Source organism: Pieris napi, chromosome 10, assembly GCF_905475465.1.
Source record: "Pieris napi chromosome 10, ilPieNapi1.2, whole genome shotgun sequence".
Lineage (NCBI taxonomy): Eukaryota > Metazoa > Arthropoda > Insecta > Lepidoptera > Pieridae > Pieris > Pieris napi.
Window position 1 is genome coordinate 10,500,434 of NC_062243.1, and position 101,258 is coordinate 10,601,691.

General features: G+C 32.4%; 7 protein-coding genes across 16 annotated transcripts; 4 read left to right on the forward strand and 3 right to left on the reverse strand.

Annotated features, from left to right (window-relative positions):
* The first annotated feature begins 2,550 nt into the window (after window positions 1–2,550).
* LOC125053096 (probable serine hydrolase) lies at window positions 2,551–9,788 on the forward strand. 5 transcript variants are annotated; one of them, XM_047654308.1, is made up of 4 exons: window positions 2,551–2,767; window positions 3,030–3,234; window positions 3,305–4,014; window positions 9,594–9,788. In XM_047654308.1, exons 1-3 carry the CDS (start codon window positions 2,681–2,683, stop codon window positions 3,985–3,987), a joined length of 975 nt encoding a protein of 324 aa, XP_047510264.1. In that variant the 5' UTR covers window positions 2,551–2,680; the 3' UTR covers window positions 3,988–4,014; window positions 9,594–9,788. The 5 variants fall into 5 exon arrangements, with proteins under 5 accessions (XP_047510264.1, XP_047510263.1, XP_047510261.1 ...); XM_047654305.1 differs by lacking the exons at window positions 3,030–3,234; window positions 3,305–4,014 and adding exons at window positions 8,305–8,350; window positions 8,599–8,803 and having other exon boundaries at window positions 2,588–2,739; window positions 8,873–9,788; XM_047654307.1 differs by lacking the exon at window positions 3,305–4,014 and having other exon boundaries at window positions 2,586–2,767; window positions 8,873–9,788.
* A 712-nt stretch (window positions 9,789–10,500) lies between these two features.
* On the reverse strand, window positions 10,501–12,754 carry LOC125053097 (tRNA methyltransferase 10 homolog A). Its single transcript, XM_047654309.1, has 4 exons — window positions 12,048–12,754; window positions 11,823–11,969; window positions 11,464–11,569; window positions 10,501–10,714 (listed from the first exon to the last, which is right to left on the reverse strand). The coding sequence occupies exons 1-4, from the start codon at window positions 12,549–12,551 to the stop codon at window positions 10,563–10,565; spliced, it is 909 nt and encodes a 302-aa protein (XP_047510265.1). The 5' UTR covers window positions 12,552–12,754; the 3' UTR covers window positions 10,501–10,562.
* Window positions 12,755–13,343: 589 nt separating this feature from the next.
* On the forward strand, window positions 13,344–21,897 carry LOC125052843 (argininosuccinate lyase). Its single transcript, XM_047653874.1, has 8 exons — window positions 13,344–13,541; window positions 14,064–14,261; window positions 14,475–14,699; window positions 15,621–15,721; window positions 16,942–17,135; window positions 19,543–19,886; window positions 20,770–20,957; window positions 21,682–21,897. Exons 1-8 carry the CDS (start codon window positions 13,533–13,535, stop codon window positions 21,833–21,835), a joined length of 1,413 nt encoding a protein of 470 aa, XP_047509830.1. The 5' UTR covers window positions 13,344–13,532; the 3' UTR covers window positions 21,836–21,897.
* A 432-nt stretch (window positions 21,898–22,329) lies between these two features.
* LOC125052842 (cyclin-dependent kinase 11B) lies at window positions 22,330–34,150 on the reverse strand. Of its 4 annotated transcripts, XM_047653871.1 has the most exons (13): window positions 34,087–34,143; window positions 33,867–34,000; window positions 33,420–33,569; window positions 32,610–33,280; window positions 32,032–32,253; window positions 31,616–31,793; window positions 31,096–31,267; window positions 30,374–30,556; window positions 25,543–25,687; window positions 25,227–25,348; window positions 24,531–24,755; window positions 24,153–24,371; window positions 22,330–23,410 (listed from the first exon to the last, which is right to left on the reverse strand). In XM_047653871.1, exons 2-13 carry the CDS (start codon window positions 33,941–33,943, stop codon window positions 23,204–23,206), a joined length of 2,571 nt encoding a protein of 856 aa, XP_047509827.1. In that variant the 5' UTR covers window positions 33,944–34,000; window positions 34,087–34,143; the 3' UTR covers window positions 22,330–23,203. The 4 variants fall into 4 exon arrangements, with proteins under 4 accessions (XP_047509827.1, XP_047509826.1, XP_047509828.1 ...); XM_047653870.1 differs by having other exon boundaries at window positions 33,867–34,150; XM_047653872.1 differs by having other exon boundaries at window positions 32,784–33,280; window positions 33,867–34,149.
* A 446-nt stretch (window positions 34,151–34,596) lies between these two features.
* On the forward strand, window positions 34,597–44,497 carry LOC125053376 (sorting nexin-29-like). Of its 2 annotated transcripts, none has more exons than XM_047654720.1 (12): window positions 34,597–34,720; window positions 35,008–35,191; window positions 35,261–35,430; window positions 35,869–35,996; window positions 36,070–36,211; window positions 36,471–36,574; window positions 36,955–37,672; window positions 38,243–38,366; window positions 40,559–40,732; window positions 41,225–41,365; window positions 41,945–42,072; window positions 42,498–44,497. In XM_047654720.1, exons 2-12 carry the CDS (start codon window positions 35,189–35,191, stop codon window positions 42,583–42,585), a joined length of 1,920 nt encoding a protein of 639 aa, XP_047510676.1. In that variant the 5' UTR covers window positions 34,597–34,720; window positions 35,008–35,188; the 3' UTR covers window positions 42,586–44,497. The 2 variants fall into 2 exon arrangements, with proteins under 2 accessions (XP_047510676.1, XP_047510677.1); XM_047654721.1 differs by lacking the exon at window positions 34,597–34,720 and adding an exon at window positions 34,736–34,823.
* A 108-nt stretch (window positions 44,498–44,605) lies between these two features.
* LOC125053375 (kinesin heavy chain) lies at window positions 44,606–58,468 on the reverse strand. Its single transcript, XM_047654718.1, has 19 exons — window positions 58,145–58,468; window positions 57,357–57,528; window positions 57,127–57,270; window positions 56,910–57,053; window positions 56,715–56,839; window positions 56,391–56,644; window positions 56,206–56,314; window positions 55,974–56,108; window positions 55,283–55,455; window positions 53,291–53,480; window positions 52,198–52,488; window positions 51,378–51,539; window positions 50,698–50,864; window positions 50,239–50,340; window positions 48,253–48,370; window positions 47,820–48,047; window positions 47,064–47,178; window positions 46,758–46,862; window positions 44,606–46,263 (listed from the first exon to the last, which is right to left on the reverse strand). The coding sequence occupies exons 1-19, from the start codon at window positions 58,289–58,291 to the stop codon at window positions 46,253–46,255; spliced, it is 2,892 nt and encodes a 963-aa protein (XP_047510674.1). The 5' UTR covers window positions 58,292–58,468; the 3' UTR covers window positions 44,606–46,252.
* Window positions 58,469–58,796: 328 nt separating this feature from the next.
* LOC125053013 (integrin beta-PS) lies at window positions 58,797–78,004 on the forward strand. Of its 2 annotated transcripts, none has more exons than XM_047654170.1 (17): window positions 58,797–58,975; window positions 63,405–63,717; window positions 64,403–64,582; window positions 65,567–65,795; window positions 66,312–66,396; window positions 66,801–66,971; window positions 67,694–67,801; window positions 68,663–68,815; window positions 69,480–69,602; window positions 70,534–70,701; window positions 71,571–71,807; window positions 73,146–73,320; window positions 74,241–74,347; window positions 74,676–74,820; window positions 75,941–76,074; window positions 76,422–76,574; window positions 77,602–78,004. In XM_047654170.1, the coding sequence occupies exons 2-17, from the start codon at window positions 63,435–63,437 to the stop codon at window positions 77,665–77,667; spliced, it is 2,517 nt and encodes an 838-aa protein (XP_047510126.1). In that variant the 5' UTR covers window positions 58,797–58,975; window positions 63,405–63,434; the 3' UTR covers window positions 77,668–78,004. The 2 variants fall into 2 exon arrangements, with proteins under 2 accessions (XP_047510126.1, XP_047510127.1); XM_047654171.1 differs by lacking the exon at window positions 58,797–58,975 and adding an exon at window positions 61,762–62,070.
* The last annotated feature ends 23,254 nt before the right edge of the window (window positions 78,005–101,258 follow it).

Here is a 101,258-nt window from a genome sequence, read left to right on the forward strand (position 1 = left end):
TGTTACGTGATTGGACATGCGCAGAAAACGATTTGCTTAACACGTTCACTGCGCCATCATTTTTAAAGAACTTTCAGCTGGTGTGTTTGAGACCTAATCAGTCTCCTAAAAATAAACTTTTGAAAATAATTTATATCTTCCAAAAAACAATGACAAATATTTTGAAGTTTTTGTGGGTGAAAGATAGCTAATTGCTATCGATTGTATCTCGTACCGCAACCGAAGATAGTTCAATATGTGTAGTAAGTAGTGATGGGAATAAAATTATATTTCAGTTATCGATTCTAAAAGTTTTATTAATTATGCAAAATGTTTTTCATTAAAACATGGTAAGCACATTGATTGCATGCACATTACGCGCAAATGGTAACAATTCGTTTAGTTTTTTTGGAAGCGTCGATTCTAGGACAACACTAAAAATCCCATGCTCCCTCTATTGCGTCTACGAGGCGTACGATTTCACGAGTACCGACATATCTCCTAACGCAAGGAATTAAAACAATTACAGTACTGTGCGTTAGGGACCTACTCCATCTCTAATTTGTTTTTAATGGTCGTTGAATTCAGCTTTAAGTAGGAAGCAAATATGTATATTTGTCCTGCTTATACTTAAAGAACTTTACAAGTTAGATCCTCTCGCAAGGAGTAAAAAACACGATTATGTTCAACGCACAATACAAAAGTCCAGCAAGAGATCTGATAGATCTCGTAATGCAGCGAACGTCTTAACGCTACGATAAAAAGTTAAAAAAACTGATAATAATTTTTTATGTAGATGTATTCCTATTTCCTATCAAAAATCACGCCAGTACCGCTCAAGCCTCAAACTACAAATGGACAAAGTCTGATGACAAAGGATGAAACAAAATATGACGAACGCGGCCTTGCAGTGTGACATTCTGCATAAAAAATCTATTTTTTATTAATCGATTGTATTTTAGCAAGAAAAATCGATTAATAAATAATCGATATTTCTTAAAAAAATAATCGATTTTTTTATTAATAGATTTTTTCCTAATTTTTGAATTCATTTAAAAAAAACACCTTAAATATTGTATTTTTCATAGTTTTCTTAATTAAAAATAGACAATAGAAATTATAAACACAAATTAACGTTTAAGAATAATCAAAATCTAAATTAACCTAATCTCGTTTTAATAGATTTTAGGTGAAATTTGATAGATGTTGAGTGTATGCCTTTTTAGTAGCACATTGCAGTATTTTTGTTGTCTTTTTTATTGTATGTAACCTTGTGCATTGTGCTGCTGAATAAATTTAAATCCCTAATAGTTCGAGGTCCGGGTTCGGGTCTCTATTGAAATAAAACTTATTTGGGTCAGCCGAGGACGCCTTTAAACCGCGTTGTGCGAGGTACTGCACACTTTCCAACGCTCCAGATTTGTTTGTACCTAAATACAATTTTTGCGTAATTTCTTGCATCATATATGATGGAGGTTCGTCATTAAGGCGAGTTTGGGCTAATTGTATTTTTCGTAATATTTTAGGGAATCTTTCAACTACTTGGTTCAAGTCGTAGTCATCGTAAAAAAGACTGTGCACTGCTATAAAGAAGTCTACATCATCTGGGAATATGCAGGCGAATCGCATCCCAGCTATTGAACCCATATGGAATGTCCTAAAAATGAAATTTTATCACACTTAAAGTAATCTTTAATTGTAAGTATCAATCTTGGAGATCCCAGGGAGAATATTGAAACCATGAAAGATGAAATATCATTAAGAAACATAATTTTTTTTATTGCATATATTTTCAATTTTTTTTTAAACTACCTGGTGGAATCCACGATGAGTGGCCGTGGCCAGGGAAGTCGATTGCAAGAATCGGTAATTTATCACTGATCATAGGTGCAAGTGGATCCCAGGTGCCAGCGTTGTCTTGCCACCCATGAAGTGTTAAAACGGGTCGCTGGTTTTCCTGTCCCCATAGTTTTGCAGAAACATGACCGCATGGTATATTATATGGTTGATTCACAAGTATTCACCTAAAGACGTGAGGTTATGCTAACAATAAGACAACATTAGAATTTAGAATAGACAAATTTCGCGATTTTAAAATACGTCATTTATAACTAATATAATTTTACACAGGGATGTACACCTGTTCATTAGCAAATACACAGTGCAAGGTAGGGATGTGAAAAATTAATAGATTTTTTAATAATCGATTTTTGTACGCGATTTTTATATTTAAAATAATCGATTATTAATCGATTATTATTAATAGATTTTAGGTGAAATTTGATAGATGTTGAGTATATGCCTTTTCAGTAGCACATTGCAGTATTTTTGTTGTCTTTTTTATTATATGTAACCTTGTGCTATTGAATAAATTTAAATCCCTAATAGTTCGAGGTCCGGGTTATAAAAGACCAGACATAGTGTCGGGAGGTGGCAGATGAAAAATTGACTATGATTGATTTTCAATTGTAAAATATAATCGATTATTTTAAATATAAAAATCGCGTACAAAAATCGATTATTAATAAAATCGATTATTTTTTCACATCCCTACCTTGCACTGTGTATTTGATAATGAACAGGTGTACATCGCTGTGTAAAATTATATTAGTTATAAATGACGTATTTTAAAATTCACTTTAGGTGAATACTTGTGAATCAATAGTAGTGTTCATTGAACGATATCAAGCACACATTAAAAATGTCCAGAAAGGCTGCAGCATCTACTTTAAACCGTAGTATGCAATTATTAAGACCTAAATTGCATTGCTATAGTTTACATACTACAGTGAGTACACTTTTTATATAGTTGTTATTAGACGTTCAGATCCTGATTTTAATAAATTTGAGCTTAGTAATAATAATAGAAACCCATATTATTCTATATAAATTAATTTACATCATAAAAATAGCTGTAAGTACATACATAAAAGAAAATTTAACAATATATTATGAGCAATAGTGATTTTATTGGAAAATATAATTATAAATAATGGCTCTGTTAATAATTATGTAAATAAATTAATTCGTAATTTTAACATACTTTTCAGACAAAGGAAATTAAAATACCAGTACCATGGGGTCATGTCTCTGCAAAACTATGGGGACAGGAAAACCAGCGACCCGTTTTAGCACTTCATGGGTGGCAAGACAACGCTGGCACCTGGGATCCACTTGCACCTATGATCAGTGATAAATTACCGATTCTTGCAATCGACTTCCCTGGCCACGGCCACTCATCGTGGATTCCACCAGGTAGTTTAAAAAAAATTGAAAATATATGCAATAAAAAAATTATGTTTCTTAATGATATTTCATCTTTCAGGGTTCCAATATTCTCCCTGGGATCTAACAAGATTGATACTTACAATTAAAGATTACTTTAAGTGGGATAAAATTTCATTTTTAGGACATTCCATGGGTTCAATAGCTGGGATGCGATTCGCCTGCATATTCCCAGATGATGTAGACTTCTTTATAGCAGTGGACAGTCTTTTTTACGATGACTACGACTTGAACCAAGTAATTGAAAGATTCCCTAAAATATTACGAAAAATACAGTTAGCCCAAACTCGCCTTACTGACGAACCTCCATCATATACGATGGACGAGATTAAGCAAAAATGGCATTTAGGTACAAACAAATCTGTAGCGTTGGAAAGTGTGCAGCACCTCGCACAACGCGGTTTAAAGGCGTCCTCGGCTGACCCAAATAAGTTTTATTTCCATAGAGATGCTCGACTAAAAACCATACTTTTTAATCACGAAAATAAATTATTAGTTAGTACACTTGGCAAGCGCTTAAAGTGTCCTACTTTATATTTCAAACCGATAGACTCACCCTTTGCAGCAGACGAGTATTGCGTGGAATTGCGAGAAGTGGTTGAAAGGAATAATGCGAAATTTGAGAGCCATTTTATCCCAGGAACACATCATGTCCAATTAAATAATCCTGAGAGATTAGCACCGACTATTATAACCTTTTTACAAAAGTATAACTTTGTATAATCGTTACGATTCTATAAAGAATATAATATGATATAATATGTATCATCTCAGACCAATAACACTTGGTCTGTATAACTAAAGTACAAAATAATCAATGGGTACTTAATCAAATTGATAAATAATAATATGCTTACCATTTATTAAACCTTGCATAATAGATTTGAGTAAGGTTTTCTGACTTTGTAAAAAAATTACAATTTGTTATGAATTTCTGCTAATGCATTTATAAAAAATAAATGAATTTAATAATGTTTTATTTGAATTATCTTAGTCTATTAACCTAACTTATTTTAATTTAAAAACGTATTTATTTATTTATGACGTAAAACCATGTAATACGTATAGAAAAATATTAAATATAAGTAGTGCACCAATATACCAAATAGTGATCACACAAACCACAGTACAAGCTTCAGGCAACCTTGAAAATTGTTTGATTAAAGTAACTATGTGCAAGCAATTATGATAAAACAAGCATCAATTATTTTCTAATACAAATTTTTATTACAAAAATGGTTAGCACGAAAATATAATTTATATTTTTACAACTTATTTTGTTCCTGCGTAACAGTACGCTGATACTTAATCTCATGCCAAATATATTATAAGTATAAGGAATATAATTTATATATTTAATAGTATAATATTAACCTTAGTCTGCATTAATAATACTTCTGTGATTGTTTATCTAATCTATTAAGATGTTAATTTATAATAAGCTGCATTGTCTTTGCATTTACATAGGGTAAATTCCATTTCAATGATACAAGAACAAGTCACTTTACCAAAAATAAATTAAGACACAATTCAACACAAGATTTCAAAGGGTTATAATTTATACTCTAATATGTATTGTTAAATTATTATACATATTATGTATGGTTGATAAAAATGTAGAATAATAAATAAAAATATACAAATTGTTTTAAAAGTCATTGGATTTATTAGTTTGCTTAACTTGTCCTTACAAGAATTTATAGTCTTACAGGCTATTGTCATCACATTGGCCAGTTTGGTCTATGCTTGATGCAGAACTACTATGGTAAAGATGTGCCCCCTTTCTCAATGGTAAAACTTTCAGAAGAGCATTGTCCCACTGTTTTCCTTCAGACACCCGTAATATAATTTCAAAAACTGTAAAAAATATGATTTCTACTCAGTTTCCACTACATAGCAAACATAACAAAATGTTTTAAATATCAAAGGAGTTGTTTTGTTTTTCACAGTAAAGATAATGAGAAACTTAATAAAATGCATGTGGGATTTTTTTTCCTATTGCTATAATAATAGATTACAATAGGAACTTTTTACTGCTAGATTATTAAAAAACATTTTTATTAGTGGAAATCAAAATGTAAAGCATTAAACAATGTTTGGCCTATTGAATCCATTAGAAAAATAATGCTTTACTAATAATTCAAAAATCTATTCCATTTTGATATTAACAAAATAATCAAAACAATTAACTCTTTTTTAAATAGACTAAACTAACTAACTTTTCTACTACCAAAAATGTTATGTATAGGGAATATTTTTTACAATCGACCAGTTGTTTTGAGTTCATTGATTACAAACATACAAAATATAGTGCAAATGTGTGATAATAGGCGCCTTATTAAGAATAATGCAAGAGTTAAAGAGCATGAAACGTTTCGGATTTTCAAAAGATTTTTTCTTTCAGCATACGACGTCCCAACACTGGCGAAGAACTTGGATTGGATATCGCTCATGACATACGATTACCACGGGCAATGGGACAAAAAAACTGGGCACGTCGCACCTTTGTATGCATCTGATGATGACGCGGATAAAACCTTTTATGTGGTTTGTAATCTAATAGAAACTAAAGGTTTTTATTACATAGTTATAGCGATTTATTCAATTTGAACAATAAGATTAAACTAAGTTATGTCTGACTGTAGCTTAGACAGTCACTTGTAAATCCACGGTGAATTTGTTTATGACACCTATATTAATCGATATATTATACAACCTTCAAACAAGAAAAGTATCCAAAAAAATTTTATTTCAACTGCTCTGAAATCGACAATGGAAGAAAAAAAATGTTTAGGGATATTTGTTTAGTTCTACTGGATTTTTGTTATTAACTAATAATAAAAACTGAGCTACTGGATAAACAAAGGCGCTTCTAAAAGCAAGTTGATAATGGGTTTCCCATTCTACGGTCAGAGTTTCGCTTTGATGGAGAATGCTGGAAATAGCTTAGGCGCACCATCGTACGCTGGCGGGGAAGCTGGAGACGAAACCAGGGCTAGAGGTTTCCTGTCTTTCTATGAGGTAAATAATAAAATATTCTGATGTAATTTAATTAACCTTAAAAGAGAAATAACAGTTTCTTTAGAATAATGTTATGGTGGGTTATTATGATATTGTAAATTTAAGATTTATGTATGATGTAAGTGCGTGCTCCTTTTCGCCATGCCTATTGCCTACTTCTGATAGAAGCTAAACCATCGTTTTTTATTCGTGTGATTTATTTGTTATGATTGCGTTTTCTTTTAAGCTCCTTGTAAATGAATATTGGCAATGATAGATAGGAAAAAGATTCTTCTTGTCCGTTCTTCGCCCTTGATTTCAGAAATTGCAGTAGGTAAATGTAAAATATTTGCAGAATTTTATTCCATAACCATATTTTTTTCAAATTAAAAAAAAAAATATTCAATACCTTAAATAAATTAATTAATGTGCCGTACTCGCTTTTGACGCCACGCGCGAATCCTAAAAATGCCACGCGCAGACCTATTTTCAGCGTTAAATTAAAATTATAAATAATGGAGATAGAGTTCCGGGAGTTAGGAGTTTTTTATTGGAAATTTCCTCCTCTTTCAGAATCTTTTGAAATTTCTTAAATATTAATAGTTTATTAACTATTGGCAAAAAACGAAATGCCATTTTTTTTTCATATTTAATTGTTTATAACTTTTGCAATTTTTTATGTGCTAATACACGCTTTTGGCACATTTTTCTAGGCGTCATTCCGGATCCAATGAGCTATCGCACACAATTTTAAGAGCAGTATCTCTATTTTGTACCATTTTCAACTTGTCGACTAGACTAGTATATTATTATAAGAAAGTATATTATTATAAATATTTAAAAGAAAAAGATTTATACTTAATATATTTAAGTAGATTTTTTAATATTACGACATGAACTTATTTTCGTAGGAATTTCTCATTTTGTATTAAAGTTATATATCTACTACGCAAATTTATGAATAATTATTTTTGTTACTATTGTATTCTTATCTTAAAACAGCTTTCTCGTATTGTATATAGTAGGTATTTCAGTCATTTGAAATATTTTATCAGAATTTATATACAACTTTAGTCGTTTAAGAGTTACCAGACGACAATACGATGTGTGTAATTTGAGATATTAAATAGAAAATGGTATGACCTCGACTATGTTTTATTGCACGTAGCCTTGAATTAATACATAAGATAAGACAATAATTAACATAAGTATAAAACAATACACGTTGGCAAAATGAAATCGTACTCATGCTAAGCAGATAGCTCATAGAGATCTAAGGTTACTATATAATAATAATAATAATTGTTTCTCACATTACCTACCTATGTCAATAAATGATTTTATATTTATGGACCACCTTTAACCTTCTATTAACACAATAAATATTACAATAAGACGATTTCACTGAAAATATACTTAGATTATTCTTTAAAATAAATTAAAAACGTATAATTTCTCCGGTTCAATATCATTAGTAGGAAAAGGTTTAATAAAAATACTTTCGAAAATTAATATCTAACGATATCGCCTTAGTTTAATACGCTCTTCGATGGTGAGTTTGCAAAACGATTTACTTAATGCTACGATAAAATGTTAAAAAACTGATAATAATTTTTCATATACATGTATTCCTATCAAAAAATCACGCGAGTATCGCTCAAACTACAAACGGACAAAGTCTGATATTGCGTCATCGTTTACCGAAACAAATGACGAACGCGGCCTTGCGAGTCATACCTCTGATTTACAAGTTCACGTTAAAAACAGCATTTGCACTGTGTATTTGCCAATGAACAGGTGTACATCGCTGTGTAAAATTATATTAGATATAAATGACGTATTTTAAAATCGCGTAATCTGTCTATTCTAAATTCTAATGTTATCTTATTGTTCGCATAACCTCACTTTAGGTGAATACTTGTGAATGAATAGTACTCTGTACTAGTAGTGTTCATTGAACGATATCAAGCACACATTAAAAATGTCCAGAAAGGCTGCAGCATCTACTTTAAACCGTAGTATGCAATTATTAAGACCTAAATTGCATTGCTTTGGGATTATTAAGTACAATAATTTACATACTACAGTGAGTATATTTTGTATATAGTTTTCTTTAGACGTTCAGATTTTTAATAAATTTGAGCTTAGTAATAATAGAAACCCATATTATTCTATATAAATTAATTTACATCATAAAAATAGCTGTAAGTACATAAATAAAAGAAAAATGACAATATATTATGAGCATTAGTGATTCTATTGGAAAATAGAATTATAAATAATGACTCTTAATTATGTAAATAAATTAATTCGTAATTTCAACATACTTTTCAGGCAAAGGAAATTAAAATACCAGTACCATGGGGTCATGTCTCTGCAAAACTATGGGGACAGGAAAACCAGCGACCTGTTTTAGCACTTCATGGATGGCAAGACAACGCTGGCACCTGGGATCCACTTGCACCTATGATCAGTGATAAATTACCGATTCTTGCTATCGACTTCCCTGGCCACGGCCACTCATCGTGGATACCACCAGGTAGTTTTAAAAAATATGAAAATATATGCAATAAATAATTATGTTTCTTAATGATATTTCATCTTTCAGGGTTCCAATATTATCCCTGGGATCTACCAAGATTGATACTCACAATCAAAGATTACTTTAAGTGGGATAAAATTTCAATCTTAGGACATTCCATGGGTTCAATAGCTGGGATGCGATTCGCCTGCGTATTCCCAGATGATGTTGACTTCTATATATCAGTGGACAGTCTTATTTACGATGACTACGACTTGAACCAAGTAGTTGAAAGATTCCCTAAAATATTACGAAAAATACAGTTAGCCCAAACTCGCCTTACTGACGAACCTCCATCATATACGATGGACGAGATTAAGCAAAAATGGCATTTAGGTACAAACAAATCTGTAGCGTTGGAAAGTGTGCAGCACCTCGCACAACGCGGTTTAAAGGCGTCCTCGGCTGACCCAAATAAGTTTTATTTCAATAGAGATGCTCGTCTAAAAAGCATACTTTTTAATCCCGAAAATAAATTATTAGTAGGGACACTTGTCAAGCGCTTAAAGTGTCCTACTTTATATTTCAAAGCGATAGACTCACCCTACGCATCAGATGAGTATTCCGTGGAAATGCGAGAAGTGGTTGAAAGGAATAATGCGAAATTTGAGAGCCATTTTGTCCCAGGAACACATCATGTCCAATTAAATAATCCTGAGAGATTAGCACCGACTATTATAAATTTTTTACAAAAGCATAACTTTATATAATTGTTACGATTCTATAAATAATATGATATAATATATTAATGCATCATCTCAGACCAATAACACTTGGTCTGTATAACTAAAGTACAAAATGATAAATGGGTACTTAATCAAATCGATAAATAATAATATGCTTACTATTTATTATACCCTGCATAATAAATTTAAGTAAGGTTTTCTGACTTTGTAAAAAAATTACAATTTGTTATGAATTTCTGCTAACGCAGGGTTGTAAAGATGTTTTATTTAAATTATCTTAGTTTATTAACCTAACTTATTTTAATTTAAAAACGTATTTATTTATTTATAACGTAAAACCATGTAATACGTTTAGAAAAATATTATAAATAAGTAGTGCACCAATATACCAAATAGTGATCACACAAAACACAGTACAGGCTTCAAGCGACCTTGGAAAATTTTTGATTAAAGTAACTTTGTGCAAGCAATTATGATAAAGCAAGCATAAATTATTTTCTAATACAAATTTTAATCAACAAAGGTTAACACAAAAATATAATTTAAATTTTTACAACTTTTTTTGTTCCTGCATAACGGTATTAATTAATACTGTTAAAAAACTTTGAAATAGTGGAATGGTATTCTGGTACTTAATCTCAAGCCAAATATATTATAAGGAATATAATTTATATATTTAATAGTATAATATTAACCTTAGTCTGCTTTAATAATACTTCTGTAATTGTTTATCTAATCTGTTAAGATGTTAATTCATAATAAGCTTGTCTTTGCATTTACCATATCTTGAGGCATCACAAAATTCAATTTCAATGATATAAGAACAAGTCACTTTACCAAAAATAAATTAAGACACAATTCAACACAAGATTTCAAAGGGCTTATAATTTATACTCTAATATGTATTGTTAAATTATTATAATATGTATGGTTGATAAAAATGTAGAATAATAAATAAAAATATACAAATTGTTTTAAAAGTCATTGGATTTATTAGTTTGCTTAACTTGTCCTTACAAGAATTAATAGTCTTACAGGCTATTGTCATCACATTGGCCAGTTTGTTCTAAGCTTGATGCAGAACTACTACGGTAAAGATGTGCCCCCTTTCTCAATGGTAAAACTTTCAGAAGAGCATTGTCCCACTGTTTTCCTTCAGACACCCGTAATATAATTTCAAAAACTGTAAAAAATATGATTTCTACTCAGTGTCCACTACATAACAAACGTAACAGAATGTTTCAAATATCAAAGGAGTTGTTTTGTTTTTCACAGTAAAGATAATGAGAAACTTAATAAAATGCATATGGGATTTTTTTTCCTATTGCTATAATAATAAATTACAATAGGAACTTTTTACTGCTAGATTTAAAAAAAAAATTATAAGTGGAAATTAAAATGTAAAGCATGGAACAATGTTTGGCCTATAATGCTAATAATGCTTTACTAAGAATTCAAAAATCTATTCCATTTTGATGTTAACAAAATAATCAAAACAATTTAAAATCTTTTTTACATAAACTAACAGTAATTTTTAGTTCCGAGGTTAGAAGTTCTTTAGATTACAAAATCTCTTATCTCTGGAAAAAAATATCCAAAACACCCACAAATACCATGTTTAGTTTGTTGTCACCTCTAAATCCCTTTTATTAAAAGTACAGTCATAATCTGTTATAGCAACATGGAAGGGACTACTCATATTAGGTATAATAAAAATATATATAAAAAGCTATAGTTGTAACAGCCGATGACGTTGTTATTAAGCTAATACAATAGGATTCAGCCGGGACCTTTGAATTTTCAATATAACCGGTATGATGATTTACGACGATATCGTTTAGAACGCTAAACGATGTCGTCGTAAACGGTTTTGAGTTTTGACTGTAGTATAAATAACCCACACAACAAATAATGTAATAATAAATAACCCACCATGATCAATTGTTAAAACTTTCCTTGTCTTCATGTTCACATATTTGGCAAGTGGTAACTGAGCATGTCTGATACCTTGTTCAACTGCTATCTTATAACAAAGTCCCTGAAAATTGTAATACATCTCTGATTACACCTATCATTTTCTATTTTTTTTAACAATAATGTTAATTAAAGTTAGCTTAGCTCTAATATATTAAACAGCATTTAATATTTACTATAAAAATATTTAAAAATGGTATTCATATGAAATCATTCTCATAATTCAAATTATAACATTAACTAATTATGCTCCAAATCGTTGGTGGACCAAACTCTGAATAATTATAACTAAGAAATTTGATTAGTTGAATACAAACCTTATGCTGATTATGGTCAACTAAGCCCCCAATGATGTATAAATTATCTTCCTCAAACTTTTCAATAACATTGTCTGATTCACTTGTAAGGTAAACCAACTTTTCCTTAGGAAAAATATCTATGTATGACTTTTCATGGTATTCAATCTGGAAAACAATATCTTTTGTTATTTAAATCTTATTATATAAAAGTTTTTCATCTGTATAAATATGAAACAAACCTACATCCCAGTTCTCATAACCATTGTGTCGAGAAATATCAACTTTTGTTTTTTCTCCAAAACTAGTTACATGAAACTGAAGTGGAGAATCTGATCTTCTATTAATTGAATAACATCTGAGAAGTTGTTTTATGACTTTATACCTATCCTTTTCGCTCATTAAATGATCAAAACTTAAATCTAATATCACTCCTATAAGACTTTTATTTTTCTCTAACTTCATTTTCTTCAACATCTTCCTATTTGGACCTAAATCTATATTTGCTGCACGAGCTTCCCTTTTTCTCTCTTTTGCTCTTGCCTTTTCCTTACTACGCTTTTCAAATTTGTGTTTCTCCCATCTAACTTTTTTTAACCATTTTCTCATTTGATTTTTGTTAAAAGGTCTTGGTAATTCATTTCCATCATCGTCTTTCAGACCTGGATCAACTGTGACATCAAAAAGCGTGTACTGGTGAAAGTCATTATTTGTTAAAACATTATCGCACTTTTCAATTTGCAGATCCATTCTTAAATCAAGCAAGATTGTATCTTATATCTCTTACTTTTTAGTACATTTAGTTTTTTGTTTTTCGTCACGTACATGCCAATTAAATTAAAATAAATAACTGTTTCACGTTTTAATTATTCCTACATCATTTTACTAAATTAAATAACCTATAATTAAAATCAAAACAATTGCACATTTTATTAGAAATTTAATTTTAAAACGTCAAATTTTTAATTTTTACGTCTTAAAAAGTTGGTCCGTCAGAGTCAAGAACATACTGACAGCCGACATTAATGATTAGTGTTTAATAATCATTATTAAACCACAGTCCAAACATACGCTGTTTCTCTGTCGTTGTTTCATTTGACTTCTCGCGCCAATTATATTTATTGATATTTAAGCATTGAATCGGTTACTTGCCTTTAGGCATAGGCTTTAACAATAAAAATAAACCCTTTTTTAACACGCACATGGGCATAAGGTGAACAAATTATTAACATCTTATTCCTTTTCTGTTAAACAAATACAATATTTTAGTGACGAAAAGTCAGATATTTTACTAAGGTTAGGATTATTGTAGAGTTTGTAAATTTAGGTTTAATAATATATTGCACATTTTCAAGTTTTAATTGCCAGCCATAAATGGTCTCGTTTTGACATCATTTAAAATGTTTTTGGTAGGATAAAGTAATAATTCTCCGTAAAAATTTGTACTTGTATACGGATAATTTCAACATATTGTATTTATAAATAAACATTGCTAAAACTATAGGTTACTTGATTGGTATAAAATTATCAATTAATAAACAAGCAAAATACATAAGATTATTATATTTAACAAGTGACATACAGTAGTATAATATGACCTTTCACTGCGTGATAAGATCCACAATCGTCTGCAGAAAAAAATATATTATCTCAATTTAAACATCAGAATCGTTAAATAAGAGCGCATTTTTAATTTTCTATAATAAATAATTTGTAGTGGAACAAATTGCAATGTCGGCGGTAAGTGATTTATTTTTATTTTGAACACTTCTTACTTTAGTTTTTTTTTTGAAACACCTATACAGTATTAATTCAAAAGGAACACATTATGTTTTTAACTGATATAAGATAATAATATTTTTATACATGCGATACTTTTAACGAATAATTGCGCTTACTTAAAACCCGATCCGATTTCGCGTACGAGAACTGAGAAATTCATTTTTTTTATATAACTATTAGCATTTATGATATTGTATGTTTAATAAAACCTGTGGCACTACAACCTGTTAGGTCTGGACCTCAGATTTCTGTCTTTTGTGAAACGTCACGTGTCTACACACGTAACGTTTTTTTTGATCTAAGGCATGCCGGTTTCCTAAGAATGTTTTCCTTCACCGTTGGAGTGAGTGTTAAGTGCGCACATAGTAAAGTTACTATGCAAGTGCATAGCCAGGTTTGAACCTACGACCTCAGGATCGCACCCTGAATCCACTAGGTCAACACTACTCGTGTTTTGAAAAGGTTCACCAATAATTTCAGGATAGGTATCAATTATGGGGAGGTTACTTCGAGGAGGAAGCCTCAACGGATCTGAAGCATCTTAATGACTCTCTTTCAGTGGACAGTCGATTGTTTGCAGAGGATATCCGTGGCAGTAGAGCCTGGGCCAAAGAACTGAACTTATCGAAACATATATCTGATGATATTTACAAAGCTATCGTAGAAGGACTGGATAAGGTGAGAAAAATAAGTTCCATTATTCTAAATTAATACATTTATTCGCATATTTTACGCCGTGTAAATAACTATTTACATTTTACTTCATATACATAATATCATTTAATGTTAGAGATAAAAATAAATTTAAACATAATATACTCAGAGATGTTATCTTTCTGCACTCCTAGATATGAACTAAACCGTACAGCTAGGCTCATAAAATGTTTTCAGGTCGAAGAGGATATAAAAAAAGAATTAGCAAAGAATGGTCGGCTTTTGGATGAAGAAGAAGACATCCATTCGGTGGTGGAAAGCCGACTTCGGGAATACGCGGGTGATGCTGCTCTTCATCTCCACACGGCTCGCAGTCGGAACGACCAGTCTGCTACAGACACAAAATTATGGATGCTTAATTCGCTAAACAAATTATTAAATGAAGTTATTCAACTCATTTCGGTAAATATAATATCCCTATTGTATTTTTAAAATTTCATAATAAAAATACATTATTACTTCTACCCTACGTCCTGGCCTCTTTGGTTTTTTTTTTAGAACAGGGAGCAAACGAGCTGGAAGCTCATCTGATGTTAAGTACCAATTCTTAAAAGGCCGGCAACGCACTCGCGAGCCCTCTGGCATTGAGAGTGCCCATGGGCGGCGTTATCACTTAACATCAGGTGAGCCTCCTGCCCGTTTGTCCCCTGTTGTATTAAAAAAAAGTGATACCGCTGCCTTATGGACACTTGCAATGCCAGCCTTTATCTTTAATTGATCATATTTATTGACACGAAGATCCTCTGTGCCTGACACATGTCGACTATTTTCTTGGTCTAAGATTCCTCACGACTTGACTTTGTTGCATGAGCAAATGCGCACATATAAAAGTCCAGCCGTGAACGCAAGGTGAGAGTCGCTCGCTGAGGTCACTAGGCCCCGGCTCTAACCGGGAAAATTTTAAATTTAAATATATAAACATATGTTACAACCTGAAAATATCAACACACCCACAAGTTTACACTTACTAAGAATTAATTTAAGCCTTGACTTGTTTAAGCTATCGCGGAATATGGCTAAGGAGTATTAAGAATATCCATAGCGCAAAATCATCTGCATCATGAGCAAACCCCACATATACACCTTCACGTACATTCCCCTCACTTTTACACCATCACACAACACAGCCAAATAAGGTATTACTTAGTTAAATGTATTGAATATTTTTTATTGTTTGTTCAATTTGTAAATTTTTGAACATTTTTGTTGGTAAATATTATGTATTCCATCTGTGGCTATATTTCAAGTGTATTTGTTTGTTATTATAAATAATTTTTGTTAGCTGTAGGATTTCGAAATACATAAATAAACATCTTTGACTAGGTAACAATAGTTCGTGCCGAGAATGAGATAGATATAATAGCTCCAGGATACACCCACCTTCAACGAGCGCAACCAATACGATGGAGTCACTTCCTCTTAAGGTGAGAAAAATAATTAAAAGGAAAAAGTATTGTAGTACAACGGTCGTAACGATAATAAACGATTTCTTCTAGGCTCACTTGCTCCGGTACTCTACTTTCAATAACGGATAGCGATTCTGAAAGGAAATAGAAAACTAGAATTTGTTATTCGTCACTAATTTTATAGAGGATTGATTGGAATCAGTGGCGTAGCTACCTAGGGGCTAGGCGGGGCAGTGCCCCGGGGCCCTCAAGCTCAGGGGGCCCTCAAATCCTTACCAGAAATCTCGATCGAACTGAAATTTTGGAAGTTTCTCCCATTTTCAAAATAAATATGACAGGTTGCTTATCCAGTAGCTTAGCATTTTTAAAGTATTTGTATATTTTTATTTGATAAAACCTAATCAGTTTACACAACAGGGGGCCCCATATTTCAATTTGCCCCAGGGCCCTTGGTTGCCTAGCTACGCCACTGATTGGAATAGGCTCCGGAACTACTGGAACGATTTAATCTCTTACCATTAAAATCCTAGTGCTATTAGTGGTAATGAACATAGGCACAATATTTTCAAAAAAATTAGGGATCCGTATGAAAACATTGATAATGTAACCCGAGATGTGGATAAAATAGCAATATAAACCCTATATCGCGTACCTACGTTGGGGAATCTATGGACAATAGAGCAAAGTGATGTACTACATTTTTTTAGAAGACATTATCTAATATTTCCAAAAAAGTGCGACACCATGTCTAACTATAACATATTTAAAGAAATAAGTCAAGAAAAGTTAAAAATTAAAAATTGTAGAAGTCTCTTGAACTCATACTTTTCCAAAACTTTATTTTTTTATATAATAGAGTTACGCCCAAAAAGTGCAATCAATCATCGTAGCCCATGGACACCCACTTTTTGTGGATGCGTTTCCGGCCTTTGAGGGAGGGTCGTATCTCTCAGGGAAGACCCCTACCGGGAGTCAATTCCAAAGTTCGCTAATTCGCAAAAGAAAATGTCTTGTGAAACTGTGGAAGACTTGTTGTTAGACTTCGATATCGTCCTTATTACTTTTAGTACTGGAGGACCAGTATACGGATGCGCTACTCAGAATATAATTTAACTAAATAATAGTTTAATCTCCCGTTAGAGAAAAGTTTCGGTGACTATACGGCCATAATACATTTCTGTGACGAACTCATTCAAAGTATAAGTCACTAAAACGTATAACGATGACATTTCTTGTAGCTATGTGTGGCGTTTCAAAGAAGACGTTTCGCGATTAGAAGAACAAATTGTTCGTCTATCAACATGTCCTTTGGGAAGTGGGGCGATTGCTGGATGTGCGTTACAGATCGATCGCATCAGGCTGGCTCATAGTCTTGGGTTCAATGATATTACACCTAACTCAATGTGCGCTGTTGGATCTCGAGATTACATAGGTATGCGACTAAATTATATGGAAAAAGTATGATAAAACATTGAAAAAAATTACTTACCTTATCATAAATTAATATACATTGTTTAATTACTAATTTAAATTATTATAATTAATTCTCAATATTTCTACACAATACATGTAACTATAGACCAGTGCCGATAATTTTTGAAACCTAAAAAAATTACAGTAGGATGAAACCCATTAGAAAAGCAGGGGAATATGATCAAAATGAAAGGAAAAATAAATTACGGTCGATCTGAGGTCGGGAAGGGGTAGGGGGGGAGTTTTAAGAGTAAAAAACGGTTTATCTCGATTTCCGGCAAAACTACAAGTCCTATCGAAGAAAGTTAAATGGTAAAGTTGGAGGTAATAAAAAGATCTAAATCTTTTGTATTCACACATTTTTCACATAACCTCAAAATTTATGTGAAAAATTCAAAAAACCAAGTTTTTGGTTTTTTATTTTTATCTTTAACAAAAATAATTTTTTTTTAACGAAATTTGGTGAAAACTTACCTTTCTGTGTCCCAAATACACTGTAATTTATTTGATTAAAAATATTTATTTGTTCACCTTATTTTGAATTAATATCGAAAAAACACCCTAATTTTCAATCGAAAATTCTGACGTCAAAATTTCAGCTTTTTTCAAAAAGTTGGTGTGCTTTCAGTTCGTTGAAATCTCTTCTTTTCTATGGTAAAAAAATATATATATATTACCATAGTAAATCTTCTCAGAAAACGCAAAAAATCGTATGCAGTAACGCCCAGACCTGTCATCCCCTTCCTTACTTCTCTATGAAATACGAAAATTTTAGCCCATCTAAAGGTTAAATTTTTTTTTAGGTCACTCAGGTATATATAAGTTATCTTAAAATAGTAATAAATAGGCATCTGATTATAATTTAAAGAAGATTCATAGAGAAGTAGGGAAGGGGATGACAGGTCTGGGCGTTACTGCATACGATTTTTTGCGTTTTCTGAGAAGATTTACTATGGTAATATATATATATTTTTTTACCATAGAAAAGAAGAGATTTCAACGAACTGAAAGCACACCAACTTTTTGAAAAAAGCTGAAATTTTGACGTCAGAATTTTCGATTGAAAATTAGGGTGTTTTTTCGATATTAATTCAAAATAAGGTGAACAAATAAATATTTTTAATCAAATAAATTACAGTGTATTTGGGACACAGAAAGGTAAGTTTTCACCAAATTTCGTTAAAAAAAAATTATTTTTGTTAAAGATAAAAATAAAAAACCAAAAACTTGGTTTTTTTAATTTTTCACATAAATTTTGAGGTTATGTGAAAAATGTGTGAATACAAAAGATTTAGATCTTTTTATTACCTCCAACTTTACCATTTAACTTTCTTCGATAGGACTTGTAGTTTTGCCGGAAATCGAGATAAACCGTTTTTTACCCTTAAAACTCCCCCCCTACCCCTTCCCGACTTCAGATCGACCGTAATTTATTTTTCCTTTCATTTTGATCATATTCCCCTGCTTTTCTAATGGGTTTCATCCTACTGTAATTTTTTTCACTTTTTATTTATTTTAAAGGCTATCTGCACTGGTCTACTAGGAAGACAGACTTCAGAAATACGTTCTCACTACATCGCCTGGGATAGGTGTTTGTTTGTAATCCGTTTTTTTGAAATAAAAATATGTATGAGGCCATGACGTGGAGAAATATTGAACGCTGATATCTATGTAAAAGAATTTGATGAAAATATTCAGACCGTTAAAATTAGAGCCAGCACTTTTAATGTTTGAATTTTTTTTCTTTATCCCATACTTCAACTATCTTAGCTTTAGACATTGAGACCCATCGTAGAAAATGAATAAGTGTTGGTCTAGCTGTCCACCTTATAATACACAATCAATGAAACATGGACATTTGTCTGCTCTATTGAATAAACATATGTATAATAGCTTTTATGCTGATTAAGTTACATCTATATTACATGAAATAAAAATGTTTTTCATGTATCCTTTATTAGGTTAGTTTGTTTTTTGTTCCTGTTTAGTTCTTTCTTTCCTACCTTTTCTAATTTAATAAAAAAAAAATCTTTTCTCATAGTGGTTGCCTGGAAGAGATAGCTCGAAAGCGATAAGCCCGCCAGTTGCCCTCCTTTTTATTGAATTATGTTCAATTTTTATATTGTAATGCAACGAAGTGTTAATAACTAATAAATAAAAGATAAAATACCTTACAGTAATCGCAGTCCAAATGTGCGTCGAAACCGATAAAGGCCTACTCCAGCTTTTTCCGTTCTGCTTTCTGCTCTCTCATTGTCTTAGATTTCCTTATACACTGGTATCTTTATTAATCGATTACAGTACATCAAACATAAACATATAGAAATTTCCTATCTACAAAATGTTTCCATGAATTGTTGTTTCAGTTGAGTTTTTAAATTGGTCTGCCTTATGTGGATTGCATCTGAGTCGGTTCGCGGAGGACCTGATAATTTACAGTACCCAAGAATTTGGAATTGTACAGTTATCGGACAAATTCTCCACTGGTTCGAGTCTGATGCCTCAGAAGAGGAACCCAGATGGATTGGAGCTGATAAGGGGAGCTGCTGGATTACTGTTGGGGGACAGTTTCTCATTCGCTTGTACTTTAAAAGGATTGCCGAGTACCTATAACAAAGATTTGCAGGTGGACAAAGAGATCATGTTTAGGTCTTATGACAGACTGATGCATTGTATACGGGTCATGAATGGAACAATCAAGACTATGACTGTAAGTTGTCCAAGATTTTTTAAAGCTAATATGTGATTCTACTTTATACGACTAAAAGGAAAAAATTGAACCTAACCAAAGGGAAACCTAAAATTATTTTATTTATGCTCTCAAACATCATGTAAAAAAGGAACAAAAAAATCATGTGTCCAATTCACACGTGGTAGAAGTGAAACCTTCAAAAACAAAGTTTTTATAATTAAAATATGTAAATTAGACTTTTTCTCTATTTGAATGTAGGATCTTTTCTTTAAAAAAATATATATTTTAATGTTAGATTTTTATTTATAACTTTAATATCAATCTTTAATTTGGTAAAAACTAAAATAATAAAAGTTTGAAATAAATTCACAAGATCCAACGTGGTAGAAAATGAGATAGGAAGCATTATACAGTGTAACTTTTAATTAAGTGTAGTACGAAGTTTTCACTTCAAAAAGTTTCTATAACTAATGATTTGTAAATAAAATTGATAAATAATCTAATTTTATAATTAAACTACTTACTTGACTTACTTATTTAATTTTCATCAAATGTTTTTTTATTTCAGAAAATGTTCAAATACACACTAATTTAAAGTTTATACACTTTATAATGCCTCCTATCTCACTCTCTCCCACGCCAAATCCTATTAATTTATGTGTCTGTCTCTTTTTACTGTCGCTTTTTCCATTGCATCCGGTTTGAAATCACAACGATTCTAAAGAAGTTTCACTTCAATAAAAAACTTACGGAAATAAGATATACACGTGTGAAATATTATACTTACGAATCAATGTAAATTCATAAATAGAAATATAAAAAAGCGAAAGAAAAAACAATTAGTAAATAATCAAGTACTTTACCTACCTACCCTATTTTCTACATTTACTGCATTGACTAGGTCAAATCTGAAAAGGCAGTCGCTCTGTTGGATCCGGGCATGTTGGCCACAGATGTTGCTCACTACTTGGTGCGTCGAGGAGTGCCATTTCGACGAGCGCATCACGTTGTTGGATCCACCTTACGACGAGCTGCTGCACTTGGAGTGACTCTTCAGAATATGCCGCATGAAGAATACGTTGCAATATGGTATTTTATTCATTTACTTATATAAAAGAAGCGTAATACTTGCCTAAATTGTCTATCATAAGTATTTTCGCTCGAACCCAATAATCAATCCACAATCTCGGATTGAAAACAATCTGAGATCAGACCGTGACAGCCGATCGATCTCCTATCTGCATCCCAATAACCAAACCCTACGAAGACAATCCATTTTTGGCGACGGATAAAATGCTCTTTGTCGTTCCATTTTACCGAGTTTTCACTGATATTTGATAGTCAATGTAAACCAAATAAAGTGAATAAATCCGAACAAATATACATTAAAATATACATGTGTATGTTTAAAACATAACAAATATATAATAATAACAATAATTCATACCGGAATTCCGGTATGAATTAATGTAAACATACTAACACTTAGATTTAAGGTATTAAGCTGTAATTTACTAACGTTGTTATGGAACCTTGTTTTCTGAATTAAACAATTAAATTAAATAATTAACTGTTGAAATCGAGCTTTCGTCACCTGTCATTTTCATACAAAGGTCTATCCACAGACACCGATACGACCTACCATGGATAGCTTGTATCGACAGATGGCTATTACAATCCGTCGATTGGTTATTGGCTCACTTGTTACAACATTTGGATTAAGATTAAGAGTAACTACTTTGTGTTGCTTATCGCGCGTGTTACAATAGCGAGAAGAAATCAATTTAATAATTTTCAAAAATTCTGATTTTAGTCCAGAATTTGGCACAGAAGACGAATTTAAAAAGATATTCTCGTGGGAAGCCAGCGTGGAACAGTATTCGAGTGCGGGCGGGACGTCTCGCGCCGCTGTGCGTCAACAGATACAAACTTTAGCCGAGTGGCTGCAAAAATATAAAAGCTGCTGATTTTTCAATCACGTTAATTACCGCTTTACATTTGGTTAATAATATATTTGAATTGATTATTTGTTTAAATCCTCCGTTATACGGCCAAGCCTTTTAGTAAGATTTAGTGTGCTATTCAGTAACAAAAACTATCAATTCATATTTGTAATCAGAAACGCCTAGTCAAACTTGGGATTAGTCCAAGTGATAGAAAACGGTGACGATGCGTTAACCGCACCGCACCGTTACCGCATCGTGTGGCCGCGCTCTTAATAATGATACGTATACAGATAAATAATGTTACACCAAATATTTGTTTTTGTTCCGAGAGTTTGACTCCCGTATATGAAAAACGTATTTCGTTGTCTTATGAGAGTTTCTGAATCTCACTGTCAAAGCCGAGACTTAGCGCTAAGTGGGACTCATCTATGTCAAATCCTATATGTGGCAAGCAGGTTAATTGTGGTTAGGAATGTAAAAGTTCTTGTTAATGGGATGTATAAAATAAAAAACTGTTTGTCAAAACATAAGGTATATTATACCACATATTTACTAAATCTAACCTACAAGCTAATTATCGTTAATCGTAAGAGGTATTTACATTTGTATCAATTTTAATAGTTCCATTACAGCTTGATAGAAAATTCGGTTATTATCGCAGATACATTTTATTTAAAAGAATGTTATGAGGTAAATTTACAATAACAGCTATTTAAAAATAGAGTCGGTTAACTGTTCATTTGATTGTGTATTTTGACATTATTTAACTACCATTATTACACAAAAATATTTTTTTACAATTTAATTACACAATGTATAGGAAAATTGCTAAACTGAAAGTATGCGTGACAGTCTTCGTAATTCTCAAATGATAAATGAACACATCGGATTTGAAATCAGTTAGTATTATTTTTATATTTTAGAAATGCTTTTATAATTTTTTGTACATTTTTTTACATTTTCATTTTAACTTTACTTAACACGAACAGTGAGACAGGAATATGTGAAAATGCTGATCTTGCGTAGTCTTTGCGTTATCATTCAATACCAATGTGGATCAAAAATTCGGTTTGGGTGTAAATATGTAACAAACTTACATTTGCACTTACCGTTTCTGATACATCTATGTATTAAAAAGACTAACGAGTCAAATCTGAAACCGCGTTAACCTAACCGAAACCGTTTAACCGAAAAAGTTAAATTTTAATAGTTTATGTCCTAAACAGTGGTAAAAGTTGACCCGATGCTTAGAATTAGCTGTTCCTGTCTCACTGAAGCCCATATTTACATTCACAGTCACAGAGATAATTTTTGAAATCATGTTCTATATCTTGTAACTGTCACAAATATCATAGACAATGTTTGGAGTTCTGGAATATGAACCTTGTGTTAAAATTTGAGCGAGAATCCCGGAGCGACGTTAAGCGATCGGGCTTGGAGCTGGAAACCCAGGGCTTCGTCGGAGTCTGCCCTTGCGTAGTGAGCGTAAGCAGCGCCACCTGCCGGGGGCTTCGGACTGTGGGTGGTCCGACGGTTGCCTTCGGACTTGGCTGGCCACGTCGGAAACATTGCCGGGTCGATCGCCACCGGGTTCTCCTGGAATTGTGCACGCAAAACATTATAAATAGTTCAAGGCAAAAAAAGATTAGAGGAATTCTCACTAATATGACGATAATAGTGTACACCATCTACGATACGGCTTCATAATACTACAATTATTACATTTTTACATTTAAAAAATATTGGTTGTTTGTAAAGTAGGTTTATGATCGAGATGTTTACGTGATAACGTCTTATTGGTGATATAAGTTTTTGGGAAGTAAGGAATTAATGAAGATAACAAATCTCCATTCGTTTGTATGCCGCTAGAGTGAGATGAGACGGGAGATCGGTCCGTCTCTCTCTCGTTATACCTGCGATCGCGCTCGTGAGGTTTTGGTGTGACACAAGTTTCTGAACATGTCACCCGACTAAAACGATTTTAAAGACGTTATCACGTCAAAATATATAGAATCTACGATGTTTAACCTTTACAAAAATTATATACCCGTACCACCTGGCTTCATTATATAGTAAGCCCTTATGCATTTCACAACTTGGGCTTATAGAATAAGGCTAATACTATATTATAAAGAATTTTATTAAACAAAGAGGAAAATGGACAAAAAAAAGAATACACAAAAATTAATTTTATATCACATTTCGGTTCTGGACCATAATTCTATTGAAATCAACTCTTGTTATCTATCCATTGTCTGGTATTTTGGAGATTAAACTGTGTTTTATGGGAAAATAATGCAATATCGATTACGACTAACAAATAACAAAATGAAGTTACCTTAAAGTACGCGTGCTCAAGAGCCGCATCGGCTGTGACACGCCTCAAAGGATTGTACGTGAGGAAACCTTGCAAGAGGGCCAGGCCTGATTCAGACAGCAGATCAGCTCCAACCCGCTGTTTGAGACCTCCCGGAGGGTGCTCAGCAAATGTCATCTTCTGGACAGCCGGTAGCTCTTTGTATCCCGGCCATAACAATTCTGATGGAGTTCCCATGTCCTGCAAAACATCAACTCTGTTAAATACATTGGTATAATTGTACAAGCAGAATTTTACAAGGTAAAATTAATTAAATTTATTTTAATGTAAATTGTTAATTTCTAGTCTAAATATTAGTTAACTATCAAACTGTCCATATAACTTAAAAGCCATCATCACCTTAAATATCCTGTTCAATTGATCGACTTCAGATTTGCCAGGGAACAGAGGGTTCATTGTAATGAATTCGGCAAATATGCACCCAACACTCCACATGTCAATCGGGGTGGAATACTCTTTGCAGCAAAGTAACAGTTCCGGAGCACGATACCAAAGGGTCACTACTATAGGCGTATATTGACGTAGAGGGGACCCATACTCTCTGGCTAATCCAAAATCGCCAACCTAGAAAAGAAATTGGCAGATAACCTTAAATTACCGCTTTAGTATTCATTTAACCCCCCAAAAAATAACCACATGTCTAATTCTGACTCAGTTTCAGTATACAAAATAGCAGTCGAAATCGCTACGAGTCGTAAATTTAAGATATTGCTTTGCTTTGTTAGGCTAAAAAGTTCGTCGGGTGACACATAGATAGTATTAAATTAATATGATTTTTAGTTAGCCCTAACCTTCAAAAGACACCTGTATAAATTTGAAAACTGTCGTAATATTAGTTTGTAAGACATAGAATTTTTGTTTGTATAAAAAAATAAATATAAAAAGGAATTTCGTGAGTTAATAATTTTTTATTTTTTTTTGGCGAAAAAAAAAACGATTGAAGCCAAGGCTTGGCTTGAAAAACATTATTCGGACGTGGATGTGGTAAAAACTTAAGTTTTGAATAACAATATACTAAATTAAATATAAACTAACCTTTAAAATTCCTTTATGTGACAATAGCAGGTTGCTAGTCTTGAGATCTCTGTGTAAAATCCAATTATCATGTAAGTGGTGTACCGCTCTCAACAATTGCGTCATTAGACATTTCACTTCACCTGCAAATATATTTGTAAAATTGATAAACACTAAGTTGGATTGCGCAAAATCAAAAGTGCTTATCTAGTATCCGTCATTTGTTTTTTTTTCAATTACAATTAATGTAACAGAGTAACATAATTGTATGGGAATTCTGAAAAGCGCTCTATTTAGAACGCAATTTCATGAAAAACCTATAAGTCAAATAACCAACCTGGTAAAAACACTTGTTTTTTATTCCTCATAGTTTCCATAAGACTCTTTAAATCATGCTCGACGTAATCCATAACGATGAAAATCTTATCCATATTAGATCCCACCACGATTTCCCTTACCGTGACGATATTCGGATGCTGGCCCTGCAACAATCAAACAAGGGTATGCCACCCGTGAGCGAACAAACCTGTAAAATTTCATCAATCCGTCTTGCTGTTTGTTGCTATTGCGCTGAATTTTAACAAAATTCAATACAATGTGAACGTTATCTTTTTTTAATTGTATTCTGCTACATTTTGATAGTTCACGCTCACTTTCAACACATGCACATGGATTTCGGTGCTCTTCTGAACTTAACACAAAATAATCAGAATACATTTGAAAAATCCGACCACACATTTTGTTAAGTATACAAAAAGTATTGAAATAAGAAATTCACAATCGACTCCAGCGTGACTCACATTACAAGAGGTATACAGATCATTAAGGCTAAGGCTAGATACAAACATATCAATAATCTGTTGCACTTATTATAATAAAATAAACCTCAAAGTGAAGAAGCAATATATAGAATTTAAATTTTTATTACAAATGAAGCCTATTTATTAATATAGAAAGGACTTCAAGATTGTATATACTTGGTACATTTAATATAAAATAAATACTTTGGTACTTCTCTCACATGAGAATTTTATTACCAATATTTGTTATATGTATGTTTAATGTGTAAATAAATAAAAAAAATATCGACAGGTAAATCAAGCCTTAGTCTTAAACGAAATAATAATTAGACGCTTCTAGAAACATTGTATGGAATGGTAGAAGCAGACTCAATTGCAAGAATTCGTTAGTTTTAAAATCCGCGTTCTTTGTAAAATCTGAATACAAACTTAAAAAAACACACATACACATGTTCACATCATTAACTATTTGCTAAAGTTCAGGGGCCATCCGTAATTACGTGGAAAACATGACAGTTTAGTTTTTGATAAATGAAATATGTTCTTTTGAGAAGTTGTTATATTCACTACCAGATATTTGACTACTAAATTTGGAATTAATACTACAAGTCTACACTAATATTTTTTTTAATAATTCACTGTTATAATATGAATGCAGTCAAGTAACATTCTGATAGTGAAAGTGTATGATTCAGAGTCAAAACTTAGTGCTAAGTATGACTCACGTATGCCAAAAACGGATTGCGTCCGACTAAGCACAGTTTTGTTTCTGAATCTTACCCTCAGAGATTCAGAAACGAGACTTAGTTTTAAGTCTGACTCCTATACGTCAAATAGTATTAGATTATGACATACAGGAGTCGAGGTTAACTAAGTCTTGTTTCTGAATATTACCCTAACCCCAAAATGATTTATATTAATAAATAAAATATTGTCTAGTGATAGTCGTATATACAGAATATCTAAACTTAATGCATTAACAGAAATTCAATATATAAAAACCTCTTTACCTCCTTTTTCATAACTAAATCAGTCTTTACTGTTTTCACTGAAATAGAACTTGTCTCTTCACAGCGTGAACAAAATGTATAAGAGACTAAGTATTTTAGTTAAGACGTGTATAAGACTGATTAGCTTTAAGATTCGAGTAAAATAAGGTATTTTACTACGTACATAACAAGATATAAACAAACATATGAAGAATAAGAGATTTACAAGAAAAAAATATCTCTTATTTTCCAATCGATTTTAAAATACAGTCAACATCCAAGGTGACTATTTATTTATATCCAGTTATTGTAAATCTTAAGTAATCTTTGGAGGGTAAATTAATTTAGGATTATGGATGACCCCTATCATTTATAACATGACATGTATGTAATATGATTAAATAGTAAAAAAATACACAATGACATCCACAATTATGCATTAATATAAACTACCTTAAGTATAGCACACATCAGATTTTACAAACAACTTAGATTAAAAAACATAGTGTAAATATTCACAAAATAAAAGCGAAATTGCCCGTTAAGACAATTATATCCTCAAAAATTTGTCGCTAGGGTTAATTTCATTGTAATATCGACCTGAAAAAAATATTCTGACATGGCAATACAAACTATTATTCTATTTCAAATGTATAAGATTATAATTATGATTAAGATTTTTTAACCACTTTTCGTGAACTGTCATGTTTTTGCTAATGAATGACATGAAGTTTCGAATTCCTATTCATTATTAATAAGCGGTAAATCGTTATTTGCAACTATTTTCCGAGACCATCTTTTACACTAGTTACTTACTAAGCTAAATATAGCAGTCTGATACAAAAACTAAGACTATTTATGACAAAATCGATAAATGAAGACATCGCTTTTGTTTTAAATAGTCTACCTAGAACGCAAGGGCACGGGCTTCCCAAAAATTTAAAGGATCTTTTTAACGAGAGATAGCGGTTCCTTTATGTTATACTGACTTATAATAATGTAAAGTATTTTATCATGTTTACTCATTATTGGCACAAGATAAGGACAAAATATTTAACAGCTATTTTTAGCTTACCGAACATTTATAAGACTGGACTTTCTCTGATCTTACCAGTAGGCTACGGGTATCTAACTAGACTCCCGTAAACCAAATCTAATACGTTTTTGGCATACGAGAGTCAAACTTAGCGCTTAGTGAGGGCCAGTTTATGACCCTAAATCCTCCTATTCACAAAAGAAAACTGTCAAATAACACTTTAAAATCGAAGCATTTTCTTTGTGGAATTGCGTTTATGCTTTGCTGAAAACAGGCAGATAAGTGCTTTATTAAATTAAACAAACAAGAAACATTGATGCTTTTTGAATAATTAAATTCGGGACACACTAAGTCAACAACAGAAACAAATAACAATCTCTATCAGATAATTTCGTTTTAGATTAGAAAATCCACATAGGGGATATAAAAAGAACTCTATGCTGGTTTATATTTAAAAAAAAATGGAATATACCTAAAATATTATGTATTTTAAGTAACCTTTCATATATTAATTTATGTGTAAAAGAAACATTTGCCAATACTCTGGTTAAATTGATAAAAGCATTAATGTGATCAATTCAAACTAGATATAGTTAAACCTATTATGTCTCGGTATATTATTTATGGGAGATTTATTTCGTTATCCACAACGAACAGTTCAAATATGTAAAATTAAGTTTGTTGATTCTAAAAATCCTTAAGACTGAAAGAATTAATGAAGAATATTCTGTTTGGATGACTATAGACAATGGTGCAAGTACCAGACGTCTATTAATATATCCATCCAGGATAGGATTCAGAAAAAGCTGACAATTACTTTACTGCCATATAAAGATTTCGACTCTTGAGTTAATTTAATAACTAAATAGGCGTTGTGACGTGGACTTACGATTGTACCGTGTTAATTAGTATACTTTTTCCTGGTCAAGGAAAAAAAACGAATTCGACCAGACACTGATTGGAAATACGCCGTCAATTTTAACTAATTGTTGCAATGAAAAGAGAGAGATATAGGAAATACAAGTTGTGATTATTGAGTCAGTGCCGGTACTTCTAATAGTATACGACATCTATGGTACAAAATCTTGAAAGTCAGAGTACACGAATTCTTATTCAAGTTTTGCAGGCGTTTAAAACACTATAAAAAATCAAAACTATAGTGACTTGGGATTACTCAAGTTGGTAGTAAAGTTTTTGTTAAATGTAAGAAGTCTTTAGCCTGCGTAAAAAAATATAATCTTTGCCAAGATCCGTTTGCAATTATAGAATCCGTGCCAAAACAATTACGATTACAATTAGTACCTAAGTGCATTACCATAACCAACATAGCTTGACTGATATAGTATTTAACTTTAGGGCGTTGTATAGTACACCTTAATACAAGGAATATCAAAATAATAACAAGATGCTAGTTTAAGACAAACTTGTAACAAAAAATAAATAAACGGATATAAATGCCTTGACACGACGCGACGGCTTGACGTGCCAGTCTTGCTGATCTTGACTGCCATCACAAATATCAAATTACATTAAGACTATTAATTGGATTTCATATCCGTAAGTTTTATTTAAATGTGTTAATAATATATCTATCTAAACAGCCCAAACAATAAAGTAGCCCTTCTTAATTAGTTTGTAACTACATATTTGTAATAATAAATTTGTGCTCTTTTAATATAGTTTTATAAAAGTAAAAATTTTAGTGTGTTTTATCAATGCAGTGAAATTCATTCTAAATGCCTCAAAAATCTTATTTTGTTAAAACTAACATTCTATAACTATTTAAGGCTTATAGTACACTTATTAATGTGGTAGGAACTTAGTTCAAAGTTTCGTTACTTAAGCGTAGATAGATGGTCCAGTTATATTACAATCATGCCGCTAAGAATACAATCATGATTATATCAGTGTATTTGACAATTATGTCAAACATTAACTTATGATATAACTCAAATTAACTTATCCTAAATTACGGTTACCTTGTCGAGTTCCATTATATCAAAAGTTTGTATTGCCATTTCAGAAAATCGTCGATATAAAAAAAATTACTTTTCAAAAAGAATGCCTCGTTATCCCCTGGAATAAATTCCTTATAATACTTAGGCCCGCCCATGTTTCGAAGTTGTTAACCCTTGCAATTGGGTCACACCTCTAGCACAACCCTCTTGAAGAGGTGCCGGGCCTGTTGGAATAAAATACAATGCATTAATAATGGGATTGTGCAAGAGAGCCAGCCGAGGGCTCAACTTATGCTACGGAGGAACAAAGGGTATACCTCAGTTTGTCGTTATGATGGCCCAAGTGAGCTTATAGTTAGGTTTAAATAAATAAATATGATCCTACCTTCAGTAAAGTGTTGATTTCCCTCAGTGATGTTATGGGAAATCCCTCCTTCTCCTTTTCCATTTTGAGCCGTTTAAGAGCGACAATTTCTTCTGTGGTTTTGTCTCTAGCTCTATAAACAACCCCGTACGTCCCTTCCTCTATTCTATTTAGACATTGAAATTCTTCAACTGATCGACATCCCTATAAAATGGTTTCGGTTAACTTTGAAGGAATTCGGCAGAAGCCAAACTAAATGTAAACATTTAATTTGGTTCTATGTGATGTGCCGTCAACACAATATGAAGTCAGTTAGTAAAATACAACTGAAGATTTCACAAAAATGGTAACAATTTTTATACCACTTTTTTAAAGTTATAATTACCTCACACAAAAGACAACACAAATATCTATGCGCAACAGCAGACAAGAAAATCTAAAATATCTTGACCTTTTAAGACATCAGTCTTTGAGGTTAACAGCACTAAAAGCTATTTTTTCTTTCCATTTTAAATGTATGTACTTGCTATTTATTTATTTCGTATTGCTACTGAATCCATACATTTTTTTTTTAAATTCTAATAGATGTTATTAGAATTTAAAAAAAAAATGTATGGATTTATTATATAATAAAGGCTTAAGTAAGAATTCGAATTAAGTTACATTGTGATTATTATTAAACTGTTTATGGATTTTTGTCCTGAATAATTGTCTCTTTGTACAGTTCTAAGTAAATAGGTTACCTGTAATGCAGGGAAGTATGGAGGTAATGAATTAATAGCCTCCTCTTTGAGTCTAGCACTTTCATCGTCCTCAGTGGGCTTTACCTCCTCAATGGGAGTTTTTCCATTTTCATCTGGTGGAGGAGGTGAAAACGAGTGTGATCTACTTCTGCTTTTTGATCTAGAGAGTGACCTGAAATTTATTTATTTCTATTTAAACCTTTTTCATACTGAGTTTCACTTAATACTAAGTACAATATTAGACACAAGTAGTTATATAGTATTAATATCTTTATGAAATTATATTTAACCTAAAAAAATATATTTTAGAACTTATTGTTTACGGTCAGAGTTGATATTGAGCATAAAGGTTTGCAACGGTTTTGCAATACTGTATGTAGAAAGTCTCGTTTTCGACTTTCTACAAACATTAGTTAAGGCATCTTGACTAAGCCCACAGTCACTCTATAATAGAATTTAGTATTCCCAATCTCGAGTAGTTTTGAAAAATTACATAATACCAAAAGGTCCCCAAAATTACCTTCGACTTTCATGAGACGATGGGCTGGCATGAATAGATTTTGGTGATGGTGATTTTGACTGCGCCGTAGGATTAGGTTTCTCATTTACACTTTTTTCTTCTACATCCTGCTCCGATTTAGCAGACTCCGAATCTGTTGATGAGCTATCGTCTTCTGTGTCACTGTTTGAATGCTCACCTAAATTACAAAAAATGTATTTAAATACAATGTATTTATTAATATTATTACAATATATAATATGTATTTTCTGCTTGTTAAATTTAATAAATCTTGTAGTAAAATTTGTAGGAATGTTTTCTTTAACACTAGATTAGTTAACGTATATAATTAAAAAATGGTATCTATAGTATATCTTCTCTCTATATAAAAATATATCTTTTTTGAATTCTTTTTTCAAACGAAATGTATAACTTACCTTCTTCAGGCTCAGAATGTGTATCAGTCTTCATCTCAACATCACTAGCATCTGAGACCTCTACAACAGAGTCACCATAGTTGGGGGAATGAGATGTTTTATTCTTTTTACTGCCACCTTCTTCTGGTGTCACTGAACGTTTCTTGCCGCGACGTCGGCGATCCTCGCGACGAGCCTCTAATTCACTTCGCGACTCATGTTTCCTTTTTACCATTTCCCTTTCTAAAACAAATTTATTAAATACACATTGTTTAATAAAACATTTCCAATTAGATATATTTTTATACCTACAACTTTTGTTTCTATTTAACACTATGAAAGAAGATTAGTTAACTCTGCTATAATATCCCTATAAATTCTAAGTATCAAGTGTAATAAGGAAAAGTTTTATAATATCTCGTCATATTAACAGAGTTGAAATGGTTGGAGGTTTGATTTCAGGAAAAAACCATAATTAATTTGGTTTAAATATAGAAAAATTATCACATTGTTATAAGAAAAATTATCAGAGGAACAGACTCAGAAATGTGTCTGCCCCATACCCCATTGGGAGGTTAAGGGAGTGAACACACACATACCTGCTTCGAGTAATCTATTTTTTCTTTCCAAATGTAATTTATCATAGGACTGTCTAGAAGCAGATTTAAAATCTTTTTCATATTCAGGGTACTTTTTAGAATCCTGCGTTTGAAGTTCTTTTGTCATTCTTTTACTTAATAATCTACTTCTTAAATCCTCCAATTCTTTATCACCTGATGTTTTATCCCTATTTTCTTTTTCATGATTATGAGAGCCTCTGCTCTCATCTGCCACCATCCTGAGTCTTGTTTCAATTTTATCAGTTTCAAGATGCTTTCTCTCAGCCTCAGTGTACTTGTATTGTCTATCTCTATGAATATACATTTCACGTTCTCTTTGTACATCTTTATCTTTATATAATTCCTTACTTCTGTAAACTTCTCTTTGTCTTCCAACATCCCGGTAAGCTGTCTCTCTATAAACATCCCTTTCTCTATAGTGTTCCCTTTCCCTATATGGATCTTTTTCCCTATAAACTTCTTTCTCTCTATAACCATCCTTTTCTCTCATTTCCCTTTCTCTATACATATCTTTATCTCTTATGTCCTTGTCTCTATAAAGGTCTTTTTCCCTATAATATTGTTTATCTCTATAGTAGTCTTTGGGTATGTCTTCACGATCCATATTGCTACTTACTTCTCGCTTTATCTTGTCTGACTTATCACGGTCCCTGTAGAAAAAATGCAATTATGATGTTGAACATCCCCAGACCAATCAGTCAGACCTTAAATAATATTATTGACATTAAACAAAGATAAAGTAATATATTGAATCAATTTCTTAGTAATAAAGTAAGAAAAAAGACTTACCTATAAAGTTTTTTTTCTTTTCTGGCACCTTCCTTATATCTTTCTTTGGCTGAATGTTTATGGTTTCTTTTGTCCCTGTGCGATCGAATAACAGCTTGGGGTGGTTTTATAACCAAAGCATCTGGATTATCTCGATCTTCATCAGACAAACTAAATAAAAATATTCATTAACATTAAATAAATTTTATAAATATGATTCATTATTTCCACTCAAAACGGCAGTTACGTTTACGAAGGCGTCGAAGGCGTAACTCGCTACATTAGATCTATTTCAAAAATATTAACAAGAAAATTAAGACAAATCGTAAAGATAATGCAATACAATATAGTATGTCAATATATATAACCTTACAATATTATAACCATTAGTAGTTACGACAGTCATCGTTAATTTTATTCATATATATTACAATAACAATAAAATAGAGTACGAAATTAAGTACAAACCTAAAATCCATTTCATCTTGAACGGGGCTACGTGCTAATTCTCCATCTTCACTTTGATCGTCTTCGTAGTTACTCATGATTAAATGTCCAAGCTTTGGTAGTCAAACGTTGTCTAGTTCAGTACTTCAAAATAACTATAAAATTCAACTAACAAATAAACAACACAATACACGAAAAGTAAAATAATTATATTTTACGCCATTCCCGAAAAACCACTAACATGAAACTTTAAGATTTCCTCAAGCACAAGCACAATTCGACGCCATCTTGAGTTTGTAAAACATAAAGTGCATGCCATAGAGTACCATTATATATAGGACAGATATCCCAAAGATTTTTAATTTGTTTAATTGATATTATATATTTGATAACAGACATGCTCTAACATCAATACATGCTAACGAACACGTTTTAACGTTTACAATAAAAAGTTAAACAAATGTTAAGTCTTCACCTAAATATCGAAACAGATTGACTCGATCTCGCGAGAGCGATGCTGGCGTTTTAGGAATAGATAGGATCTATTATTTATATCAATTTTTAGATTGTGTATTTATATTAGACTTACTAATTACTTCATCTTAAATAGATCACATTTCTAAGTACAATAATATTATAGTTGTGATTCTTATTCTAAATGACACATTTCGTATTCTCCTGTGATCTTTATAAAGCCACTGTTCAAAGTAATCTGTGGTCGGTCTACAGACTACCTTAGAATACGTTTAAAAAGATTACAGAATGATTACAGAAAGTTGCTATATACTTGTAAGATAAAATTTAATTTTTATTCATATTAGTTTATTTATTTACGTTTTGTGAGTGTTTTAAGTAAAAATGATAAAAAATTAAATGTAAGTCCACATACTATTGTTTTATGTACAATATAATGTACTATGTATGAAATAAGGACATCAAATGTTATTCTGACTTCTGATTACCTCTGGTTATACGGAGGTTGGTTGATTAATATGTACTTCTTTATTTAATTAAGTTTGTTGATGAATTTCGTGTTTAAGTTATTGTAATTAAATTAGGCAATGAATTATTTTATTTTAACTTTATGGCATTGTTATTGAAACTTCACGTTTGTTTTACTACTGTATTATTATTTATTAAAATTATATAATTACACTTTTAGTCTGCAAATAATAGAAAGTGGAGTATTACAATTATAGCTACAAAGGATTTTACTTAAAACAGTTGATCTGCATGAGTCCTCTATGTAAATATGCTATCCTTGCACATATGTAATTGCATTGAGTGACCATGATGAATGGATAATTTTTATCTTCTTTACAAATGTAGTCTTAATCATAAATATGGTAAGATAAATAAATTTCTGTTATATTTTATTAAGTATACTATTTAAAAATTTGATATTATTTTGACAGACTACAAATTTCTTAAACACTATAACAAATGCTATTGAAAATAGGGAGGAGGAATTAAAAAAGAGGAAAGAAAATGCTAAGCTAACCCTTAAAGACCTTATTCTTTGTATTGAAAACTGTCAAAGCCGCTTTGGAGGAAAATCTGAATTAGCTACAGAAGATGATATAAGGCATGTATTACATACTTTTTTACCATTCTTTCCTATCATGACATATTTGTTTGCTAAAAAAAGAATATGGGTGTTTTAAATAATAGTATAAGTGTGCATGAACATCTCTCTGTCTGAGTTGGTAACTCATATCCAAGTATCATGGTTGAATGTAGAGAAGGATTTGGTGTGAATTATTTTCCTATAACAATTTCAGTCCTGTATCTCTTTAATGACGGAATAATTGACTGGGACCATCCTGTTTCCGAATGTCAATGAGATCTATTGCCTTCATTGTTGCCAATCACTATGAGCTTTGCTATGTTTTGTTTTGCTGACAGTATATTGTTGCTTAGCAATTTTTAGTATGGAGATTGGTAACGATTTATACATGAGTGCAATTAGTTTTTTTTTAATTAGACACCAGCTATCAATTAAAACTGAACTGTTGTCTTACAGAATAGTCAACCTGTGTGAGAAGTGGGAAAAAGTTCTAAGCCACGGTTTAAGGACAAACTTGTCCAACTATACTTTACAAAATTTTGTTACCGCTGGCCTGAATTTCAATTTTAACATTATTAATGTTGGTAAGTAAATTTTCAATACCAACTTATTATACTTTAGTTAATTTATTTTTACATTTAAATTTTTTATTTTAAGGTAATTCACTATGGAGCTATTCTTGTCTGCACTTAACAAAACATGAGAAAGAGAGATTCAAGATTTTAACAAATATAAACACTCCATTAGGTTACTTTCGAAGTTTCCTAAGAGCTGCTTTAAATGAAAGATCTTTAGAAAGGTAAGTAGATCAACATAAATGAAAGGTCTAATTCACATATGTAATTTTACAGCAAGTGATATGAATGTGCACATACATTATAATATGCCAAATATATCCACAGAAGTTCTTATTGTATTTCTGAAGTTTTGCTAAAAAACAAATACAGTTTATTCAAGTTTTGAATATTCATACTCTAATTGTCCCTATTAACATCTTTGATATAATAATATTTTTTTGAAATACAGCTTGCTTTTTTAACTACCTTCATGATTTTTAGATATCTACAAAGTTGGATTTGTCATGGACTTTTATTGGAATATTATGATGAAGGAGCTATTGTTCGTAGCGCCGAAGCAAACCTACTTCCTAATATGGCTGCAGGTATGTTTCATTATATCAAGATTATCATTTTAATATTTTAGTGAGTTTAAAAAACCTTATAATATTAGTTAAATAAAAATAAGTTCAAATTTAATCTAAATAACTAAAAATAATTGAGACATGTGAATCTCAAGAAGATCAAGTAATTTAATTAGGTTAGTTTACTCACAAAAGTAAGTTTTAATTAATATTTGTGTCGACGTCAACGTCATGGGTTTTTCAATTATCTTGCTTCTTGACAAATTTAACCCATATGATGCATTTTGCATATATACTGTTATTATTTCCATTACTAGCGGTAAGGTAGGTAGGTAAACATAAGCCATTTCATGAAATGGTCAATTTTACATTCTGGCCACGACGTATCTAATTGATTTCAGGGTTATCAACAGTTTTATTCGCGTTATCTATCGACAGAGCCGAGTTAAATGATTCACAGAACAATAGCCATATGACCAAAGCAGAACTCGTTATACCTCTACCTACACCAGTGAAACCGTCTCATACAAAAAGAAAACCCTTGAGACAAGTGATATCTTTCGACAAAGAGAGAAAGAATAAGGGAGAAACGCCGACTAAAAGTCCCCCAATAGATGGCGTGGCCGAGTCGTGGAACAGCGCGCCAGCCACTTGCTTGAACTCTCCTGATCCTCAAATGGCACCCCCCACAGCATCGACGAGTGAACCGACAAGCTCTGATTATAAAACTGGCATTCGACACTTCTTCCCAGATGGAGTTAAATCTATTGAGAGCCCCTTACAAATACTATCAAAGCTATCGGAAAGCGCGAAGGAAATCTTCATGAGTTCAACTAGTATTGAAAAGAATCGAGATGACTCATCAGATTTAAGCGTGAATTGTTTAAAGTTATATGAAAGCGATAGTGAGGAAGTGGGTGGTAGTATAGACGGAAGTACTTCGTGCTTGGAACTCTGTTTTACAGAGGATGAGAGTGTACCCGATGAGAAAACATTGGATTCTGTGTTGGAATGTAGAGAAAAGGAGTTCCTAAGCTTACAGCTTAAGTATAACCAAATCGAACATACAAGTAAGGATAAGATACAGAAGCTGGAAAAAGTTGTGATAGACCTTAGCAAGTGAGTAATTGATTTAATGCCGAAATATTTGAACTATATTTATAACTTTAAACTAAAATATACTTTATACCTTTTTAATATTTTTCAACATAAAAGTAAGCAAAGGTTAAATAATGAAAAGCAAATTCTTGGTCATATTACTTACACATTACTTTTTTACACATATTACCCACACATGGTCTATGCTTAGAAACAAAATGCGTTTTCGAGGATTCCTACAAAAAATGAATACGTTTATGTTATAATTTTTGGGAGCTTTTGCTAACTTTTTCTGACAAGAGGAAGGGGGGAGGGATAAATTGTAGTAAATCTGCTTACGTAATACTTGAACCGCCCCTATGCTCCCAATCTAATAGTGTTGATTTTTATTATTTCTTGCAGTCCTAATAGTGGGGTAATGTTTTTGCATCTATTTCTTTTATATTTTGAAGAAAATATAAAGGTAAAGGCGAAATGAGGCGTTTTGTTTGTGATTGGTCAACAGTAGTCAGGAAGTCCAATCTGCAACAAAATATGGTCAAGTATGACTGAATCTTTCAAGTATTTATTACCCCATTCATTTATTTTTAGAGAAAACGATAAACTAAAAGAACAGTTGAGGAACTATATGTCAGCAGTGGAAATGGGAAAAGCAATGAAAACTAGTAATGGACAGGATGAAGAAATAACTCAGTATGAACGAAAATTAGTACAGGTTCGTATAGTGTATTTGTAACCCCAGATATAAAATTAATCAGAATTCTCTGTAAGTGTTTGTATGTGTTTCGTTAGTGTGTCATTTAAAATATATTAATAACTAGCTGATTGAATGGTTGAGAAATGAGAAACAAAACAGAGAATAAATTTCATATAAGTTTAATTTTTTAATACTAATAAAAATAATCCTTGATGCGGATTATATATCATACTAAAATTTCAACTCGATTGGTGCAGAACTTTATGAGTTTTTGAAGCGTACACAAAACAAAATAACATTTATATTTACATATACAGGGTGGCCAAAAAGTCGTGGATCAAACGCAAATAGGGGATAGATGAGGTCATCAGCGGCAAAAAATTGTTCTACGGTAGGTCCCTAAGGTCAACCCCTGCAGAGTTATGATTTATTTTGCGTTTTATAAGAAAATTGACTTTTTTTTACTAATTCTTATTAAAATTCAAAAATATCTACATCCTGTATCTTTCTCATAATATCCACTAGATTGGTACTGATGAGTTCTTGCGTTAGACATACTATTTATAGTTGTTTATTGAGTGTATTCAAGATAATATTAAGTGATACGATATAACATTTTTTCAAATCATAAATTTTTCTTTACTTTTGACCCCACTGTGAAAAAAAATTACTCCACCGAAAAGTGTCCCTGTACTACAAGTTTTGGCGCATTTAATAGGGATTCTGAAAAGGTATTACACGTGGCCAGGAGTTGCTCTAATATCTTTCTAGGAAGAATTACAAACAACGATTGTGAAATAATAATTGTATTAAAACAATTATTTCTCAATGGTAGTTTGTAGGAAACAAAATATTTTACAATAAAATATGCTCAAAATTCCTGACTCTGACCATAATACTTAATCTGCATCGTCTAATCAAATTCCTACGTAACCCTCCAGCCATCTGTCCAATTTTTTGAATCCAGTCCGATTCACACAGTACTGGTCACAGGTAGGTAAATAATTTATCATAAGTCCGAATCGTTGTTGTTTTTTCGTCCTAGAAAGATATTAGAGCAACTCATGGCGATGTGTAATACCTTTTCAGAATCCATATTAAATGCGCCAAAACTTGTAATACAGGGTCACTTTTCGGTAGAGTAATTTTTTTTCACAGTGGGGTCCGAAGTAAACAAAAAGTTTTGATTTGAAAAAAAATTATATCGTATAACTTAATATTATCTTCAACACACTCAATAAACAACTATAAATAGTATGTGGTAAGCAAGAACTCATCAGTACCAATCTAGTGGATATTATGAAAAAGATACAGGATGTAGATTTTATCGAATTTTAATAAGAATTAGTAAAAAAAAGTCAATTTTCTTATAAAACGCAAAATAAATCATAACTTTGCAGGGGTTGACCTTAGAGACCTACCGTAGAACAATTTTTTGCCGCTGATGACCTCATCTATCCCCTATTTGCGTTTGATCCACGACTTTTTGGCCACCCTGTATAGATAATGAAGCTGCATTTATTCCTTTAAAAATTAACAAAATATACACACACTTAAAATATATTTTTTTCAAGGACCTCTTATTGAGTATAGGCCTCCTGCAATTGGCTCCATCTCTCTCTGTTTTGAGCATTTTTCTCCCAATCCTCTTCACCAACTTCCTTAAGCTCGTCAGCCCACCGTGCAAGAGGGCGACCTCTCTTCTCTTCCTGGTGGCCCTTTCCACTTTGTTACGCTCTTTGTAAAATAAATTAATTCAAATTATATTCGTAACATAGGGTAGGAATTCTGCGTGTTTAATTGATGTTTTAGGCAAATACGAGGGATTCTATACCTACTAACCTTAAACAGTATTTTTATTTAGATCGAACCCCGAACTTGCTACGGTCCTGACATACCTCTTTCGCTTTATCCATTTTCATGTCATTAACCATACTCGTCGGTTATGGGTACTTACTTTTAACTTGTCCCTTCTCTAGTACCTCCTGAATTTTGGTCCAGGTCTATACCACAAGGCCTACCCAACATTCCCCTTCGTATCGTTGTCACGACGTCCTCTTTTAACCCTCACTGCTCACGTATCACACTATTACTTATCCTATCACATCACACATACTTTTAAACGCTCTTATTTCCAATAATTAAAATAATTCTTTCACACCCAACATTTAAGAAATGAATATGTTATAAATATATGAAAATGTTCTTAGGTAGCAGAAATGCATGCTGAATTAATGGAATTTAACCAACATCTACAAAGACGATTGCAAGACTTGGAGAGTACAGGGCTAGAAATTCTGGACTGTCCGGAATCCAATGTTAAAGTGTACATCCCCAGTGCCTTCCTCGTTGGGAAGAAAACTCACTCCTACCATGTTTATCAGGTAACTATGTGTGTATATTAAATATGTGTGTCTTCCAAGGGTTTCATTCCCACCGACACATTTTTTTTATATGTGAACTGAACTCCTGATCGCTTTTGTTTGATGGTGTGGCAATTATTTGGAGTTATAAGTTTATGAAACTCATTTATCAGGCTATGGTTCGAAACAGACTGATCAAAAAATATTTCCGAGCCGAGAAAGAGACAATCACATAGTTATTTTAAAAAACTATATAATATACAGATACAGAAATATAGTAATGTGTGAAACACATAACGCCTCAAAAATCATTTCACCAAGACAAAATAGATGAAAATATTACGTAACTTAAAAATATAACAAAACGAACGTCGTACTAGCAAATTTATTTTCTCTAATATTTGATTTCTTAATTTGAACATTATTTTAAAGTGACAAAACACCCATATTTACTAAATGGTTATTAAGATTTTAATTGCCTTTTATTCTGTTTGAAATATATATTTCTTTCAGATATACCTTAAAGTAGGCCAGGAAGAATGGAATGTGTACCACAGATACGCCAAGTTCTATGAAATGCATACGCAACTCAAGAAATGTCATCCCGATATCGCTAATTATAAGTTCCCACCGAAAAAGACGTTACGGAAAAGGGTAAGAATTTCTGAAATATTGTTGTGGCGTGTTTAAGTCGTATTTCAAGTTATAAGCTCGTCCAGAGCGCTGTCAAATACGTCAAGCTTTACATATAAATAATGGTTAGACAGATTTAAGCTTGGTTGACGTTCTAGTATACGGACCATAGTCTCGTAACCCAATTTTCATACGTTTTTGACATACGGAATGGTGTAAAATACAAAATTCATTTCTGATAATTATTACTAGCATTCTCAACGTGAAATAATAATATATAGAATCGAATTATAAAACATTTTGTACCATCGAATTGTCTCTATGAATTTTGTATGAAAAGAGTATCCCGGACACACGTTAGGTACTAACGAACCGACGTACCTATATGATAGTCACTTTTAAAAAAGGCCGTATATGTAAACGCTGTTTACAGTTCACATCCGACGTCCATTATATTGAATACGTATTCGTAGAGGATAATTAATGCAAATATTTAAAAAAAAAACATTCAAAAGTTTTTGCGCAGTACGCACACCCATATAACTAATATATTAAAAACGAGATCGAGATATTATTAAGCGGTTTTTCGTTACATTCCAGGATGCAAGAGTGGTTGAACAGCGACGCATCGCACTTCAAGCATACTTACGTCACGTGTTGCTCGTGTTACCAGAGCTCAGAGAGTGCACGAGTCGTTCACAACTCATCACTCTTCTGCCGTTTTTTGGGTGAGTTAATATATCATTTTTATATGCTTTTTGGCTTAGAGATTTTGTAGAACATGTTATGGTGAGCGATTTTAATAAGTTAAATGTTAAACGCTGATGTTTCTGTGTCTACAGTCGTAATAGTACGACCGTGTCTGACTCTGTAATGCACTATAATATCAGTGTAAATTCCAGTCTCAATAGAAATTGTTGACGTGATTGAGTCAGCCTTTAGAATATTCTTAAAATCCACAATGTTTATCTATGAAAATTGTGAATGCCAATAATAAAACAATAAATATAAATAGTCTGTGATTTTCCGTCTTTGAACAGTTTCTTTTTTTCTGTGTGTTAAGCACACATGCACTGTTTTGTCTTCTAGTGTTATATTTTTGTGCGTCTGTATATTAATGTGCATTAATAAGTAAATAATTAATATGTTTTAGTACATCATCAACAGTTAAAGAGAACGGCGTAAATATCGTCACCCGTCAACATTCCAACGACTCGGCGTCTACTTACGACCCGATATGATCATTGTGCGTAAAACAGAATAGACAAATAATTAAATAGAAATGGTGACATACCAATCAACATACTATACATTTTTAAACATGTAAGTATCAGTTGCTGCTGCTGTGTTCTCCTAAATTCAACAAAAGGCCCTTTATATGAGGAAGTAAGCTGTAAGCCTTTGTATGAGGTAATGTGTAGCCATGGTTCCGGTAATCAATGGCAAAATTGTCAGTACAAGATTTGACCTTGACTCGGAGACAGCTAAATTGTAAGATAGAAATGGTATTTTTATAATTAGGTTAATAGTGTATTAGTAGTTACAATGGTCAGATCCGAATAGGAAAGAACCTTCATCTAATTATTTAAAAAATATCGTACATTCGCTCGTTGACGATTTTTTATTGTCCTTTGTCATATTAAATAAAACAAATTTAATAAATATTTGTGAAAATAAGTTGTATATATTTTGAGTTGAGTTGAATTCGGATTTCAAGGGGCGGCCAGATTACCGAGTAGGTAATGCTTAATTAAATGATTATACACACTTTCGTAAACAGTTAAGCTATTTAGTAGCTTGTCAACAGTTGTGTGAAGGTTCAAGGGCGGATCTAGTATAACCGACAGGAGGATGATAGTCAGTTTAAATATACAATGTACTAGTGAAATGGCCAATTTGTGTCGTTTTTACAGATTCTATAAATATCCTTTTTTAACAGTACTATTTAACACTGTGCTGCAACAATTTTTGCCTAGAGTCAGGGGGTCTTAACCCTCCATGATCAGCCTTTGGTTCCTGTGCGGTCTTTTAAATTTGTTCTTACTTGAAATAGCACTCTTTGAACGTTAAACTTGCCTTAAACCAATGAGCAATATCGTATTTAAAACAAGTTCAAATAAATTCAGTCATTCAGAGTTATGAACTGACAACGATAAAAATAGCTATTAGTCATATTAGCTTTTTAATAGTGTGATAGTTATACGTTATTTAGAGTAGCCACGTGGCAAGATTTTTATTTTGGTGAATTAGATCAAATAATAACAATTGAATATATAGTTATAAAATAATAATTTGAGTCGAAAAATTATTTTTGTCACGGATAGTTCATTTATCGAGGAATGCTATATAATATTACCGAATTAATAATAAATAAAACCACGACGCAGCACTAGTATATTTATGATTCATGATTATTATATTAAATTATTGTATATTTTATATCAGACAAGATTTCTTAGAACCAAATAATTATACGCTTTATTTATGTTGTTAAATGTTTCGAGAATATTATTTTAAGTATTTTAACATAAATCTGTGATAACCGAGTAGCGAATGTTCAAAAATGTGAATCTAAAATATCATGTTATAGACTATATTGTTTATAAGGCTATGAATTTAAAGTTTAAGCTTTTGTTTTAATGAAATAATTCTGTAACCATCGACATTATTTAGGGCTGTTGAAGTAATTATTATTTCTGTTATTTTTGTAAGTTATATTGCTCTATATATTAACAATATTATACGCTGGACCCATAATTCAAATAATTAAACTATGAATACGCTATTGTGACTTATCCTAATAAATGTTTATTTCCTTGTTAATAAAAAATTAATCAGTCTATGCACTAATTTGACTTAAGTCACCACTTTTCTCTCACCAGGCTTATTGTTTGTCACAAAAAGACCATTATGTATTCAGTTTTATGTGGGCCAGTATGATCTTTAATTGCTTGGTTCAATAGCTACGAAGTGTAAATGAAACTACATTTTTAGTTATCTTGACTGCTTCTTAATGTATTCTCACATTCCATTATTTTTTAATACATCTACTACTTTTTCTATATATTCATGATACTTTAAGAGTTTTAAACACGTCAGGATTGTGTAATTTATGTGAATATTTATTGTTAATACACAAATATAATTCTATTATTTTAGTGTTTTATTAAATATATCCCTTACAATCAGAGGTTCTGGAAACAGTTTATATATTTGACAGAGTTGTAAAACTAAAGGATTGTGTAATTGAAAAACACTGTAGCAAATTAAAGTCATATTTTTATTTTCATAATAAAGAAAACACTCGTCTTGAGAATTTCCCTATCATATACATCATACAAAAGATGTCGATTAAACTAAATCACTTGTTGCAAAGGCAAGCCTGGGTCGGGATCGGCCCTTTGAGCTGTCAATGCTTCGGCGATCGGAAACCGAGAAAGCCTCTTCCATACATCACTTAAGAAACAAACGCCTCCCGAGCTGACAGTTCCGGCGAACATACGCGATCATGATTAAAAAAACATTGTAAATACGTAAAAAGCGTCTCTCAAAAGTAAAAAAGACGAGAATGTAATAAATAACTAAGTAAAGAAATAATTTACTACTTTACACCTAAATAATATGTATTGCAACACGCTGAGGAGCTCCAGAACCGCGAAGTAATTTCAGTTGGTAATCTCGATGAGTTTGTGATTTATCTTTGGTTAACTGACCAAGTCGAGGTCGGTTCCACAACTCCCGTCCATATTTCATAAGTACTTACATAAGTTACAGATCTACGAAGCTAATTAAAAGCAAATAGAGAACGTCAACCGAATCGCAGGCTAAACCGAGTTTGAATCGAGAAGATATCGGCCAATATTAGGGTGAACCTGTCAATTTCTACTAAAACAAAAGCTTTTGAATACAATTAGCATCGAAACGCGACACTACAAACCATCACAGCTCAGCCAAAACGTTTAACGCAAGTTAGGTGACCCGGGTGATAACGTATTGGGAATTGAAAGGTTTTAGTTGAAAGTGATTTTCGTATACCCTTGGGGAATAAAAAAATCGCCCACTAAGGATTCGTGCGTCGGCGCAGACAGTACCTCGAGGCCGAGAACTTGCTCGTCACAGCAAGTCGCCCAGGCACACACGCCCTCGTGTGTTACGCGCAACCGTAGACCGGTCCATTTATAGTTCATCGTGTTTGAATCGATTTGATTATCTGACTAGAGGAGGAGGGGAGGGCAAGAAACTCTAAATCGTTACGCGTGCGCGTAGTACACGTTTCGTTATCACCCGGCGCCATTAACTCATAAATGCTGACATGTCGGCATAACGCTTATCACAATATATAAAAATATATTAAAGAAGCTTACACTAGAACTACGAACGCACTCTGGATGCATTTGCCACCACACCACGACAGACATTTTTTTTATACTTTTATATTTTTTCTTTGTGCGGCAGCGTATGCCTGCGAAATTCATAGCGTTTAACTCTCGAAGGAAGGAATATTAAGCGCCGGTCGCTTCGTGGTAAACCGATTTGTACTGACCGACCGCAACATTACTTCCTCGGAGATTCAAGACGTCAATTGGTACTAAATAATACTCGTTAGTTTTAAAAACCAATGGAAAGTTGAATGCGAGAGTATTTGTCATATTGTGTCGAAATCGCCAGAAAAACTTGCAGAAGCCTATCTCCCTAAACATGTGCATTCTTAACATTAGGATTAAATAGCTCAAATGTTAAGCCTTAGTTACTACTATATTGTTATTTTTGCTGTGTAGCTTACATATTAGGCTTTTGATAAATAGTAGAATAATTGTTTTTTTTTTTCAAGAACGATTTTGCCGCGTTATTTAAAAATACATCTATGAATTTTCACTTAAGATTCTCTATGATGTAACAGCTACCTCTTCAACTTTCATCTGGAAAGGAATATTTTTTTAATTAAAAATAATAATTATACACATATAATTATAGACCCGACGCAAAAGTATTTATATATTTTTTCTAAATAAGAATAAACGGTTAATGTGATATTTTTTGTGATATACTTCATTTATTAAACAAGCAATATCGAGTCCGGTGAACAGAGTCTAAAACAGAAAAACACAAAGAGTGACGAAATGGATCTACTTTAAAATACTTTAAAAATAATAATAGAGTAATATCAATATGACATAAATATTAATTAAGATTAGTTTAATCCGAAATTCTGTTTAATCTACAGAATTATTAAGCCATTCCTAAATAGAAAAAAATATATTTTGCGCCGGGTCAAGATTTTGTATGGGATTTGAAACATCTACTAATATTCTTAGTACACTCTGTTAAGCTAGGAATAAAATCGAAAAATTTAAGCAATTTTTAAATTCTTAAGACAAAAGTAAATAATTTTACTATATATGTAAAATCGTACCTCTAGCTCCAACAATGATGGACTTCCGTTTGATGTCCTGCGCAGGCGCAGGCCGCACCACACCTCCACCCGGCAAATGCCCGCCGCCAGCGCGGATAGGTTTGGCTGTAATTAACAGATTATAAGAATATAAACGAAACGTAGATTATAAGTTAGGCATGATAACAAAAGTTGTCAGTTTAAAACATCAACAGACATAATCTCGACTAAATTTATAAAATCTAAAAATAAAATAACAATATTACTGTAGAAAAAAATCATTGAATTACACAGTGAATAATTATTTATAAAATGTTGTCTTCATACCAATTTGTGCTTGCACGCCCCTTCGCGCGAGGTTCTTGGCACGTACGGCTTCCTTGATTCTGTCCACCTCGAACTGGTATCTCTTACGGTCACGCATAGCGCCTTCTTTAGCCTCCTGTTTAACAAAAATAATGTTCAATATTTATATAGATACTAGTGGACCCGACAGACGTTGTCCTGCATGATATTTCAAGCGATTAGTAAAGCAAAGTATGAAAGTACCGACTGCAGCGCTATCTGGCGGGCTGATTTGTGAATCTAAACCATTCCCAGATCCCCTTGAACACACACAAAAAATTTCATCAAAATCGGTCCAGTCGTTTGAGAGAAGTTCAGTGACCTACACACTCACAGAAGAATTATATATATAAAGATGCGTATGTCAAGGCGAGACACTAAAAATTGTTTTTACGTTTTTCCACCAAGTTACATACTGATATTATTTGTGGTTTCACAATTCTTCTTACACAATGAGACATGACAGAAAAAAAACATAAATTTTGATAAAATATCAAGTGTCCAAACTGGACATGTTTACACACGTCCATGAAAAAAATTCTAATTACATATGTATACAATAAATAAAAAAAAACATTTATTTATAAGGGCAAAGTTAAATAAACACAAAAGGCATCTGAAACGCTAAGTTGCGCGTAAATTAATAAAATCTTAGACTATACAATATATATATCTGTAAATGTTTGTTTATCATAGCACTGTAAAGCAATCCTTCTTATATATTATTATATTATTTACCTTGAGCGCGGTCTCGAGTGCCTTGACTCTCTCCATGGTGGCTCGGAGCCTCTTCTCCAGCTTGGGCAGTTCGCAGCGCAGGTCGGCGTTGTCGCGCACCAACTGCTTGTGCACCTTGGTGAGTTGCTCCAAGTTGTTCTCCAAGAACGAGATCTTCTGTTTCTGAGCCAAGGAGCCTCCCTCTTCCTCCGCGCCTTCCTCTGAGTTTGTGGATTTCTTTATCCTTGCCTGTAATGTATGTCGATTAATTCATCTATAACACTTCTTCCAGAACAATAATTCATACATTATTCCTAAAAAAATATAAATTATCGTTTATAGAAAAAAAGGGTAAGTACAAAGATATATATAAAAATTAATCAATTTCTGATATTATACAATAATAAAAAGAATATTAATATAAATAAATATATTTTCAATAAATATAAATTACCTGCAAATCTTGAACGAATAGTTTCCGTAGGTTGTGCAAAGTCTGCAACTCTTTAGCCACGGTGTCTTCCAAGCCCTTGAGATCGGCGCGGGCTTGTTCGCGACGCTCCACGCTTTGACTATAGAAATATCATTACATATTTTAATAAATAAAATATAATATGTCTACGTTGTTAGAATGTTTGTTGAGTTTTACCTGCAAAGTGAGTTATCCTGCACGCACCCATCCATATATCAGGATTCGCTTTAGGCCATTAGACAATGCCACTCCCGGCAAAATGAATATGAATGGGATACGTGCGGAATAAAATGATAACTTAAAAATATAAAAAGCGAGGTGTCACAAGACCTTGCACTACATTTGTACTTAACAGCTAATTTCATAAAATTATCACATTTCAATTAAATCCAGATATTTTGTATTATCTTCTAGATTTAATTTTGAACCAATTGCACGGTTCACGACATTGAGGCAATCACTCTTCGGCAGTCGAGTGCTAAGGATGTGGAAGGAAAAAATAAATGCACAAAAATCGGGTTAAATAAAATAGGAATGGTCATGCAACAAAATAAATGCCAATGTAAATGCAATGATGAGATTATGTACCCTAAATGCCTATATGGCAACAGCCATTAATACTTCCAAATACTATGCAACACTACAAAATAATCTTTGGTTTATATGGTCACCGTAAGTGGTAGAAAAATATTTATTAAAAAATATTCTACTATCTGTACATTTATATTTACAATTTATTTACAGATTTTCCATAAAATTTTGTGCTACCACTACCAGATTAGAAATTTAACAACGATTTAAACACGACTACTATCAATTCATGCTAAGTACATGCGACGAAATACCGATGAATATTTTTAACACCACTATATGGTACTGTAAATTTTACTCAAAGAAATTTCTCAAAAAATAAATAGGTTTAAATGCTTTTTTTAATAATTAAAATTGATTTTAAAAAGATATTTTTTAATAAATTAAGATTTTTTGTGAATTTACTGTAAGTATTAATCTTGTTTATTGACTTATCGCCAACACGATTCTCGAATACTTTTATTGTTGGTTCTTTTAAAAAAAGTAATGTTTTTCCGACTTTCCAAACTTTCCTTTGAGTAAAATTTATTAAAGATTTTTTAAATGGTGTTAAAATACCACCCTGTATAACTACAGTAAGCTTTTAACAACAAATTAGACTAGATTTCGAATTCGAGCGAAGCATTATTGGCCACCTTACGCGAGTTAACCTAATTTATTGCATATCTGTAAGGCGACCGTTGATATAACATGGATCTCTTATATACACAAAAAAATATTAGTAGAAAATGTTCCGTTTTTTAAATTAGTACTTTAAAAAAGCTGGTAGTCAATGTTAGAATGTGTACCTGTGGCAGTGTCTTTAGCTCATAAACAAGCATTTTATATCATTTGAGAGAATTTACTTTGCACAGACTAGTCAATTCAAGACTAGACAAGCTGTAGAACACTTAAAAAAGAAATTCAATTGCCACAACATACTTCAAAAGTTAACACGAATCTTAACAAATGTTTTGACCACGTTTACGTATTTAATTACGCGATTATTATATTTGAAACTTACTTTAAACATAATACGCGATAAATTACGGCTTTGAGTATATTATTGTAAAAAAATGCCATTGGTTTATGGAATGTTACGGTAAGAGATCCATGAAAGCAAGCAAAGCTTAAACCAAAACAACAATTTGCGGGTATCTATGGGTGAGGAGGATCATAGTAACGGATATGAGCAGATGCAGCTGGAGGGGGTGGATGTTGCAGGTGTGACGGGGGACTTTGGATATTGCCGAGAGCGACTTTTCCTCCCTCGCGGCCTTCTCTATGCCTAAATCGAATTTCTCCACTTTATCTCGGAAGTCGTCTTTGATCATCATCAGGTTGGCGACTTCCTTTTCCGCTTTATCTAGATGACGTTTGGGTGATCGTGAGACTAACATGAGCTCTTTGAGTTTGGCGGACTTGTCCGTCTCCTCGCGCTTCAGCTTGTCGTAATCGTCTTGGAGCTGCTGCTTGGCCAGGCTCAACTCCTGGTGGGTACTGGGGACAAATTAATTAATATTAATAAAATAAAAAATGTATGTAAAGTATGTATGTAAAATTATTAATTGTGACAATTATTCATAATATTATTATAATTACAAGTGTTAATACACAAATAATTAACAAAAGTACACTGCTTTTAAGGAGGATATCAGTTGATAATCACTGATGTTGCCGAAAACCATATGTATAAGTCAATATTTAGCTTTTATTAACTGGAAAAGAGATTTAAATCGGCGCATATGTTATTGCATCTGAATAAACCTGTCATAGTCATACATAGTGAATAAAGTTTAGTAAAGATGAATTTGACAAGAAAAATGATTGAGTCTGGAATCGTCTGGATCTACTTACTCCTTGAGGTCCTGGTGCTGTCTCTGCAAAGCAGCCAGCTCGTCCCGAAGGGCTGCGAGTTGCGAGGCGTGTGAAGCCCGCAGCTGTTCCAACTGAGCTTCCAGCGCAGCGCGGACTTGTGTGTCGGCGCGTTGTTCTGCCGCTGCCAGCTGGACGCGCTCTGCCGCCTGGTATTAACGCACGTATTTTAGTTTATCTCAGTACATACTTTTACCACCTTATTAAAAAAACTCAGTCTAATTGCGTTGTTTCAGCCGACCAATTTATCTATCTCTTTTCATCACAGCTAAAACACAATTTGAAAGAAAGAGATGAAAGCACTTTAGTTATAACGATACACATAGATTGATTTTGTTCTTATGGAATAACGATATTTTACTTTAATATCGTTTTAGATGAAATTAAATAACATTTAAGAATGTAAAGTACAAGAATATCCTTTTCTAATATATATTATTATATTCAAAACCAGAATGCTCATTTATCTGTTACTATTACTACTTACTTATATCAAACTGAGTTATGAAAAAGGACAGTGTTTAGGTAAAGCAATGAAATTAGTTTTTAGGAATAATGATGCATTTTATGACTAAACAATACGGCAAGATTTAATTAGTTTAAATGAACATTAAGTAGTAAATTTTTTAGTTAAATTCCAATAACTGTATCAGTTACTATACCTGTAAACGCGCACACTCTTCTCTCAAAGCATCCGCAGCCTCCTCCAACTGTCTCTTCTTGTTCTCTGCTTCCCGCATAGACTCAGCTAGAGATGCGCATCTTGCCTCGTGCTGAGATATCAGCAGTCGGCACTCGCCTAGTGTCCGCTCGTACTCTTCAATCTATAATTGGTAAATAATAAAACTATTAAAAACCAATACATTTTTGACACAGGAGTGATACTTCACGCCAAATACCGATTGTCTCTCTTTGTAATTATGACCTAGAAATATTATGTACTATTTATTTTTCTTATAGTTATTTTCATCATCATTATTTTTTTTCAACAATAAATGCGAATGATTGGAAAAAAAATATTTTTGTTCATACAAGTCTATTGTCTGTATTTACACGACAATCAAATCTCTTCGCGCTACTTATAATTTCAATTCGACTAAATTATTAAATTAAATTTGTCACATGCATCAACCAATAGAAAATATACCTTCTAGATTTCAGCTCTCTTTAGTTCTCAATAATAGACGAACTATTTCTTTTTTAGATTTAGTATTTGAAATCTCCATTCTCGCCATTCTTTATCAAAACAGTTCGATCAGCCAAGTTCAAATTACATCGTTAAAACGTAAACAAGAACCACCACCACATATAGTAATGGGTAATTTTAATAAATTATTCACTATATGATTACTGAAAATCATAACCAAGAAAGGAGTTATTCGATTATTGCACATCATAAATAACATACCCAATGGACTTGTATCCAGGTCACGTAAATAAAAAAACAAATTATACTATTATTATGGATATTGCAACACTGACCTTCTGATTGGCGTCGATATTCGCCGTTTCGAGTGAATGGCATCGTTGCACAATATTCTTCACTTCACTCTTCATCTTGCTAATATGGAGACGAGCAACTGTGAACTCCTCTTCAAGCTTTCCGACTGTATCCACGTTCAACTTGAAGTCCAACTCAGAACCACCCACGGCAGCTCCGATCTCTGACAAGTCTCGTAGAAGATTCGTAAGAAGTTCTGCGATGCGCTTGCGTTGATGGGCAGACAGGTCGCGTAGCTGCTGAAGTTCACCTGTTGCGGTTGCGAGGGCACTCTAGAACAGAAATATTATTGTTTAAGACAAAACCCACAGGGCCGTAAACGAGGATATACAAGCGATAGACAGTGACTCTGGTGGGAGAAAAATCTATTATATAATAATAATATCGAGTGGCGCTACAACCCAAAGGGTCTAAGGCCTCAAATTGCATCCATTTCTTTGATAATTTTTATTTCATAGATCAGTGGGTGATCCGGTGTCTGACACATACATTTTTTCACGAACGACGCTGAAGCCATTAGGCCAACACAGCTTGTATAGTATGCAATATAAGTATCTAATATGCTGCACTTAAGTTTACAGAGGATTCTTAAACTGGGAAAATCTGTGCTCGTATACAAGAACCCGCAACCCATATAGCAGGAACTACTTGGAATAATACTCAAATCAGAAAACAACGGCAATCGTTAGGGCGCATAGGGCGCAAGACAATGTAAGCTACCGGGGTCACATAACATTACCATAATATAAATAAACATCTTTTCGAAATACATATTTCTTATTACATAAGTTTTGATGAGGGTGATCCATATTTTAAATCGGCCCATCGTCATATTTTATAGTCACTTTTTTGTTTCGCTCGCTCATTTTGTATTTGACTATGATTTTTACCATAGACAAAAATTACAATTATATTTATTAGTTACGCCCTCAATTTATTAAAAAATTAAAGTTTTTACAACCATATGAATATATCTAAAATCTTATATTATTCCTTACTGTTAATGTCGTGTGTTGTATATCTGCTTTAAGGACTTAAATAAAGCTATATATAATATATACAAAATTAATATACCTGTTTTGCCTGTAGCTCTTCCGAAAGTTGGTCACATTCGCGGCTCTTGCTGTCTACCTCTTGCGACTTCTGATCGTAGTTCACTGCCAGCTCTTCCAGGGCCTGAAGGACTTCCTTCACTTCTTCCTTGGAAGCTTCGTTCTCTTGTTGGCTTCGGTTCATGTCTCCTTGCAGAGTTTCGTAATCGCGTCTACAAGGATAGATACTTATTTAAAAGATATGCAAATTAAACTAGAATGGTACAAAATATTTTAGCTTTCCCCGTAAAGTTTTAAAGACTAGTAAGGAAGGAACAGTGTATAACCAGAGCAGACAAAACAATGTTTTTTGGGTCGATAAAAATCCAATACAAACGAACAACACAAGGATAGTGTTGTGTTGAAAATACACTCGATTCAGGAGAAGACTTTCTAAGTCAGTAATCATTGCTTAAGGAAACAACTAGTAAAAAATCTCAATGGTAGAAATTTATTAAATTTTTTACGAGTTTCCTTTCCAAAAAATCGGTATCAGTTATCGCGTACATCGTAATATCTCCAGAATAATAAACAATAATGATTTATCAATACAAATATTGAGCATAGATAATAAAAATTATCAATATGCTTCGAATAAAAGTGAAATTGGAAGTGTCTGATTAAATTTATAACAATAAAGAAAATTGAGTAACACAAACATGTGCATTCACATGTAAAGTTTTAATTAATTAGTCTAATTAGTGCATAGAAAGTGCGTAAATTATATGTTTTGTATTAAATATATTATTTCAAGGTATGACTTTGAGCGAACTACATTTTTAAAATTGCAAACTACAAACAGTTTTTTTTAATAATAACATAATATTTTTTATTATGATATGATGTGGTGAAAATAAAATAAAAACAAATCAGTGGCGCTACAAACTTTTTAGGTCTGGGCCTCAGATTCTGTATCTGTTTCATGATCATTTGACTAATAGGCAAGTAGGAGATCAGCATCCTGTGCCTGACACAAGCCGTCGACTTTTTGTGTCTAAGGCAAGCCGGTTTACTAACAATGTTTTCCTTATCCCTTCGAGCGAATGTTAAATGCCCACATAGAAAGAAAGTCCATTGGTGCACAGCCGGGGATCGAACCTACGACCTCAAGGATTAAAGTCGCACGCTGAAGCCACTAGGCTAACACTGCTTTTTCGATGTGGTGAAAAACGAGGGCAAAATTCTTGCTCAGTTCAAAAATAAAAACAATTTAAAGTAGACCTTATCCCGCAATATCAATAATAATCTATTATACTTTTAACAACGCTTTAGTCGTGTGATTATTCGAAATATTTTTGCGAACGTCGATTGAGAATTAAAATAATTGTAAGAGTTTTATTCCGTATACTTTCAATATTGTTATTTGTACGTAATAATTATTTTAGTAGTAACGATTTAACATTAGCTCATCTAGTTTAGTGATTAAAAATACGCAATTACGAAGATACACGCAGTCAAAATTATATGGTTCGCGCTGTGCGCACGTGTACCTATTTTTACTTTACGACGTAAGTCATACGTATTGTTTTCTCATATATTAAAAATATCTTTGTATAGTAATCTAGACAAAGACCTTTTGACGTGGTTCTGGGAACAAATACGTTTTTGGCGTTGAATTTTATTTTATTCGCTGCATTACCCGTGAATACGTGTTTAAGTCACGTATTCTAACTTAGGCACGTATTCTAGAACATCAAACTTAAATCTACTTTCAGGACCTGTCAAACCATTTTTTATGTATGAAGTTTGACATATTCGACAGCGATCAAGACTTGAGATTCGAATTAGAATACACATAACAGTATTATTAATGTGATATTTTATGAAAATTTTAATTCTAAGTAAAATGTACGTAATAACCATAACAAAAAAACATTGAACACACAAACACAGACTCCCACTTTCAGAGTATGACAAAAATGGATTTGACATACGGGAATCTTACTTAGCATTAAGTCTTTAAAAACTCGCCTACCTTGTGCAAGCGATGAGCTCTTCTTGCTCCATGATTTGTTCCTTAAGCTTTTCAATCATCTGTGTGTGCTGGTTGATTTCTTCATCTTTGTCGTCCAGTTGTTGATACAGCGCTTCAAGCTTGCCCTGCATCGCTGCATCTTCCACAACACTGGCTACAGCTACTGGCACTGGCTAAAAGAGATATTAAATTTTTACAAGAATTTTAAGTATTTTTTTAATACAAATACAAACAAAACTGATTTAATGAATATCATGATATGGAAATATAGTAGGTATCTAAACTGTAACATTCTGACTCACTGTTTTATTAGTATTTAAAACTGAGGAACAATTACAACAGCTTAGCTTCCAGCAGTGGTTCACATTACAAATAGCCCAGAGTTCAGTCACAGTTTAACTATAAATTTTCAGTTCTGAATATAACAATTGTCAATGAAACAGATGCAGAAATGTCTTTACCTCTGCGTGCTTAAGCACCTAATGTGTTTATTATTAAAAAAAAAAATTATTTTCTATATATAAATACATATGTATTTCTATTACAACTGTCAATATTTTGCCGATAAAAATTTAGATGAGAAAATCATAATGTTGACAACCCAATTATGCTTTAAATAAAATTAAAATATCCTATCTAATAATAATGATATGGGTATACATTTTTTATAAGGTTATTAGAAGAAACTTACTGGCACAGGAGGTTTTTCTTCAATGAAGGATGTAACTGGGGTTGCAGCTTCAATTTCAACCAGGTTGACTTGCTCTTCAGGGCGCACAGTTTCACCAGATCTCCATCTACTGATTTCAGACTCCAGTTTCTCAACCTAACATGAAATAAATATGTTTTTGTAAAAAAAACTACCATATATTGGCTTTACTAATTTTTTCTAAAAAAAAAGTTGGTAAAAGATTAATTTCTACCTTTCCTTTAAGCCGACCCACTTTCTCCTTCTCCCTTTCATAGCGTCGTTTCCATTCTTCAGCTGTGAGTTCTTCATTGACACAAACAACATTCTTGACGGTTTTCGCCCTGAAATAATAAACAATATAGTGTGTTTTCTAGGAAAGTGATGAAAAATAAAATGTATATTTATATAAAGTAATACCTTTTACCAAAGTCCAAAGTACTTTTAGTTTCACTTTCATTGAAAGATGCAGGAGAGCAACAAATGACAATGGTTGTACGAGCATTACCTCCAAGAGATTCTTGCAAGATACGTGTCAGTTTTGAATCTCTGTAGGGAATGTGGGACTTATTACCATCAGCCAGAGCCGATATGACATTACCCAAGGCTGACAGAGACTTATTAATATTCTTTGCTTCATCAAGCACCGTACCTTCAGCACCAGTTTTAGACACCTGAAATATCACAAGTTAGTTATAGTAAATAGTTAAATTTTATATAATTCACCATTTAGAAATTACATACCTTTTCTGAACCAGCCAAGTCCACAAGATATAGTTTTCCTGACAATTTCTTTTGATTTTCTAAATTTTCTTGTTTTACATTAATCAGGAACACTGAATGAGATCTAGATGAATGTTCATTCATATCTGCAAATATTTTTGAGTTAATATATGTCCAAAGGTACAGAACAACTATTACGTTAAATCTTGAACTTACTTGTAACGGCAATGTGTCTATTAGATTTGCCCTCTTCAATAACTTCAAACACTTCTTCTGGACTTGAAACAAACCGTTCAGTTGCACCTTTTACAAATGGAACTCTATTCTTATCTTCGTGCACACTTAGGTTTACCTTTGAAACTGCAAAAATGTATTATATTACCAGTTGAAGGAACCAATGAAATTTATACCAATGCCACAAAAATAAATTTACCATCTAATAAGTCTCTGATTTTGTCCATATAGATTTCAAAATATGAAACTTTTATGTGGAATTCAAGATTTTCTTCCATTGCATAAATATGATTGAAAATGTCACTGACTATCCTTGGAATGATACCCTGTTTACCTGGGTCTCCTGTAAATCAAAATCATAAGTCAACACTTAAATACTTATAGAATAGGTTTTCACTCAATTAACCATATACAATGCCAAAAACATACCTATGACACCCTCCATTGTATGTGTTTTTCCAGAGCTAGTCTGACCATAGGCAAATATGGTACCATTGTATCCAGCAAGAACATCTGATACAATGCTTTTTGCAGCTTCATTGTAGACTTTCTCTTGTGTTGCGTTGGGCTTAAATACTTTGTCAAACAGATATACTTTACCCTAAAAGGAAATTCAATTTAATAAGAAACATTCCCTGAAAGGTGTCATTTTAGAAATATATTTTTATATTTAATATATTATTGTGAAGGTATGAATTATTTATCAATATTGAATTAAATTCGAATCAATAATGATTCATGTTGTCTGGACTAATCAATGTTAGGAGATTTTATCACATAAAATAAACTTGCTTGGCTAAAAGAAAATAACGCATTTCTAAAATATACTAATAAAGAAAATGAGATTTTATCATAGACGAAAAAATTATGCAAATCATTTTTATATTTGCAAATATTAAGTTTGTTTACATTTAAACAACAAGTAAATAAAGAAAACCATATGAGAACTGCATAATTCCTTAAGAATTTGCAGGTCAAGGTCGAAAAACTATTTGTATTGATTTTAGTTAGAAAAGGATTCTTTAAATTCTGTTGCGTAAACTTGTCATGATTCTTCTAATTTTCACTATTGCAATCATAGTCAACGAAGCGTAATAAAAAAGAAAGGCCATTTCGTAGCAGGTGAACACCAGCCATAATGTATTAGTCATCACGATCTAAATTGGGGCGATGATAGAGGAAGTTAATATTGGTTTTAAAACTAAGGGTTCACTTACCCCTATTGAAATGCAATTATCGTCAGGTCCTGAAGGAAATTTCACAATAAATTTTGAACCAGCTTTTTCTTCGGAGTCATTGAGTGGACGAAATCGGCATACGACTCTAATGCTGTCTTCAGCCGCTATTTCGCGGTCTGCTGCCATATTTTACAATAATTAAGCTTACACTAAAAATCGTCTATGAAATTACAAAAAATAAAATATTAACTGGAACATAAAACCGTGCATGAAGATCTACAAAGTTAAAATTTGTCACTGGGATATCTTCATGACAGCAGTATCAAAATGTCGGCCATATTCTCTGAAGAAGAAAGGCCCCAAATCAACGTTCTATTGGTGGGTGTAATAATTATGCCAACATAATGACGAGATCGATTCGTACTGCCAATCTTTAAATAATTTTGGACAAAAAGATGCGTTCAAATCTTCTAATCATTCACCGTCGTGTTAATGTTGACAGTTTATTGCTATTGAAAGAATAAGATATATTTACTAATTATATGATTATTTATAAGATATACTTGCTAAAGAATCGATTTTTTAGAGTCAGATTTGTCATTTCTTATTATTAGTTTTAGCATTTATGTACGAATTAGTAGTTGACAGCAGTACGTTGACACTTTACATTTAGGTTCTTATCTGTGGATCTAAAATGCTTTAAGTTAAGTGAGTAATGAATGATTGAGGTTTTGTATTATTCCTATTATTTGGTTTTATATTTATATTTTAATTTAAACTAATCAAACGTAATTATATAGTATTGTGCTTAATAATTGAGTCTTTTCATATAAAATTATGAATATGCAGTAGGTGAAACGGAAATTACGGGTAAGTCACCACCTACACAATGTACCCATTACAATCTTTCTCTAATGTTGACTATAATCGTTACAATCTTAAATATGAAATATTAATTCAGGATTGCTGCCTAAATAACAATTCTTTAACCTAAGCTTACTCTCGCTGTTTGATCATTAATGTTTGTTTATGATTCACTGTTGGTCAACAGTTATAGTTGATTAAGGTTGTCAAATTTCTACATATCCTTGCCAATATGGATAATAATGGAGAAAATACATGTTAAGTAAATACCGGTGTACATATTTCACACAACCATATAGATATGTATGAAGGGCTTTTTATACCGAATCAATTTGTTTGTTTAGTTTGAATATTACTCATTAAGGTATCTGTGTATAGGTTCGGGTAATGTCACATTTGCTCAGGATGTAGATGATAACTGTAAATAATAATTAAATTTGAGTAGGGACACTCTTCTTCATGGATATATGTTAGATAACTTAATAATAGTATGATGCATTTGGTACAGTACTAATATAAATCTTTAAAAAGAAAATAAGTTTTTACATTCAAGTTAATACTTAAATTATTAACTTATATTTTGAGCTATTTTTAGACTGAATCATGTTATGTCAGTCTGAATTTATATTTACTATTTTATAACATTAACATATGTAGTGAAGCTATGTAAGAAATCAACAATTATCCACAGATTATTGTTATGAGATACTAACAATAAATGTGTCTTTAAAATGTATGATTTTCAATACTAAAAAAATAAATTTAAAAATCATATATATATATATATTAAATTTTGTGGTGTTAAAAGTAGTAGGTACTGTTAACAGGTTATATATAATTTTATGTACATATTTTATACCTATTATTAAAATTGTATAAATGTTGCAATGCAGGTCAAATAATATATTGGCAATTCATTAATCTGTTGGTTTACACTTTACATTATAGTAATGAAAGCCTGTCTATAGTGTGCCTACTCATCTATAGTGTAGTAAAAATTTAGCTTCTGTGTTTCATAAATATAATTAAGCACTTTGAAAATTTAATGTAACAATGGTTTTTTTTATTTAAAAAATAACATTTGGTTTTAGTGTTTATTAAACATAGACAATAAAATACTACACACTTTCAAATACAAAAATATTAGAATAGTTAGTCATAGCTTTTATAATAAAAATGTACATAATGTGTGACTGACTAATCTTTATAAAAAATATTAAAATACAACCATATGCACTTAAAGCTCTGGAATATTATTTCGTACAAAAAAAATAGTTTAAAGCAAAATTCAGTATGAAATATATGCTGTTTGATCATTTTATTATAAATAAAGACATTATTAATCTCATTTTTAAATCTCTTAATTTTATTCGTATTATAATTGTTTTTTAAATCTATAAATACATTCAGATTTGATTGTGTTCATTTATGTTTTGTGGCGCCACGCCCGCGAACCAGACGGGAGCGGTCAGTGACCCGCCGTGCACCCTTACCGTTATCGATGTTTAAGGAAACCAGCTTCAAGTAATACAAATAAGGGCTGATTCTTTAACTTGTATGAGATTAACGTTATACGCATAAAAAGCTCTAATATCTGCTCGGATAGCAAATGTACTGTAATCACTATATAATTATATATAATAGTTCGCGCCTCGCGGTAATGCGGCAATTGGCGCGTAATAAACTCAATATAACGATACATTTTTAATTTGACTTAAAAAATCTGATTTTATGATGTTTCGGGACTGTAAAGATTTAGGCGGAACAAAATTTGTTTAAGACTGAGATAAAATAAAAATCTGTGGCAACCTGCAACTGCAACCTTTTTAGGTCTGGGCCTCAGATTTCTGTATCTGTTTCATGATCATGTGTCAATCTAAGGTAATTCAAGTAAGTGATCCGACTCCTGTGCCTGACACGCGCTGTTGACTTTTTGGGTCTAGGGCAAGCCCGTTTCGTCGCGATGTTTTCCTACACCTTAAATGCGCACATAGAATGAAACTTCATTAGTGCTCAGCCGGGAATCGAACCTACGACCTCAGGGATGAGAGTTGCACGCTGAAGCCACTAGGTCAACACTGGTCTTGACTACTAAAACTAATTGATATTCTCCTATCTATCTATAAAACAAGCTGATGATGACTCTGAGATACTACGTCATACTTTTAATAATCAATGGTTTCTTAGTCATAGCTTTAAATTAATAAAAGTCATAACATTTTTTTTAATAATAATTTATTAGCCTTTTGAAGATTTAATGTGTTATTAAATGTACAGGTTTTTATTTAAGTAATTCAATGTAATCCTACTTTCGTTTATTGAGGATTAATCATAAAATTATATTAAAAATATGAGAAACACTGACTCACACTTGTTGCTATGATGTAATCGTTAAGAATTACCAAGAATCTTGATTACCTTATATACTAAGGTCATTTATACAGCCTTACAGAAAATATTTCCAAAAACTATTAATATTTTAAGCAATGTTTGTTGGTTAAGTTCAATCTCTGGAGCAGGGGTGATTTAACTACCTATTTATAGTTTCGTTAACATAATTTTCAAATGCATAATATTTCCGACGAATTCAATATAATATATACGGTTATATTACTGGCGCTTGTATATACAATATGAGCTACGAAGGCTACTAATGCTGTCATACTCCTGTTATATTGTATTGACTCTTGATTTGGCACGTATTGGTTCCAAGAAGGCATGGTGACGGCGCGCGCTGTATCACTCGCTGACGAAGTTATTTTCTGTATGATTAGTCACGCGTGCATCCGGCGCGGTCTGGACGTGCTGCTCTGAATTGTTTAAAAAAAGAACAGCTTTAAAAGAGCGGCAAATAATTGTTTACTTGGAATACAAAGTTTTTGAATAAGTAAATTTTGGGTAATACATAATAAAAAATATATCATTTAAAGTGATGTTACTGATTTTGCAATTTTCTGTGTAAAATGACTGTATGCCAAGTGCAGTGATAAGAACTTTAGTGGTACTAGTGAAAAGTGGGTCGCAGTTTTCGGAGAGTGAACTTGTGCAACCATTATTTTTTGTGCAATAAATTATAAAAAATATTGTTTGAAAGTAGAATGGTAAGATGATCGTGATACTTATTTTACTAAAAATGTGTGCCTAGTACCTTTAAATCTAGTACAAGGTGAGGTTAAGGAAAATGATTATAAAGCTTTGCTATACTATCTCTATACTCAAGATATAAATTAGTCCATTGATAACGAAAAAAGCTGCCTTAAAAAATAATAGTGACCCATAAAATATTTTGTAATAATTTTGAATAACAAACGTGATGCAATTTCATTAAATGTAAAAGCAGTCGTGTATAACTGTGTCTATCTAAACGATATTATTTTTAGAATAAACAATAATTTAACTTGAACCAATAGCGGAGAGAGGCCAGAGAGATAACTCTCAGCTGTTTTTATAAAGGACTTATCTTAGTGTTTACATATAGTTAATATACAAGTCTTGAAACTGGTTATATTAAGGCCCTCACTCAGCAATTGCACTGGAGATTTCATCCATCCTAACATGAATAAATATTGAGATTTATAAAATTTTACTTTTTGTGTCCCTTTATGTGCATTTTATGGCCCAGTTGTTATTTGATGTTTGGTGCCGCGACCTCGTTTAGTACAGATCGCGGGGGCGCCCTTTCTCGCCCATAAGCCGCCCACAAGTACAAGAATCCAACGTGGACTTATGAAGTTATGACATACGTGATACTGTGTTAACAGGAGAAAGGGTACAAAGCTAAACCAGCGATAAAAAAGTCGTAATAGCATTCGTGCGTAAAGAATTTCTCTCTGATTCACAAAAGATTTTCAAATTTATATACTTGTATTGTATGATTAAGGACTAGTTGTCCTCGCGAATTTACATACCAAAATATGAGACATTTTTCTATGCTACCCCATAGAGGGTTCGCTTTTCCGGCATAAACTAAAATGTACTCTTAATAAAACTATTTTTTAATACTTATCGAATTTCTCTCGATAAAAACCTTAGTTCAAGAAATAACAAAAAAAAACTCGAATTGGCCCAGCCGTCTTCGAGTTTTGTGCTTAAATAATTTTATTAATTAGAATTAACGAATTATTATAGGTGAACATAGATAATTAATCTGAGATACAACTCTAATGCACTTCTCTTATTGACTTCGGTCTTCTTTTGCATCAGGCAAATAAAGGAAACATTACATTATATGATGAAGGTTTATAGTATGTTTTAAGTAAGGCTGAGTCCTTACTCTTACTTTCCAGTAGTGTCAGTACCAAAGGCTTTCCGTTTTATAGCAAATATACCTGAATACATCCAATTAAATAAAAACTTAATAGTAAATGCAGAGTTCAAATATCCTATGAATTTTACCTTATTCAATATCTCAAATACATGTATTTTTTTATTTCAGATCTTACTCTGAAAACGAAACGAAATCAAAATGACAACACGAACGATCCTAGTATGGGTGTGTCTGCTCGCCGTGTGTTACGGTCAGAGGGCTGAACATCTGTTGGCCCAGAATCCATGTTCGAGTAAAACAACTTGTAGTGACTGTGCAAGGACAGCGACTTGTGCTTGGTGCTTCGCCCCTGAGTTTAATGGACCGAGATGCTTCAATCCTGCCATGGAAGGAGGCACCGCAGGGTGTGATGAAGCTTACATCTTTAACCCTGATAATCAGCAGTCTATCGATCCTATGTACAACAGAGAGTTGACAAGAGGTACAGTGCATCTTTTTAGTGATAACTTGGTCAGTAGATCAGATAAGGGCACGTCACAGATCAGTTTTAGTTATAAGCAATAGGCTATTTGACTTATTTGGGAATTTTATTCGTTTTTACAACAAACTCCCAAGGGAAATTAGAGAATTATCACTAAATAAATTCAAAGCCCTCGTTAAACGTAAATTAATCAAAAAAGCTTTTTATAAATTTGACGAATACTTAAATGATCCTAATTCTTGGGATTGATTGCTCCAGTTCAAACAATTTGTATGACAATACTTGGCGATTAAAAAGAGTGGCGGAAAGTTTCTTGCCAGTTCTTCTTACCCGCTCTACGCCCTTGACTTGCGAACTGGTAGTTAATGTAAATTTACAATGCATGTGCGCGGTGAAGGAAAACATCGTGAGACAACCGACATGTCTTAGACCCAAAAAGTCGACGGCGTGTGTCAGGCACTGAAGGCTGATCACCTACTTGCCTATTAGATTTAAAAATGATCATGAAACAGATTCAGAAATCTGAGGCCAAGACCTAAAGAGTTTGTAGCTCCACTGATTTTTTTTTAACAATTTTAACTACTTACGACTGGTATTTTAGAAATATATACACAGGCTTTTATTTTTCGGTTCTAATGAGCGACTCGTTCCAAAAAAGTATTTAAAATTGTTTTCTACTTTACAGCTAAGGGCCGAATGGGCATTGGCATGGAATCGGGCTACTACGAAGAGTCTATGAGTAGTAGTAGTAGTAGCAGTAGTGGTAGTAGTGTCAAAGGCGGTGGTGGTTACATGGCTGCTGGAGCTGGAGGAGAAAACTTGGTGCAAATTAAACCGCAACGTGTTAAACTACAGTTACGTATGAGTAAGTGTAAAAATTAATACATAACATAATAAAACATTATAAAAATAATTAATGCCACGGGCGGGCTTATCGCTCCGAAATAGCTCCACCGATTTTCGTGGAATTTTGTGTGCATATCGGTTAAGTCTGCAAATCAGACTACATCTATTTTTTTATTTTATTTGACAAAAAAAGTGTATTTACATTATACAAAAATACATACAACCCTTAATTTTCACCCCTCTACGATCCATCTCTATTTTTTGTTATAGTAGATAGTTTTATTTATTGAACTAAAAAAATGTTTCCTAGAAATAATATACATAGCAAAACAACGTTTCAGCTAGTATTACATATATACGTATAATAATTATTGTCCTTACTTGACAAGTCTCGCGCAGTTAGGTCATTAGTGTCCATGTCAATGTGGTAGATAATACAAGGTCATTATCATTATGATAATACTATTTTGGTTTTTGACTTGAATTGTTCATATAGAAAATATAATTATTTTAGATGAATTACGGACTGAGTTATATATAATGTCACAATCTGCAGGCCTGGTTCTCAGTTCAGCCGTTTTTTTTATATATTTTTGTAGTGAAACTTCTTTATCGGGGTTGGAAAAAAATTTACCGTCACATTATTTATTATTCGACACTTAATACTTTAATGACAATTAAATTCATTAAATTCCTAATATATCTTCCTTTTTCCGACCCTCTAAGTATTGGAAATCTAAACTTTTAGATTTGTATAAATATGAACAACACTTCAAGATTAGTTTGCCACTGAAGTTTCACTTCTGACATGTGTACTTTGTACACACACACTTTTTTATTTTATTGATTGATCAGTCGATTAGATACTTGTCGTAGATTATTGCGCTTTTAAGACATATTGCCATAGTGCATTATCGTGCTTCAAACGCCTCCTACACAAGTTAGATTAAACTTACCTCAAAATTTAATTTCTTACTTTTTTAATTATATTATTTCCTTTCAGACCAAATGCAAAAGATGTCTTTCTCGTACGCCCAGGCGCAAGATTATCCAGTAGATTTGTACTACCTCATGGACTTGAGTAGGTCGATGAAAAACGATAAAGAAAAGCTCAGTACTTTGGGTAGTTTGTTGTCAAGTACCATGAGAAATATTACATCAAACTTTAGGATTGGATTTGGGTCTTTCGTGGATAAACTCGTGATGCCATATGTGTCTACTGTACCGAAGAAGTGAGTTTGGCTAATTGTATAAACTATTGTCTCTTTTTAAAGCATATTGACTGAATGGAACAGCAATATTTTAAGTTGTTCTTAATATAATTAAGTAACTATATTGCTGCATTCGCTATGCTACGTCAGTCTAAAGACTTAAAAACTTAAAACTTATGTAAAGTCCGAAATAGATTTCTTTTCACAAAGAAAAATATCACTTTTAAATTATAAATTCCTACCTATCAAATATAACTATAACTTTTTATTTTAACTCCAGTTGTAGGCTAAATTAAATATATGTAATTTGTATTCTCTTAAATAATCATTTATAACACACTAGTACAAAACAAGAGAAAAATAAAATTAAATCAATCAATGGGCGGTTTTACTGTTAAAAGCAGTTTCTTCAGACTGACTAAATACAACATAGTATTTAGTCAGTTAGTCATAGTATTAATAAAAATATATTTATGTATTTTCAGCCCTCACTAAAAACTTTTTAATTTTTGTTACAAACCAATCTATGTATTTTAGTTTGATTTCACCGTGCGATGGCTGCGCTGCGCCTTATGGATACAAAAATCAAATGTCGCTCAGCAATGATACAGACTTCTTTGACGTAAGTTACCCTTTGCTTTGCTAACAATGCTCATTGTTAATATGATTATGTGAAGTATGCTATTTGATATTTGATTTTCTAAATGATCCTAATCCTTGGGATTGTTTGCTCCAGTTCAATAAGTGTACTTGGTTACCTATATGAAATATAAAAAAAAAACAAAGTAAATCTTTCGTCTCTTTCTCTTAAATTGTCTTAATGATGAAAGAGATACGAATACCACTTGACTGATATGTTTGGGTTTCTGATTTGTTCATAATACACCCATGGTGCACCAATCATTTTTATATGCAATAAATTAAAATGTTAATGGTAATTTGGGTGATTTCGCTGAAAATCCAATACATCTTCAAGTAATACAAATTGTGTAGGGTCACAGAAAATGTATACACAATATTTTATAGAAAGCAGTAGCCCAAGCTGACGTGTCAGGAAACCTGGATGCTCCCGAAGGTGGCTTCGATGCCATAATGCAGGCCGTGGTCTGCAAACAGGAGATCGGCTGGAGGGAACACGCAAGGAAACTGCTCGTCTTCTCAACTGACGCCGGGTTCCATTACGCGGGAGATGGAAAGGTTCGTTTTCTGTATATTTTTGTATTAGCACGCCTTGTTATAAGGCGTTAGAAATTAAAAAACTTTACTTTAAAATTATTCCCTTTGACTAGGTATCTATGTTACTCTTGTCTCAAAAACGACTGACCTATTTTGATGAATAAAAGTACTCCCAAACATGGAATGCTTAGAGATTTGTATATCATCTTTATATTACTTTATACACGATAATTGATTTCATAAATAATTAGGAGTTTCTCTTATATAGGTCGCTAAAAATTATCATATCATTGGTGTTTTAGTCTGTGTATTACCGCTGCAATGGTATATTAGATACTGAGATTCAATCAAATCAATTGTCAATCAAGTCAATTGCTAAATTATCTGTCTATTTATAATATGGTACTAGGAACGTAAGAAGGACTTTAGAAGGAAATTACCATGGATTTAAGAAATGTATCGTCTGGCTTTAAATGTAAGTGAATTAAAATAAAAAAGTACCCTTGAAGGTAGGTTCAATCCCCGGCTGTGCACCGACTTTCTGTGCACGCATCGCACTCGCTCGTACGGTGAAGGAAAACATCGTGAGGAAATGTTCATGTCTCAAAACCAAAAATCGGTGTCATGTGTCAGACAAAATATGAAATAAAAAAGATCAAAGGATGTAATCTGAGACCATTTAGGGTTGTCTTGTTTGCCTTGATAGGAAACTTTCACACTATTTTGAATGATTTGTTTTCCAGTTGGGTGGTATTGTTCAACCAAATGATGGGGAGTGCCATATGGAAGACAACTCGTACACACACTCTACAGTGCAAGATTATCCAAGCATTTCGCAAATTAACCTTAAGGTTAGTTAATTCATTATTTATTTATTTCCAACACACAAATATATGTATTTACAATATTCTTAACCTACATAGTAATAATAATAATAATTAAAAATTAATAAATAGAAATAACAAATTTTAATGTTTGAAACTTAAAGCTTTAATTTAAGCTTTTATAAATTGAAGACATAATTTGCTCTCTATAGTTTCTTATCAGTTTTGACAAGCCTTAAAACGAAATTCAAATGTTTATTTAAATACTCAGAAATAATAATCTTAATGAACCAGTGACCCATATGACGGTTTAAGGGAAAATGCTTATAAATTCTGCTAAATGTTAAATGTTGACCGTGACATAAATATTAAAGTAATCAGAAATACATGAATACTTCAAGAATTTATAGGAAATATGTTTAAATAATTATATGACTCATATTATGATTTCATATTAATCGTTTTCTTGTGAATTTGTTTTGAGAGTCATTGATATACACCCAAAAAGTCGACGGCGTGTGTCAGGCAATGGAGGCAGATCACCTACTTGACTATTAGATTGACAATTCATGAAACTGATACAGAAATCTGAGGCACAGACCTAAAAAGGTTGCAGCGCCACTGATTTATTTATTTTTTAAGCCGTCTTTAAAGAATTTATTGAGGCCACAAAATACATATATGTACCAAGAGCTTGTTCATTCTGTGCGTACGTGTATACGTGCACGTACGTAAACACGTACGAGACTTGTATCCCTATTTCGTAAACAATCTAGGGCCACAAATAAAAAACGGGAAAATATCTTAATAACTAAGACTACAGAACTACGAAATAAGCGTCTAATAACAACCGTTGCTTATAAAAATATATAATAATTTTTGTTATAGGTGAAAGAGCATGCTATCAACGTAATATTTGCGGTAACGGCTGAGCAGATTAATGTGTATGAGCAGTTGAGCAGACATATTGAGGGCTCCAGCAGTGGAATACTTAGTGATGATTCGGATAACGTTGTGGACTTGGTCCGGGAACAGTATAATGTGAGTAGAAATAATTTTCATAGCTAAGTGAATTTTTAATAATTAATGTTAATTAAATTTAAATTAATGAAATAATTTTTTTACCGAGATTCGAATTCTACTAAGACCACTAAGTCACATAATACGCTAATGTACCAAACCACAAGACAACAGTTATGACGGCTTTATAAGCGATGTCTTCCAGACAAACAGTCTTATGGGAGAATTTAAAAAAATTTATATATGTGCTTTTTTATACAACGATACGATGCGCGCGCACACCGTCACAAAAAACCGACACCCTGAAGTTAGCATAGTCAACATTTTAAAATAGAAAAAGTGCATTTCTTTATTTATGTAGAAATATTTTTTGTGATATTTAAATAAACTTTATTTAACTAAATAATGCGTTATAATAAAACTTTCAATGTATTAAATACCTTTTTTCTATTGTTAGTGTGAATAAGGCGAAAGATTTTTATCTTGTTACGCCAAAGAAGTATAACTGACGCGTGTACATAAGTACACACACATATTTATTTTTAATATTATTTGACAATGATTATCATAGAACAAGTATATTTACTATTTCTAGTAAGAAAGCACTTAAATTGCAAAAACTAGAATTTGTATAGTATTTTCTGTATGAGATGAGCGTAAATAAATAGTGGAAATATTTTTACAGAAAATTACGTCGACAGTAGAAATGAAGGACACGTCAAGTGACGCAGTGCAGATTATGTATTATTCATCATGTTTGGGGAGCAAAGATAAGCTCGTACAGACTAATAAGTGTGAGGGACTAAAGGTAAGTTGTTTTTCATATTACCGGGGGGCAAACGGGCAGGAGTCTCATGGCGTTGTATGTGCTTTTTAGTGTTTTGTATTAATAGAATATTTTCTATATATTTTGCATTTCTATAATTTGTGAAACTTCTTTAGGCGCATGAGGTTAATTTTTTACGAAAACGTCACGAAGACGTGCAGCGTTTTTGTCGAAGAAAAGGGAGAGAGCGATTGAAAGAGAGAGAGGGGCGCATTACCTTATAGAAATTCTATTTTTAAAATTTCTTAAAGACAATTTATGAAATATTAGTATTTTATATTTTATGAAAAATAATTGATTGAAATCTCAAATTACGAATTGTAAATTAAACTGCCACGTATTTTTAGTATCGAAGAAATAAATTAAATTTATAATTTGTATACATTTTTGACACTTGATATTTTAATTATATTTAAAATTCTAACATATGTTCCTTTTTCACTCCCTCTAAGTCTCGGAAATCTAAAGTTTTAGATTTGTATCAATATGAACTAGACTTAAAAATTAGTTGGTTGAAGAAGTTTCATTTCTGACATGTGTACTTTGTACGCACGCACTTTTTTTTCTCAATAATTTGAGTTCAAGAGCATCCTCAAAGGCCGGAAGTACACCCGTAGACTCGTTTTCTTCCTTATCTTGAATTTTTTTTAATAATTATGTAAGGGTATTGATTTGGAAGTTAAAAAAATATAAACCTAACAAAATAATTAATAAAGAATATATTTCTATAGTTTGTACTATTATTGTAAAGTTTTGCATATTTGTAACAAATAAACTCAAAAACTAGCTAGTTTTAAGTATTTGGGTTAAAACGTGTTTTAATCCGATATATGATAAAACATTCTAGCTAAATAATTTTTTTTTTCTGTAGCAATGCTTATATTACTATTACATTAAACATTTCTTTTATTAGGTAGGAGACGTGGTCGAATTCTCAGCCGAAATTACCCTAAAGGAGTGCCCCAAGGACCCGAGCAAGTGGCGACAGACATTCACGATATATCCTGTGGGTGTTTCTGAGAGTCTCACTGTGGAACTTGACATGCTCTGTGACTGTCCCTGCGAGCACCCGGGACATCATGTAAGTAATAATAATAAAAAAACCGGCATATACATACCTGTCAATATTGATTAGTTTCAAGTCAAGTCAAGTCAAATCATTTATTTCAATTAGACCATCTAAAATGGCACTTTTGAAAGTCAAAAAAAAATATAAAGAAGATTCTAGTTGCCCCTTCCAAAAGGTAGTTTCGTGTGGAGAAGAATGGGCAAGAAACTCCACACTTACTCTTTTAAAATAGGTTTACAATATTTTGTTACATTTGTTAAATAATTATATGTGAAGACAATGTACTCTTAGAATAAACTACTATACTAAAAAAGTTAGAATACATGTTCCTCACATATTTACAAATATCGAAACCGTAGAATATTAACATTAAAGAGTAATAAAAATATTTAAAAAACAACAAAACAGTGTGTGAGATACAAAAAAAAAAAATTACATTTGTAGCATTATAAATTAAAAATAATAATAATAATATATACCTACTATACTACTATAATAGTTACCTATTATAAAGAAATGCATGGATAGCCTTTTCTAATAAAGTACTGAAGTAAACTGTAAAGTACTGGAAAGTCGAAAATAATATTAACAATAACGCGTAATTCAATCCCTGGCCCTCCCCCCCCTCCAAAATTGGTTACGTAATACTTGAACGTTGCCTACTATTAAATAAATACTACTTACAGTAATAATGTTATAATCGATACAGATTAAAACAAATAAGACAATTATGTCGATATAACTTAGTTTCTAGAAATTTGTGGATATACATACATACTTACGAATGCGCACGTGCACGTTGGAAACCTTAATCCATCATTATAGTCAAATATTATTTATTTGTGAATCCTTTTTGTGAAGTCTGTTCTAAAACATTTCAGGCCTACAATGACAGTCCGCTAGTGTGCAGCGGTCAAGGCATATCTGCTTGTGGTGTCTGCGTGTGCCATCCAGGACGTTTTGGCAAGAGCTGTGAATGTTCAGCTCACAGCGGAGTATCCTTGGAACAGGAGAGAGGATGTCGTCCGACGAACGCAACGTCTGGACCACTTTGCTCCAACCGGGGAACCTGTATCTGTGGTGTCTGCGAGTGTAATAAGATGGATGATATGCTTAAGGTGAGATCGTACTTTATTGAGTTAAAAAAAATCAGTGGCGCTACAACCTCTATAGGTCTTGGCCTCAGATTTCTAAATCTGTTTCATGATCATTTTTAAATCGAATAGGCAAGAAGGTGATCAGCCTCCAGTGCCTGACACACGCCGTCGACTTTTTTGGTCTAAGACATGTCGGTTGTCTCACGATGTTTTCCTTCACCGTTCGAGCTAATGTTAAATGCGCACATATAAACAAAGTCCATTGCTGCAAAGCCGGGATCGAACCTACGACCTCAGGTATGAGAGTCGCACGCTGAAGCCACTACGCCAACACTGCAATGTAAATAAAACTTGTAAATTATACAAACAAGTTTCCTCAAGATTTGAGTGATTAAAATCATTTTGACGAGAACTATTCCATTAGGATATTGGACTGTTGCCATATTAATACCACCCATAACATATATACCAATGTATATGTCGCAGCCAACTAGCTTAATTAGCCGTTCAATTAACAGCCTAGCCGCTTAACTAGCGGCCATAAAGATATTCAGCCATAGCGTTTGTTACAACATTTAAGAAACTGGCTGATAGAGTTATTATTATATGAAATAAAAAAGATGAAACATATCACATAAAAAATCTTTCTTTTAAAATTAAATTGCTTGAGTCAATTTCACGTTATTATTGTCACTACACTCTTCCATTGAACTTGTTGTATTTCATGAAACTGTGATAAACACCATCAAAGTTGTGGTTTCCCGACGCCATAATGACAGTTTGAAAAGTTTTGTTTCGAGTTTGAGAGTGGCAAAAAGTGGAATTAAATTTAAATTAACAGTCAACAGACTAGGCAAATAATGAAACGTCATCGATCCAAGTAATTTGCCTAGCTGTTTGATCAACTGGCTGAACATCATTCAGGCCGCTAGTTAAACAGCTAGGCTGTTAATTGAACGGCTAATTAAGCTAGTTGGCTGCGACTTATTACAAAATCCCGCTATGGAACTACTGTGATACATTTATTTATTAAAACTTCGTTACATTACAAATAAAACAAGTAACATAAATTATCAGTGATGCTGCTGGCCTTATCGCTAACAAGCGATCTCTTCCATCCTCTTCTCAACCCTAGCAAGGAAAGAAAACTAATTACTGTGGGTAAAATGCAGTAATTGCATAACCAAATTAACAAAAATAAATATACTAAAAACGTACTGTTCAAGAATTAAAATCATACAAAAGAATAAGAAAATACTTGGATAGGATATGATTAAGAAGTGTTTTTGTAGAAGACTTAAAATATCTATGCAAACGTGATACAAAAATAAATAAATTGTAATTTAATTGTAATTTCAGGTGATATCGGGTCCATTCTGCGAATGCGATAACTTCACGTGTGATATGAATCATGGCGAGATTTGTTCCGGTCCGTCCCATGGCGAGTGTGTCTGTGGCAAGTGCAACTGTAAGCCAGAATACACAGGTCCTGCCTGTCAGTGCCTTAAGGATCAGAGCGCCTGTATCTCACCAGGTAAATGTTTTGTGCTTTATTAGCCACTTGGGGAATTTGTCTGCCCATTGACATTGACAAGTTCGACATTGACATTGATATGTTCGCCACGAGTGTGGGGACAACAAGTAGAGCTTTGACACAAAATTATTTCGATTGTGAGGAATGTACTTCGTAACCTTTTATTGTCGACTAAATTCTGTTTTTTTTTTCTTTTTTTTTCTAAAACCAAAGTATTTGGCATTTTCCCCTTCTTATTTAAAAAACCTATACGATTTTTAATTGGCCCACAATGTTATATATGTATTTACATCTATTTCTGTATTGTGCTGTAAATCTTCTGAATAAATAAATAAATATCAACACTTTATATGTCTCACATACTTGTCACTGTCTGTAAAAAGTAATATTGCCATTTTTCAAATCGATACCGTAGAACATACGGCTTGAACTGACAAACACTCTCCGTCACCCTTTTAACGTTTTTTGTTAAAAAAAACTTCTCAATTACATGTATTGTGTAGCAATATGAATATATTAGATTAATATTGATAACTGTTCAATAAATATAACGTCAATACACAGTGCCTTTCCCATGTCCCATTTACACATTGTTATTTTGATTTTGATACCCGGAGAGGGCTTAAACTATGGCGATACGTTTTTGAAGCTGTACTTCTTTTGGCGCGTTAGGGAAAAATGATGAAAGTAAATTTTTACGTGCACACCGTCACTAAAATCCGACACCCTGAAGTTAGCTATAGTCAACATTTTAGTTTTTTCTATGGTTAGTGTCGTTTTTTCTACAAACGACGAATAAATTTTTTAAAAAGATTTTATCTTGTAATACGTCAAAGAAGTATAACTTCTTACGCATGGACACACGCGTTTTTTATTCAATAATCGCACTGGTGATAAAAAGGTGATATATTTATTTTCAGAGAACGGCAAGATTTGCAGCGGAAATGGTAAATGTGTGTGCGGTCAGTGTGTGTGCAGTGTGGACGACGATCGACACTACACCGGCAAGTTTTGTGACAATTGTCCTGTAAGTGTTTATTTAAATTTACATTATACCTGACATCTAAAATATTATATATATACATAATAGGTTATTTATATTAAAAACAACTTTTTTTGTATATTTTCAAATTTTTTAATAGTTATTCTGATCAAATCAATAACCACGAAAATCGGTCCCGCCGTTCTCGAGTTATAAGTCGAATTAAGCGACTTTGTTTTATTTATTAAAAACTATAAATAAATGTTTGTTACCAAAATGGAATTTTGAATATTTAAAAAATTTATTTAGATAACAACTGACATTCCTTTTCAAGTTCTCTCAAAAACTATTTTCATATTGGAAATTGTTTTAGACATGCCCAGGTAGATGTGAAGACTTTAAACACTGTGTACTCTGTGAAGTCCACAAACGAGGTCCGCTCTATAATCCGGATCAACCGGGTCGGGACTGTGGCGAATGCGCTCTTTATCCGGAAGTTGTCGAGGGCAAGATTGAAGGTAAATTAAATTGAGCCGTGTTTGCCTAAAGCTATCCATAGGGTGTTCAAACGCCGGTAATTTATTTGTATATGTGAAACACACGGAAAATGACATAAAAGCGTAATCCGAAAAACGCACACAAATGACACGAGGAAATCCCTCCGGCTAGAAGGAGTTATTATTCTATCGTAACGTACTATTGAAATTCCATCCTGCTCGCTCGTGTACTGAAAGCTATGTCTGTCCCTTTTTCATTCATTCATGGTTAGACTATATATAATTATATCACTCTATAGCTCTTATAATGTTTTACAGTCTTATAATATTTGGGGCATTTCACGTGAGTGAAATCTGTTCCAAAAAAAACGGAATTTTTAATTAGCATTATTTTTAAAAGACTATAACTTGAAAAAAAATCATCATAAAAAAGGTTAGGTTCAGATATGATTAAACCGAATATAAACAATTTTACGACCTCACTTTTTTTCGTTGTCTGCTTCACGTGAAATGCCCGTGAATTATAGAAAATTATTTATTTATATTGCATTTTTATAAATAAAGATATAACATGTTTGTACATAATCTTTATCTTGACAAACAAAAGAAAACTTGTATAAATAAACAATGTGAATCTATTAATTTCTGAATACTCTTCAACTTTTTGTAACAGCAAAAGAATTTTGATTAATCTCAAGATCAAAATCATTTATTCATATAGGTAACAATGTTCACTTATGACCGCCAAAAAAGAAATATGTCTGCCAGTGCTCAATTCAAGGGCGTAGAATGGAAAAGAACTGGCAATAAACTCTCCGCCACTTTTTTAATCGCCAAGTTTTTTGTTTTACACAATGTTTGTAAGGAGCTGCAACCATTACACCATGTTCCATATGACTTCTTAAGTAAATTAAAGTTAATTTATAATAATAACAAAAATTTGTTCTCAATCAGCAGCAGGCTTAAATTAGTTTAATTTCACCGGTTTAATTTAAACTCTTCCCCGAAATAATCTACCTCTTTTCTCATGAAACGCTGTCATCAGCGTTAACAGAATTGTGTTAAAAGAATAACATCAGTTTAATGAGCGCAATTGAATTTATTTCGTAGGAAGTATTAATGAATTTTAATATTTTTTTAGCCAACGAAACATTGAACGAGCACTTGTGCAGTTTCTACGACGACGAAGACTGTCTGTACGTATACGTTTATTCGTACAACGACACACGCACCGTACACATACGCGCGCAGAAGGAACACGAGTGTCCCAGAAAGGTATTTTAATTTTCTCATTGAATTAATGTTCCTATGTGTTTTCAAATATTACTTTCATTTCCATATGATTTTCTTATGTTACGGTAATATCACTAGTTTTAAGTTGATTTTATCTAAATACCTGATCAAACTCAATACCATTCAAATTCATTCAAAAATCTTGATAATAGTGAAAGTTAGGCTTCACGGAATGGTAGAAGTTAGAAGAACCTTTGGTTATGAATTTTTACACAAATCAAACCGTAAATTATCACGAATATTTTTTTATTCATTTCGAACTTTATGGAATTAAAAGTCTATGAATTATTTTTAATTGAGCGGCTTCCTTATTTAATTCTATTTTCCAGGTCTTTATCTTGGGAATAGTTCTGGGTGTGATTGCGGCGATAGTGCTTGTGGGTCTGGCGCTCCTGATGTTGTGGAAGATGGTCACCACGATACACGATCGTAGGGAGTTCGCCAGATTCGAGAAGGAGCGTATGATGGCCAAATGGGACACTGTAAGATATTTACACATATTTAATAGTAATTGTTTAACAGTTTACTAAACCGTTTTTGATAAATACTTTTAGGTTAAGAAACACTTGTTTAGATTCACAATTGGAATTGATTGATTTGAGTTTAGTTCGAAGACACAAGAGATAAAAATAGCATATACAGTCAAAATCTGTTATAACGACATCGAAGGGACTACTCATATTTGGTCGTAAAAACTGATAGTCGTAACAGCCGATGACGTTGTTATTAAGAACCTAATACAATAAAATTCAGCTGGGACCTTTGATTTTGGTCAATATAACCGGTATGTTGTTCTAAACGATTAGAACGAAAGAAGAACAGAAGTCGACGGTTTCGACATCTGTTCTTCTAATTTCTGAAAGCAAGGCTTTTGGTCGCTGATTTATGTATCTATTTCGTCATAATTTGTTTTTTCTGATAGGCAAGTAGGTGATCAGCTTTCTGTGCCTCATACTTCAACTGTTTGAGTCTAAAGCCGGTTGTTTACTATGTTTTCCTTAGTACAAGCGAGTGTTAAATGCGCACATAGACGTCATGTTAAAAATGTTATAAATTCGCGTTTATATCCCTTAAAAAAGTGTTCAGTCGAATTTTATTTACGCGTATACACACATCTTAATATATATAAATTACGTGTCACGTTGTTTGTCCTCTATGGACTCCTAAACTACCGAACCGATATCAATCAAATTTGCACACCGTGTGTAGTTTGATCCAACTTAAAAGTTAGGATACATCTCAATTTATACCCGCAATATTATTTTGTTGCAAAATATTTGTTTATTATTTGATAGTCACAATTCTAACAGATGGCGCTGTGTTGAAAGTACCAACGTTTCACATAAGCTACAATTTAATGGCATAACCACCAAAAAAGCATGGTGGTCCCCATGACTGATGTTCGCCTACCGTTTCCCTTGAATAGTTTACCACTATGTGATATAACAAAAACCTTAGCCACTGCAACGCTTGGCCGGTCTGCTAGTAATACTATATTTTTTGTTACAGGGAGAGAATCCAATTTATAAACAGGCAACATCTACCTTCAAAAATCCCACATATGCGGGAAAATAAGCGAAACAGTGATTATCACTGGTAGTGGTTACTAAGTCATCAGTATTTGAATATTTGTATTGTAAAGATGTACTGTCAGCAAAATATTATCGCATTTATATTTTTTAAATCGCTATTGACTGTATACGTATTGATTTTGACGATAACGGAATCTCATTGCAATTTTAAGCAGTGTTAACGTTATAGAAATGTTTTGTCTCATTCCGTCAAAGTGTATCAACCTGTGATGAAAAGAGACAATGAATGCTGTAGTTAAAATGTGTAATTAGATTTTGTTTTTAAAGGTTTTATATAGATCTATACGAATTAAAGATAACCATTACGGTCCCATCGAATAGTTTAAAAAGACGCACGCACAAACGTATCCTTTCGTTTCATACTCTCATTATATAAAAGTCAAAGCTTATTTTAAGTTAATATATATAAATAACTAAATTGTGACCGTTTATTTAAATCGGTTTATATGAATCTTAAATAGCGCTGATAAAGCGTACGTTATATTAATGATCTGATTTACATTCGTTGATTTTGCTGATAGTACAATATAGATGCCTTACTGTGTGCCTTTACATTTATCAGAATTATACTCCATTTCAATAGGATTGAAAAAGGGTCATTAACCCGTGACGACAGCTGACTATCGACTTTCAAATATTATGCCTATTATAATATATTATTTATAATTTTTTCGAATATAAGACATGATTTTTTACGTTTCTTGTCTTCAATTGTATGTTTATTATTAATATATGAATACTGACCTCGCGAACTTCGTTTCGCATTAATATGTTTTTTACTTCTTCGTTTTTTGTAACTACATATCAATATATGGAACATTTTTGTTTGATTAAACCTATCACTAAATAAAACTTTGCAGCTAGGTGAGGGGTACCGGGTTCGATTTCCGATTCGAGGGCAAGTTTTAATTTAATTTAAATTTGTTCTCGGCCTTTGGGAGGGTTGTGCGGTACCGAGTGAGTGCTTAAACCGTACATGGAGGACACGGTCGAATTTCTAAGGCAAGCACAAATTATAAAAATCTTATACTTGACGCTGGCTAATGCACAAACCGTGCCAGAGCCATTAAAAAAATTATAGTTTTCATTTCTTTTTTTCCAATTTATCTCTTTATAAAAAGCTTCCTCGGACTTCAAGAAGTAAATAAAAAATATACTCGAAGTGGTCCAGCCGTTTGCTATATAGCAACATATTTTGAGATACATTTTTATTTATATTGTATATGTTTATATGTCGAATCGTATAAAAATGTAATGTTTGGTGTTAGAACACATGAAAATGACAGTTTGGCAATGATGAAATTGTCATATGAAAATAAAAACACTAATAAATTAAAAATACGTAGTTAAAATATGTTACGAGTAAATAACTAGCGTTTTTAGTAAATTCTTTTGGAGTGGAGTAATATGTATGTCTCCTATGGTCTGGTCTAATCTCATAGTACGCGTTTTGTACTTATGTGTGTGTAGTTTAACACTAGTTTTAATAAATATATTTTGTAGATAATATAAATTCACAAAGCACTGCCTGTATTTTTTTATATTTCAAAAATGTATAGTGCCTTAACGCTAACAGTGCCATTACTAATATGTGATTATTATTTATTAATAAACATCAAATTGTACATGAAATTATTTTTACGGTTTATTGCATTTTTAAGCGGAAATGAATTTTTTAATGATTTTTATAATGTACTGAATGTATATGAGTTTGTTACGAATAATTAACTAATTGTGGCCTTTTAATAGCTAATAAATATTTAGTAACAAAAACTGGTTTTAATACGTTCGAGTAATACTAACGTATTTACAGGAAATAACTGTTTAAAGGTTCTTGGATAAATCAAACGTCATTAGTTTAAACCTAGTATTTTGGCAGAATTCCTACCATGTAAATCTGTAGATAATTGTGAGGCATGAGGTAGACGCATTCCTGCCTTTCCACTCATATATTTTTAGACAATTCTTTATGTGCCTTCGAAAACGAATCTATTATTGTTTGTCAAAGAATAATCCAGCTTGGCCACGGAAGTTTTGCCATCGGGTAAGTTACGAAAAACAGCCTAGGGGCGGTTCAAGTATCACGTAAGCAGATTTACTACAATATATTCCCCCCCCCCCCCTGTTAGCAAAAGTAAGCAAAGCTCTCAAAAATAATAGTAGATCAACGTAATAATTTTTTGTAGGAATCCTCGAAACTGCATTTCGTTTTCAAGCATAGACAATCTGTGCCTAAATCCTAATATGTGTAAAAAAGTAAAAAATTAGTAAATAACCCCCCTCCCCCTATAGTGCTTACTTGAACGACCCACTAGCCTATACTTAATTGATAACGTCTAAAACTTTTAAATACTTGTGGTCTGAATGTATGAATAATGACGCTAGTATAGAAAAAATATGTGTATTAGGGGGTTCAAGTGCACAGGCGCTAATTAAAGATTTAGATAGTATCTACCGGTGACCAGAGCTGGTGCTTTCCTCGCTCAAGGAATAAGTATCGCAGTACAGTGAGAAAATGCTCCCAGCATTAAAGGTACTGCCACAGGACCAAACTATTTAAATTTGTTTTCTATTAATTAATATTATGTAGGTTAAGAATATATTATTCGTATTAGTAGTATTTTTAATACAACGGGAACATAAGTTTTATCTGGTAAATAAAACTGACGGTTAGGTAGTAATGGCCAATGTTAGAGTTCCTAGAAGCTCTAGATTATTATTCCCATTATTGAGCCTGATGAACTGGAAATAAATGCTGAACTGAAATGAATTGAACTTTATAGGAACCCAGGACAATCCAAATTATTCAGTTCAGAACTTGCAAATACTTGAAGTGAGGAAGCCGAACGTCTTAGGGCCAAAAATCGATGTGTGTGATAATGGTACGTGGTATACACATACACTGCAGGTAGACCTGCTTTCCTAAAAACTAAAAATATTAATAAAAGATGCAGAAATAACTTTATTACACTATTAATTCGAACTAAAAGTCTTCTATACGTACCTACGGCTCGCTTGTCTGCTACTTTGAATGGTCCAGTGAATAGGCTATCTCGCTCTTACAACTTAATTACAAAGATTGATGAAGATATTGATGTGTTTTACTACAGTCTACCAACTTACCGTAACTTTGTTTTGCAGGCTCTTAATGTGGTTTTAGTTTTCATTTAGTTTTGTTTCTTACTGTTATTTTTTATCTTTTTAGTTTCAGTTATAATATTTTTTTCATTATTTTTTTTTTTTACCTATTTTTTTTATTTATTTACACAAATACAGTATTTACAATTTTCTTAACCTATAAAGTAATAATAAAAATAATTAAAAATAAATAAAATGAAAATTAAAACAAATTTAAAAAGTTTGGTCCCTGTGGCAGTGTACCTTTAAATATTATGTATTTTCATTATAATGTTTTGTTTTTTTTATTTTGTGGTTATTTCTTTAATTTTTTCCTTTGATAGATTTCTTATGTTCTAATGTAATTGATATGTGTGTTAAATTTATGATGTCATATTTTTTTAGGCATACACATTGTTTTAGAATGTATAAATAAATAAATAGGTAAATAAGCAACTTACAATCATTAAGTAAAGAAAGTTAGTTGTGAAATCTTTCTTATTGATCGCAGCCCTAGCTCGAAGGTTTATTAAAGTGCGTATTGGAAAATTTAACTAATTTCACTTCGTAATTGGACAGTTGCAAATATTCGGCAATTAAAATGAGCCGATTAATTCGAGATTAAACCTATTAGTCGTTTATAACAAACAGTTTATGTTATTGGGGTTTCAATTTCGTGTGGCTGTGGTTTTTGTTATTATGTTTTCCATCCCGGAATCTAATCGGTTAAAATAACATGTTAATTTTATTAAAAATTTATACTCTTAATTTCTCACTTCCTTAAAAGTTGTACATAACTATTCTTTTATTCGAGTTGCCTTAAAAATATTGCTATTTTCTGATAACACCGCTTGTTACAATATGATAAGTTTTATTTATTTATATTTTACTGTTTCTGGTTATTTTATATTTGCTCTGAAGTATTTCATGTCTGTCTATCCTTAACGTACACGTACAATTTGTTATATCTATTATTTCCTCATTTAAACATGAAATACCTAGTTGAAATTAATTTGAATTAAAAATTAAAATTCCCATGCATCCTTCCACCGATGTTAGCGAATCCCAGACTGCAGTTAGTCCAAAATGACACTGCCAGCAATAAACCCGCTAGTGACAAAACGATCTCAACTAAAAGAATAATTCAATCTCAAAATTATGTTAAGGACAAGTACGGGCCACTGTATCCTTCATAACATCTCTATGTCCTGGGCGCGACAGATCGCCCGTTGTGTAGAGACTGTTTCAGCGCAAAGGAATCAGTCACCCACATAGTCCTGCAGTCTTCCCTACGAACAGAAATTCTCAGAGCAGTGAGGTCGCTTCGTGAAGCCTGCGAAGTGCCCTACCTCCTTCCAGAAGCTTTTTCTAGCTAGGATGGCTCAATTAGCCAGGACTTTACGCACGACAAACTGAGTCCACACTACACACGCATACGTATATATACATACAGTTATCGTCTTTTAAAAACCTAACGATTAAACACATTTAATTTTGAAGAAATAACTTATCTTTTCTTGGCTAAAACACGAACTTTCTGCTCTAATTAATAGTTTGACTTTTTACCTTTTAATAGGATTAAAGAAGTGGTAAACTCACTTATCAGCTTCTTATCACAAAATGTTAATAGGCGAGGAAGGTGGCGATATTTTATATTTCACTCAGCTATTATCGCTTTGAACAATGTCCAGCTTAAATATTATGCATGTGGTGCTTAGCTAAAAGCTCTTTTACTAAAGCTTATTTGTTATACATTAGTAGGTACATTACCTATTCGTATCTGCTAATTATGATAATATTGTCTCCTTTCTTGAAAGTTTTATTAAAATGGACAGAAACATTCAGGAGAGAAACCCAATGGTCGTTTTTTAAAAAGAGAATTCTGAATAGTGAATATTCAGAGAGTTTTAAGTTAGTAGCAACTACTTAAAATGCCTCGTCCACCATAAAACGGCACTCACATACAGCCGTATGCACACTTTTTCACTTGCTTCATGCATATTAATGGCAAAACTAGAGGAACCTATTTTAAGTTCAGTGTGTTCCGTGTTAAACGTTGATTACATAGCTTCATGATATCACCGATTGAAATATTGTTAGTATTTCATGTGTTTTATCGGGAATTGTTTAGAGCAGAAACACATTAGTGGTATACAAAGGCTCCGCAGGTGGCTCGGCGATTAATCACAGCGAGGAATTTGCAGTGGGGGCGGGCAGCGGGCGCGGTAGACGGTAGTGCCGCCTCGGGACTCCGACGCGTAGTACGCCCGCCCTAACTGCTGCCGCCCGCCCAACGCTCGGCCCTGCGATCTCCGCAGCGATATATGACAGATTTGAATTGTGTTTGATATCCATCTACACTTAAAAGGTATGGTAATGACTTGAATTTTTTTTGCTATTTAATTACGTATAAAAATCCTAGTTCAAACGATAATATAACGATAGTTGAAATGTTTTTGTCATAGCGTAAAAAGCGTTTCATATAAATCTAGAGGCATAAGACTATTGCATTCATACTTTTCTAGTTTTTGTACCCCCTAAATTTGAACAGGTAGATAATATATTTGGACGGGAAAAAGTTTTCAAAGTTTTATTGATCCTTAGAACAAACAGGTTCTTTGTTAAAAACTTTTAATCGTTGTTTTCGGTATAATTTTATTAAGTACATCGCTTATTAATTTTTACTGTTCGTCCCAAAACTTTATAAAGTTTTGTTTATGGTTTACAATATAAGCTGTGGTTGGAAAATTTGGTAAGTATCCGCAAAGACCAAACTTTGACGTACAACATTTTTTATACTACAACAAAAATTTTCTAGTACTATTTCAACTGCGTAGAGACATACAAAGCGCTATTCGTTGCACATACTTAAATCCAGTGCAATTTAATTTAAATAGATTTTATATTGTTACTAGCTGACCCGGCAAACGATGTTTTGCCATGTATATTATTTATAAGAAACCTTATTTTAGTTCAATAAAAAATAACAACATATCTACTATAATAAAAAATAAGAGTTGATCGTAGAGGGGTGAAAATTAGGGTATGTATTTATATGCTATATCATAAAATATAAAAACAATTTTTTTTGTCTAAAAAATAAAAAATAAAATTTAGCCTTCATTTAGAGGGATGAAAAATAGATGTTGTCCGATTCGCAGACCTACCCGATAAGCACACAAAATTTCACGAAAATCTGTCGAGCCATTTCGGAGGAGTTTAGTAACAAACACCGTAACACGAGATTTTTTTATATTAGATCATAGCAACTCGGTACTTTATAGCCTATGTGTCCAATAGTAAACAGTAACCCAGGTTTACTGATTCGTTCGGCATCAATGGAGTTCTCTTCTTTTTAGTGCAATCAGTTTGTACGGTAAAAATAGAAAACCGGCATGACGTAACGAGACCCAAAAAATGTCGCCAGGTACTGATCACCCATAAAGAAAAATCTTCGACGAAATATATGGATAAGAGTCATACGCTTTGTAGCGCCCATGGGCGAATCCAAGTGGGGTCACAAGACATATCTAGGATATATTGATATTTATTTTGTAGCTTAACTCTTAATTGTCAAGAGACTCAGAGATAACTTTACCGGTACTAAGTTTTCGAACTAAATGTTATTAACGTATTATATATTTTATTACATAACTTTAGCATAAAACGAAAAGAGTTATGTATATAAGGTAACATTCGCATTTATATCAGATTAAGTTATATTTCATTTATTACCTCTTCTGATTTGTGTTAATAAATCTCTGGCAATCCAATTCTAGCATCTCTACGAACAGCTTTTTGTAACTTTTAGTAGAAATGTGGAAATCGCTGTGTAGGCCGTAGCGATTTCCACATTTCACATTCACCGCGTGTGAGATTTTTACCTGTGGTTATTTTAACTGTGTTTAATGATGTCTTGGAGATGGCAAGCGTGGTTAAACTCCCAGTCTCTTTTCTCCCATATATATATATATATATATAAATGTTATGTTGGTTTGTATACGCTTCAAAAACTCAAAAAGTTCTGCACCGATATTGATGATGAAATTTTAGCATGATGTATAAGCCGCATCAAAGATTGTTTTTATCTATTTTTTATGTTTTTCTTTTTTCTTTTTTTTTTATTTTTTCATTTTTTTCCGCACAAGTATTGCAAAATTAAACTTATATGAAACGATTTCTTTGTTTTGTTCCTCATTTTTCGCTAGCGAACAGCTAGTACTATTATATATCTGGAATTTTAAACTTTGTCCTCTATGTTACCAACATATTATACAATTATTATATATTGAAATAAATAACTAAACTTAACATAAACTAAAATATATCATTAAAAGGAGTCCCTTTAGGCAAGGTTCCGAAGATACTGGCAGCGTTCCCCCTTTGAATTTCTAGACTAATTCTTTGTCTTTGTCTAATCTTATTATTATATATATTATACACTTTTACACATACAATTAATTTCTTTACAATAATTAATTTAACATACAATTTTCGAATTGGAAAAGAAGTTTAATCACACGAAAATTCATATCAATCTTATTTCGTTTTCATTCACGATGGACCTGTCAACTTGTCAACATTAAAATAGACCTAGTTTGATTCGCAATTAAGGTCAAACTGTCCATAAGAAATTTACTGAATTAAAAGCCTTGCATCGTGTAACTGTATACAACTATTGTTTCAATATTGTCGGCTTGTGTGCGCTAGTATTAAACGGATACATGTAGTATCAATTTTGCTCAAAGGATAAAGGATGTATTGATTACGGCATGTTCAGGAAGAAAGGCAAATTATTTAGAGCGCTATTTTTAGTATAAAGGTAAAAAGATTAAATATTTATTGTCGCATATCGTTTTTATTACTTTGTGATTTTCCTGATACTAGACTAGCTAATGATACCTCATCTAGACTTTATCAGCTTTGCGTTAGTTCTAAATTTCATCGTTTGTTATCGTCAATTAAAAACACATTTGTAGACTTGTAGGAACATACTTTGGTTCGAGTAACAAATCATATATTTTGTGTCCTGGAACTCGTTACCAAGAACTCAAATATTCCTATATTGTAATTTGTTGCTTTAATTTACTAAATTGTATTATAATTAATAATACTACAAATCCACGTAAAAACAAAATCCAATTCACATTTATTTGAAGAGGGCGACGTAAGCCAAAGTTTTCAAAAGTCAAAACTAAGTTAATGAAAAGAAAAATCCACGAACAGGCGTCCTTCATTTCCGATTACTCGTTCCTAAGTGAATGTTTTCATTGATTCTGCGTAGCGCAAGTCATCAATATTGTTAATGCTGGTATTCAAGTTTTAACAAAGTGCTTAAAAGAGGCATACATTTTATGTTTCACCTGCTCTTGTTACAAGACAATGAATCACAATATTCATGTACACTTTGTACGTAAATCATACAATGTAATGAGCTTTATATTATAGGGATGATAGGGAAGTTCGTTGTGTTCATATGTTTTGACTGGCTGTGCACTGCTGTTTCCCTTGCGCTAGTTTGGGAAGAGAATTCAGAGTTGAGACTGATATTACTCCTATATCTCAAAAATTAAACGTTTTTGACGTAGCGGAGTCTTCTTATAGTTAACAATGCCACATACTTTTCTTGGCCGGTAAGAGTGTCGCTGTCATAGATATTAGTATTACCAGTTAATAAAAATTAAACATTATAAGAGGAATAATTTGAAGTCATGCAGGTTAACTTAATAATTTATTTAACTGTCTTTATAAAACAATGTAGGTACACTAGTATCTAGAAAATACAGTTCTAGGCTTTAATAAATGAGACACAAACTTAGAAACAACGGTTATGATAGGTTAGTTACCTGTACTATTAATATAATATCTTTTAAGTTAACCTAGGCAATCAGAACCGTTCGATAAAATTTACAACTTTGCCATTGTAATTAATAATGCAAGGACTAAAAATAATTACATTTTAGTTGGTTTTTTATTAGATATTGTAAGATAGTAAAATTATTTATTTATCTTTTTTGATATTAGTGCAAAATTTATCTACGTGAATGATATTTTGAATTTTGATTTTACGCAATATTTTACACACTATACAATATAAATAGTCTAAAACAGTAAAAGTCCTTAAGGAGTAATTAAAATTAATATTTTATAGACTACATACTTGTTACTTTTACGTTCATTTTTAATATCTGCAAAATTTACCTACTGTATTCGGTTCTCCTCTTTTGTTATAGTACCGACAGATTTTCATTATAAATTTCAGCCTTCAAAGAGATTTTAATATGAAATAACTAAGCGTAGCGTCCAGTTCTAAGTATTGAGGTAGAAAATGGTTCTCAATTTGATTAATTTTATAAAGAAAACTAGCCTAAAAAAACTTAAATTTACTAGTCGGCAAATAGAATAATTATAACTTATTTATTGGAATATCTAGAATTATTTTACCGAGCTTGGGCCCAAAGTGATTTTTTTTAGGTGCTTAGACTTTAGCCCGCCTTTCTGGGGTCGGCACTGCACTATACTGAGGGCATCCTATTTAAAAAAAATAAAGATAGTGAGTAAGACAGAATTAAAAAAAATATGTTTATTCATTTGACAACAATTTTATTATAATGTGTAAGATTTGGGAACCCTTTTAAGTAAAGAAATACCTGTGTTCCCAGCTTTTCCATAACAAAGAATTGTTTTACTGAAATACGATTCAAACAGGGTTACCTTCCAGGACTAGCTAAGTCGTTTCATTAAAAAATCGACTAAGGGTCATGAAAAGTCCGTAACAATTCTTCAAAGGCCGGTAACGCACTTGCGAGCCTGCTAATTGTCCAACGCGGTATCACTTAATATCAGGTTACATAAAAAAACACTAGACTTGTTAATTCGTGTACGTAAGTTAACAGCACTTAAGGGTAAGTAATATCTGCGTCTGGTTCAGTTATGTTTTCATACCACGATTGTGTCCCGAGCAACGAAGTTTCGCCAGACATCGAACCCATTAAATACAGCAATGAGACACTGAGCCACGGAGTTTTATAATCTATATATTATTGCGAAAAGCAAAGAAATATAATATAAGATATTTCATAACAATCTCTTTTCCAATATAATGCTTCTTTGTGATTGGTTTTACTTTTGTGGAAAACTTTTGCGTCTTATTGTGTTTTCACGGAAAGGTCGGGATAAAATAGTAAAATATATTCATTTATATCTGTGAAGTTGGTTTTTTTAACTGCAAAGGTAGTCGCGGTGTAGTTCTTGATTCTCGGTAAATCGAAAATTTCTAAGGCGCTGCTTCTACTATGTATTGCGCTAGTAAAATGTCATTTTATTCGTGTTTCCAGTGCATATACATAATTGTATTCTGAATATTTCAGCGTCTCCGCTACTTAAAACACGCTTAGCAAAATCTGTTTACTTACAAAGACAAATGACGGGTGATATTTTTATGCGCCACGAATTTTGATAACGTGAAGCGAGAAAGTATGTATGTATATGTATTATATGACTCACTATTGCTGGTGTGTTAGCACAATTTTTCCTGGAAAGTAACAGCTACTCGTATACTTGAAATTGTGGGTTTGCTAAAGACACAGACAGAAATGTGTCACTTCCCTCAAAGCTAGGTTAACGAGTATAAAAACCTTAGAGAAAAACTTATCAATTTAATTACTATAATTAGTATTTTCCTTTTGTTGTGAACGAGTCAACATCATTATTGAAAAATTGCAGTTTGAAGTTTTAATGCCGAGTTAAAAATAAACCAACTATTTCATAGCATTTTAAGCTTATACATGAATAGTGGTTATTTTAACTACTGGCTAAAGTAGTCCAAAAATTAGTTGGTAAAATCTAAGACATATCTAGTATGATAGATTTGAAGTACCCTAACCACCCAATGGAGTTATCTGTTTGTCATCTATGGGGCAAGTACACCATCAGCTTTATAAGCCTTTTATCACAAGCTCTGAGATAGACTTCCCCAGAAGATCTCCACTGGGAGTAGATTTTTCACTGCCACAAAAAATCTTACGATAGGGAGCTTATAAAATAAAGGAGTTTAGTTGGTACAATTTTATAAACCACAGAACAAAAAACGTAATTTCGATTCTAGACAGGAACGGCTATAGCAAAATTCTAAAGAAAGATCTTCGCTTGATAACAATTACGAGGGATTTGTTAGACTATAGATCCTACTACGTAATGTCTAATATATAACTATCTACGGCGATGTCAGCCTTATATAATTCCTTAATAGAATATCAAAAACTGTATCAATAGGTTTAAACAAACTGTAATAAATAAAAAACACCTTACATAATTTAAGTGAACAGGTATTTTTAGTGAATTCTCTTATATGTACAGCCTAGTGGTAGGGGAGCCCAAGAGGGGATTTCGGGATTTACTAAAGCGCGGCAGATTAATATATAGGGGGATACCTTGTACCCGGTTAAGTACCTCCACAAAATATGAGGCCCATATATAAGGCCGCCCGTGAAGGAGACAGGATCAGATTAGTAAAAAAAAATTGACCATCAGAAATTCCCGAGCGCGTCAGATTAAGGTAGGGTGAGTTAATTACATCCTAAAAAGTGTATAATCTCCACTAATCTGACAATTTGAGAGTGACGGAAAAAAAGGGGAGGGCAACAAAGTTGTAAAAAAAAAACGTTATCTCGACATTCTCGAGCGTAGCTAATTTTTTTTTATTTTGAAGGAAATAATTCAAGAATAATGAAAAATATATAATCTGACGATTTCCGCAAACCGAAATAACAAAAATTCGTCGATAAAGTTAAATGCGTGCAGCTGCGTGATGCCTACATTTCCTTAAACCGATCGGAATCTACTAAACGGCGTTCTAAATATTTCCCTCAAAATTACATTTCCTGTGAATTTGAACCGATTCGGACCGATAGATTTTGAGAAATTTTGAAAAATCTTAAAAAAATAAGAAATATTTTTTTTAAAGTGGTTTCTTTATCGATCAACTTCAAAAACTAATCCGCCTTTGAGCTTGAAAAACCACGTCGATCGCCACCAAGCTGGTCAAAAGCGGATGATTCGTTCGAGAGATATCGTGAACGAAAGAAACCCGAAAAAGTGTTTTTACGGGATTACTCCGAAATTTGTGGTTCGATCAATTAAAATTGCAAAATTACTTATGAGGATGATAAAACTGCGTCGAATGCCGCCAACCGCGTGAAAATTGCTTGCTCCATTCAAAAGTTATTGCGGTTTGAAAATTCCAAAAATAGTGTTCTATGAAACTTCTATCAGACTTTCGAGCTGGGAGAGCTCAAATGCATAGAAATGTTATTTCTTTAAACTCAGCGAGCTCAAAATATCAATTTTAAGCGCCCAGGAATGGAATTAGCGGGAAGTTGCAGGGATGGCCCTTTAGGTGAACCGTTTTTCTAAAAAAAATTTGTCAGATCAGGCGAATCCCTCTAGATAATCGTCAGATTATGAGACAGTACGTTTAGAACATAAAGATGAACCACATATATCTTAATCTGACGCGCTTGAGTATTTCAAACTTGCGATTTTTTTTTGCAAATTATGAAAATGGCCGTGGGTTTGCGTCCCATCGAAATCGTCAGATTAGTGAATGAGAGCTTTTTTTTGGTGCACTTAACCCTCCCTTAGAAAATCTGACGCGCTCGATAATTTTTATTTTTCTTTCATTTTCAACCCTTAAATACAACCACCCGCATCATGCAAACGATCAGATTAACATACGTACATTATTAAAAATACGTAGGGCATTGATGCTATCAATATCTGACGCGCTCGAGGATGTCCATGCAACAGTTTTTTTTTACATATTTAACAATCTATAGCCGCTTCCCCCACCGATGAAAAGGTATATATCATATAACATTTTTTTCTTCTTATTATCTAAGCTTTGCATCCCAATAGGTCTCTACGACGCTCGAGTAAATCCCCATTTAGCATCGTGGGCTCCCCTACCATAGAGTTTCGGTAATCCAACATCCTGGGAATCGGTACTAGACCATACTTCGGCACAAAATGTAGAAAAAAACAATTACCATTGTTATAGTAAGTTGGACAAGAATACGATTCGAATAGGTAAACTTTCCAGGACAAAAATAAGTTATCGTTTCAAAAACTCTATACTAGTTACATTGTGTAGAGAATATATGTATAAAAGAGATTATATAATTTGAGTGAGCTGGTTAGGATTTAGGGGAGGGCAATCGGGGCTACAGCGCCGGGTCCTCCACAAAAGAGGGGACCCCACAATAGAGACTTCGGAAAAAAATGTTTTAAATTCCGACTAGCAAACACTAGTAAACAACTTTTCTTTTGATATATTTCTATATGTTTGTGAAATATTAAAAGAATCTACTTGGTTTCACAATAAATTATTATTGATTGAAAAAAATTGTTTATTTGATTTGGATAATAATTGGGGTTCAGGGGGCCTCCATACTTCTAAATTCGGCCCAGTATTTTTAGCCACGGCCGCTTATCAAGTATTAAGTTCAACAATCAAATTTAAAGATACATTTTATAACAAAAATTTCGTGTGATTTACGAATACTGTCCGACGTTAAGAGGGATAAAATAGACGAAGGTAAAGCTCTAATGAAAGCTGTCCATTAATTTACTCTTATAATAAACTAGTGGACCCGACAGACGTTGTCCTGCATGATATTTCAAGCGATTAGTAAAGCAAAGTATGAAAGTACCGACTGCAGCGCCACCTGCCGGGCTGATTTGTGAATCTAAACCATTCCCAGATCCCCTTGAACACACACAAAAAATTTCATCAAAATCGGTCCAGTCGTTTGAGAGAAGTTCAGTGACATACACACTCACAGAAGAATTATATATATATAAAGATAAACACTTTGTCGGCTTTTAATTGATTAAAAGAAAAATAATCGCTATTTCTAATATCATATATGTGTTGAAGGATATTTTAATTAATTTTTTATTTGAGTGTTAAAAAAATATCGTTTTATTTATCTCAAAGCTGTGGGACGTGATGTAAGTGTGAGAAGTGGAGATATTAAAAGACGACGAGGGCTTTGCGATAAAAGCGAAATGTTACAAAGGACTTGTGTTCAACACGTCTTCTATTAAAGTAGTAACAGCGGCCTATTTATTTTATTTTTACTCCCACATGTTAAAATAAACTATCTACTTGTGAATTATACATGTGTGAAAATGACATGAGAACTTAAAAAAGCGCAGCGCTAATCAGATCCGTGCAATTTCCTCACGATCGAGTGGCCCTCAATATCGCAGCACACACCGAAGGAAGAAATATTTTCTATGAAATTATATAAGACATGGTTATGACACAATAGTCATAACCATGGTTTTTTCTTTTTTTCTATTTTTTTTTATTTAATTTGTTCAAATTAGGTTGCTGTTACCTATACCATAGTCTTATTTATAAATAATCAAATTCAAATTCAAATTCAAAAATCATTTATTCACGTAGGTAACACAATGTACACTTGTGATTCGTCATTAAAGATATAAATATTAATGCTTCTAATTTTACATTTACTGCCAGTTCTCAAATCAAGGGCGTAGAACGGAAGAGAAGAACTGGCAATAAACTCTCCGCCACTCTTTTTAATCGCCATGTTTTTTTTTTTTTTTTTTTACACAACGGTTGTAAGGAGCTGCAACCATTACACCATGTTCCACATGACATTTTAAGTAATTAATAATAAGAACATAAATAAAAACAAAGACTTGTCCCCTATCAGCAGGAGGCATGGTGAAATAGGAGCACGCACTTACATTCTCGTGGGAACAACACGCAAACACATAGTCGAAATAATTAACATCACCGCATACACGAATTCAAGTACGACCAGTCACCACAAGCAGCACCCGTTCACGAGTATGACGCATGGCCAGCCATCGGCCCCCTCGCCATATTTTAGGGAGAGAGACAACCCGACGCATGGACGCCGCCACAAGCAATGACATTTAAGCGAGCATGACGATCCTTGAAATGTGGACTTGGCTACATAAGAAAATAATAATAATACTGAAATAATTGGATACCACATGGATCACGGTTTGTTCCCACTTTACATTAAAACAGTCGTGGATGTTGACGAATCTTTTATCACTTAATAAAAAACTATATTTTACGGAGGCGAAAATGGGCTCACTCAGGCCCGCGCTACGTTTGTCGGACTTGACGCGGGGAATCTATAGAGCTAGAATATTTATATAACCTATACTATAATAGTTTAAGTAAATACATTACATACATTTTAACAATTATCTTCACCTACAAAATATAGTCAAAAAATAAACAATTAAAAAAAAGAAAATCAAAACAAATTTAAAAAGTTTGGTCCCTGTGGCAATGTACCTTTAACGCTAGCAGCATTTCCTCGCTGTATTGCGATACTTATTCGTTGAGTCAGGAAATCACCAGCTTTGGGGTCACCGGTACTATCTACCAGGCGCCAACTTAAATCTTTAATCAGCTTCTGTGCACTTGAACCTTACGGCCCAAGAGTCTCTACTCCAATGGGAACAATGTATTGTAATTGTATGTACATATTTAGTTTGTTATAGTTAAAAGTTTTTATATTAACCCTTTTTTGTAATCATACTTGCTTGTTGTGTCTACATACGATGTACCATTTTTATATCGTTTGCCATTAAGATACTTAACAATCAGGTAGATTTAAATTTTTTGTACCTAGTAGATATCCTAGAAGTCCCATCATTCCATTTGTCCCTCCTTTCTGGAGAACGCGTTTTGGCCAAAATTCACCGATGTCTAGATTGAGCATTCTGTTAAACGAGCTGGATCTGGATATCCATAGTTGCTCCCCTCATACTTTAAGAGCGATTTTCGTTTAATATTTATTTAAATTATATTATTGTTTTGCTTAATTTCTTTTTATTATTTCTTATATGCTATGTTTGCCTGTAAGTGCTTCTCACATTAAAAATTGTATATTATTTTTCTTTCATCATGTATCAGTGTGCCGAGCGTTGGCAAGCTTTTATAAATAAATAAATAAATATTTACAGTTTCTTTTACCAAAACTGGTTCTATGCTTATTTGTTATCTAATAAAACCTTTATTCATCATTTATGAAAATCGGGGTACCCCATTATCTTTTACAAATACCGCTGAAATAGCAGGTTAGCAAATTGCACTGTAAAGAATTTACTATTTAAAAAAAGTATAGATTACAGTGACTCCGTCCTTAATATTTAACCTAATTCTCGAAACGAGAATTTAACATGCACATTTAAATATTTAGATTATGCACACTGGCAAGGACTTTAATTTTTTAGATGGCATTCTCAATTAAGGCAATTACATAGTTATGTATGCAACCAAGAAATGAGTTTGGTATATAGATACAATTTAATAAATAGAGCCTACTTATCAAAGCTAAACGTAAAAAGCTGATTGACTTTTGATTAATGCGTTATTCAATTATTTCTTAACAAAACTGTTTAGTAATTCTTAATACGTGAAATTTGCGTATGTCACCGCGTTTTATTGGTAAAAGATATTTGAGGATCGGAGATTACTTTGATATTAAGCTTTTGTTAACGACATCACCTGCACGATAATACGATAAACTCTACCTACCCCTTTTGTAAGATTTTATAAATTCCTGTACAACAAAATTGGTAACAATAACGTCGAATGAAAATGCCTACAGAGCGTAAGTTTTTGGCGAGAATTGACTTCTACCTACAAATATTACATTCTTTTCAGTTTTATAATTGTGTTATTTAAACTCAACTCATACATTAAAATCTATAAAACATGTAGCGTTACGGATTTTATATCGGTTTAAAACGTATTCCATTTAAATATGTTATTTCAAATTACATTCCGTAATTTCATGAAAGCTTGCTCAGTTCCGGTCAACAGCCTAAGTGGAAGCCGTGTGCTACGAGAATCTTTACACCTCGTAGAACATGTAAGCTCGTCTTGGTTTAGCACTGTCAGCTTTAATCTCATTTAAATAGGTATTATTAAAGTCATTCAAACTGAGAATTGACTGTACTGTAGTTGTTTATTAATTGATTTATTTATTTCGTAATCCTACAGCATCAAACAGGCCAGCTAGTTATATTTATATATATATTATAAATATAACTAGCTGGCCTGGCGAACATCGTACCGCTTAACAGTCGATTTTTTATTTTTTTTAAATACTTATTCTGCTATTCGGGACACCGGTCTGGCTAGTAAGATAAAAAAAAGAAAGTTGATAAGACAACAAATACATTATGTCAAAAAATAAAAATTTACCTTCCCGGAACCCCTCCACTAACAATTAAACTTTATGGTATGGTATTAAACTTCAAATTGACTTTTAAGTATTATTACGAATCTTTTGTATGGGAATATAGAAAAGTGTTGTTTTTAGACTTTTTCACTCGATTTTTTTAATTTTTCTCTCCGTAAGAACCATCCTCGTACTTCAAGGAATATAATAAAAAAAGAATTGGCCAAATTGGTCCAGGCGTTGTTGAGTTATGCGCTTACCAACACACAATTACACTAAAAATATAGCCAAAGTGAAATACATAATAAGGTTAAATAATTTACAAAAGGGAACAAACAGTAAAAATGATTTTCATTATGTTCGTAAGTTTAGATGTACTGAACTAAACTAGCTAGACAGTTCCTACGCTATAAGTTACATTGTAGGTGTAGTTAGCATAATTTTGAACTTATATATTCTTTAAAGTTGGAACTCCATACTTTTAAATAATGTTTTAATAGCTCCTATATAAGTATTTTAGAACTAATACTAAAATATAGTTAAAGTAGCGTTAAATGTTAATACCTTGTTTAGTCTCCCAAGACAATCCTAAATGTATCTGTCCGTCGAAACACAGCTTGAATATCGGGAGAACATTTCCCTTCGGGCAACCCTTATGTAAATGTCAAACTTTAAAACATTTGCGAGTTCAAGGACACTTCGAAGCCTTTTAACCTGACGGGTGACATGGCTTCGTGCAAAAATAGTACCCTCGGAAATACGGAACACGTAACGGTCTCGTCTTACTATCATGTCTTTTTTTTTTAATTTCAATTATAAAATTACATGAAATTCATCAATTTTATTAAATAATTAATAATAATAATAATTTTTAATAGTTTAATTGCTCTACAATTATAGTGTTAGGTACAAAGTGCGGTTAGTAAACATTTATAATTAATTTGATCTAACCCAGAGTTCCCCAAACTTTTTTGCGTCGTAGACCCCTTGCCATGTTTTTCCGTGTTGGGTAGACCCCCTACTTACCTGATATTGATTTCCTGTAAATTTCTAACTGTAGTGAAGTTTAGTGTTAAAAACTTAAATTAAAAACGCATGTAAATTCATATATTTATTAATTGAATATAAATTAAAACTAATTAAAAATAAAATTTTGTATCTGTTATGTAAAATATACGTAGCATTAAATAAACATAAAATAAAATATAAATAAAATAACATAAGCAATAAGTCAATATAATGTATATGTTTTGATATAATAAGATAGTATGATGTAAGTAAATAGGTACTATCAGTGTATGTGTTGAGATCCACTATCGTGGACCCCCATGTTCATTTCATGGACCACCAAATTTTTTTTGCTGACGTAGACCTCTTGCAGGTTGTCATAGACCCCTAGGGGTCGATATAGACCACTTTGGGAATCACTGAATTCTAACCAGTCCCTCTTGTACATAGTGGCAAAAGTATTGCTAATACAACTTTTAAAAACGAACAATAAATAATTTATAAAAAAATAAGTATATAAAAAAATAGAAAAAAGTTAACAAAAACAAAAGTCTCGTTTATGTGTGTGTGCGTATGTGCATTTGTGAGTGTATGCGTGTGTGAGTGTACGGGTCAGTGTGAGTGCGTGTGCGTGTGTGATGTCTAGAACAGAATTAACACACTTTGTGTTAAAAGCAATTGTTAATAGCAGTAGGTACTCACCGCACATACTCGTATTTCTCTATCCGGCTTGCTGTATATATAAGAAAGAAACGTACATTGTCAAGAGAAATACAAAATTTATGTCAAGTCGAAAATTTTATTTCTAATTAAGTATACATTTCACAAATGGTAGCAGAGGTGGATCCTGTATAATCTGTATCCTGATCTGTGTTATATTTGAATCGAAACAAAACTTTCGACATTTATATTCAATTCGTGTATATATTATATATATCAGTACCGTGGTTATCGAAAACATCGGGAAATAATGAGGGAGGAGTGCATCACAATGTTCGTTCCGATACTACTCCGAAACGGCTCGACCGATCCTTATGTAATTTTTTATGCATATTCAGTAAGTCTGAGAATCGGCTACTATCTATCTTTCAAACCCCTAAATTTTTTGTTTTTATTTTTTTATGATATAGCATACAAAAGTACATACAATCGTTAATTTCACCCCTCTACCCCTAATTTTTATTTGGTAATTAAAATCTTAAGACTGGAACTCTGAGGTTTATATAGAGAAAAATTCACAGAAAAACCTAAAAAGTTTTCATTTAAGAAAACCGAACAGTCTCTGGGGTAGCATAGCAAAATGTTATATGTTAGTATATTTTGTTCTATTCTTTTTGTCTCAGTAATTGTGTTTTTATGTAGTTTTGCACTTCTAGCGCTCACCTTATTTAATTTAATTTATTTTTAAGAAAAGATCTCTCGAAAGCGATAAGGCAGTTGTCCTCATTTATAATTAATCATTTTAATTGTGCTGTATTTCTGTAATACTACTACGAAGTGTAAATGAATAATAGTAGGATATAGAGAATGGTAATCTCTTCTAACCCATAGGGATTACGTAAACTATGAATATTAGTTTAACCAAAATTATCACGAAAATTATTTTGTAATAAGTTACAATTTCTTCACTAAGAAGATAAACATATTATATAAATGTGTAAATAAACTAAATGTGTAAAAACGAATACAATTCCTTACCTTTTTTAAATAGTTCTATTCTCTCGAAACCTCAGGCTAAAAACATATAGGCCTCTATACAAGCCGTATGCTTTTGTGCAAGTCATCACGTTTATTAATCCGTTTTCAAAAGGCTATGGTAGGTTTCAATAGACTACAAAGTATATTGTACTGATAATTAACAGCACATTATTAATAACATGAGTTCTTTAATCGTTCAATAGACAGTTCCTGCCTATAGTCCAGTCAGTCAAGACAATTAATTCATTATAATTCCAAAAGTTTTCAAATTTTGATGTAAGGTCGGGAGTGGTATTAAAACAAACTATAAAATTTTGCAACCTGCTCTGCGGTCCGGAACATTGTTAAAAATGCAATAAATGATAATTTGCTCAGTTCTTGAGACCAAAATTCCAAAAGTTCTGCAAAGTTGGAGTGGTGTTAAATATATTATTTTACATCACGTGTCAAATTTGCAACCAATTTAAGTGTACGGAAAATTTTTTGTTATTAAAAATTAATGTTTTTCTTTATTAAACTGAAGGAAAACGTTCCAAAAGTTCTGCAAATTTGACAGATATATCGAAAATAAAATAAATAACAAAAAATGTTCAATACACTTAGGTTGGTTGCAAATTTTATACGTGATATGAAATATTATATCGAAAACTTCCCCAAGTTTGCAGAACTTTTGGAATTTTTTTCACGACCATACAGCAAAAAAAATTTAATTGCAATTTTAACAATGTTCCGGACTGCGGACAAGGTTGCAAAATGAGATTTATTGTCGTCCCAATGTACCATTCACTTGACCGAAGTTTGAAAACTTTTGGAATTATTATCAAATTTTCGATTTCGAATGTCTATAATGACTGGTCTACTACTTGAATTGGGAATAATCGAAATGTTTACAGTAATAAAAATACCTACATAAAATTTTGACTTTTGAAATATTATGATGGAAATTATGTAAATACAGTTGTTTATGAAAATTCGCATTCAATCAGTGGCGCTACAACCTCTTCAGTTCTGGGCCTCAGATTTCTGAATCTGTTTCATGATCTTTATAAATCTAATAGGCGAGTAGGTGATCAGCCTCCAGTGCCTGACACACGCCTTCGCTTTTGGGTCTAAGACATGTCGGTTTCCACACGATGTTTTCCTTACTCGTTCGAGCGAATGTTAAATGCGTACATAGAAATAAAGTCGCTTCAGCGTGCGACCTCAGGGACGAGAGTCGCACGCTGAAGCCGCTAGGCCAGCACAGCTCAAAATTGAAAACATTGAAAAATTTGCATTATCGTTACACAAATCGGACCTGTTTATTAGGAATGGTAAATTTACCAAATTCAATGTTGAAGAAGAACTAGATTAAAAAAATTAATAAACACTTTTTTTTAACACGACTTACTTTATTTTTAATCGATCAACTAAATATGAACTTTGAGACACCTTGTATAAAAAGGTGGACTAAATTTACTATTTTCAGCATTAGCATTAATTTACTATTTTTAGCATTATCTAGGTCTTGCCTCCTACCAAAAGTAAACAACACGAGGAGGACAATGCTAACTAGAAATCAGGAAATGACTGATGACTGATCATACGGAAATGAGAGTGTAACCACCGTATCCACTGAAACCGTATTCTTGATGAGGTGGGCTTTGTGTTCAATAGATTGGATCCTTTCTATTTGGACGATAAATTATATCCATTCAAAGAAAATAATTTAGTTTTACATGGATAAGGGTGACTAAATTACTAAACGGTTGGAAGATTTAACGGGGTTCTACCTTATTATTTTAATCAAGTAACTAAATTACCATGTTTTTTGTTGGTTTTGTATTTTTATAAGGGCACAGGACCAAGACCTTTTTTGCTATTTTAGACTATTTAATTGGCTATTTTCGAAAATGTGGACATAAGTAAGCAATTATGATAATAATGAAATTGTTATATTATTTGGTAATTGTTACCATATAGTGGTATTTCTATATACATAAAGAAACAGAAATAAAAAAACTAATTTTAGTTCTGGTTTTAATTAGCCTTAGTATCATTCATTAATATAGAAAGACTGGCAAAATTAAATTATGGGGTTTGGGCAGCTTAATAACTCAATAATTAACTTACAAAGAAGTTTCACTTCTGACATGTGTTTGTACGCACGCACTTTTTTTTATTTGAAGTGCTTTAAAAACCCGGTCAAGGCTTTTTTAATAAAATAATAATGATATTGATATGTATTAAAAACCAAGGTGTTCGAGGTGTTCAAGTATCAATAATTGCACCACAATATTATACTAGCAAATCTTTATTAATGAAAAAAAAATTCGACAAAAACGCTGCACATCTTCGTGACGTTTCGTAAAAATTTTACCCTCATGCGCCCTAAAGAAGTTTCACTTCAAAAATAATTTGAAACTGTATTAATATTTAATTCAAACCCTTATTTATACAGAATTTATAATATTCTTAACATAGATAATTATATAATGGATAAATAGCAAATTTAACTGAAGAGCTTGGTCCATGTGGCAGTAATCTGCCACAACGGGGTCGGAAGCATCACGACGACGCGAAAAAAAAAAGAAATATTTAAAGCTACTTTCAATCAAACGAGTATCTTGTGTTTTACATATGATTTTAATTAATGGATAATGCTGTTATTTAGGACTTGATTTGATTTGTTTAATGATTTAATTCTAAATACATTAACTTCAAATGATTTTATTTAACAATTTAACTATACACTATAGAATTAAATTGTACCTTATACATTAACGCAAAAATGTATTTTTTATCGTTTTCGTATCAGGCAAACATCGATGGTATCTTTGATTTAGGTGAATTTATAGCTTAATCAAAATAATCTTTACTAGGCTAGCTACACCCTAGACTAGCTAGATGCACCCTCAACCCTGAAGTCTTGCATTCGAATCACGGTTGTTCACTAATACGTGCAATAAATGGTTGAGCATATTGAAGGGACATCTACTAAGACAGATACAGAAACGTCAGGTCAACCTCAGTTGTAGCGCAACTTCATAATTTTTATAGAAAACAATCTTATTTCATTAATAGCCTTTTGGGATATAGTTATTGGTATTTATTTTCTAAGTTGTATGGCGATATAAGCTTTGTTAAATTACTTTGGCACGCTACGCGAAAGTTATTTGAAAGAGCTTCAGAACTTAGCCGGTGCTTTTTCTGAGTTTTGGTAAAATATGCCGCCATTTTTTCTTATAGAAATGCTTATAATCCTATTAATTTATCTTCAATTATTAATTCTATACACTAAAGTTTCATCCAAACAAACATTTCAAGGTTAATGTTTAATTTATAATATTATTATAGGTATAAAAAATTACCATAAAGCCTTTATAAGCACTTTCTTATTTATCGTCATTCGTCAAGCCTTTGTCATATCTATTTCAAAATATTTAGAGTGTAGAGCTAGTCGCTACGTGTGTCAAAAATGTATTTATTTTTTAAGGCCAAACACAATTTG

What these genes read in the sequence shown, in the direction of transcription:
- LOC125053096 (XM_047654305.1), top strand. Translation starts at nt 2,681, where the DNA reads ATGTCCAGAAAGGCTGCAGCATCTACTTTAAACCGTAGTATGCAATTA. An exon ending in ACAATAATTTACATACTACA is followed by an intron (nt 8,351 to 8,598) that starts GTGAGTATATTT and finishes CATACTTTTCAG; the next exon opens with GCAAAGGAAATTAAAATACC. An exon ending in CTCATCGTGGATACCACCAG is followed by an intron (nt 8,804 to 8,872) that starts GTAGTTTTAAAA and finishes TTCATCTTTCAG; the next exon opens with GGTTCCAATATTATCCCTGG.
- LOC125053097 (XM_047654309.1), bottom strand. Translation starts at nt 12,551, where the DNA reads ATGGATCTGCAAATTGAAAAGTGCGATAATGTTTTAACAAATAATGAC. An exon ending in ATGGTTATGAGAACTGGGAT is followed by an intron (nt 11,970 to 12,047) that starts GTAGGTTTGTTT and finishes ATTGTTTTCCAG; the next exon opens with ATTGAATACCATGAAAAGTC. An exon ending in AGTTTTAACAATTGATCATG is followed by an intron (nt 10,715 to 11,463) that starts GTGGGTTATTTA and finishes TATTTTTTACAG; the next exon opens with TTTTTGAAATTATATTACGG.
- LOC125052843 (XM_047653874.1), top strand. An exon ending in TCGTAGAAGGACTGGATAAG is followed by an intron (nt 14,262 to 14,474) that starts GTGAGAAAAATA and finishes AAATGTTTTCAG; the next exon opens with GTCGAAGAGGATATAAAAAA. An exon ending in GAACAATCAAGACTATGACT is followed by an intron (nt 19,887 to 20,769) that starts GTAAGTTGTCCA and finishes TGCATTGACTAG; the next exon opens with GTCAAATCTGAAAAGGCAGT.
- LOC125052842 (XM_047653870.1), bottom strand. Translation starts at nt 33,943, where the DNA reads ATGAGTAACTACGAAGACGATCAAAGTGAAGATGGAGAATTAGCACGT. An exon ending in AAATCAACACTTTACTGAAG is followed by an intron (nt 25,688 to 30,373) that starts GTAGGATCATAT and finishes TGATTGTTGCAG; the next exon opens with GGCCAGCATCCGAATATCGT. An exon ending in AAAACAAGTGTTTTTACCAG is followed by an intron (nt 25,349 to 25,542) that starts GTTGGTTATTTG and finishes ATATATTTGCAG; the next exon opens with GTGAAGTGAAATGTCTAATG.
- LOC125053376 (XM_047654720.1), top strand. An exon ending in AATGAAAGATCTTTAGAAAG is followed by an intron (nt 36,212 to 36,470) that starts GTAAGTAGATCA and finishes CATGATTTTTAG; the next exon opens with ATATCTACAAAGTTGGATTT. An exon ending in ACTCTTCTGCCGTTTTTTGG is followed by an intron (nt 42,073 to 42,497) that starts GTGAGTTAATAT and finishes AATATGTTTTAG; the next exon opens with TACATCATCAACAGTTAAAG.
- LOC125053375 (XM_047654718.1), bottom strand. Translation starts at nt 58,291, where the DNA reads ATGGCAGCAGACCGCGAAATAGCGGCTGAAGACAGCATTAGAGTCGTA. An exon ending in AAGAAAAACCTCCTGTGCCA is followed by an intron (nt 55,456 to 55,973) that starts GTAAGTTTCTTC and finishes TATCTCTTTTAG; the next exon opens with CCAGTGCCAGTAGCTGTAGC. An exon ending in GAGCTCATCGCTTGCACAAG is followed by an intron (nt 53,481 to 55,282) that starts GTAGGCGAGTTT and finishes CTATCCTTGTAG; the next exon opens with ACGCGATTACGAAACTCTGC.
- LOC125053013 (XM_047654170.1), top strand. Translation starts at nt 63,435, where the DNA reads ATGACAACACGAACGATCCTAGTATGGGTGTGTCTGCTCGCCGTGTGT. An exon ending in TTTCGCAAATTAACCTTAAG is followed by an intron (nt 67,802 to 68,662) that starts GTTAGTTAATTC and finishes TTTTTGTTATAG; the next exon opens with GTGAAAGAGCATGCTATCAA. An exon ending in TGGTCCGGGAACAGTATAAT is followed by an intron (nt 68,816 to 69,479) that starts GTGAGTAGAAAT and finishes ATATTTTTACAG; the next exon opens with AAAATTACGTCGACAGTAGA.